Source organism: Amphiura filiformis, chromosome 20 (genome assembly GCF_039555335.1).
Source record: "Amphiura filiformis chromosome 20, Afil_fr2py, whole genome shotgun sequence".
In the NCBI taxonomy this organism is placed as follows: domain Eukaryota; kingdom Metazoa; phylum Echinodermata; class Ophiuroidea; order Amphilepidida; family Amphiuridae; genus Amphiura; species Amphiura filiformis.
Genome location: NC_092647.1, coordinates 10828912 through 10953988, shown reverse-complemented (window position 1 = coordinate 10953988; position 125077 = coordinate 10828912). Strand labels below are relative to the sequence as shown.

The following is a 125077-nucleotide window of genomic DNA, read 5'->3' as shown; positions in this document are numbered from 1 at the left end:
GGCAAATTGTTTCAAGAATGGGGGGGGTCATTATGTATCCTTAGCCCTGGTTGCCACAAGCTATAGCTACGCCAGCGTACTATGCCTTCTAGAAGGAGTGTATGGATATTAAATGGAATAGCACACTTGTCTATCACGTTAAGACCATTTTGATCTGTCTTTATTGATTCAGGCCTATCAAATATTTACTCTGTGTAGTCTGGAGGACTTTGTGTTTCTTCTTTTGACCATGGAAAAAGTTTTCTTTCATATTTTGACCTTCCGATGTGATTTGGTGTGATTTTATTACGGTATGACCCAGGGACAGACTTAGGTTTCAGTTTTTACTGGCCCTCCGGGCCAGTGAAATGGCAAATCTAGTGGCCCTGCAATAAATTTACTGGCCCAGCTTTTTCAATATGTTCACTGCGAAAAAAAACCCCCAAAAAACAACCTTTTTTTTGGTGTTTTGGGGACAAATCTATATGAATTTTTAATCATTTGTCATAAAATGTGTATATCGCAAAATTTTATGATATCAGAAGGACATCCTCGTTTTCAAAATGCAATTCGATTATGTCTGATGTGCTCTCCCACAAAAAATATGTGGAAACTTTGCTATCCGAGCCCTTTAAAGTCAAGCAAACCTTAACATTTTAATTTGTTTTGTACTGAATGTACTCAATGTAGAGAGTGTAGTCACTAACACAAATTCAGTCAGTTCACAAAGGTTCAAATATGTGTTTTTTGCGGTATCGCTATCATCATAAGATAGAGCACGCAAGAGATTAGAAGTAGTATGTAGGCCTACTATCAACGTAAAAAGCAGCCGTATATTTCCAACTTGCTAGCAACACAAGAATAAGAATATAGGCCTACAAAAAAATCATTTAATAAAGATATAAATTACAGATGACAGATGGAGCAGAAACTGTGTAAATATGGCCATCACTGATTAGGGCCTATATATTTTTGTCTCAAATGTGTTATAGGCCTATCAGGCTCAAAAATCTAGTGGCCTACCGGGCCAGCATTGTTGGAAGTTTACTGGCCCGACTCAAAATCCACTGGCCCCGGGCCACCGCTTAAATCTGTCCTTGGTATGACCGTTATTATGTATCCCATAATGTATCTACAATCTTCTTTTTTTTTTTTTTTAAATTATATAGCCGAGGGCCTCAGGCCTACATGTACCACTTTTTTTCTGGTAAAATAAAGTAGGCCTATAAAAATACCAGTCACGACAGTAGCAGATTTAAAGGAAGTTTCCGGCAATCACAACATTATGCCTTAAATGTTAGAAGAATAGTTATCAAGCACGAATCACGTGGTTTTATTTAAAACAAACTCATATTGGCGATAAAAACGAATAAACGAATAAAAACAGCCGGCTTTCAACACGCGATATTCAAAAAAGGCGCGCCGAAATTATCCATAGGCCTAGTGCAATGACGTAATGATTATTTGTGCTCAGAACGTCATTGCACCCCCAGACAAACGATGTATGTCTATGATTGCACCAGACAATTTCAGCGCCCGGGAATTTTGAATATCGCGTGTTGAGAGGCGGCTGTTTTATTCACTTGTATGGCCAATAATGAGTTTGTTTAAAATAAAACCACGTCATTCGTGCTTGATAATTATTTTTCTAACAAATAAGGCAAAATGATGTGATTGATGGACAAGACTTGGTATTGATTTTGCAGAGTAGGCCTACAAAATACTAATATAGAAGTTACAGGATATTGCGTCAAAATTGTGAATTCCAAGTTTTGACAAAACTACCGATTTTGAAAACCTTTTTCCATGAAAGTCACATAACAGGTAGGAGACATTTGTGTCATTGTATTGCACTTATTAAAATTAGATACACTGTTGACTATATATTTTTGATATTTTGTTCAAACACAGTATAAATCATTCTGGGACACCCTGTATAATACGATCGTGTTCTATAACCGAAACTACTCAATAATTTGGGAATGTTATTCTATATTTTGGAATAGACCTACTCTGAAAAAATCCCAACAAGTAGAATTAGGGTCCGGGCGCCCCTATTTTGCTGGTGGGATTTTTTACGGGAGAGTTTGTGCCTACTACGTAATATTCTAGTTAGGCCTATGTTTTAAGGGAGCCCAGACTATACGGTGTATTGCCCAAAATTTGGAAAAGTATATCTGAATCCTTGCGAGTTAGTCTAGACTGTAAAGGACACAGAGATAGGGGCCTACGGATTGCAAACAATCTTACTTATCATGATTATAACACTCATGTAGGACTATACACTATTCAAGTTAAGCAACTATTTTAAACTGTTGCAATTTGGTAGTTCACATTGCGAATGGTAGTGAGCTTTGGCAAAAATTGCATTGATCATTTCATATAGCGAGTGTGTAAAAGAATTCAAATATCACAGGTATAGGTCTTGTGGTTCTTGAGTTATGTTGTAAAGAGGGCTGGAACAACAACACTAGTTCACTTTGTAAAACGTATAACTCATTAACAACACTAAATTAAGCAAGTTTTCAAAGTGTATGATTTGTAGAATGAACTTTTGCAAAACATCAAAGTGTATTTTTCAATAATATCATAATTGATTTAGATATAAATGAAAATCTACTAAATTTACTACGGTATTGCCCAAAATTTGGAGAAGATATCTGTATCCTTGCGAGTTAGTCTAGACTGTAAAGGACACAAAGATAGGGGCCTACGGATTGCAAACAATCTTTTTTTCTCGTGATTATAACATGTATATATAACAAATAAAAAAAGTTAGAGGATCATAATGCAGAATCCGACAATCTTGAGTTTCGTTTTTGTTCTTGGTGCTAACCAATGTGTTTAATACCATGGTTTAAGACTTTGCAGGTCTACCACTTGGCAAGCCTACTACTTGGCAAGTTGGCAGGCCTACTACTGCAATTGTTCCGATGCCTGAGCATTCTGAATGAAATGACACTCATTTAATTTACAGGGTTAATGCTGTTTTGGTAAAATGCTAATATCTCTGAACCTTTAATTTCTTTGAGAAGTGTAGGCCTATATAAATAGTGATAACATGATGATCAACAAAAGGTTATGCAATCGATCTTTTCAGATAGAATCACACGTGATTGAAACTTGATACAAGCAAGATCTATGACATAGCTGTAGACCTTTTTTGGCCAATTTTTGCCACCTCCCTCATCCCCCTTAATTGAAAGTTACCATGCCCCCTTTGTCTGAATAAAAAATCTTTTTGTCCTCTCAGGAGAACCCTCCCTCTTGAACCTCTAAAACAGGTTCTTTAATTTTGGAGCACCCTTAAAAGTTCTCTAAAGAACCGAAAACGGTTTTGTATCACATTTTGGGGACCATTTTCGACGGTTTTGGAACCATTTTTGGGTTTTTTGAGTAGGGTTCTCCTGAGAGGACAACTTTAACCTCTTTAGAACCTTTATTTCTTATAGACTGGTTCTATTTTGGACATATGTGCTTATTTAAGCATCCAGCGGCAAGTTCGCGTAAAAGCTGGCAACCAAATCATTTTGGTTAATTCGGGTATGCTGAATTCAAATATTTTTTCTGCCAAGCTTTATTGGAACCCCGTGACCCTAAAAATGACCCAACCCCTACAGGTTCATATAGAGGGCAAAAACTAAAAATGCTCCAAATTCACTATAAAATATGTCAAATTTATATTCGTACGCGTATGGGTCTAAGGATTACAAAATTGGGCCCGGGTCTATCTGGCCCAATGGTAAATCTGGCCCTGCCGGACTACCGCCCTGGGGGCTATCGCCATTGGTATTTATATGCCTAACATCGGTCTGTATCTGAGCAAGTTGGTATAGCACAGTTACGAATTGCAAACAAATATGAACATCGTAATACTTGATAATAAATGTGATGACAGGATCAGTCACGAGAGTATTCAACTTTGATTGATAACAGTGATAACAGAAGCACAATAACACGATAAAGGTGCATTCAGTCAGTGGCAAAGTCTTCCCGGTTTTGGTGGTGGGGGAGGGGGAAGACGGTTGCATCACCTTAATATCGGCAGTGGCGGATCTAGAGCAGTCATATCGGGGGGGGGGGGGGGCCAATTCAATTGAGAAAAAAACGTATAAAATGTAAAACGCAGGACACATCACTTTTGCAAAACGTAGACCTAATTGAAGGCATTTGGTGGACCATTTTGGCACTATTATTGTGTAAAATTTTAGTTTGAAAAAGCCGAAAATTTGTGAAATGATGACCCAATTGAAGCATTCGCGAACAAGTTTTCACTGATCATGCTAAATGATTACTTTAAACAATAAGTGCCGAGCGTCCAAAGCCTGCCTTTGGAAGTGACGCCATATTTTTTCATTTGATCTACCACAAAGGCCCTTATTTTTCAATTTGCACTTCTACTTTCACTTATCACTGATTTTATTACTTATTGTGAAATCCATTTAGAAGTTAGAACTAGAAATTCAATGTTCGATGCTTGGCTCTCGCCCAAAGACTCTCCTCCGTATGTCATATTCTCACCCATGCCTCCTAATTTAGATCCAAACGGTCCGACTCTCACCCACTTGAACACTTTGCTCTCACCAAATGCCGAAAATCATGCTCTCAATCAATGACCCCATTATTTTCTCTCACAGAATGCCCCTTACTGTGAAAGTGTCAGCCCTACACTTACAGCCATTTTATTTTGAACTGCCTTCCCCTCCCAGTCTAAAGCAGAAGTGGAAGACCAACCTCTCTATGTATACCCAGGGGACAATTTATGAGAGGATACCTTAAGAACCATTTTTGGAACCTTTTACTTTAGAGTGCATGATTTGATCAGGAGTATTAAGGGCATCAACGTGGGCTGGAAAATGCATATGACCAATAAGGAATTGTATGGGGACATTCCACCTGTGACCTCAAAAATCAGCACAAGACGGCTATACGGTTTGCGGGACACTGTAAGAGAGCCAAAGGGAGGATTACATCTGATCTGGTAACATGGAAGCCCACCCAAGGAAAACGAACCAAAGGATGTCCCAAGAAGACCTTTGTGGACCTGCTTCAACAAGACACAGGATATACAGTGGCAGAAATTGAGACCAGCATGCAGGACAGGAGGTTATGGCGAGCCATCATTGATGCCCGACAGCAAGAGTCGACGGAGTAAGAGTAAGTAAGATTAAGGGCATAACCATAACAGAAGTACTATTCCATGTATGCCTTTTCCTTTCTAAAACTTTGACAGTGTCTTTCCCGGGATATGGAAGCTTTTAGGCCTCATTAACTGCTAAATTGTTGGTCTACATATAATTATTTAGAATGGCAAAGACTTGATAAATCCATCTGCGAGATCAAATTTTGGAAAATTTATAGAGAAAATCCAACAAAATTTAACAACAAAAAACAGATCCTAGATATTTTTATCTAGCTTTCAAAATTAATACAATTATTTTTTGTTATACGGCCCGAAAAAATGGGAGTAAAAAGTGTTTTTTTTTAATTTTCTCAAAACTGAGCATTTTGTCTTACCTCACAGATGGATTTGTCAAGTCTCTGCCATTCAAAACACGTATACTTTATATACTCTAAACCAACAATTTTGCAGTTATGAGGCCCAAAAGTTTCCATAATTCCAGGGTTAAGACTAACCTTAACCTTGAAACATTTATGAAGAGTCAAGTTCTAAAATATATCACACAAAATTCCGTCTTGTGTATTAAATGTTGGATTTTTTTTATTTTCTCCATTTGTTAGAAGCACTTGTTGATTACAGAAAACATTAAACTCTCTTACATACACAACTGAGAGAGTATACAATGTAGTAATATCATCTTGAAATTCAATCTACAGGGTGTCTCTGAAAGAACTGTATCGTCCGAAACTGATTTTTTTTGTATTGTAATGCATAAACCAAACATAACTAAATAGCCGATAGGCCTACGGTTGATGAGGAAAATGCCAGCTATCACATACTTTTTGAATTTTGACAATTCACCGCTCCATTTTTGAAATAAAAGAATTTTACAAAACTACCTAATTTGTTCCAGGGAGTCATTTATCTAGGCCTATCAATTCACAATGTTTAGCACTCCATATACAGATCATCGATTGATATTTGAATTTGTGGAAAGGTTTGAAAATAAGGGTGTTTCCTAAAATGCTTATATTTAAAGAACGGTGTGACCGGTTGTTAAAATTCAAAAAGTATGTGATAGCCGATTTTTTCCTTAACCACACCAGTTATTTACTTTTATATCCCTCATTAATATATTCTCGTTCATTCATTGGTTAAACGAGTATCATGTGACCAAAAATAGTTTTGCTATTTTGCAAACTTGTTAAAAAGCCGATTGAGGAGGGAACGGGGTACTATTCAAAGTACTATCTCCCGGGGAAATAGTTTTACTATCTCCCTCTGAGCGCGTCCCGGAGTGCGTATGACCTCATAACCGCGTCGCAGTTCCTAGTGGTCAGTGCAACTCGCCATATACACGGGATATCAGTACCGGTTCCGGGGTATTAATGTGTAGCAATTCGTTTTGTCTTGCGAAGCACACAAGCAGCACAGAAGTGCAGCTAAAATACGGCGGTTTAATGGCATAAATCTGAGTTACAAGAACATGGTTACTCGTTTCACGGCGGTATTGTAGAGGTTACAACAGCTTACAACGTTTTCACGGTAAGCTTTAGTCACTCAACTGTGTGCGTGCTTTGTGCATTCAATCAAAACAAAGCCTTGACTAGGCCTAGGCCTAGCCTACATTTATGCCTAGGCCTATGCCTTGTGTTTAATGAATAAAGAATATATTAATGAAGGATATAAAACAAATATTTACTGCTCTAAATTCGCGATCTGGTGGAATCTATTGGTCCCCGAGGTGAACTGGAGACCGTGAGCCTACTATTTTCCCTCGACCTGGCGGTCTCTGGAAAATAGTAGGCTCACGGTCTCCAGTTCACCGAGGGACCAATAGATTCCACCAGATCCCTCATGAGCAGTAAATATTTGTATAATATTTAATTGTGGTGTTAAAAGGGCATTTCGTGATCCACAGCCTCGTCCCCCCCCCCACTTTTCTCAAAAAAAGTTTTTTATACCACTGGATACCTCTGGCTACATAATGTTTATGTACCAAATATTTCTTGCAGATTAATTTGTTTAACAAAGATATCGTGAAATTTGAATTTCGTTCTGGTATACCAGAACGAAATTACAACAGTATAGCCTATGGAGCAGTGTAATACACATAATCATGCATAACTCACAAAAGCAAAATCAGAATCAACTGAAATTTTGGGAATAAGCTTTTTTAGTGGATATCTACTGAAAAATGATGCTAGGATCATGAAATACTCCTTTAAAATACCTAAAAAATTAAGTTTCCGACAATACAGTTGTGTCAGGAACACCCTGTAGCTTCAAAATCTGATTGCTAAAATTCCTAAGTTGCAGAAAATTATGACTTCCAATTATTTCAAAACCACCAATATTTTGGGTACAAAACTGATGCAATGAATATGATTACTGTTGCATGGCAATCCTTAATTCCAATCAGATATTTCTGAACTGATCAACTGCTGATAAGGTCTATATTCTCCGGCTTAGAATTTCTGTCTGTATGAAGAATTCAGATGCAAAAAGAGATATTCATTTTTCTTGATTTGAGATATAAGCAATTATTACTTGTTAAATATAAAGAACATAAGAAAATTTGTGCTGTTTTTGATCATAGTTTCAAAAATATACAGTGGATTTTTTTAATGTGGGGCGTCAATTACAAGCTACAATCTTGGAAAAAAGTACTTTGAACGCTTAGCACACTCTGTCGAAATTATGCGTGCAGAATTTCTTATGATCATGGAAATGACATATATTGTGTTTGGAAACAAACATGACACCTACAAGCTATCTATTGATGTTGGAACAGATTTGGAAACTGCTCAAGACAATGGCATTTTTCAACATTGCATGGGGAGAGGGGGTAACAGTTTTCTGTTTTTTACACACAAGCGTTCCAAGACTTATTTCCAAGATTGTAACATTATTACAGTGGCGTAGCTAGGTGTTGTGGCACCCGGGCAAGGATGTATAATGGCGCCCGCACCCATTTTTAAAACCGTAGCGAAAATGTGCAAAAATACCACTTTAATGAAATTTGATTACTATAAAGTTAAATTTCGGTCTTAAATTGATCTTTCAAATGACTATCTGCGCTGAAATGTGTGTGAAGCGCGCAAAAAAAAAAAGACTTTTACCGCTTGGAGGGGGTGCCGAATTGATTGTTTTTTATCCACTGTCATTTCGGCGCCCCCCTAAATGTGGCACCCGGGGCACGTTCCCCCGCCCCCCTAGTTACTCACTGCATTATTAGAGTACATGTTGGGGGCCATAATGCAAGAAGTTTACATTGTTTATACCGACCTTTGCATCTGAACACTTCACATGCAATATTGAGTATGCTTAAGATATCTGGTGGGGGCAGGCTATTTATCATCCACATATAAAAAAGCAAGTAAAAGGAAATTTTTTCATGACTGTGCATGATACACAAGTATCTCGCTTAGCAAAAATAGCAAAAACTTGGTAAAAAGGGTACCATCGCACAGTTTTTACTTGAAAACGGTAGCTAAACTCTGCACCATAATGCCGACAAAAATCAGCTGAGATGAAGGTAAAATTCTGGGTGAAATTGTACACAAAATTCCTGCAAACGTGTGATTTTTCATTGGTTCTTTTCGTCAGGCCTCTTGACACTTTTTTGACTACTTACCAGCAGTTTTATGCGTGTCCATTGCAACTCATAAAAGTAATATACTTGCTTAGGGTAAGAAAAATGTGCCGTACTTGCTTTGGGTCCATTTAACATATAAAAATACTTGCTTTGGGTACTTTTTGAAAGTCCTTGTACGTGGGTGATCAGGGATCAAAGGCCACAAAAAGCCTGAACAAGCCCGATAACAGCGTAAAAATGACCAGAATGGCCCTAAAACAGGCTGAGAATAGAAGAAATTGCGTATATCTGGACAACAAAAAAGCCTGAAAACTTACATCCCTGGTGATATACAACTTGAAATACAAGTGTCCCCCCGTTTGAGCTCAAACTTTACAGGTGACTAGTTCAAATCCATCATCAACTAAAATATTGTATTTCAGCACTAGATGATGAAAGATAACCATTGAAAAATTCCCTAGCTGAGAGTCTCTGTCTGTATGCAATGGTTATGTGTTGAAATCCTACCCAGCCATCCTATAACAATGAAAGAGAGAGAGAGAGAGAGAGGGTAAAGTGAAAGATTAGCAATTATTATTTATATCAGGCTTTTGAGCGATACAATAAAACTGTATATTGTACAATATTTCCAAAATACCCGGATGCAATACAATATTTCTTGAATATTGTACGCGTATCGCGTACGCGTTACCATGGTGACTGCACCAACACGCGTCATGATACAACAGCACAACAATGCACTACAGACATCGTAACGCCTCACAGGAGATTTCGTACTGTGTAAACAAGTAAAATCACAAACTTAATTCGTGGCAATTCTGGATGATGATAACCTTTTTTAGGAAATATAGTCCACATCTACAAATAAACCTATATATAATTATTCCGAAATTGTCTTTGGAGAGAGCAGAAAACAAGAGAGCAGAAAACAAGAAAGCCAAAAGGTAAGCTTACATTACAATACACAGTGGTTAAACCCGGTGGCTAGGTAAGCTTAAATTTTCATTTTACTGCATAGAAAAAGCCTGATATAAATAATAATAATAATATTGAATGGTTTATTTTCGTGTGATACAAGAATATATTGCACTCGATAGAAAAATATTCTTGTATCACACTCAAAGCCATTTAATATTATATAAATATTTCCATGCATTATTACAATAGGCTATAATATTCCAGTTGGGGACAGTGATGCAACAGCCTAAGGCTTCTAATCATAATTGCGAGGTCATGATTTCGAGTCCCCTTGGTATCAACTGTGCACTTAAAGAAATCTCTAAACCCCTATTATTCAGTGCTGGAAAGGTAACAAACTCGCTGTGGAGGTGGTGTAGTGAAGCCCACCTCCACAATTTTCTATGGAGGGTTTTTCTGCTTCGCACTTCTATAATTATATTTTTGTGGTTAAGAATTATTTTGCATTGATAAAAGGTGTGACAACAGCCCTATTTGACAGGACTAAAATAATGTATACTTACCCTACATTTGATACAAATTAAATCAACTTCTTTATGATAACAAATCTGCCCTTCCGTTGCACTGCTATGTTTGGTGGACAAATCTAGACATAAAAACAAATATAATAGAAATTATGGGTCACAGCGATATGTCAGATGGGGGAGGATTCCCAGATAACTCAAAGAAAAAAAGGAAATATTTCTTGTTTGTAATTACTGTTTAAATATGAACATATTGAGTAAACACCTTACTTTTGAATTTAAATTAGTGTAATTTTGTGTGCGCTTCGTGTGAAATGAATCCAATGCAATGTGTTTCAACTTTCACTTCAAATAGTGTTGAAACTGAAAACATTTGTGTACTACACATACAGACATCTGGGTAAAATTGAGAACAGGTGCTCATTGGGCAATTTTTTTCTTTGCCCCCGCCCAACCCCCCCCCTCCATGGGTCAACACAGTTGCAGTTTTATGAAACTGGCTATTTCACAGACAGGGTGGGACTTGTATTCCAAGGAGGATATCATGCTCATGCACAGACTTTCAAAAGTATGCCTATACGAGTATTTTCCTGGGGCTTCCATAATACGCTATACACAATTTGGTTCATGAGTACTGCTCTAAAACAGCAGAATTTACTGTTATTTTGCTAAGCAGTGCCATTTGAAATTCACACTCCCTGCATGGGAGATAAAATTGATGTCTTCCATAGGGGTGTATGGATTTCAACTGAAATAGCCCAGCTGATGTAAAACATACCTTTTATTTGTTCTGGATTGCACATGTTGCCTAGTACGACATGCTGTCCTTTCCATCTGGTGTGCAAAGGGATCTATATTATATATAAAGGAAGAGAATATAAATACACACATGCATTGTTATTACCCAGTATCTATGGGGTATTCAGAGATTTAGGGTTAAAGGTCAGAAAGGACATGCTGTCCTTTCCATCTGGTGTGCAATGGTATATTATACATAAAGGAAGAGAATATAAATACACACATGCATTGTTATTACCCAGTGTCTGTGGGGGATTCAGAGATTTGGGGTTAAAGGTCAGAAAGGACATGCTGTCCTTTCCATCTGGTGTGCAAAGGTATCTAATTATACAAAAAGGAAGAGAATATAAATACACACATGCATTGTTATTACCCAGTGTCTATGGGGTATTCAGAGATTTAGGGTTAAAGGTCAGTAAGGACATGGTGTCCTTTCCATCTGGTGTGCAATGGTGTCTAATTATCTCACACGTTGGCGTGATGCGATATTTTGCATCCATGTGTGAAGGACTCAATGGATTTGCCACTTTAAAATTGGTCATAAAGAGCGGACATAAATTGCATTCAAACATGATTTAATGGATGAAGTGTTTAAGAATGATCATAAAAGTACTGTTTTGAGACCCAACCGTAAGATTTTGCACAGAACAACTTCCATGTTATATCAGGTGCTAGAGACACGGCTGGGTCTCAAAACAATACTTTTATTCTCTAATTCTACATGGGCAGAACAGAGATCTGAACCAGTTCTAACTCTGACCTCATGAACCAAGCTTTGTAAATCTTAAATAGGACAGAAGCTTAGCTGATATGACCCCTGGGTAAAGTTTGGGTTGGTAGTAATTATTGCATACAGAAATAAAATAGAGATTCAACAAAACACTTACTAAAAAACTAACAGCTCTGTATTGTCTACATATATCTTCCACGGATTTGGACCAATTTATTTCTGCATATTCTGAGGACAGCTTACCACCTGAAAATAAAAAATATAACATTGATGAAACATCAGCACAAAGATGCATCTGACCCAGGACTCAGCGGTACTAAGACGTATGTCCATTAGCTGATATATGAATGAGTGCATCTAGATAACCCATGGCTCAACGGCACAAAGATGTATGTCCATTAGCTGCTATATGGATGGTTGCATCTAGATAACCCATGGCTCAGAGGCACAAAGACACATGTCCATTAGCTGCTATATGGATGATTGGATCTAGATAACCCATGGCTCAGTGTCACAAAGACATATGTCCATTAGCTGATATATTGATGATTGCATCTAGATAACCCAGGGCTCAGCGGCACAAAGACATATGTCCATTAACTACTGTATGGATAATTGCATCTACATAACCCATGGCTCAGCAGCCCATGGTATATGAATGATTACATCTAGATAACCCAGAGCTCAGTGGCACAAAGGCATATATCCATTAGCTGCTATATGAGTGATTACATCTAGATAACCCAGGACTCAGTGGCACAAAGATGTATGTCCATTAGCTGCTATATGGATGATTGCATCTAGATAACCCATGGCTCAGTGGCACTAAGACATATGTCCATTAGCTGCTATATGGATGATTGCATCTAGATAACCCAGAGCTCAGAGGCACAAAGACATATATGTCCATTAGCTGCCATATGGATGATTCCATCTAGATAACCCCTGGCTCTGTGGCACAAAGACATATGTCCATTAGCTGCTATATGAATGATTGTATCTAGATAACCCCTGGCTCAGTGACACAAAGACATATGTCCATTAGCTGCTATATGAATGATTGCATCTAGGTAACCCATGACTCAGTGCCACAAAGATGTATGTCCATTAGCTGCTATATGGATGATTGCATCTAGATAACCCAGGGCTCAGTGGCACAAAGATGTATGTCCATTAGCTGCTATATGGATGATTGCATCTAGATAACCCAGGGCTCAGTGGCACAAAGATGTATATCCATTAGCTGCTATATGGATGATTGCATCTAGATAACCCAGAGCTCAGTGGCACAAAGACGTATGTCCATTAGCTGCTATATGAATGATTGCATCTAGGTAACCCATGACTCAGTGCCACAAAGATGTATGTCCATTAGCTGCTATATGGATGATTGCATCTAGATAACCCAGGGCTCAGTGGCACAAAGACATATGTGACACGATCAAGGGGAATGAGTCGGATGTCGCTATTATTGATTTTGAGATATTGGCAAATAAAGTGTTAAAATTCTTTTGTTTTATATTGTTTTCAGCGATTGATAAATTGATGCAACTTTGCAAAGAAAAGTCGTATCAACGTGGCGTTTTCTGTTTCTGAAAGCTCTAAATGTCCTCTTTAGAAACATGTGTAAAACTCATGTTGTAGTGAGGGATCAACATTTAACCACATATTGCCTCAGGCAAAACTCACTTCTTGGGTACTAAATACCACACACGGTCATTTTTATGTAACTCATTGACCCATTTGTGTTATATACTGCCTCTAGCTATAATGACATCCTAGTGATCTGGTCAACTCATTGACAAATACCAACAGGGCCTAGATTTCGTCTTGGTTTGCGAGAATCAAAATCCATCAAAGTCACTGCGCTTACTGTATGATAGAATGAGAGAAGTTGATTCACGCAACTGAATCTTACAAGAATCATTACGAGAATTGATTCTGTGATTCTCGTCAAAATCTAGCCTGACCAACCTCAGGAGGATATTCAATTTTTGATCAATTCTCTTCAGGTAGTGAAACCTAATGATAAAGCACACTTACCATATGTTGCCCCATCTTCTGTTTGAGGTCTTTCTTGGCTGGTAAATGTTGGCAAATCCCTGAGAACTTCTAGTAACTGTAAACAGAGAAGAAGGCAAATAAATCATTGTCTGTTTCACATACTGTCATACCCCAAAAGGCTGCCCTTGGTGATTTTTTTCATTATTGTTATACAATTCTGTTGAGATGCACTGTAAAGGTAACTTTATATATCACAATATTACACCTCATGATCATTCATGAAAGAGAGAAGCATGGTCAAATATCAAATAATAATACAAAATGCAGCAATAAAAATAAAAATCACACAAGCAACCTTTTGAAATTAAGACAGTATGCGATGCCGACGACAAAATATAGTCAATTATTAAAATGGGCTATGCCATTTGAAATCCACACAACCCTAAGAAAGAAATGACCTTGATCTCCCACACTATATTTGAAATTCACAGTCTCTGTGTGGAAGATTAAGGTCATGTCTTAAATAGGGGGGTGTATGGAGTGAACTGTAATAACCAATTGAGGCTTACCATATTAGCTCCTATATCTGCTAATGTAGTACACAAGGACTGAGATGTACAATCTGTTGGTACGGACACAGTTTTCTGATGAAGTACTGGGCCAACATCAAATCTATGGGGAATACAAAATGACTGAATAAATTATACAATATAATCTAGGCCATACAATATGCATTGCTTGAGTGTTACAAGTGTGATTGTAGAGTCTGTTGGTATGAACATAGTCTTCTGATGTAGTACTGGGCTAACATCAAATCTATATGGAATTGAAAAAGTAAAAATAAATACAAAATGACTCAATAATTATATACAATGTAATCTAGGCCATGCAATATGTAAGGGTTGCGTGTTACACTGGATTCATATTTCATGCCGCTTGCCACCGAGTGGTGTGATGCTTCATCATGCCCCTTGCACTTTTCTGCAAGCGGAGCAGCACGCCACTGAGCGGCAGTGGCATGACTTCGAAAGCCAATGTTACCACTCAGCTACCCTCTGTGCTCATTGGCCAAAAACATATCTTGTTCTCATATTTCAGAGTGGCACCACTTGATTTGAATTGAAATGAACTCCAAGCGATAAAGTATGGTGGAATGATCGATATATAGGCTTGCATTTCTGGTGCAGTGAAGCAAAATAGTCATCAGAGTGGCAAAGCAGCAAGTGGCTAAAGTTTGTTCGGTTTATATAAGGCGGAAAAAATAAGACTCATAACACTGTGTATTGATATTGAATGGCATGCATGCAGTTGGACGCAATGCTTACGCTAGTTGTGCGTTACATAATGCGAGACTGGCGCACGCTTATGTAAATTTACGTGCACGTGAGTTGGGACTTTTTTGACGCGCGCAGTAACAAAAGCCGAATAATTAACGCCTTATATAAACCAAACAAACTTTAAGATGGGATTTGGCTATTCCAGTTGAAATCCATACACCCCCTATGGAATACATTGCCTTAATCTTCCACACAGGGGGTGAAGATTACAAACTGAGTCACTCATTCAGGTAATTATATTTGAAATTCACACTCCCTGTGTGGAAGATTATGGTCACGTCTTCCACAAGTGGTGTATAGATTTCAACCAGAATAGCCAAAGTTTTGGCTTAATTTTTGTTGTTATTACCTTTTTGGTAGAAGTTTCATGATGGTGACACCAGTCTCTGCATCGTTGTTGAGTATAGTGTGAATAATAGGAGCAGCACCTCTCCATCTGGGTAAGAGACTTGGGTGGACATTGAGGACACCACTGGGAGAAAAAATAAAGTAAAGGGATTTAATGAATGACACCTTAGTCTGTTTTACCGGAGACTTGACAGTGAATCAAAATTGTTCATTTTTGATACATTTTTTTAATACAGCGTGTCCCAAAAGTAACTTAACATTGTGAATTTGCCATATCTCAAATATTTCCTACTTCATACCAAAATGGATAACATATTCACATAGATTGGTCTTTTAGAATTATTCTGATACCAAAACAGCATTATTGACGACCCTGGACCATACTGTGCGACTGTACATATGTGTGTATCAAACCCACAAAAGCAAGCTCATTATGTTTTTTGTTCAATCATATGAATGATGTGCTTCCCTGAACGATAGAGTTGGTTCACTCACTGCACACACTAGATTTAGATATGAACATTCATGGATTACATGGCCCAACGTAAGCGTGACTGCTGTTTTAGATTATAAATAGGATATATTGACAATATATATTGACAAGTATGTCACCGATTTTAAATATCTTGGTTCCATGATGGGCTCTAGCACCAGTGACCTCTCCCGACGGAAGGCGCTTGCTTGGTATGCATTTTGGAAACTGGAGCATCTGTGGAGAAGTCCAACAATCACTGTTGCAACAAAAGTCAAGCTGTTTAACACCACTTGTGTTACAGTATTGCTCTATGGCTGTGAGTCCTGGGTGATATCTACTGATATGGAAAATAAGATCAACGCTTTTGGTACATCATGTTACAGGATAATGCTGAACATCAAGCGCACCGACCATGTTAGTAATGAAAGGGTCTATGCCATCACCAACACTGTGCCTCTTATCAACTCTTGTCAGATCACGACAACTTCGATTCCTGGGACATATCCTGAGGATGCAGGAAGATGAACCATGCAGAAGATATGCTCTCTACACCCCATTACATGGTAAAAGAAGACCTGGAAGGCAAAGAACATCCTACTTGTCTTATGTGCAAAAACTGTTGGGGATTTCGACAACTTTCTACTGCCAGATGCCATTGCCACTTTGGCTTCAGATCGTAGTACATGGAGAAACTTTGTAGTCGCCTGCTTCGCAGCCGAATGAAATGAAATTGACAATATTAAACTTTACTTTAAAACAGTTGAAGTGAAGATGAATTTCCTATAGATCAACGGATTCAGATCTTGTGGTTCTTTGCCGAGACAAAGTCGGACAAACTCACTCAAGCAAAGTTTAAGGAACATTTTAATGTAAATTATGCACCCAGCTGAAATACAATCCAGCAACTAGTGCAGAAATTCCTATCAACTGCATCTGTTCATGATCTATCTCGGGCAGGACGTGGAAGAACAAGAAGATCGGCTACAAATATCAATGTCATACGAAGAACGGTGGCGAAAAGCCCAAGACGATCAGTACGCCGACTTTCAATGGAGAACAACGTACCGCGTACAACTGTTCATCGAATCCTCAGAAAAGATCTTAAGCAGTTTCCATATAAAATCCAGATAAAACACAAAATGAAGATTACGCATTGAAAACAAACAAACAATTAAACAAACATAGCAAAATTAAGCAAAACAGATTTTAAAACAATAACACGTTATATCGTGATGTCACGTCTCAAATGACGAGACTTATTTTGCGTTTCTAAAAGTGGGTTTAACGGTACGGTAGATATCCGTTAATTTCATGCCAAAGGGTCATGACCACATAGGCATGTTTGGTATCATAACATTTCTAAAAGAATTATCTACATACTGTGCAATTTTTGTAACAACACCATTAACCCAACGCATTAACGCAAGTTATGGCAAGTTTACAATGTTAAGTTACTTTTGGGACACCCTGTACTATAAAAACCAAAGATTTAAATATAAAAAGTAAAATCATGTCCCTTTTGTTAAATAAACAGTAATTCTTGCAACATATGAAAATGTTACTCCAAATAATTGAGCTTTCTTACTGTGAGAAACTGTTGATTATCTTGCCAGGAATGAGATGTCCAAATGATGCTACAACACCCAGATCATAACCTTTGACCTCTTCTTTCATAGGCCAATAGTAAACTTTCAAGCCATTCTGCTGTGCATATTGCAGTACAGGAGAAATGATTCGGTCATCTTTCTTTCGCCTTTTCTTTATGTACTGAAAGCGGAACATAAAAGTATGTTAGTGCAAGATATCCGGAAATGGGCTATTCCTGTTGAATCCACACACCCCCTATGGAAGACATGACCTTGATCTTCCACACAGGGTGTGTAGACTTCAAATAGAGTTGCCCTATCAGGTAACCCCATTTGAAATTCACACTCCCTATGAATGTCATATCTTCCATCGTGGGTAGTGTGGATTTAAACTGGAATAGCATGTTTTTCAGTTGATTGAAAGTGACTGTCAGCAAAAAAAAATATTGATCTTGTGATGAAAACTTTTCTCTAAGGCACAATGCCTAATTTGGTCCTATATATAGTGCTATCGGTGGCCCGAACCATACCGATGGCTCTTTCTATCAAACCCTGAACGTTTGAATGAAGCATTCATTTTTTATTCATATATGAAAAACGATATAACCATGCAAAATGTTAATCATTTTGCTTGATACAATTAATTACATTATTATGTTGAGATGAATCCAAGTGTGTGAAAATATTGGATCGAAAACATAATAGTGATAAAATTGATGCTTTACGCCCAATATTTATTGGTCTGCTATGAGTTTTAAAATATTGGACTCGACTACGCCTCGTCCAATATTTCAAAACTCATAGCTCGACCAATAAATATGGGCTCAATCGATCCAATTTTATATCATAATCAGGGTGTGATCAGTACCTTATCTGGTAACGATGTGCTATAGGACCAAATTTGGTGTGGTACCTAAAGGAAAGACAGGCTTTCTGTTTCAAGAGAGGAGAGGAGAGAAGAAAAAGAAGATACTTAGCATTACAGGCTAGCAATATTTACCTTGCTTTGTGGTACAACTACATCTAACTGCTGGATCAAACCGTTAGAGCATCTGCAACAAGATAAGGTCAAAGGTGAAATATCATTACTGCTCTTGTGTACTGATAACTATAACATTTTATACCATGATATGGCAGTGACGTGAACTGACGTCAATGCATTGAGGCAGCTGTTTCCACAGCATTTTCAGCGAAAAGTAGCTATTTGAAGCTGCACTCAATAAAATGTGCACTGATGTCACTGCCACGTGTTGAATGTTTTTTCACTGCAGACTTAAAATGGCTTGTGATGAATCATAACAGGCCTGATGTACTATAGGCAAAGTGTGCTGCACCTAATAAATTATAAGGCCTTCACAAAGTTTAGTATAACATGCTCAATCTGAGGCTATTGATCATGATGGATGTGTTGATATTACGCTTTATTCCATCCAGTATGCGTATTGTTATAGAGGGCCATACTACGGGCTGTATGCATTGTAATGTACAAAAAGTAGCCTGGGTTCGGAACAGTATTGAGTAACCTCAGATCGTGCACTGTCTATAAGGTAAGTCTCAGCTTACTTTAGCCACAAAAAAAAAGGTTTTCGACCCGATGAAATTTTTTTTGAAAATGTTAAAATCCGATCTGCTGTCAGTCTGGGGTATTTCCGATTTTCAGGTTGCATGCTAAAGCCTAAAAAATTGTTTGATTGGCGTAAAACAAAAATTAGGGTAGGTTGGTCGGCAATTTTTATTTAAAAAAAATGTACACACATTTTAAGCTGTAAATCATGTACATAATAAAGGCTTTGGAACTTTTTTTTCTTTTTTTTAAAATTTTAATTTAATTTTTTTTTCCTATTTTTTTTGCCAAAAAATAAGAAAAGTCTAGGGTCTGGCCTATTTTTAGGGTCGATCGGGTTACGCCAATCAAACAATTGTTTTAGGCCTAATTAACTCATTTCAATTTCACACTTCATCTTACCTATTCTTATAAAGACTTTGTAGGCACGTCAAAGAGAAATAATCGGTTCCAAAGAACAGCACCTTCCATGATGGTTGCTTGCTTTCATCTAACACACTACTACTAGTGGTATACCATCTCCTCCCTGCATCAAGGCTCTTTGCTGCATCAAGTCTCCTTCCTCCATCAATATTTGATTTGCACTTTGTGTCTTGTAATTTCCCATTATCCAATGAGCATGAAAAGTGTCTTGTGGTTGTAGTCCTACAATTTTGCTTATGGAGCACGTTGACAGTTCTCCATCCACTAAAATTGATTTGTTTTAAAGTTCTCGATGAAGTGTGTGGACATATTTGGCAGTCTTTACTGAACAGCAAACATCTTGCTTCATTGGAGAATGTTGAATATTGGATGCATGTCGCTAGCCCTCTGGGCCAGATATTAACGTATGGAATTTTTGTTGGGAAGAGAATCTTCATTGTCATGTACCTAGTGTAGAGAATAAAGTTATACCGTAAAACCCCGTCTACAAGCATACTATAGTGTTTTTTATGAAAGCTAAATTAATTCGAAGCCAGCGTAAATATACATGTACCAATACAATAGATTGGTCTTAAAATAATACTTGTTTGTATATGCTTGGATCCGTAATTTATTTGCTCATACTCCATAAATGGCGCCTGGATTAATGTAGCTTTCATCAGAAGCACTTGCTTGTAGACGGGGTTTTACGGTATGTTAGTGATAGTCACCACAGACTATTACAGACGCAATTTCAATGAGAGCTGATCGTTCCACAGCATTAATCATCCGATGAGAGCTGATCGTTCCATGGGGTCACTTTCTCACGGTCTCACGCCAAGGTAGTATAATCTCACGCCAAGGTAGTAAAGCTCACGCTGGAAAATGAGTAAAATCTCACGCATCGTCATGAATAATTTGTTGTTCCTAACCCCCCCCCCCCCCCCCCCACCCCGCTTTTCACATTCTCGAGCGCCGTGGCTCAAATAATCATGGTACAAAATGAACATTGGAGTCTGGAAATCCCGGTACGTCTCTGTCTCACGCCAAGCAATTCCAAAAAGTTGACAGCCCTGCGTGACAGACAGTTCATTCATAAATTTCCACTAGGCAACAACATATCGCCTTAGCAGCCAATCAGAGACAAGTGCGTGCAACGCAGTAAATACGCGATGTATCCTTACAATACGTGCTAGTCAAAGGTTTACTGCATTTTAGTATAGTGCTTTTCATCAGTACCCTGTTTTCCATGGGTGACTGCAGGAACCCATGCCGTAGGGACAGGCACATCTGAGCGAGGGCGCTATTTATTTTACTTGATAATAAAGCCCTATGTAAATCTGTGCCATTTTGTACCACTGAAAACACCATTTTTGGAGAAAATGATGAATAAAACCAAAATGAATCGTTTTCAGATGCTCTAGTTTGCATTGACAACAGATTCAATGCTTTTAGGAAGCAGAATGCAACATTGACTTCACTTTTGAATATTTTTTTCTGTGAGATATGCCTTGGGGAAAATCACCGCTTTGGTCAAAAAGGGGTCAAAAGGGCATTTTGGGAAAAATTCTATTTTGACCCAAAATTCATCTTCTGACAAAAGGGAAACATGGTTTGACAAAAACTTTCATCCTTTTCACATAACAATTCCAGTTTACTTATTTGCTGGGAGAAAGCACTTTTTTGTTATCGCTTGGGAAAAATCATTGTTTTTGCCTAAAATGGGCACAAAATGGCCGAAAAATGGCAAAATTTGACCAAAATTAGCACATTTTTACCACCTTAAAAATTGAATTTTCATACAAAATTTCACAGATGTGTTGGAAATGATAACATACATAATATTCAACAAAAATTAGATAAAATTACAATGAAAACAAAAAATTGACAGGGTGGCACAAAAATTATCAAGTCCCCCCATGCACTCCTAAGACTAGTCTTATCAGAGAAAATGGCCCAATGTTCCTTACGTCTTACGTCTTACGTCTATCCTTGTCGGTAGGAATCTTCATCAGAAGTAACATCACCAACTTTGATAACAGTAGCCGACAGTAATTTCGTCATAACTTCACTTAGCAATACAGTAGAAGATTGGTTTTGGTGTCAAATTGTTTCTGAGAAGTTCTCTCTTCCAATAAACAACAATTCATGTCAATAGAATCAATTTGAAATTGTTAAGCCTGTCCCTATGGCCCATGGATTCGATCCATGTAAAGTTGTTTTCTTTAAACTTCCGTGGTCGTGCCTGTGCGTATCGCGTACACGAGCGTAAACACAAAAGCAATATTAAACAATCACGCTGATTGGCTGATCAATGCACTTGACAACAAGCCGGCTGACCCATTGGTCTTCGGTGCGGCGCGTAGTAGGCGGCCTTGTCACTTCTACGCGATCGCAATTCACCAGCGCGTACCCTATACCCGGACCACGGAAGTTTATATGTTCAGAACATCATACTAATTCACTTTCCCAATGGACTACCAAAACATGCCACCTTCGATGTACAGCTGTAATTTTCTCCCAAATATGTTTCACTTACCATTTCATGTTTGCTCAAGCTTGACCAGCACATGGTGAAGAATTTATAGAATCCATTTTCAACATGTATGTTCCTTCAAAATGACAATTTCATGTCAATATTCCCAGCAGCAGCTTCCTAAATGTCCAACTTTCATGAATTGATCAGAGATGTTATCATAGCATGTTCTGACCTTTATGACAATGTGCTTGGCCAAGCCTCCCAATTGCCATATCAACTCCCAACCACACTCATTGGGAGATGGCTTCTTCCCAAATGCAGGATAGGATGTTTTTTTCCATCTCATTCCTTGCACTGGCTGACCTATTCTTCAATACCATCTAGTGCAGAGAATAAGAACTATGCCTCAATATGATGATAATATGCACACATGTTCCAGATAATGCACAAATCAATTGTAGTCCCGGCCCCCCAGGGGGGCGGGGACCTACCCGGGGATGTAATTTTGGAAACTGTTACAAACATGTTACAGTCCCGGCTTAGTCCCCGCAGGGCAGGGCATTATTTCTGTGTACATCCCGGGGTACATCCCCGGCCAAGTCCCCGCCCCTAGCCCTGGGCACCATATTCGAAGTCCCCGCAAGTGTTTCCCCCGCATACGACCCGGCACAGTTGTGAGTACTCTTCTATTACGTCCCCGGTACACTCCCGGGTAGATCCCGCCTGTTTGAGAGGCATTACATCCCCATACACTCCCCACTACGTCGCACTGCGGGACACATTGAGCTGTTACATCCCGGCCAAGTCCCGGCTCGGACCTCATATTGCCAGGCCCCTGGGGGCCGGGACTACAATTGATTTGTGCATAATGATGCAACATTGCACACATCATTGCACATGCATGGCATGCTATGTCTTGAAATACCCTCCACTCAAGCATGCAAGCATTAACCAATGAGGAGTTAACATGTTGGCAATTTAGAAAGGGTTGCCATTTCATGCCTTTCTGCACACATTGGGGTGCTATGGATTAAATGCTCTGTGGACACACAGTGACTTTTTTATTGCTTGCACTGCCTTGGGCTGTATTGAGGTGTAATAATTGGAAATCATGATTTGGGGTTATGTTTTGGAATATACATTGAACATATACAGCTGAAATTTGACTGTGGATATTTAAACTTTCTAGAACAAAGTGAGTACAAATTGGGGATCATATTTTTCAGACATGGAATAAGGACTTTTAATGCAAGTTGAAAGTGGTAGGTATACAGGAATTTTTATAACTGGTGTAGTTATCATGTTTTGAAATATACACTCTTTGACAGCTCTCTCCGTGCCTGTTTGAATGCCTGGTAATACCATGTACCCATACACTAGGTATGGGTACATGAGACCAGGTACCGTATAGGAAGTTTAAAGAAAACAACTTTAGAAAGTAACTTGAACACACCTTCTTCTTGGGCTCTTGTTGAAGGAAAAAAAGTCCTTATGTAGCCCATCCAATTTCATCACAATACCCTTACTGCATAATCTATTATGGGGCCATGTTAATAAACAACTTTCTGCCAGAGAGCTCCCGTTCCATGGGTGAACTTGTTGTATGTCTTCTCTAGAGCTCTATCTATGCCATTCTTGAATTCATTGGTAGTCTTAGCATCCACTGTATTTGCAGGCAGTCCATTCCATGCGCTCACCACTCTATTGCTGAAAGAATTTCCTCTGATACGGAGTCTAGTGTGTTGTTTCTGCACCTTGAGGCTGTGACCTCTTGTTCCCGGCCTTGCTGTGCCATTTGAAAGATGGAGGCTGGATTGATGTCATTAATACCATGCATTATCTTATACATCTGTATCAAATCTCCCCTTAATCTTCTGTAGGTTAATGTGGGTAAATCAAGCTCTTTCAATCTCTCTTCATACGTCATCTCTTTCAGGTCTGCAACAATTTTTGTGGCTCTTGTAAAACTTGTAAAACTAAAAGCTTACATAACAAATTATAGCTTGCCTTGATTTTAATAGTGTTTAACTTCATGAAAGAAAGGCGAGTCACACACATGTAATCTCAAACTGTAAGGGCACATATGCTGACTCTTTCTGAAACTTACATTGACACGGTTTCATCAAATTAGTCTTATTTCACCACCAGTGAAACATTCACACAAAGTTGTCTCATGGGCGCATCCATGTTTGACTCGATCAATGCAAGAGTTATTTTGGTGACACATTTTGTGGGATTTTTAGTAAAAATGATAGACAGTAGACATAAACTCTATTCAAATATATTTTGCTGCGGTATATATTTTTTATTTAAGGCAGAAAAGTTAATTAAAACAATTTAAACAAGTTTTTGATGGCGCAACAATAAACATTTCCTGACAAAAAGTGTGAAAAAGGCTGGTATGATTACCCCCTCTTGTGGCAATTTTGTGCCAGGTAAATCAATTCGTGCATAAAAAGTGAAAACATCAAAAACGTAAACAACCAGTTGAGTGCTGTACGTAAATGAAAATGATTAGCAGATAAAAGTTGTTTTCAAAACAACACACAATAAAACCAATTGCGCAGTTTTAAAGTTGGATGTGTAAGGCTTGTACTGATCGTCGTGTGAAACGTTAAAATATTTTCTACTGTGAGTTTGCAGTGTAAATTTGTAGGAGCTATCGGCTCCTGGTGCGGAATAAATTGATCGGCAACCCGGCCCGGTACACAGCGGGGGATACGAGTTCAATCAAGGTCTGCAGCTGTTGCATCCAGTGCATACACATACATGTACGAAATTTACATGGAAATATTCAGACTGGAGATAACTTTGAATTCACCACAATAGGAATATGGAATCTTTTAAAATTGCTAACAAATTATGCCTGATGTTGCTGGCACTTTTTGCAGTATCAGGTAAGACTGTTATTTTTATAATATTTTAAAGACTTTTTTATTTTTTGATTATAAAAATTTGTTGGACATTTTCTGACATTATTAATTATTTTACTTGAGAACTCTTGCTTCAAATTTGCACACAGAAGTCACACATTCGATGCTAGAGTCCATTGCTATCGTTTTTCGGGCAAAATTCTGTCACAATTTGGATGATCAAGTTATTTCGATGAGTCAACTGTACCTTCTCTAATTTAAAAGGTTGCCTCAATATTTTCTTGAACAGTCTAAATTTAGTCGAAGTGCAATATAGCAACATTTTTTAATGCGATGGCCCGTTGTGATCAGCTGTGTTTACTTACAAGTATTGAAATAAAATATTATTCATCCCATATTCTGTCGGTCGGACATCCGGGCTATCTCTAGTCTCGGGCCCAAGCTGCATGTGGCTCATGGTTTGTTGTGTACAACAGAAACCGGCTGTGAAGGAGGCTACATAGCGATGTTGCTGGAGTGACATTCAATTTCGGAAAAACGACACTCGACCATGGAATTTAATTTTAAGTTTGTCAGTATATAAACGGTAAATCAAGTAAGTTTCTTTCACTCTGAAGACTTACAAACGGTTGTTTGATTCCACTGACTATTTGCGATCGAAATTTACATTACACCAATGACAAAAATCATCAACAAAAATCGAATCACGGACTTGTTTTCACTCGAACATCATCAACCGGAAGTGACGTGACACGGACCGACAGAATAGTAGGCCCTATACATGTACACACTATGTATTAAACGGCGCGCGTGATTGGTGGAGAGCCGGGCATATTACATTGTTTATGCCCGGTGTCCCGGATGTTCGATTGCCGGGTAGGGAAAATGAAGGAAAATCATATTTTTTAACAACGTTACTTGTATTTTTTTTGTTATTATTTTGATGAAATAAGAATCACAAAATGTTCTGGTATGTATGAACGGGATTCATTCATATATTTTCATGACTAAACGCCAATGGTTGTTTATGCCCGAGGGGGCCCCTCTGGCATAAACAACCATTTAGTCATGAAAATAGATGATATATTTATTTTTATATAATATAAATGCATTCTTCAGGTACTTCCCCACCCCATATCTTGGGAACTCAAATTTGTCAACTCAACTGAAATGGTTTTAAAAAAAGTTTTGTTGGGACAAAAAAAGAGAGATTTGTTTCAAAGCTCACAAGACACTCATGAGTGGTTTGAAAACAAATGTGAAATGTGATTTTTTTCCCAAGTTTGGTATTTTTATGGTGTGTCAAAATTGAAAATTATAATTTCTGTTCTACAATTAAAAGACTGAAACGAAACTCATTCTGTCCAAATCACTCAATCGCATTGGACTCTGCATCCACGTTGTAGCCTCGGTTTGAGGCGTCAGGGCTCTGTGATGGTGGTTTTTTTTTTTGCTTCTTGATTTATTTATTTTTATTCAGGTGTCTTCATATCCTGTCCACCCACCTCTGATCTGTGCATGATAATATCAAATTACTATACTACCTCTCTTCAATCTTCATTGTCGTGGTTCTGAGAAAATAACCAGACTCACAACTGTAGGTTCTCAGTGCATTGTAGGCTCCTTAGGGCAGCAAGAAAGAATTTAGAATTGAGTATTCTTACTATTCTAATCCCCCCTCCTAAAAAAGAGAGATTTGGTCAGTGACATTTGATTTTGATAAAATTTGTGGCATGTTCTGGTCCACGGGGGCCCCCCTGAGGCATTTTTGAAAATTGAGAACGTTGATTTATTGATCAAATATTGGTTTCTCCTCATTTCTGGCTGTAACTCCACAAATGTTGTCTGTGATGAAATAAAATTTCCAGAGTAGTTGTAGTCCTTGCCCCTATAATACACATCTTACTTGTCACCAATGCGCTATAATTTTTGAGAAAAATGCAAAAATAGGTCCAAAATTGGGCAGGGGTGTAGTACCCCATACTGAAAACACCAAAGGTCTAGCACAATTGGTTCTAAAGTTATGAAGTTTTGTGATGCTATTATATGTATTTTATTGTTTTTTTACCCCATATTTTTGCCTGAATTTTGGCTCCATGGACCAGATCGTGTCACAAAATTTACCCATTTGTCACAAAATAAAATACATTGTTGCGCTGGTTCATACTTCATTTATATCTTGACTTTGAGCATAATTTATTTTAATTAATACTAGACAATGACAGACCTATGCATGTTTTATATTACGGTATCATTGCATTGTATGTATCTAGCCGTGAGTCCTTCATGTTGCCATGTCAGCAGCTGTTGTTGAGGTGTTGCTGAGGTCAATCAGCCTTTGTTTTCCCATAAAACAATACAAAAGGAAATTTAATTGAAATGTGGAATAAAAATGAACAATGAATAATGAACAAAAATTCTGCAAAAGGCCTAAAAATTGTTTGATTGGCATTTCAACATGAAAAAAAGTTAGGGTAGGTCGGGCGACATTTTATTTTTAAGCTGTAAATTGCATGCTAAATGCCTTGGAATTCTTTTTTATTTCATTTTTTTAAACTTATTTTTGCAAAAAAAAATAAGAAAAAAGTCTTGGGTTGGGCCTATTTTTCTGATTTAATGAACTTTACTGCATGCTGGCATTTCAATTAGCTTGGGGTATCGAGTTTGATGGGTTAGGATGTACCTATTGTTGAAAGTAAACTTGAAAGTGGGCCCATCCATATCCATTTTTGGACCCTTTGCTATAAATAAAACATGTGATTCGTGCTTGATAATTAATTTAATATAAAAGCCCGGTATAAAAGGCACAATGTTGTGATTGCTGCAGGCTCTTTAATTTATTAACATTCATCAAACTTTATATTCAACCATTAATTATCCCTGGCAATATGATCCAGTAATTGGTGACATTATTTTGGTAGTGTTTCAAAAACAAAAACAAAACCCAAAATTTATTTTTAAATGCTCAAATTTTACGTTTTGTTTTGATATTTTTTCCAGGGGTGCATAAATACTGTAAAGTGTACAAAGATAATGACCTACATATGTAGCTAAGAAATGAATAATTATTTTCTGAACAGAACTACCACCTGCTCTCAAGTTCAGGAAGTTTGACATGTTTTATTTTCAGCAAATTATTGATATTGTAAAATTTGCAAGGTCTTGCCAGAGTCTATGTTATGTTATGTAGGTAGGATTTGAAGAGTTGAGTGTGTAAATTTAATTTAATAAATTGTGTACAAAGTAGGCCTATAGGCCCGGGGGTTCACTCCCATTGTGGCCTGTACACCATCCGCGATAATAAAAACGCGTAAAAAGGGTATTTTTTTATGGGTAGGCATGACAAATTGGGGAAAAGGGTAGCAAAATTGCAATTGCTAATTACGCAGACTTCTAAATTAAATTTAGGGTATGAAATTTGATGCAAGGAATAAAATCCCTGTTTAGGGTGTGAAAACAGGCATGTGTTTACCTGTTTAGGGTATCATTTTAGCCAAGGGTTAAATCTGGTTTAGGGTGCTTTTCAAAAGTTGATTATCGCGGATGGTGTACAGGCCACAATGTGAGTGACCCCCCCCTGCCTATAGACATATCGAATTGCATTCTGAATACGAAGAATGTCATTCTGATATCAAATAATTTTGATTTTTTGAAATTCGCAATTTAATACACATTTTATGGCAAATCATTAAAAAATGATATTTTTGATATTCAACAGTACTTGAAGTAAACTTTATAAATCTGATGATTTATACTTAAAGTGTATGTAGGTGGGATGAAAAGTCGACGATCAATTGAAAATTTTGACCTTTCGTATTGAAGATATGGATTTTTTTCCCAAAACACCAAAAAAAAATTAGGTCTTTTTGGGAAAAAAATCCATATCTTCAATATGAAATGTAAAAATTTTCAATTGACCATCGGCTTTTCCTCCCTGCTACATACACTTTAAGAATATATCATTAGATTTATATAATTTACTTCGAGCCTGACTGTTATATATCAAAATTTGAAAAATATCAAATTTTTATAATTTGTCATAAAATTTGTATTATATTGTGATTTTCAAAAATGAAAATTATTTGATATCAGAAAGACATGCTTCAGTATTCAGAATGCAATTCGATAGGTCCGAGGTGCTCTCATGTCCCACAAAAATACTGTCGAAACACAATAACCGCTCATTTTAGATCCCTTAAGCCCTTAACAGTGACAAAGGACAATTAGAAAGTGAACAATATAATTTGGAACACTGTACATGTACATTTGGTTAGATTTTCCCCAATATCTGGAAATCCATTAGGTATCATTTGTGGTGTAACTTAGTATGGGGCTAAAGGAAGTTTGGATTTCAAATTGGGTTACCTGAATGGGTGACTATCCATTTCAAATATACCCCCAATTGGCTTAGGAACATAGGGGGGGTTGGTGTGGGTGCTCAAATACCCTTCAGCCTCCCCCCCATAATTCCAGGTGAAGTGAAAAATATCATCACAAACCAGGAAAACCCCATGTTTTTCACATATTTTGTTGCCAAATTGTTTGACTCCCAAGGGGGAACACCCCCTATTTCATTTTGTCAGTTCCCCCATATTGAAAATCTTCCTAAGCCACTGCACCCAATGATGTGCTTGATGAAGGTAGCTAGAGTGGGTTTGGGAGGGGAGCTGAAGCTGTCAATCAGGTCATCCACCTTTGAAGTGAAAGTGATATATATTAAAACTTTTACTGAATTTAAAATTGTGTTATCTCACAGTATGTTCTCACTTGGCAGTTTGATGAGGCCAATAAGAAAATTTCTGCAAGACAAATTTTGAACAATTTTGTTTTGTGTTTTATTACATACAGGAGTAAAGTCACAGACTGCATCATATCAACCAGAATGCAATGCCTGGGATACAACTATTACACAGATGCAACAGAGCCTAAGCATGATTGGAGGATCAGTCCAGACGTGTGCTAAGAGTACAGATTGCACAGGGCTCAGCTGTACACTCAAGTTTTGGGTAGGTAGTGTCCCTTCCCTAATTATATAGTGTCCCTTCCCTAGTAGAACTATTAGCAGATCAATCCAGGCATGTGCCTAGAGCACAGACTGTACTGGGCTCAGTGGTACCTTCAGGCCTTATAAACATCTCAAAAAAGTAACTAACCCCTTAAATAATGGCCATTATTCAAAAAGGGCTATTGTATTACAAATCTGTAAAATGCGTTGGAAGCAGAATTTATTTCTGCGCATTTTGACACCTCATTTAATACAATAGCCCAGAAAACAATAAAACACCGGTCAATTTTAAAATGTAGTGAGGTCCCGATTTGAAAGTTGCACTTACATACAAATTTTTACATTGATACAAAAACACTCAGATATCATTACACAGATTTCCTTCCATTGCACTGAATACAAAATCAATACAATTTACTGCAACTTTCAAATCTTGGGTTACATTGATTTTTGGCTCTGAGCGGAGCTTATCAGTGCCTTTGTCATGCAACTAACTAGCATTCATTTTCAGGCCACAATACGCTGTTGGTTTTTATGCTAAGGATCATTTAATGACTGATATGAAGACTTAAGTTTCGCTTTCTAAGTTTGGCTAAGTTATTTTCGAATCGATTGCACTCCAGATTTTATTGAAATTCAGGCGATAAAAGTATTATTTTTTGGTAAAAAAGACCAAAATAGTCACGATAATCGAGTTATATCTTGGTTCCCTGTGTGTGCTAGAGATTATTCTGGTCTGTATAATTTAAGATGCGTAATACAGACGGAAAACAATGGAGGTACATTTCTTAAGATTTAGTTCAGATCAGAAATTATTTGACTACTTAAACTTTTCTTCACTATTTCTTTATAATTTAAATAAAGAGATAGGTAAGGAATGTCAAAAAATAGTCAAGAACATGTCTGAATCTTGAATAAATCCCCGAATAAATCTGAACAAATGACTTTTCTGGGGACTATTTGGCTTATGCAAGTGCAGTACTGAAAGCACTGTGCCGATTTTTTTGTTAAAGGTCACGCTTTTTACCGATAAGCTGCGATGCTCAACAAACTTCGTACTTTTCTATGAGGCTATTTTGAACCAATAAATCGATTAGTTTTTCTTGATTGATGACATCACCATTTCTGAACCAATCAGCAAACAGTTTTGTGTGATTGATCGATTTTGCAGTAGTCTCCACAGCAGCCAGTTTGGTTCCGCCCTTCCACACAAACATTTTTGTGGAGGAGCGTAACCAAACTGGCTGCATAGGAGACTAAGTTCACTGACCCACTGACCTTGCAGACTCAACCACAGAGAGCTACGGTGCATAATCGAGGTGAAAATACGCTAGTTTGTTTACCATTCTGAGCTCATGAGCTTCTGGTAAATGTCATTCAAGCATTTACGAGCATACCATAATATTTTTTTATTAAATATAAAGATGTTTATTTAAGTTATTTGTAAAATTCAGCGATGGACTTAATCTAGAAGTGGTTTGATTTTAGTTGTAAACGCTGGACTCGACCGGCATGACAAGTTGAACATGTGAAGTTCCAAATTCGGAAGCCATGTACTACTATTCCATGTACGTAGGTCTCACACGAACTGCTCCGAGGTTATACTGACTACTAGATTGTCTACTTTTGTACTTTCGTAAGTGATGAAATTGAAGAAAAAATCATGAAGTGAAATCTATCAGAAATAAACACTGATGTGATGTAGGCTAGTCCTGCTTAATCGGAGTACAGCATCCAGACCAGGCAGATCCAGATCCGAACAGAACTTACGATTGTTCGGTTGGACCGGTTCAACACACATGACACAACAGACATGTCAGGACAGAACAGTTTTGGTGTTTACAAAAAATGCAAATGATCTCAAGTCACAAAAATTTGTTATAAAATTTCATTTTTGTCTCGCCTCAGTATTTCTGTCTGTCCGGGGTGTGGATGTCCGTGTGTCCGCCTGGAGCTGTATCTGGGAAACTGTAAGACCTACGCAGTACGTGGACGCTACTTGGTGGGAGGGAGGGTATCTAAGTTTGCTCCGTAATTGTATGTTTTCGGTGAAAAATAATGCAAATTAACATGGCTAATTTGCATAATTTATGCAAAAATCAGCGCAAATTGATAAAATTTCATTTCTGAACTTTGTTCAGGATGGGACTTAGTAATCACTATTTCCGTCTGTGTGTGGGGGTGGGATGTCCGAATGTTTGTCCGGAGCTGTATCTGGGGAACCGTAAGACCTCTGGGGACGCTTACTTGGTGGGAGGAAGGGTATCCAAGTTTGCTCCGTAATTGTATGTTTTCGGTGAAAATATGCAAATTAACATAGCTAATTTGCATAATTTATGCGAATATCAGCGCAAATTGATAGTGGTGCATGGTAACGAAACCTTGTGACAGGAATGATACACACCTGCTGATCACCTGATTAGTTTTTGGCGAAAAAGTATGCGCATTTAGTTGTTAAGTTGCATAATTTATGCGGAACGCTTCTACAAAATGGTTGGAAATCTGAAGAAATCCGCCTTGTGAAGCTGTTTCTGGGGATCCGTAAGAATGCTAAGCCCTATGATGATGAAACGTGGTGGGGTAGCATGACCAGAGGATCTCGACCTGATTCGATTTTCAGCGCAAAATATGGTAATTACCTACCTAATTTGCATAATTTATGCATAATATGCAAAAACCTTTTTCTCGGAGACTAGGATCGCACATTCTTCAAACTTGGTGGGCGGGTGCATCTTGACCCCAGACAGAACAAGTTTGTATTGGTTAGTGGGTGAAGGTCACTCGAGGTCATCCAGGGGTCATCTAAGGTCAAATTACTAAAAACTGTCGTATGAGCATGAAACTTGATGGATACACTTAACATTATGAGTCAAAGTTTCGGAAGGTAATTTCGGGGTCATCCAAGGTCACCAAGGGGTCATCTGAGGTCAAATTACTAAAACTGTCGTATGGGCATGAAACTTGGTGGGTACAGTCAACATTTAGAGTCAAATTATCGGACGGTCATTTCGGGTCATCCAAGGTCACCAAGGGGTCACCTGAGGTCAAATTACTAAAAACTTGTATGGGCATGAAACTTGGTGGGTACACTTAACATTTAGAGTCAAATTTTCAGACGGTTATTTTGGGGTCATCTGAGGTCACCAAGGGGTCATCTGAGGTCAAATTACTAAAAACTTGTATGGGCATGAAACTTTGTGGGTACAGTCAACATTTAGAGTCAAATTTTTGGAAGGTCATTTCGGGTCATCCGAGGTCACCCAGGGGTCATCTGAGGTTAAGTTACTAAAAACTCGCATGGGCATGAAACTTGGTGGGTACAGTCAACATTTCAAGCCAAATTTTGGAATGTCATTTTGGGGTCATCCAAGGTCACTCAGGGGTCATCTGTGGTCAAATTACTAAAACCTCATGTGGATATGAAACTTATTGATGGATGTATTATGCTCTGCAAATAAGATATAGCTACCAACCAGCAAGATGTATGATTGCATGTGATCTGGCACATACAATGTATATGATTTCACCTGTTGCACATTCGACTGCAATTACTTTCACATTCAAAAAAGCACAGAGCCACAGCGCCATTGGTGCTCTTGTTAAGTACACTGTTACGTCAATATTTAGTCAATTGCTGCAAATTAGGTGTTAAAATGTGCTGAAATAAATTCTGCTTCCAACGCATTTTACAGATTTGTAATACACTCACCCGTTTTTGAATAATAGTCATTATTTAAGGGGGGTTAGTTACTTTTTTTGAGATGTTTATTAATTATGCCTGGACCAGGAGCTAAAATGAGCTCCTGGTCCCAAAGATTGCTCCTGGTTCTATAGTTTGTAGTGTAAAATATTGGCCACACCAGGAGCCAAAATTAGGCAACCATGGGGGGTAAGAAAACCTGGGTACCTAAAGCTTTGGGTACCCTCAACTCATGTGTAGGAAGTGTCCCTTGCCTAATTATATAGTGTCCCTTCATAGACTTTCATAGACACTAAATGTTAGAAGGATCATGCAGTCCCCCAGGACTCAGTTGTACATTCACATTCTGAATAGGTAGTGCCCCTTCCCTAATTATATATTGTCCCTTCAAGTACACTACCCAGATTTAGCAGAGCCTGAAAATAATAGGAGGATCAGTACGGATATATTCAAAGTGTACAGACTGCACTGGATTCTGTTTTGTACTCAACTTCTGTGTAGCAAGTGTCCCTTCCCTAATTATATAGTCCAGACATGCGCCAAGAGTATCAACAGCATGCACTAGGATCCACAACATACTCATCTTTCATGGCACAGTTCTTTAAACCCTATACATTTGCACATTCATTGAATGACCTTTAAAAATTTGAGTACAAAAACTCATACTCTGCAACACAAGGTCAAATTTTGCACTTTGATTGTTTAATTGAGGTTATTGAATTAATGCCATTGGGATTTTTAGGCTATTCTGGTCAATAGTGATGGACTCCAAACATCCCCTCCAAATCTGCTTGGTTTATAAGAACAGCAAAGACACTTCGAAATACTTCATCCCACAAGTTTTCAACATAAATTTCTAAAAGTTACATCGTGATTTTTCTGTTCTATATCTGTACAGGACAAAAAGATGACCATTGATATGAAACTGTACCCATGCATCATACCACCTCAGATGAGACTTATGGTTAGAAGTACCTCAATCAACTTTGAACAGAGTGTTACACATGGCGATACATATAACCTACCAGGTATGTAAAATGTGGGCCCAAACATGGACCTTGTGGAACTCGCTAAGCAGTTGCTGTAGCGAGTAGACCTACCAGGGAGCAAGGTGACCAAGCGGAACTGGTCCGACTCATAATCTGAAGGTTGCGGGTTCGAGCCCCGGCGTTCTCATCGTGTTGCCTTGAGTACTTTAAGGCACTTTATCTCGATTCCAACCAGATATATAAATGGGTACCTGCATTCTTAAATGCTCGGAAGGTAACAGACTCGCTTTGAAGGAGGTGTGGCAATCCCCCACAGCAACATTTAATGGTAGAGTCTGGCCTAATCCCTAATGAAAGAGAGATGGGCACTCCGTCCTGTAAAATACAGGTTCAACTCCTTTATCTTTACCACGTATGTAAAATGTGGGCCAAAACATGAATCTTATCAGTTGCAGAGCTGTACCCATGTATCACATTTGATCATGGTTAAAATATTTTCAATTGATCAACTTTGAACACATGGATATGCTTGTAACCCACCAGGTATGTATACATTACAGTGTGGACCCAGGACCCAGGTTTGATCTATGTGGAACACACTGCTTAATATCAGTTGTAGAGCTGAACACATTTGTCGCCTCAGATCATGGTAAAACTTCTTTCAATTAACTTTGAACGGAGTGTTACACATATGCTTGTAGCCTACCAGGTATGTATGTACATTACAGTGTGGCCCCAAGTTTGGTCCTTGTGGAACACACGGCTTAATATCAGTTTTAGAGCTGTACACATTTGTCACCTTGGATCATTGTTAAACTTCTTTCAATTAACTTTAAACAGAGTGTTACACATGGGTATGCTTGTAACCTACCAGGTATGTACAGTGTGGACACTGCTTATTATCAGTTTTATTAGATCATTGTTAAACTTCTTTCAATTAAGTTTCAACAGAGTGTTACACATACATGTAGATATACCTGTATTCTGCTTGATCCTTGTGGAATACACTGTTTAATATCCATGCCAAGAACATTTTCTCTTTCTTTTCTGTTCCATAGGTTTCCAGTACACTCCATTCATGATGATGCCAGCCTTCAAACTAGCAGCTGTATTAGTGTAGACCCAAGCTTGATCCTTGTGGAATACACTTTTTATTACCTATGCCAAGATCCTATACATTTTCTCTTTCTTTTTTTGTTCCAAAGGTTTCCAGTACACTCCATTCATGATGATGCCAGCCTTCAAGCTAGCAGCTGTATTAGTGGTACACTTTGAGAAAGTAGCTAATGGGATGCGAGTTGGGGTGAGTTGAATGCCGTGCAATGTTTGTGGCAGGTTGTTAGCTATGACAGAGAAGACATCTTACACTTCCCATAATGCATTTCTCCCATTTCAATTCCCTGTACTGATTTGCTATCTAGTGCAACATGGGTAGATAGTGACATGAACTATACATCAATGAACAAGAGCATATCCAGATCTTGGAAAATGGAAAATATGTAAATATTTCTTGACTACTGAACCATGTTTAACCTGTCTATTCTCAAAATGAAAACAAACGGAACCTGTACAAAGTAATAGGAGTGTCATTTGATGAAATGATGTGATATATCATGTTGCAAAGGATTCTGGGAAGGGCAATATATCTTCTCTGAAGCGATGATGGGGGTAATGCCTCCTTGTACTACTGTTGATTCCCACTGTTACTTCCCAATCAGAATTATTCCCTGGTTGAGCTTACAAATGAGATGGCCCTAAAATACTAAATAATATCATCTTAAAGACATTTTCACAGATTTTTTTGGAGTGTTCAACTGAAATTTTGACTTCATTTGACATTATGTGGTACAGTCATAATTAACATGAAATAGCAAATGAAAGTTGCAACAACATGTCTATCTTCAAGCACATTAAAATGAAAATTATCAGATGCGATGATTTTTTTACCAGCTTGTTATAATACACAGTTTTTCAACCCTGTGTAGGTATAATTGTTCTGTGACAGGGTTTAAATGTTCTGTCTAAATACTGTTTGTTGTTGGAAGTTCATATACTGATGGTAGATTAAATTTATGCTTAAACCCCAAATAAGAGAAATTGCAATATTGTGATTCCAGCTTTGGGTCTAGAGGAAATTAATGACTAGGTATGTCATTTCCTGAAGCTGTTTTAAGTTATCAAAAGTTATGAAATGTTGTACCTTCAAAAAAGAAAGATTGCTATCTATAACTAAGGGTCAACATCAAACAAAATTTGTGGGAAAACTTTAAAACTCAAAATATGTGAATGTCTGGTATAAGATGTTTTGATATACATGTAGAGGAATTTCAACATTTGTGCATACATGTATGAACATTTTAACACTTACTAGTACCAACTACTGTAGTACAAAAATGATGTAGCAGTTCATTTACCATAATTAATTTTTCCCTAATTGATTCATGTAGAGCAATTTCAACATTTGTAATATGAATGTTAAAAACTTACTAGCACCAACTACTGTAGTGCAAAATGATGTGGCAGTTAATTTACCATAATTAATTTGTCCCTTATTGATTCTTTTTGCAAAAGAACACAATCAACAGGTCATGAGTCGTTAAGTCACGATTACTGTACAGGTGGTACAATTGCAAATTCATTGGGTGCTGTACAAGGCTGAATAGTATATTTACTGACCAAAATGAGTTTTATTTTGTCCATATATTGGGTCAAGGCAGCAGTAAAACTTGTATTGTTATTCAGCCAGCCATATCTTGAAGGTTTTTGGTGATCAAGGACCCTGTTTAGAAATGGCTTTAAACCAACACCATGGGCCAAAGTGGTTGCATTTCAAGTGACACAGTTCATATAACTTCTTTAAAAAGTACCACCACATAATTTGATGTCAAATTTTGAGCTATGGTAGCTAGTGGCACTACCATAGCTCAAAATTTGACCTCAAATTTATGGAGTATGAGTTTCTGTACCAAAAACATTAAAAAGCCATAATTTCTATGAGTGTACAATCACATCCTTCTATAATCTGTGTTACAATCATATTGTTTTAAGTGTGGCCTGATAGATGAGCATACTTTATATTGGCAATCCTAGTGTAATCAGACCTTGAATCAGGCCAAGGTTCATAGCATAAAAAGAGTGAAAAAAGGTTCTTGTCTGATGATTCTGTCAATCTATCTCTAGCACAGCCTGTGATTGGTTAGTATCGTGTAACTAAGGTGGTACTAAGGCAGTGTCTTCCTAGTTACATAATTAATACTAACCAATCATAGGCTATGCAGAAGGTATGATTGACAGAATTGTCAAGTTTCTTTCTTTTGGCTGTTGTTGTTTTCTTGTTTTTAAAACTGAATTCTAGCTTTTGGTGACGGACTACTTTTAATATTAGGTCAAAATAAAGTATGTTTCAGGAGCTGTTTACTTTCATTTTGCGGTATGCATTATTTGTCTCAAAGTGGAGAAATTGGCCAATTTGAGTTTCAAATTTTAATACAAAAATATTAGTAAAAATATGTTAAAAGTATTAATTGGAAGAAGTTTGTGGTTAAAACTTATTAGTGAAAATAGATAGTCATGTTAATTTTGATATTTCTGTGCATCTCAAGCTCAAGTTATTTTGACTGAATTTTAGCAGGGAGAAGGGGGAAATGCATTCCGCAAGTCTTCACAAGGTATACAAGACATTTTGTTTTTGGCCTTGGGGACAAAGAACATGCTAATATTGCATGTAAGCCATAATATAAATTCTTTTTTAATAAATTATAATTCTTTTTTTTCAAACCTAATTTTTGTTATGTTTACACATTTTTCAACTTAACTTGGAATCAGCCAAATTAATTGTGCTTGTAAGAAAACAGAGCAACTTTGTATAAATCGTAATTACAATGATCAATCTCCCACAGTGCTCCATTGTAAACAGTTTGTACTTATTTTTTTGTGTGTGTTTTTTTTTACCTCATTATTTCAGCTTAAACGTAATTGGAATTAGCCAAATGCATTAGTGTGCTCACAGAGCAATTTTTTAATATTACAGTAATCGCAGTAATCAATCTCCCACAGCTCCACACGGTTAAATGATCAATGTAGGTTTTTTTTTCAGTTTAAAATGGATAGAAAACCTTCGATAGTTAATATAAATCATTTTTAAAAGAATATGGGCCTAACAAAATGAAAATTTGACAAGAAATGGTATTAAATGGAAGTGTAAGAATATTTGTTTTGCCTTCAGCAATTTCCTCATTCGAACAATCTCAAGAACCGTTAAATTTGTTATTTCTATGCTTCTTTGTTAGTAGAATAACATGTACTAACATAGCCTGTTAGTAGCACTAGTAGTAGTTAAGCCAAAAGCCATGTATTTAAAAACACAATAGGACATTTTACATGAAATTGTAATTTCTTTTGAATTAGCTGCATGTATTTGAATGGGGCTTGAACTTAAATCGATACTACGCAATAGGTTTTCCTCATTTTTTTTGGCCAAATTTTGAATTCCAAAAATATCTAATGACGAGGACATGACTTATATTTCATTTGTAAGCAATTTATACACAATTTTAATTTATCACTTTTGCTGGGATCAATCAATATGCCTTTTATATTTAAGTTCACACAGTTTCAATACATGTGTATCCAGATATATTTAGCATCCAGATATATATTTTGTGTGTTTTCAGGCGGCAGGAGGCTGCCATATTTCCATGCATCCAGGGAGACACTGGGATTGACATACATGCATTAATTAGTTATCTGCTGTGCACCTACCATGGCAGCACTAAAATTGTCATAACAGGCTTTTAATATACATGGGAACATAGTAATTCCACTTGTAAAGAAGTAGGGCTTGAACAATTATTCAGGCATACATGTAGTGATGTTTTTCATGCCATGGCTCTTAAGTGTTGTATTGTTGGTTTGTTTGTTTAACCAGTCGGTCTAGGTGGACACATGCGGTCTAGGTGGACACATGCGTGCTTGGGCCCTGATGTGACCACGCTCAAATTAGAGATGGGTGACAATTTTTCCCCAAAAAATCCCCCTAAGCGAAAAGTGCAGATTCTTCAGCAAAATTTGTAAAAAAAATGTCCATAATTGGGCAATTTCACCAAAATTTTAAACAGAAATAATCAAAACTTATTGTATTTTTGTATATTCTTTTTCTTTTAAAAGTAAGATCGGGTAATGAGCAAGGTTTGATTAAGGCAGTGAAGAACTACAACCGTGTCTTTCAGAGACTGATGCCACAACGGGCGCCACCAATAAATAAATAATAAAAAACAAAAAACAAAAAACAAATCAGGTAAAATCATTATTTTCCATCCAAGGGTGAAGCCCTAGCCTACCACATATCATGTATACAGTCTGTATTACAGGGCTTCCTGTATGCTGTATGTTGATGTATACATTTTCACTAATTAGCTCACCCTTCTGTCAGCCAATTTCTCCTTGCTGTTGTATTTTTTTCAAATTAACTGTGAATGATCCTAGAACTTCTGAGTAGGTCCAGCGGTTCTTCAAAGTCAAAGAGAACTTGAAAAAACTTTGAAAAAAATTTACTTTTTTTTTGAATTTTTTTACCGATATCCAATCCGATACCGATATCGTTGATATTGTTAATATCGGGCTGATCTGATATCCGATCCGATAATCGGTTGATCCCTAATTTTAACTTTAATCTTTGCTGTCCCCATTTTATCCCTGCAAAATTTCTGGGGGTGGGGTTCCCCAGCTCCCCCTGGCTTTGCCACTGTGCAAGTTTGTTTTGTTCAGGTCTGTACTAACAACCCTTTGACTGCAAATGACCACCATAAGTAAGCTATTCTCTTTTTTATGTTGTTTAGTTGTATCTTGAAGCCAGAGGATTTGGAACAAGACTAGCCTGGCCACTCATGCCTGACACCGTAGTGCCTACACCACCATGCCCAAGTGGTAAGTTATAACAACTTTTATACCCTATAAAAAATACCACCATATAAAATGTACATGTATGTACCTCGCATTAGAGCTAATAAGAAGAAACTACTCTGAACTCACTGAACTAATATAACTAGTGTCTTTTCCATTTGTATTGAAATTTGTACAGAAATGGTAAAGTTTGATGAAGTTTCACCTAATTAACTTATTGTTTCACATTACCTGAGCCATGGGTTCACTCACACATTTACAAAATATTTTAAAATTCTCAAATGAGTTTGTCAATTCCATATATCAAACGTTTTCAATATTGGCATATGTGTATGTACTTCACTATGCAGTTCGTGGTGCTTGGTTACATGTATATTTGTTTCTTAATTTCCACCATATCTTGCCATGCTACATATTAGATATAAAATGTATGCAAAATCAAAGGAAAAAAATTCTACTAACAAACAAACAAACTAACTAACAAAAGAACAACATAAACACATTCTCAAAATTCAAATGTGTTGCAAGTTCTTCCCCATGATACTTTTACTGGCTGAATATTAAGGTTTCATGCATGTAGTAATTTTAGTAATTAGAGAGAAAACAGAAAATAATTGGTCCTTGGTGGTATTCATATGCAAATTCTATCTCAAGGATTCCCTTCAATTAAGGTTTCAATTGGGTCCAAAACTAGGAATCATTTCAACAGAAATAAAATGGATGATAATAATGGCTAGTTTTCTTTGTTGGTTGATATTAACCCCATGGGCACTAAGTACTGTTCAGAAATCCTCAACATCTCAGAAGAGATATATGGATTTTTATCTCATGCCTTTTAAGTCATCCCACGATGTGAGAATAAGAATGTTTCAGAATTATAGAATCAATTTAAACTGTTTGATGACAAATTGTAGATTGTATAAGATAAACATTTTTGACAGGGAAACTTGTATTTTGTAAAAAATTTCCCGAGACATATAAACATATTTTTGGGGTTTGTAATCATGCTGTGAGGAAGTGGGATGATTTCAAAGTATGATATGAAATAAATTTTCAAAAAAAAGTTGAAAATATAGATTATAGCAAAATTCTCTTTGTTTGAATCTGATAGGTTAATTATAATTTGTGTCTTATTTGGGTAAATTGAAAAAGGTTATTTTATGACAGCAGATTTCAGAATCACAAGGACTGTCTTTTGGAATTTGCAGGAGAGCATTAAAATCTCTTCTTGAGCCTTCCAAGCAGAGCTGTTTTAGAGCATTTACAATAGAATGTAAGGAGAGAATGGTCAACTAATTGGAAAGCTAAAAATGACTCTCCTATATCAGATTTAAGGAGAGCAGTAGAGATTGATTGCTCTCGCTCTCCTCAAAAGGCAGTCCCTGAATCAAATCCATTCTATTATTTCCTTTAAACATTTGATAAAATTACATTATAATTTAGAGAAACAGATAGCTAAAAATAACATGTCAAACTTTATGTACAAGTTGGGTGTTTTGGAAACTTTGTTCTATATAGTGTTTGCTATCTTAGTTTATGATTCATGTAAACTTTGATATCATTTTGTATTTCACCTAATGTATTTATTTGATCAATGTCACAGCAGCTGAAGGGAGTATCCCATCATGCATTGCAGTATATCTGCATGCCCCATAGCAAATGTATGCAAAAAATAAACAAGAGCCACTTAGATATTGAGAGCAGAGATGTATAGTTTCACAATACTTTAGGGGTCATATTTTTGCAAACAAAAGTCTAAGCTTCCCTGATTTAAACAAGTTATTTCAAGTTCAAGTCAGGGATTTTGTGTACATTTTCTATGGCACATTCAGTTCTATTATGGTATCGCAAAGCATAATGGGATACTCCCTTCAGCTGCTGTGGATCAATGTATTGTAAAAATTTGTGTGATGTATGTTTTTTGTTGTGTTTCTCCTTTGAGCACTGGAAAATAAAAGCCCTTTTGGGGCATGAAAGATAGGAAAAAAGTCTTTCTTACATAGTCTTTGTCAAAGACTACTCGTGATTGAGGGGACACAGGCTCCATTTGCAAACCACAACGCCCCTCAAATAGCAAGTGAAGGGAGCAGCATTGTGTTACCACAATTGTTTCCAAGAGTGTGTGGTTCCCAGTAGTTTTCCTCCCTATGGGTAATATAGTTACACAGACTGTAGCACAGAATATTCTTACAGAGCCCATGATTAACCCCTAAACCTCCTTTTACCCCCCTTACCCTAGCATATGGATACACCTGTACATGTGTGTACACCAATTATAAATATCCCTTTGGAGTCTCAAGTAATCATTCAATCAAGCAACATTGATAATGACTATGAGTACTTCATTAGAATGTAGAAAGGCCATACATGCACTCTGTGCCCAAAAAAGTCTCCTCCCAATGCCAGAGTTCAAAACCCTCATTTAACAACTTTGGCTACAAATTTGACCTCAAGTCATGGAGTATGAGTTTTTGTACCCAAATAGTCAAAGGTCATTTAATGAGTGTACAAGTGTATTGGGGTTAAAGAACTGCACACCCTGATAGATGAGCATGCATGTTTGAGATCCTTATGATTTTATACAGGAAATAGTTATTAAAAATCTTCACTATAGCAGAAATTATGGGAAATGTAATATTTCCCAAGTTAAAAATAGATTAGCTTTTCTTACGTATTTTGGTCATGATCATTGTAATCTTTTTTAGAAGATCATTTTTAAACATCATACTCATGTTTTATCATGTCAGAGAAGTAATTTGAGTTGAAGGTTAATTTTAGAAGTTTGTTATTGTGATTTTATGAGGCTCAGATGTACTGATATTATTGTAATAGTGGTTACAGGTTGATTGTCATTACTTCCCATTCCAGAAAAATACAGCACTAATTTTTTGGGATTAAAAAAATATTATCAAGTTCTGCCAAATGAAACATAGCTCAATCCTAATCATTCATTTAGTCCTAACTGGAGATAAAAGAAGAAGTTCGCTATTTTACAAATTTCTTGAAAAAAGAGCCAAAAATATGCATTTTCGGCATGTTTTTTGACAATCGAGTCATAAAAATCACAGACTTGGAACAAGTCTAAGCATTCAAAATCTTGAGTATATGCCGATATTTTGCTCAAATTTTCACTTTTTTGTGTTACTTTCTTTAAACATTTATTTATTAGTAGTTGGTTGTAAGAATGAAACAGGTCTTTTCCAAAAATTAGAATGCATGAACTGAAATTAGTCCTAGTACAAGTATTTGGGCTTGATCGTCACAGCACACAAAAAACACCCTAAAAATCCATGTTTTTGGCCCTTATATCCAAAAATTAGCCAAATATTAAAATTTGACTTTTATTGCTAGTTAGATTAAACCAAAGGATTAGGATTTAGCTATATTTCATTTGACAAAACAGGATAATATTTTTCTAATCTCAAAAAATTAGTGCTGTATTTTTCTGGAATATGGAGTAGTCATTAGCACAAAAACTCAAACCTTTTATAAACCCTAATCCTAGCCCTAACCTTCAGATTCCAACTCAATTTGCCCATATCCAGTTCCATCATATGCACGAGGAGCCTCAAATTGGCAATACATTCAGTCATGAAAGGAAGAATTATGTAACTTTACACAATGTTATTCCCATTCATGTATACTGCATACACATTCATGTCATCCTCTATTAATGATTTCAAAATGCATTGAATTTTTTTTATAATTTTTAAAAAAAATTCGAGTATAGTCCCACCCGCCAAATTTGAAAAATGTTCACCTAAAACGGGGTAGGATTATACTGGAGTCAGTATGGTACTAGGCATAACCGTGCAATGGACAAATACTAGGCATGTTTGTTGTTTAATATGATATTGATGTGGTTCTTTGTAGCAACACCACCAGTGAATGCCCAGTGCATTAAGATGGACCAGTTGCTGTCAACGATGCAGACCCCAGCAGGATTTGTGTGTGAGCCTGCAGATGCGTGTCGTGGTTTTAGTTGCGCCGGCAATATTGGGTTACTTGGAATTTTGGTAAGATTGAATAGGCTTGATGCTTCGCACAAAAACACTTAAAACAAAAACGATTTCTTAAAGACACTAAAACTAAATTGCAAAATAAAGTGGTGGATAGATGGAGAATTTTGAACTGCGAACTTTAGAATACCTTATTCTGCACCATTGCGATTTTATTCCCCTAACCTATTATACACATTTGAATGACAAAAGGGAGCATTTCAAAAGTGACAAATTAAGATTTTTCCTCCTTCAAGGTGGTTTCCACTACCTTTTGTTACAGGTTCAATAAAGCCTGACGGATGAACGCTCACTTTGCTATTGACCACTTTATTTTGCAATTTAGATTTAGTGCCTTTAAGAAATTGCTTTTGTTTTAGTGTTTTGATGCTTTTTGTGGGTAGTATATAATGTATCATATTTGAGCATGAATTCTGTAATCTCATTGGTCAAACACCACTTGGATAAAACTCTGTATCACATGAGTTTTTACATATAGATAGTACAACCTCCCTTATCCAGACTTCATTTACCCATTTATGAAGGGTACGTCAACCCCCTGCACCCAGTATTAGCTTCGGGCCTGGCTTGGTCCCTTCATTGGGCAGATAAGAAAGGTTGAACCGAGTATTCGGCTTATTACCTGCACATATAACTTTTAGATGCAATGGGTATTCTTGTTGAAACCCACACTCCCTATGGAAGACATGACCCTATTCTCCAACACAAGCAAATGAAATTCACACACACTCCCTGTGTGGGAGATTAAGGTAATGTCCTCCATAGGGGATGTATGGATTTCAACTGGAATGATCCAATATATGGAATCACGGACGAAGCACATAGGCCTACACTACCTATATCTGCACATGCTAAGCAATGTATGGGGGCGAGAAGAAATTCTTCAATTAAATAACTGAACTTAATTGAAGGATTCCCGACCATATAGGAACTTTTTGGGAGGGAAGAGAATTTTCACCTAAGGCAAGCCCAAGACTCGAACCCTCGTCGATCTTATCTCCCGGCTGGCAGCGCAACGCCTTAACAACTCGGCCATCTCGCCCTCAGCCCACTTTACAACATAACTCAAGAACCACAGGACCTATAAACGTATGTGATATTTGAATCATTCTACATGCTTGCTATGAAATGATCAATGTAATTTTTGCCAAAGCTTGATCACTGTGAACGACCAAATCACAACAGTTGATAGTAGTTACTAAGCTCAAGGGAAGTAAATTGCTAAATGATCAACATGTATGATATCTGCATTGACCTTTCCATAATTTATCAAAGGAAGAAATCATTGAAATGTTATACATAGAAAGTGATTTATTACCATAAGTAAATAATTATTTTTTCTAATCGAAACCATCAGGACTCCTGACCAAGTAGTGTTGCTTTCAGCAATATTAAAGGCACTGTCAGTTATTTTGATAAATGAGAAAATAAAACAAAAAAATATGCATCAGAGTTTTGAATTTTTATAAGTGTGTTAACATATTGGGCTATTCCAGTTGAAATCCATACACCTCTATGGAAGATATGACCTTAATCTCCTAAACAGGTGGTGTAGATTTCAAATGGAGTCACCCATTTAGGTAACCCCCTCTGAAATTCACTCTCCCTGTGTGGAAGATTAAGGTCTTCTATAGTACGTTTTTGAAAAATAATCATTATTCAAAGATGGTTAGTTACTTTTTTTGAGATGTTTACATGAAGTAAACCTATAGCCTACTGGTGTAAAGTCCCTGGCAATGATATAAACTTTTTGATATATGTCAATTTTCCGATGTTTTTCCCTGTGTTTTGCTGCTTATTTTTGACTATATTTCAATTTTATATTAAATTGCAAACTTTGCTCTGGTTTTATCAGATTGTGTCACATTTAACCCTAACGACCCAGGGGCTTTTTGGTTACGGGAAGGGAAAGAAGTTAGGAATAAAGAGAGAAAACAAAGAAAGAAGTTGTTTGCTCTGGTGGGATTCGAACCCGAGACCCTTTGTATGCCAAGCACAGGGTCGACGACACTTTCCCACCAGTATTGGGCATCGCAGGCTAGCGAATCTGTGCCTATATCAGGGCGATTGCATCATCACACCACATGGGATGCATGCACGAGCAGCGCATATATATCAAGTAGTATTTTGTAGTACCTGGGCAAGTAAGGGTTGAGTAAGCCTATATTGAGTTACGATAGTGGTCAACTAACCCTAACTCCCCAGGGGCTTTTTGGCGACGGGAAGGGAAAAAAGAGAGAAAACAAAGAAAGAAGTTGTTTGCTCTGGGTGAGATTCGAACCCGAGACACCTCGCATGCCAAGCACTGGGTCAGTGACACTTTTGCCACGGGTCTTGGGCTTTGCTGGCCAGTGCCTATATATACTTAGGGCGATTGCATCATCACACGTGGGATGCACGCATGAACAGTGCATACATGTATATGAAGTAGTATTTTGTAGTACCTGGGCGTGTTAGAGCTAGCCTTGCGTAAAAATGTCACATTTTCACACTTTTGAGGAAATCGCAAAAACTATATGCAAAACTGTAATATATATTTTGTGATAAATATGAGTTTGTTAGGCCAGACACGTTTGACTTACTTTGGCTGTATTGCATGTTTCCACTCTTATGAGTCAATACTAATGATTGATTGGCTAGTGTGTGCAGGGATATCTTTAACTCAGTCTACAGAGGGCACAGTTCTGTATGTTATTGTTTTACGAAGTTTACACTGCTCCTGAGCATTCTAGGTATCTAACCTCTTGGTGTATAATTCATGTGGCCAGTAGCATATTTAAGGTGGTTGGTATTAATTGAACTCTGGCATGGGGTATGAGGCTGTTAAATACAGTGGCTAGATCAGTGTATTGGGAGTTCTCTGCTTATGTCTATATATAGGTTGGAGGGTTAATTTTATAAAGCTTGGTGCGTTATTTTTTCACAACTTTACAGTAAATGTTGTGCATATATCCGCAGGAAATGAAAGCGTGTGTTTTTATTACTTAGCAGATTTGAAATGGAAGTATCTTAACTGCAAAGATTGAAAGCAGACATGTGTTTCAGTGTCATTGCGGCGCTATTCCAGTTGAAATCTGTACACCCTCTGTGGAAGACATGATCTTACTCTCCTACACAAGGGGTGTAGATTTTAAATGGAGTCACCCATTCAAGTAACCCTATTTGAAATTCACACTCCCTGTGTGGAAGACCGTCATGTCTTCCATATGTGTTTATTTACCAAGAAACAACATAGATATTGGGCCACAAAGATAGGCGATGGACAGTGTACAACACAGTGTCATTTTATGTGCCGTATGAGATAACTCATTGAAAATATCATTGGCCTACTATATGCATAGCAACAGGGGGGGGGAGCTGTATGCAGCCAATGGTGTATCTTGAGTTTCACCATGGTATACTCCTAAATATGTTGGTGGCTTGAAGAGCTGTTGTTGAGTAGTACTTTCATTGTCGACAATCGTAAAATCACAACATCCAATAGACAAGTAGTTGACGTCAATAAAGTCAAAATATTAAGTTTAGGCGCCTAATATATTACACTTTAGTCCGTAAAAATGAATATTTAAAACAGTGTTTAACCCTGACGGCTGTCGCAAATAGTGAACCAAAATGACATTATTTTACTGCACCGGGAATCAAAACTGGCATCGGCCTAGCTTCATGTGAACCCTTTCAGTAAAAAGATCACTACAGAAATATGATCCGGGAATTACAAGTTTATTGATATGCTTCTTGGCAGCAGGTTTAATGCATGTGATTTCATTGTGGAAATGATGCCAACATCGTTTTTAACCCTCTTCACAAGTGCGTCGATTGCAGACGACAAGTTTCAAATTTTCTCAAAAAATAAAAAAAATTCAAAATTGTACATTTTTATGACCATATTTGGAATCAGCATGACACAATCAGCAAAATACATGAAAAAGAGTACAAAGAAGCCTAGTATTCGTTCAGTAATTCTTGAGATAGGTCTTGATATTTTGAGAAAATATCTCAAAACTTGGACTTCTTTTGTTGAAGCCTATGGATAACACGCAAAGTGATTCATCTATCTGATTTGGGATATGTGAACCCTGGGAATACATGCCAGCACCACCTGACAATATCAGTGCACCAGGATTGTATAAATTTATTCCAATTTTAATAACACAATGACTGCCTTTATTTTTTTCTTAATTTTAGGCTCTTTTTGTCCAGCAATAAAATTGATGTGTTTTTAAGGTACATCTATTTATTGATCCCAGCAAAAGTGCAAAAAATTGCAAATTGTGAATAAGTCATTAAATTGTCATTGGGTATTTTATTGGGTATCCAAATCATGGGCTAAAATAGTGTAAAATACAATTTTTTTGCTTAAGCCTTTTTGGAAACTCAAAGACATGTACAGACTCTCTAAAAACAAAACAGGTATATGTATTGTATGATGCAGTTGCAATTTTATTCATCTGTGGCCCCGGAATTTTATTTTTCCCCCACCCCTTGACCAAGAAAGCTGGCTACGCCCTGGAATGAACAAATCACTGAATGGGCCTTTATATAAAGTTTGATATCTAGATTTAAAAGATGATTATTTTTTTTACTTTCCTCTATGAGCCCCTTGCAATGATATTCAGTTACGTATATTCAGTGTAGTAAGCACCTTATTGTAATTCATTTACTATATTTCACCATACAGGAATATTGGAGGCAGGATATGCAGTAAATAAGAGCTTTCCTGCAGCGTGTCGCTGTATTTCAACAAGAAACAAAAAATATATTTTAAAGTAATACTAAACTCCATATTGTTATTTTTTTTGTGTTGGGTTTAATAAATAGCTCAAGACCATTTTGTTAATCCTTCTTTTTTGTGTCAGGTTTTAAACAGTGGTGTACTGGGGGTGGGGAGGGGGAACTGCCCCATGGCAGGATGAAGGAGAACCACCCCTGACCAAATTTGGCATTTTGGGCCCACTCCTTGCAGTTGTAGTGATTTTAGGTTTTGATTTGCTTGTCAGTTTTGGAACCTATTTCAGGTCCCCCACCTTCAAGATGGAGTTGCCCCAGTTTCGTATGCCTTTGAAACAAAATGGGGCAACATTGAATAAACTTGTTTTTGTTGTGTTTTCCCCAGGTCTGGGAAGTTGGGCCCCACCCCTTACCCTTGACTTGTTCCCCTTGGTAAATCTTAGCTGTGCCACTGAGATACATCTAAGCTGTTATCATAGACCCTAGATTTTTTTGTGGGTACTTATTCCGTGTAGGCAAATGTTGTGAAATTGTCAGCTCCACCTTTGCTTGCAGTAAAAGTGAACCTGTAGAAAAATTCATGTATGAAGAAATCATTTGAACAGACATGGCAAATATGGCCTTACTTTTCCCAAGTCATCCGATATGCAGTGGCGTAGCTGGGATTTTTACCAGGGGGGGGCAAGCCTGTATGGGGCGGGGCCAAATCCACCAAACGAAAATGGGGGTATGTGCGAGTGTTGCGACGCCCCCCATCGAAAAGAAAGTGTACTTTCAAAAAAAAGTACACTTTCAAATATATCAAAGAAAAATAAAAAACAAAGGTAAATATGTTTAAATTTGGCAATACAGTGGCCCAAGAGAGAAAATGGTAAACCGGGTTATTACTGAGAAAAATTTGCTCTTTTATTACTAATTTGGTCTTAATAGAAATGAATTTTGGCCATAATTCTTGCTAATTTCCTGGTTAAAAATTACAAATTTCAGACAATTTTAGCCCAAAATGAAGGTAAATTTTACGTAAAGGCCAGTGAGCGCAAAGCGCGCAAAATTTAGCAATGTTACCATATTTCGGTCCAAAACATGGTGTTTTGGGGAACATATATACCTTAGGCTATTTTAGGGGCCTGGACCCGGTACCCATCTGGTCTAATCGTAAATCCGGCCCCAAGTTTGAAACAGCTCAATGGTAAATGACTTAATCGGCCAATTTTGTGTTGTACTGAAAATTTTCGGTTGGGGCATGCTACAAGAAACATGTCGGACACAGCCTTCTTGACCACCTTTTTCGACTTTTCTTTTTAGGTTGACCATTTTATTGTTTTAGTCAATATACTGTTCCTATAGGTGCTTTTGTGCAATTAGCATTTCAAAAGATTTATATTTCTTTGTCTTCAAGAAGTCATTACAAGTATATTGTCGAGTATATTGATAATAAACGTATGGCCCTACATATTGTAGGCCTATGGATTCCCTCTTTCTCTTTCCCTTCTCTTCCCCATCTTTTTCCTTTCTCTCCATCCTTTTTTATTTTTTCCCGCACTAGGGGGGCGGGGGCCCAAATAGGCAATTTTTGCCCGGCAGCTACGCCACTGCCGATATGACATGCATCTGTAGGACTACAACTGGTATCTACTGGTCAGTTTTAGCACTTGTTCAGTGCTGAGGGGAACATGACAGGCCCTCTCTGACATTACAAAGTCCACCAGTATTTCCTGCATGCAAGGGTGTGCATCTCCCTTCTGGGTGTGAGGAACTGGAACAAGTTCTATTCAGTTTATACTCTCATTTCCACATCTATTTTTCCAAAGTGTGGCTTTTGAAATTTTATGAGATCTATGCACACGTAGTAACTTTCATCATGTAAAGAAATTCATGCAAAATATTTATTTTTGAGTGTGGCAAAAGATTGAGATTTTGAAATGTGTGAAAACTCTTCTCATTTGCCATCTCAGAAGAAACTATTCATTACGATATGCTCTTCAAATTCTGAAATCGAGAAATGTAATTTAGCTCATAATGTTTGATGCAATCAAGCAAAATCAGTTGGAACTCGGAAATATACATTTTCAGTTTCTTATAGGATAGTAAAAAGCATTTAAAAAGCTGCATTTTGTAGAAAACCCCATTGAAATTAAACAACCAGTTCCAAAGATATGAGCAATTAAAGAATTTCCAAAACAACAGAAAACAATATCTCAAAATCAATATTTCTGACTGATTTTGCTTGATCGCATCGCATATATGTTGCTTGATCACAAGCAAATTGTCTGTGATATCAGTACTTTTTCACAAAATTGAAATGAAACACAATATTGGTAACAAAAAATTTCAATGAATTCTATTTTTGGTTTGCACTCAGCTAATCACAAATTTTCTGAAACCTGTCAATGTGGGCTATGATCAGTAAAAATAGAAAAGCACTAATGAAGTATTGCTGTCAACCACATATGGCTATCCCAGTTGAAATCCTTACACCCCTATGGTAGACATTACCTTAATCTTCCACATATGGGGGGGGGGGGTGTAGATTTCAAACGAAGTCAACCATTCAGGTAACTCCATTTAAAGTTCATACTCCTTGTGTGGAAGATTCAGGTCATGCCTTCCATAGGGGGTGTGTTGATTTCAAATGGAACAGCCAAATATAGATATCACTTGTAGTATTCAATTGATTAACCAATTGTGCAGTGATAGAAAATACTCTGCAATCAGGCTATTCCAGTTTTAATCCATACACCCTCTGTAGAAGACTTGACCTTAATCTCCCACACAGGGAGTGTTAATTTCAAACAGAGTTACCTGAATGGGTATTCTATTTGAAATCTACACAAACTGTGTGGAAGATTAAGGTCATGTCTTTCGCAGTGGGTGTATGGATTTCAATTGGAATAGCCCATTGTTTGATCGCCGTGGCAACATATTGGTTATCTCTTCTCTCATTGTCAATCAGATGCCGCCTGGATTGATGTAATCACTTAGAGCCAAAATGAACTCATCTCTGATTACACAGTTCAATACATCCACTCATCAAGCATTGCATAAAAATTGACCCCATGTTGTGGAGTATGAGTTTTTGTACACAACATGCTGAAAGGTCACTCTAAACATGTAGTATCCTATTGGGGTTAAAGAACTGTGTACTGACTTATGAGCATGATTGAATTGATGTATCAAAGATAAAAGTTAATATGTTTATTATCAACTTGTGCACTTCTTCATCCTGTTAATTTGAATTTGGTGTGTTTATTGTGAAAAAAGTATATTGTGAAATTACAATGAAATTACAATGGAAACAAAACAGAGAAAAACCTACATGTACCTGTGTGGGACTTGATCCACAGACTTTTGATTGTGTATCGGATATTGTGATATTATTATAGTTCAGTTGTTTTACTGCTAAAGCCTCGGTACTAAGCGCTTCATGCCTATTGCAGATAATCTTTAAAAAAAATTATACTTATACATAGAACTACCCACCTTCAATGTTGATACAAATACAAATTGCATTAATCTACCGATTATGCGAAACACAAAAACCCTCTCACACAGAGATTTTTCTGACCTGTCCCTAAGACCGACCTATCGGCGCCCTTTGAGTTGAGCGCATGCGTCTAGCGATCCCTGTTCAAAATTTTTGTCACCGCCCAAGAAAGGCGTGTTGCTTATGAGCTCCGGCGGTCGTGCTTGTTGGTGAACGATTTTGTGTACTAAAAACAGCCGTGTATTGCAATCGGAAGGATAGCAGTTATAGCGGAGAGTGTTAAGTATCATGGGGAACTTTTAAACTCATTAAACTATCGGGATGTGTCCTTTAGTCGAATTTTTTCGATTCCCGATCGCCCAAAACATGGCGGTCGCTAATCTAGGATCGCCCTTTGTTACCGTGTGATTGCCTAGCTTTTAGGAAGGCATTGCTAGGCGTCCGCTGTATAGTTTAATCACACAATTTATTCTATATATGATATCCGTAACTTGTTATACTCATATAGCGTTTTCCTGTTGTTCTTGGCAGTTGTTAGAATTAGACTAGTGACAACATACCAGAGGCGTACAGTAGGTGAAAGTTGTGTGATGGTGGATTGCTACTATCAGTGAAGCTATATCGAAGTCGAGTGACGGGTTTTATAGTCATATTTTATAGAGATATATTCTATATAATTTCTATTTTGTGCCGTTTCTGTGTGTAGATTGAATAAAATTTAATTGAACTCTAATTACCATAATAAAGATTATACTATCTTGCGAGTACTCTGAAGTGACCTGTATCCTCTATATATTATATAACTGGTCTTGTTTATATATAGTGTTTGATTTCCGTGGAGGACACCATATTATGTCTTCCCGTCGATGTGCTAAGTGCCCATCACCGGTTCCTGGCTGGGACCCTCATTTACTTTGTTATGTTCATCGTGAGTGTTCGCGTTCCGCCAGATGTACCATATGTATAGGGATTTCAGAGGAACAGTTTGACGCTTTGGAGCGAGGTCAGCAGTTGGGAATTAGACCATCCAAGCAGAGACCTTCAAAAGGTGGTAAGTCGGGTAAGTTAGTTGAGAGACGAGCGCGTGATAGCAAAGGAGGCCCGCTACCGCTTAAGTTAGGCGGCAAGGGGGCTACCGATGCTAGGGCTCCTGCCCTTTTCTCTGGTTCAGGTTCCCCCGGGAATCCTGAATTGGGGTCTAAAGGCTCAGACACGAGTAGGGGTGCGACTGTAGTGCCACAGAAAATGTCAGAGTTGGGACCAGCAGTTAGTACAGGTGCGCAAGTGCCGGGGAACACAGCTGGTCTCGATACAATGAACCCAGTTATTAGTACAGGGGGGAACCCCAGGAAAGTGCAGGGTTCATCAACTTACTCATGAGTACAGGGGTCACCCCGGAAAGTGGTTGGTTCAAAGATCTACCCATTAGTACAGGGGTGAATAACCCCGGAAAATAGGAGGATCTGATACTGGTTCTCTCGCTAGTAAACAGTATGTTCTGTTGAACACGGGGGCCAGGATCTAGTGTTGCCACGCAGTAAGGGAGCGATCCCGAAAGTGACAAGGGACCCACTAGGCTTAGTTCGGAGTACAGGGGGGAACCGCTCGACAGAAACGGAGCCAGTGGTAGACCCAATTTCTAGTAACGGGGTCCCCGTGAGCGAGACTAGATCAGTAATGAAAGGATCGGTAGATGCGGAAGGTGCTACCTCGAGCCTATCATTGGCACCCCGTTACATGCAACCGGGATATCCAGGGTAAGCGTGGACATGGGCGAGCCCCCCTGATAAGTTATTATCATCAGGTATTGATCCGACTGCTCAAGTTACTCATGAGCGGTCTCAAGAGGATGTTCATCCTTTTGATAGTCGATCACCTAGGGTCATGCTTGATGGGTCGAATTATTCAATGATGAATAACTCCCCAAGTACACTACATCAAGTGTTCAATCAAGCAGCGCTGACCTCGGATTCTCCCAATACGGTCGATAATCCTCGAGGTTATACTAGTGTTTATCAATCAACTAGTCAGCAGGGACCCAGCGGTCATTCAACTCTCCGCAAAGGTCGAGAGTTGCCAACCCTGCTAACCGCGCCCAATCCCAACTTGTATACTACTGTACCACAGACCGGACAGTGGCAACAAGCATGGGGGTGCCAGGAGTTGGTATACCCGTTAATCAAGGGAATTTCCCCAATGCTGGGCCGTGGATGAATCCGGCAGCAATGTGGGGATGTGTTCCTCCTTGGTTTAACCCGCAGAGGTTCGGACTTGGACAGACTCAAGTTCAGACTACTCGGGGTACTTCGGGTAGGGAACGTGGAGCACCTAGGTCGGTACCAGTGCGACAGCAGCCGAGTAGGCGGTCGACACCGGTACGGGTATCTAGCGAGCCTACGTTCCCCGTGACACCTAATGCATCGCAAGGTGCTGGCGTGTCCTGCCCTTCGGTTGGCGTTATGTCGGGTCTCCTATCAGGTTACACTGAGGATCGACCATGACAAACACTTCTGAAACACAGGAGTATGAATCACAGATCGGTGTTGGGTCGGATTCAGATACCAGTGAGGGTGAGGAAGACTCTGGCGAGGAGGGATCGTCACATGAGATGACGTCATTGCCTCCGGCCCGTACTGAGGGCGCAAGTGAGTCAACGTCTAGTGGGGTAGATTCTATACCACCCGGTTTTCGAAGGAGACCCGGACACGTTCGTCGTCTAGCTCGTAACTTAGACTTGACGTATGGTCCTGAGGTAACGAGGAGACACCAAGCGTCCTTCTAGGAGGCTTGGGGGTAGATAGTGGACTACACACATTATCTGGTGTCACTCTTCCTGCCGAAATACTTGGCTATTGGCAGGCTCTTGATAAGAAAGGAGATCATCGTGGATCCTTGTCTTTTAGAGGGCCGGCCTACGGGAAAACGTTCCGTGTGTCTGAGAAGGACTATAACGGAATGTTCCGGTGCCCAGGTATAGAAGGGGACGTTGCTAAGTTCTTACCTCACCAAGTGAATAAGAACCACCCACAATCGTTCTCCCCATATTGGGAGGAACAATTAAAAGTCGGTGGATAATTCTCTCAGAGTATCTACCAGACTTTCAGCCTTTTCTTCTTTGTTGACCTCGAGTGTAGGTCATCAAGTGAAGGAGCTGTGTGGGAGGATTCCGATCTTTATCGGGATTGTGAGCTAGCGGCAAAGCTTTCCTCTACTATCATGGAGGAATCTATGCTACTGACTGCAGAGCAGTCCTACTTAAGCGGGAGAACGCTTGTGCCTCGTTGAATCTCGTTTTCAACAAAGACTTGTCAGAAAAGTTGAAAGAGACTCCGGTGGCACAAGCCTCACTCTTTGGTGATGGGTTTTGTTCAGTGGTTGATACACTCGCAACTAAACTCACCCAGAGAGAGCTCTGCAGGAAAAGACTTAAATCTTTAACCAAGAAAGGCAAGTCTAGGAAGAGGAGGTCAAGAGGTCATGCCAAAGTCAAGGTGACGGACAAGCCTCTTCCAATGTGGCGTCACAAGCTCAAGCACCTGCCAGCGCGCCTCTTCCGCCCCTCGGGGTAAGAAGAGAGCAGGCACAGGAGCGGGCGGCAATCCTCCAAGAGCAAAAATACGCTCATGGGGAAAGTCGTCTCTACCTGAGGGCACGGCGGCGTGTTCACCTTTACTGGTGAACCCTCCACCAGGGGTTTCCCCACAGGTGGGCGGCAGCTTACAGACATCTTTAGCCTGGGCATGGGAAACCATCAGCCCGGGCTCATGGGTGCTTGGGGTAGTGAGCAGGGGTTATCAGTTAGAGTTTACCACAACCCCTCCGTCGCAGAACCTGCAGAGGGAGACAAGATTACCAGCCTCTCTAGTTCAGAGGCAGGTACTGCTCTCCGAAGTTTCAAATCTACTTCAGAAAAATGCCATAGTCCCAGTCTTCCCTCCCTTTCAAGGGGGGTGTTGGGCGAGCTTCTTTCTGGCTCCCAAAAGACTGGAGACTGGCGTCCCATCCTGAATCTCAAACCATTGAACAAATATATCAAACCACGAAGATTCAGGATGGAGACTCTGGCAACTGTTCTGACATGTCCAATCAAAGATTGTTGGGCAGCGTCAATAGATTTGAAAGATGCGTACCTTCATGTACCCATCCACCCGAGCGACCAGAAATGGCTCAAGTTCAGGGTGAAAGACCAGACATACATGTTTGATGTCTTCCATTCGGTCTTTCCACAGCCCCACGGGTCTTTACTCGTATAGTCAAGACAGTGGCGGCTTATCTCAGACGAAAGGGCGTCAATCTGTGCGTTTACCTCGACGACTGGCTGATATACAGTCGATTCGCGGGTAGAAACTCTGCACCATATAAAATGGTTCAAGAGACCGTGACGAGTTTGGGTTTTGTGATAAATGTGAAGAAATCAAACTTCGTCCCGACACAGATCCCCCAGTTTCTGGGGGCCCGTCTGCACTTATCGGAGAGAATTATGAACATAATACAATGCGTCAAGATTCTCAGTGCAGAAAGTCACGCTCCAGCCACTGCTTGGCTAAGAGTGTTAGGACTCATGGCCAGTCTAGTAGACCTGGTGCCGAATTGTCGTATGCATATGAGACCAATTCAGCTGCACCTACTGGCGTTTTACAGACCCAGTTGCCACTCAGTTTACAGGATGGTTCCAATGTCGGAACTGATCCGCGACAAACTCAAGTGGTGGTCCACGACGGCCAACCTGAACATAGGGGTCAGATTTCCTGCCCCCTCCCTCAGCTTACCATCACGGACGACGCGTCGAAGATGGGCTGGGGGTCATATTCAGGATCAGGCGGCTTCGGGCCTGTGGTCCCCAGCGGAAGCCAAGTCTCACATCAACTTGTTAGAACTCTGGGCGGTAGAAAGAAGCGATCCAGGCGTTGAAGATCAGTTGATGGGTTGCAAGTTCATAGTGCAGTCGGACAATTCGACGGTGGTAGCATACATCAACAAACAAGGAGGTACAAAATCTCCCTGTTGTGCATGCACACTCTTAAGCTTGTTGAAGAAGTGTCACCATCGAGAATGTCACTCAAGGCTATCCACATAGCGGGGTCACAAACATTCTAGCGGACGACCTCTCTCGAGGTCGAGTGCGGGCCCGACAGAATGGGCACTGTCTCCTCAGGTGGTCCAAACCATCTTCCGAGTAATGTTTTATCCGACAGTGGATCTGTTTGCATCAGCAAGCAACCACCAACTACCAGTATATTGCTCCAGGATGCGAGATCCAAGAGCACTGGCGGTAGACGCACTACACTTGAACTGGAGAGGAATGACGGCCTCGCATTTCCTCCAATTTAAGCTGCTACAGAGAGAGTAATACAGAAAATAGCCAGCGAAGATTGCAACATAATACTCATAGCACCCTTTTGGCCAAGGCATCTATGGTTTTGACCCATGGTGAACCTTCTCATAGGTACACCTCGGTTTCTTCCACAGTTACCAGACCTCCTGAGACAGCAGGATCTGGAGACAGTGGTGCCGACCATTCAGCTGGGTCATCTGAGGTTAACTGCATGGCGTTATCAGGCAACGCTGCGAGGAGAGCGGCTTTTCACAAAAGCTGCTAACCTCATCGCCATACAGTAGAAAAGACTCAACACTCGGAATCTATTCTGGGCGTCTGGGTCGATACTACAAGTGGTGCGAAAAGACAAATTGCTCTCCTGCCAGAGCAACTCAGTCTCAGATAGCCGACTTCCTCACGGAAGTGTTCGACTCTGGCTTACAGGTAGCCACAGTTAGCAACTATAAATCGGCTATCGCAGCGATCCATAGGGGATTTGAGGACGGATCAACTCTATATAAGAATGACTACATCCGTCTTCTCCTCAATGGCATGTACAATTCTCGTCCCCTAAGCGTAGAATCGTTCCTGCATGGAATCTAAGCAAAGTTTTGGAGCTTCTCAAAGGAGCACCATATGAACCGATGAAATCTGCCACGTTCGAGAGATCACTCTCAAAAGCGGTCTTTTTAGTAGCGCTAGCAACCGGCCGTCGTGGAAGTCGAATTGCAAGCTTTATCGTTCAAAACTCTTGTTTTTTCACGCAATGGCGTCTCTATGACCTTTAAAGTAGGTTTCATAGCTAAAATGAGCATGAGCGTTTCAACACGGGTCCATCTTACTTCCGAGGATTGGCACTAAGTCATCCGTGCGAGAAGATAGACTATGGTGCCCTGTGCGGGCTATCGAACACTATATTTATAGGACCAGTGATATGGGGGGATCGGCTGACCAACTTTTTATAACCCATGCTAAACCTAACAAGGCAGCTTGAAACAGACACTAGCACGATGGTTGGTTTACGCTCATAGTAGATGCTAAAGCGTTCGAAGGAACATGTGCCCCTGCGGCACATTCTACTAGAAACAGTTTCAGGCTCGTGGGCATTTCAGAAAGGGGTCACTCTGAGCGAGATTTGCGAAACTATATCTTGGAGCACCGCCTCTCGTTTACTGATACATATCTGCGTAATGTCGGAGAGGAGCGACTCCAGGGTCAAGTTCGCTAAAGCAGTCTTGACGAGGACTTGACTAACAGACAATAAGGGTAAGATAACAATTAGCATTAATGTCTTAATCATTGATTGTCTAACCTTATTTGTTTTCAGGAATGACCAGGTCATAAGTGTATTGAATAACTTTACTTGTAGACATTCTTGAAATCCTATTGTCTTTTTAGTCTATGTTTTGCTTTTTAAGCAATTCTTATTTTTGCTTTTCAAGCAATTTTCAGGGTTTTTGCTTTTTAAGCAATCTTCTTGGTATCTTGCTTTTTAAGCAAAATGGGATTTTCCTGACCTCGCGTCTAAATAACAGACCGCACCTCTACCACCTATTAGCGGTGCTAGTCAATGTTAATGCAATTTGTATTTGTATCAACATTGAAGGTGGGTAGTTCTATGTATAAGTATGAGTAAAACAAGAGTGTTTTTTCATACTAATAATAGAAGTCTACCCACCTGAATATGTTGATCCCGCCTCCTAACCCCTTATGTATGTTATTTCTCTGGGCGGTGGGGAGTGAACAGGGATCGTTACGCATGCGCTCAACTCAAAGGCGCCGATAGGTCGGTCTTAGGGACAGGTCAGAAAAATCTCTGTGTGAGAGGGTTTTTGTGTTTAGCATAATCGGTAGATTAATGCAATTTGTATTTGTATCAACATATTCAGGTGGGTAGACTTCTATTATTAGTATGAAAAAACACTCTTGTTTTACTCAATTTGGGGAGTAGTTGATTAAGCATAGCCAGTCAGTTGCTAATTTGAATAATGGAATAGCCCAGTACAGACAGTTTCTTACTATTGTATGTATACCTTTCTTGAGTCAGTAATTTAGATATTGTTTTCTATTGTATCTCTAAATGATATTAGAAGTACGGTATGTATGCATTTTCAAAAAGGAGATGATGCAAGGAATCCAACAAGTAAAAATTAATAGTTTTTGAGAAAATCTCAATTTTTGATTTTACTTTACTGACTCAAGGAAGGTACACAGACTATAGCTGGGATTGTAGGAAGTCTTGGTTGAAGTATGGCTGAACTTTAGGCCATGGAAACTTCTAGGCACCTGGCTCCAATATAACCCTATTATGCTTTTGATTCTAATTTTGGAAAAGGAAATTTCTCTTAGTCTTAGAGGACTTCCTTATTGAGAGGTGGAAATTGCTGCACAAGTACTCAAATATTTTTTTCTGTTCAATTGCTAAAAAAGTGTGTAGCCTACATTTCAAATTGCGCCATTTTCCCTTAACATTTTTAACTAATAACCTGGTTGTACCCCAACTTGGTGACAGGATTGGTTAATGGTAACTATAGCAACAGAGACACGCTCAGACTATTAATATCAGGGGCCTCAATAACTAGGAAAGAGGCTGTCAATCCTTCTATAATAACAGTATATGGCATCAAATATTAATAATAATAATAATAATAATAATAATAATAAGCCGCACTTATTTACTAATACTCCTATTGTTTTACATAATAAGTACACTGGGTTACAATTTAACCCCCTAAGCACTACTAACCTGCCGATCTAACATTGCCTCTGATTGGACAATTACATAATATTTTCACTTTAATCACCAATCAGAATGGAGCTTTGCAAATAATTCTCCCCAATTTTTTTGCTTAGTGAAATCATTCTAACAATGTTGCTGATTGGGCCAATTGATAATGAAAACTTGTTTTTGCCAATCAGCAGGTACAAATGTAGTTCTCATAGAGTGAAGATATCTGGGGTGGTGGTGCATTCAACTTTAGAAGTGATGGGTATGTGCCTAGACAGGCTTCAGGAAGTAGAGGCCTATCGCCTATGTGTTATTTAAAAAAAGGGGGGTCATTGGTTATGAACGAAAAGTGGGGTCATTTTTTATTAAATTTTGAAAAAGGAGTCACTTAGGTAGAAAATTGAGCAACAATTTTTTTTCCAAATTACAAAATAATACAAATTTAGTGAAATAACAGAATTTGAAAGTGTCTGCATTATTTGATGGCATTTTTATGATAAAATTGTAGAAAAAAGGTGGCCATTGGGTAGTTTAACCTTAAAAAATGGGAGTAATTGACTAGGACTTTAATATCAAAGTGTCATGGATTTCAACTGGAATAGTCCGTTCCGATACTGTATGTTGTATTTTAGGAACATAAAATTGATTTAAAAGAAAAGACAGAAAGAAGCAAAGAATGACAGAAACAAACAAACACAAGCTTACAACTGAACAGTTTCTCTTTTGCTTGTTTGTTTGTTTTTTGTTTTAACCAGTCTCTAGAGTAACCAGTCGGTCCGGGAGGATACACACTTAGGTCCTGAAAGGACCAGCTTAAGCAAAATGTTCAGGCAGAGCTGAAAAGATAAACATGATGGCCTGTATGATGAAGAGAAAAGAAAGAAACAGAATTGAAGAAAAAGAGCAAGGAAAAGAAGGGCCACTCCTACCTAACAAATTTGGTGTAAATGTTTACTCTTAACTCTTGGGTCTTGTGAATTCTTATTGACTAGATACAATTTCCAATATTTTATCCATCTGAGTCTAGAAAACTTTTCAATTCAAAATGTCTTTGTCTCTGGTCCATATATAACGCATACTGAATTATTAAAGTTCCTCAAGTGACCTAGGTCTACTTTACTAACCATTTATACTTGATGTTTAACCACAAAAAATTATGATTCTGATTTTATCAGAGGGAAATTTTTCAAAATGACTGCTTACTCAAAGACCCATATACTGCTGCAAGTCATGTGATAAAAGATATTACATCATTGGTGCTAGCCATTGGTTTGCACACCAATAGTTTATATATATCAACACATTGAATGAATGTTTCCAGAGAATGGCAATGCCCATAGCTTGCTCAAAATTTTGACTAAGGTTGTCTTTTTGAAATCTATCTTTGCAAAGTGCAAATTTGGAATCATTTTGATTCTATTAAATAAGCTGTTATGTTTACAGGGGAGGGGGGGGGCACTCCAAATAAAATAGAAAGCAGAATTGCATTTAGGGGAGCAATTTCATGCTATTTTGGTAAAAGATGGTGCACTTTTAGCAGTCCAGATCACCTTTTGGGATATGAGGACCAACAAGAAGTGTTTAGTGTAAATTTGTTTTGGCATTGCTTAGAAAAATGATAGGTCAGTGAAAAATGTTCCTTTTAATGATAGGTTCATGAAAAGGGTACCTTTTTATGGTATGTCAGTGAAAATTGACAAATGGGGATGAAAATTAGGCTTTGCCCCTGCCCTACTAAAATCCTGGCTACGCTACTGTATGACCCCCTTATCACCCCCCACACACCCCCCCACCCCCACCCCAACCCACATAATCCTGGCTACAACACTGTCTACATATTTGGTTTTTCAATTCAACTGTAGCTAGGTTAATAAAACGACTGGAAGTTAAAATAAATTGCAATAGTGTTGACCTGACCCCGGGACCTGACCTTAGACCTTAGGTCAGGTCAAAGGTTATTCCTTGTTCACCAAAAGGTTTGTATTAATATTCATGTTATTATCTCCATCATTACCAAATGAAGTGCTTGATTGGATACAAAACGGCATTAAATTATATAAAAGTTTCTTCACAGAGCCAAGCTTTTACTTGTCAGTGTTTTGTGTCACATAACATGGGTTTGACTCCAGTAAACTGATATTATCTGTGTATATCGGAAATCAGTTAATCGTATTGATAAAAGAAAGTTGTCGTTTATGACATTCATCATACGCTCATATAGCCTGAATTTGAAACATGTTATTTCTTAGAGTACAAAATTCAATGTGGCCATAACCATGATAACTGAAACAGATACAACACTCTGAACTTAGTCCTGTAGAGTGCAACAGATGGTACTCCAGCTAAATAGATGGATATCTTAACCAATGTTAATTGTGACTCATGTGACAAAAACTAATGCTTCCATTAATGTAATGAAGCATATAGCATCACTATGTGAAATCATCCATGATGCCAAGTTGATATGTGCCATAGGCTTCAACATAAAAAGTCCTTAAAGTTTTGAGATATTTTCTCTAAATATAAAGAATATACTAAGACAATTACACGCAGAGCGAGCGAAAAATTGCTCAAATACCACTATAGTAATTTTGGTTATAATGAAGTTAAATGAATTACAGTCTTAAATTGATCTTTTAAAAGGGCATTTCGTGATCCACAGCCTCATCCCCCACTTTTCTCAAAAAAGTTGAGATTTTTATATCACTGGAATACTCTGGCTACATAATGTTTATGTACAAAATATTTCTTGCAGATTAATTAGTTTAGCAAAGATATCACGAAATTTGAATTTCGTTCTGGTGCACCAGAACGAAATTACAACGTATTGTCTATGGAGCAGTGTAATACACATAATCATGCATAACTCATAAGCATAAATCGGAATCAACTGAAATTTTGGGAATATGCTTTTTCGTGCATATGTACTGAAAATGTCATAAAAAGAGGATGCTAGGATCACGAAATACTCCTTTAAATTAAATTAAACAAAATTAAATTTAAAAAAAATAAAATAATGAGTATTTGTGCTGAAATGCATGCAAAGTGTGTAGAAATTTTAACTTCTATTGCTTGGAGGGGATGCAAAATCAATACTGAATTGGTCAATTCAAGCGTCCCCCCCCAGGCGTATAATAGCTTAGTGGAATAAAGTTGCCTCGTGCCCAATGAGATATCAAAGTACGAAGAACAAAATACTCCATCTATCAACTAACTACTTTATTGAAGGAAACAAAAAACCAGAAATGAATAGTAAATCAACCAACTTTAAACTGTGGAGCTTTAAGGGAAATACAAACTTTTTTTTTCACTGAGCATAATACTTGTAATGATATTGTGACTGCCTGTGCCAGGAAATTAAAGATATTTGATTCTATTTTGAGATTTTAACTGGAATATAAGCTGAGCCTGCTTGGTTTGGGGAAATCTTTTAAAATATTGTATAAAATAAGTGTGAGGGAATCAAACATGACTTTTGACCTTGGATATTTCTAATCATGTCAGGAAATTAATGTTTCTGTCTCTATTTGGAAATTTAAGGCTAGCAACTATTTTAAACTGTTGCGATTTGGTAGTTCACAGCATCTTGTGAGTGGTTGTGAGCTTTGGCAAAAGTTGCATTGATCATTTCATAGCGAGTGTGTAGACGAATTCAATACTCTTGTAGGTCCTATATGGTTCTTGAGTTATTTTGTAAAGAGGAAATAAACTCAACCAATAAAGTATCGAAACGATTGCAGATGGTCAGATATATCGGGAACTGAAATATATAAAGCGCAGTTTTCTCCTGCGCAATTTGATACCTCTTTTGTTGCTCTACGGTAGCATTTGGTTGAGTTATGGGCCCTTGAGTGGCTTTTGAAAGTTGCACTTAGCTCCTATTCAAGCCTAATGCGTTCGACGACGAATCCAGGCAGTGATAGACATTGATGGTGGGCACACCAAGTATTGAGATGTCAGCAGAAAGAGTTCATGAGATAAGACAGAGATAAGTAAAGGGTAGCAAGTATTGAAGTTGGAAGTCGAAGGAGTAAAATAAAGTAAAGTTCATGGTTAAGTAAACAGAGCACATCGGTGTCCTTTGTCTTGATTTTGTGCACGTGTGTGTACACGAAGAAAGCATTTGGCTTGAATAGGAGCTAAGTACAACTTTCAAAATCTGACTTGATAACTCAACCAAATGATATCGTAGAGCAACAAAAGAGGTATCAAAATGCGCAGGAGAAAGCTGCGCTTTATATACATTAAAGAAGTTTTTGCTATATATTTCAGTTTCCGAAATATCTAACCATCTATAATCGTTTCGATACTTTATTGGTTGAGTTTAGTACTCATTAAGCTTCTTCAGCCCTACCGCTATTCTTACCATGTTGCTGATTGGCTCAATGTATCAAAATTGTCTTTTTGTAGCCAATCAGCAGGTAGTTTTCACAGGGTTAAAATTAATTCATTTTCTTCATCACTTCTGATATCCAGACAAACTGTGTATCAGATAAACTACTTGTATCTGAAACATACACAGTGCTTATTTAAAACTGATATAAATAACAGCCAAACTGTCATGTATTGCATGTCATTGTTGATATTATTTCATGATATTAGATCCCGATGATGAAAGACCACATCAGGACACAACGCCTTCCCATAATGCATTGCACAGTGTGCTAAATCACATTATGAAAACTGCAGGTCAAAACATATTACATCATTAGTGCTATAATGAAAGACAGATAAAAAGACTAAATCGCATCTGACGTCACTGTCAATCAAATTAGATGCGGATCAATGTGGACTACTCATATAACATCACAACATGAGTACACACCCATGCACTGTGACACACTTGCATGTGACACGCTCACTGACTATGTGATCATTTCCAAGATGCGGATAATGGTGCATGTGTAGACAGTTGCTATATACTTGGTGCAGATCAGAGTAGTATACATTGATGCACATTGATGCAGATCTGGCCTCCCGTGTGTAACACCTGTACACTGTAAAGCTGACAAGATCATGCCTGCTACACTTGATGCAGATCATGGAAGGTGCACTTTAATACAGATATGGCCTCTCGTGATCACCCAATGAGGAAAACCATGTGACAAGTTTGACGTCCTGAAAGAGGAAAACCATGAAAACACGGAAGTTATATCAAAGTTTGATGCATTTATATGTGTGGATTTGATTACAGGTGATATCAGTCAAATTCTATTAATATGTAACTTGAAAAAAAGTTGTCATCAAATCTTGTAACTTTTCAACTATTGGGTGACTTGACAAAACTAAGTAATACAAATATCATTCATCACATGTGAAAATGGTTTGGCTCTGTTTGATAATCCAATCATTGGAATAAATTAAAGGAGGAATTCAGTGATAATATTTATTCTCATAGGAAATACCTGAAGTATAATAAGGCCAAAAAAAAAAAGTTTGTCTCAAAGCTCACAAGAAATTTAAAAACAAATGCGAAATGCGATTTTTTTTTTTTTTTTATTCGGATTTTCACCGATTTTTTCTGGAAAAAACTAAAAAAAATTCTGCATTTCTTTTTTCTTCAAATCGTGCGATTTTACAAACGCGCGCGCAAGCTTTGAGACGAACCTTTTTTTTTTTTGCCTAATAATAATAATAATAATAGAGGGTTCTTAGTAGGCGCACAATCTTCAAAAGAACTCAAAGGCGCACAAACAATAAAGACAAACAAGTTACATATTTGAATCCGGAAAAGCATGAAGAAATAGGGCCTACATGAGTTTTAAGTTGCTTTTTGAATTGAGTTTGCGAATGTGTATTACGGAGGCGCTGTTTGGGCGAATTCCAAACAGCCGAACAGCGAAATGAAAGGAGCGTTCACCAGCCGATTTCAGATTAACACGGGGAGATTTCAATAATCTTTCAGTAGAAGATCGAAGTGATCGAGCTGGTTTGTACGTGCAGAGCGTAGCAGACAGATAAGTTGGTAATGTATCTTCAAAATGCCGAAAAGCAAGAGCAGCTAACTTATACTGAATCCGAAATTCTAAAGGCAGCCAGTGAAGCTCATATATGACCTATATATAGTAATAATAGTATAATACTAATTGCACTTTGAAGTTCAAGGGTAGAATAGTAAGTACTAGATTTGCTTTGATTCAAGTTGTGATGGGAATTAAGGGGTGGGGTATGAGCCATTGGACAGTATTTTTGTTGGACATGAGAGTACATCAGACATATCTGATTGCATTCTGAAAATGAGGGATGTCCCACTGATATCAAATAATTTTGATTTTTGGAAATTCGCAATGTAATACACATTTAATGGCAAATAATTAAAAAAATTGATATTTTTGATATTTAAAATAGTCCTCAAAGTAAATTGTATAAATCGAATGATATAGTCTTAAAGTGTATGTAGCTGGAATGACAAGCCAGCGATCAATTGAACATTTTGACCTTTCGTATGGAAGATATGGATTTTTTTCCCAAAAAGACCTAATTTTTTTGGTGTTTTGGGAAAAATCTACATCTTCAATACGAAAGGTCAAAATTTTCAATTGATAGTCGGCTTTTCATCCCAGCTGCATACACTTTAAGTACATATCATTAGATTTAGAAAGCTTACTGTGAGGACTGTTAAATATCAAAAATTTCAGTTGGCTGGGGGGCACTCGACACAACTGAACATACATAAAGACCCCTGTTTTTGGACCGCGTAGCTCTGAAAGACACATGTATTTGACCAAAACAGTGATTTGAAAGACCCTTCATTTTCAGCAAAAGACCTCTAAATCGATTCCTCACATTTCTATTTTTGTTGTTGTTTTTTCAGGCAATTTTCAAGCCAAGAATGCTCCAAAAAATACCCCCCATCTTTTTATTACCTGTTTGCAGCTCCAAAAAGACCCCTTTACTGGTGTGTTGTCATCTCCCAAAGACCTACCACCTCAAAATGTATGACCCCCCCATGAGCTAATATGCTCATTTCATTTATACTCCCTCTGTTGAAGATAGTTCCAAAATCTTCTTTAAATAAGTTTCATTTCAAAACAAGCTGTCTTCACATTGGTTCCCATGGTTACCATTAATACTTCTGAGTAATATCTTGTGATATCAGTGAACACATGACAAGAAGCGGTAGTGAAGATATCCCATGATGCACTGGGGTTACATGATAGTGTCTTGCATTTTGGTTGAGGTACTCAAATAAGGCTGGACTAGTAGTCAGAAGAGTAGTACTAAAGCCTGGTATATTATTCAGCCAGGGTGTGGGTTTTGCTGGCATAAACTGGACAAAATTAGAAGAAATTCATATGGTCAGCTATCATTAAAAAGTAACACAGGAAGCTCAAACAGTCAGCAGAACTGTGAATAAATCATTCAACATGTTTTTTGTCTCATCAAATTCTTAAAAATTGTTTTGAATTTGATATGACACATTCCAGTTCCTAGTGAGTAATGAAAATTCATGCCTTTTATTTTTGAATTTTTTACAAGTTTACAATAAGTTTTTGCCTTCAGAAAATCTTTGTGGAAAATATTAACTTAGGCAAAAATATTATTTTGTCAATACTGCTGTTTTCTTGTTTTGTTTGCAAATTTGTTCATTTCAAAAGTTCCTAGTAATGACAATTTCAATGACTTATCCTTCACTTTTAGGAAATTCTTACACAATTTTTATATTTTACACTTTTGCTGGGATCACTGAATGGGCCTTTTCCATCAAATTCACACTCCCTGTAGAAAGGCATATGGAAGATTAAGATCCTGTCATCCATAGAGTGTGTATGGACCTAATGAGTAGGCTATTATCCAATATACATCAGCCACACAAATATATGCAAATCATGCTGTCTTTTGAGCCCTCCACCCACCAGGCATCAAGCAAGAAACTCCCATTGTCAAATGCAATCCCCTTAGGACGTACTTAACACAAATGACCATATGGGTATTTTCCCCCGGAAAAATCCCCCTTTTGGGATTCCGCAGCTCCAAAAGCTAAGACCCCCGAAAGACATTTGACCAAAATAGAGGATAATTTTGATAATTTCAGCCCTATAAAAGACCGCAAAATTGCTCATTCCTCATGTTTTTTTCCAGGCGATTTTCAACCAAAAAGCCAAGAAAGACCATTGATTTTGACTGTTTGCAGCTCCAAGAGCCTCCATTTTACTTGTTCGCAGCTCCGAAAGACCCCCCTTTTACCGGTACACCGTCAGCTCTCAAAAACCCACCACCTCAAAATTCCGGGGGAACATACCCACCAAAATTTTTGATGTGCCCCCGTATGCAATCATGCAATCATATTGCAATGCATGATGGTACACATTTATTACATGAGCTAGTGACGCATGAGTGGATAATAGCCCCAGGCTTACATGGGGAGGATATAAGGTGTTTGGTTTTACCTGGTTGGTTACTGAGTGATTTCATCACGTCACAAATAAGTTGCTTAAGTGGTCGAGATTTCTTGTTTCCATGTCTAAAATTAGAAAACACACAGCTATCTAGAAAGTGAGATGGTATTAAATGTATCCGCTACTAGAAAGGTTAGCCTCACTAGGATCTCTAACATGACAGGGGTACAGTGGCGCAGCGGTACGGGCTCTGCCTTGCAATTGGAGGAATATTGCGAGTTCGAGCCATGGCTGTGCCATCATGCACTTCAGGGCAAGCTAGTGCTTTACCTCACTTGGCTCTCTCTACTCAGGGGTGAAATGGGGAGCTGTTATATGAATGTTATTGTCCATTGAGTGCCACTCAAAGTTGTGAGCAAGCCTTGGGTATTGTATGGCAGCTGACATATTGTAACGACAGTGGAATAAATGTAAATCACTTTGATACACATGAAAGACGCTGTATAAATGCCAACAAGGTTGATTTATTTGAAACCCCTTAATCTACATATATATAGGCCTAGGCCTATGGCTATAATATCTTCCACAACTGGAACATGCGTATTTCAAATAGAAGTTACCCAATTTTCTATTCTATTTGAAATTGATACTCCTGTGGAAGACTTTTAGCTAAATCTTATACAGTGGGAGTGTTGATTTCAAATGGCGTACATTGTACGTAGCACAGTATTCACAGATTCAGGACACACTACTATGATTCACCTGAAGTTTGATGTAAGTGCGTATTTTGCTGGTCGCAGTATCGATTCGCACACGTAAAGTCAATCATGCAGAGCATAAAAGGGCGGGTTGTCCGCACGCTTGTGGTCAATTAGTTTGTCCAAAAATGTCAACATTTATGAGTCAATGCTATACTTATGAATCATTTTAGACCTGATTGTCAGATAAGAATTCATTAGGAAATAATGGCACCTACATTCAGGTAGTAGTTTATGGATCATACCTTGCAGCGAAAGTGAAGGTCCATTTCAAGAAATCAAGATGACCATGTGCAAGGATGTTTCATTGATTGCAAAGGCCACCTTTTTGCTGTATGAGAACATAATTTATACCGATTTGATGATATTTTTGGTAAGCAAAGAAATCTGCAAGAAATTTTTTTGCCAACAAACATGTAACCAGCAGTGGGTGGGAGATTGTTAGGGGGAAAAGTGAATTTCAGGGGGGATTCGTCAAATTTTGAACAAAATTACTGCAAAAAGTGGAAATTGTCATAATTTTGGCTTTTTTTTTTGGGGGCAAGAATTATGTCTGGGGCATTTTCCGGGGTCACTCCCATTGTGGCCTGTACACCATCCGCGATAATCAACTTTTGAAAAGCACCCTAAACAAGGATTTAACCCTTGGCTAAAACGATACCCTAAACACAGATTTTCTTCCTTGCATCAAATTTCATACCCTAAATTTCATTTCTGCGTATTAGCAATTGCAATTTTGCTACCCTTTTTTCCAATATTTCATGTTTTTGACACCCTAAACACGTTACGCGCGTATCATGCCTACCCACAAAAACTGCCCTTTTACGCGTTTTTCATTATCGCGGATGGTGTACAGGCCACAAAGGGTGTGACCCCGGGCATTTTCCCCCCATGCCCCCCCCCCCACCACCCCACCCCGTGATGCCACCACTGGTTTCTGATCATACAAAAACCTCAACCTTTTTTAGAATTGGATGGTATACTGAAAATAACGAGGTACAGCATGTTGTTATTTTTATAAACAATTTTTCTTTCACACATCTTGAGTTGAAAATCAAATTTTGCAGCAAAATATAGGAAGTACTGGTTATTGACTTCCCCGCCTGCCATCTTGGCCTGCCATCTGTAAAAAGATCAGCCCTCTTCTCCGCCTTTTTCCTTTCTTTATCACAGTATCTGACAGGTTCTAGGCAAGAAACTTGACACCGGTTTTTGAACTTTTTGAATTTTTACAGGAAAGGGTCATATGACTTCTCAAGACAGATAAGAATTGGAGTATTCCAGTTGAAATCCATACACCCCCTATGGAGACATGACCTTAATCTCCCACTCAGGGAGCGTGAATATCAAATGGGGTTACCTGAATGACTCCATTTGAAATCAACACCCCCTGTGTGAGAGATTAAGGTCATGTCTTCCACAGGGGTATGGATTTCAACTGGAATAGCCTAACGTTCTAGTATTTTTAAAGCTAATTATTTCCTTCATATATTGTTTTTACAGGACACACATATAGCTAGAATGTGTGAATATGTTCTGCTGTGAGTTTAGGGGCTGTGCAGTAATTGGGGGAGGATAAAATTCGGGAGCCAAGAAATTTTTGGCCAATGTGGGAGGGGCTAGCATTTTTGGCAAGCCAAGTGGGGGGCAATTTTTGGCACATATTCAAACAGTTCGCAGACACTTAAATGTGCACATTTTCCTGCTCTCTGTGCTTGCAATATATATCTAGACCATTTAAGGTTTGCAAATTGGAATCCCAATATTTGGATGTGCAAAGGGGAGACAAAGACTTTTTGGCAGGCCGAGAAGAGGGGAGGGGGGGCAAGTGATTTTTTGGCAGGCTGAGAGGGGTGGAAGTGATTTTTGGCAGGCCAAGGGGGGCAAGCATTTTTTGGCATGCTGTTTGGGAATTTAAAATACAGCCCCTTAAAATAAAATTGAATGTAGAGTTTGTCCTATAATAATATACTGTTTGTTGTAAAATTTGACACAAATTTCTTTTGTTCTGTTTTACTCAGGAGATAATCAAGCCCATGAGCCTGATTCTTCAAAGTTGATATGCTTTATACACACTATGGACCAAAATAGCCTCATCCCAATGGCATAGTTCAATAACATCAATTAAACAATCAGAGTGCAAAATTTGACCTGAGGTTGCAGAGTATGAGTTTTTGTACTCAAATTTTCAAAGGTCATTCAATGAATGTGCAAATGTATTGGGGTTAAACAACTGAGGCCAGATAGATGAGCATGTGGATACTAGTGACAGGGTATACTATTTTGTCATAGGAGTACAAGAAAGTTGCATGTGCAGTACCTGCCTTTTGCCATTCAAAATATGTAGCACTGTTAAGGTGTTAAATTTGAAGGTATAGTGGGACTTGAGAGCTCTTGAAGATGCTCCCAGGACTAACTTTGATCATGTTAATGACAATCAAACTCAAGCCTATAATGATATTAACATTTTTGTCAAGTTTTTGGATTCTTCTGCAAATGTAATTTCAAAATGTAACATGAGGCAGCCGTATATTGCACATAGAGTTGACATACCACGTACTTTCTTGCATTCACACATCAATTTGTTTTCTTATCGAGGCATTGACATCAACACATTGAGGTAGCTGTGTCAAGAGCGCATCTATTCGGCATCTTTAAACAGATGTGTGTGCATATCTGCGCTTTGAGCTAACCCCGGAGGGCTCTCGCTTATAAAGGTGGTATGCGGGTATGTGAAGTGGTTAAGGGTCCCTTTGTCAGGCTCTCCAGCAAGTTCCTTAAGACTCACATTTTGATCATGCTCCAGTTCATTGAGCTTCAAACTCTGACAATTGTAGCTCTTTTGCTCAAATTTGGAAAAAAACATTTTAGCTCCAGTCTATAATTTGGCCAAATTTAAGTTCACTATAGAGCCCTCAAATGTTGAAATTTCAGTTCATCATGCCTCTATTTTGCCCCATAATCAGTTCTTAGTTCCCAAAGTTAGGCCTTCTCTGCCGCATACCCTACCAAAATTGAAGTTGAGTGCCCCCCTTTGGTGATGACGCTCACAATTTGAAACTGTTCCCCATGAAATGCGCACTGACGTCCTGAAGTCCCTGCCTCGACCCGACAAGATGAAAAATAGTATAAAATAATCATATTCCCAGGGTTCAAGTATGTTTTAATTTCACATTTATAAAGTTTCATTCTTTTTATATTTTATTCCAGGAATACGATTTGAATGCAACCTTGGTAGTCAACAGCTGTGAAAACCCCATCTCTTACACAGTCACTCTCTTAAGCAACTCGGCCAGCCTCACTTACATACATAGATTCACACACTCAGACACAGTGCCTGTCAGTAAGTATTGTTGCCACCATTGAGGATTTTTAACAATGTATATCAGTTAGAGCTTTAAAGGAAGTCTCCAGTAATCAAAACATTATGCCTATATGTAAGAATAATAATTATCAAGCACAAATCACATGGTTTTATTTAAAACAAAGTCATATTGACCATCATAATAAAAAACATCCATCTCTCAACATGTGATATTCAAAATTCCCGGGCGCCGTAATTGTCTAGTGCAATGATTTCTCAGTATACAATGAAGGCTGACGGCAATTGAGCACAAGTAACCATGACGTCATTACACCAGAAAGTTTTGAATATATCGCGTCTTGAGAAACGGCTGTTTTTATTAGTTTTTTTATAATCTATATGAGCTAGTTTTAAAGGCATAATGAATGTTGTGATTGCCAGAGACTTCCTTTTTGAAAATGTTAGAGAGCAGCTTTGCCATACACTTTGATTCAAAAGCATTTTATTTAAAGATATTTTTTTCTAAATGTTCTAACTAAAATAATCAATGCAGCAATTAATTACATCAGTGACATATAATACTAATAGAGATTGCGATTTCCAAACATGGGTATCAAACGCCCATGCAATCTATTCAAAATCCTGTCACAGGAAAGTGATTGATTGTTAATAGATTGCACAGGCATTCGATATGTACATTTGGAAATCGCAGTCTCTCTATTGTTTTATCATGATATACTGGAGTATATGATGGATAATCACACTCGTGCAAATGCATTTGTCAAGATAATAATCACACTTGCCATGGAGTTATAGCATTTAGGTCTTAAACCTATGACACTCGACCTAAATGCAATAAATCCATGGAATGTGATTATCTTGACTAATGCCCTATTATTGTGCAAGGCCCTTCACCTCTTTTGCCCCTCTCCACCCGAGGTGGTGTATATATGGGTATTGGGAGAAGCTGTATGTGCATGGTTTATCCCCAAAGTGGTGTACGTAGCCAGTGGGGTGTTGAGTCCCTGAAGAAAAATTGAAAGACAAAATCAGAAAGGCAAAGAAAAAAAAGGGAAATAAAGGGGAAGGAAAAAGGAAAGAAGCAACCAAATACTACCTAGTGTATCTTCTGTATTTTACACCAATCATGGGCCAAACTTAATAAAATGCAAAATTTCACAAAGTCTTTATTCGGGCATGAAATGTTTACCTTTACACATACCTTCACTATGGACCACAATGGCCTCATCCCAATGATATAGTTCAATAACCTCAATTAACAACCATAGGGCAAAATTTGACACCAAGTTGCAGAGTATGAGTTTTTGTACCCAAATTTTCAAAGGTCATTCAATAAATGTACAAATAATGTATTGGTTAAAGAACTGTGCCCCTGATAGATGAGCATGTTATGGATCCTAGTGCTTGTTGTGATACAAATAACAGTGATTCAAACTGTCTGGTACAGCATCATGATTGCTATTTATTTTCTGTTTGCAGGAAGTGCAGGGTTACCGCCAGGGACTACAGCTAATCTGACAGTTACCATGAGTCCCTCCCTCAATCTAGACGCGATAGATACATCAGTAAGTAATAATGTATAGAATCAGAGTTTTGGAATTAAATCTAATACTGCAACTTACTTTTTGCAACTATTGCGACGTTGCATCTGGAATCACCAGACTTCATCAGGCAACTGACGGGCTGGTCACGTCCAGACGCAACGTCACAAAACTTGCAAAAAGTACCAGTATCAGATTTAATTCCAAAACTCTGTTTGAAACTACTGGATGACTAAGAACATTCACTCAATGTATAGAATCAATGGCATGGTAGGTATTTATAATATTGAATGCCTTTGAGTGTAATACAAGAATATATTGCACAAGATAGACAAATATATTGCCAAGTGCAGGAATATTTTTTTCTTCAAGAAAACTTCTAGAAATATTTTTCTTTAAAATTGAAGAATATATTTTTCTATCAAGTGAAATATATTCATACCACTAAGGGAAACATCAAAGAACACCGTTATCGGGATATATTTTTGTTAACATTTATTTTTTTAACAGGGCACGTTGGCTCAGTGGTTAAGGCCTTCGCGCCTTGGACTCATAATCTGCGAGCTTGCTCGACACGCATGGGTTTGATTCCCCGTCCCACCACCGTGTTGCGCCCTTGGGCAAGGCGCTTTGCCTCGCTTGCCTCACCCCGCCCAGGTGCAATGGGAAGCTGTTAGGGGTAGTCACAGTCGTTGTACTGATGGACCCTGCGCCACTTGTAGGCTGCAAACGTGTTTCCGACATATTCTAATGACGGCGGAATAAATGTAAAGCACTTTGAGGCTGTTTACGGCATAAAGCGCTATATAAATATCTATATTTATTTATTTATCTAGTCAGTGAGTGCGTATTTACGCTTTATATCTAGGTCAATAAAAGCGTGATGCATAGGCACGATATGCGCAAACAGCGAGATATGCATGTAAAGGAGATTCGCGTATACCAGGTGCTTAAAATGTACTCGATATGCTATACATGGAACAGTCATCCAATTTTTTAATGTTTTTCATTTTTTGCAATAATTAAAATGTTTAAAAACTTAATTATTTCAATATTTAGAATGACTTAGTGGTATGATAAATTTGTTATTAGGTTCAGTATTGGTATTTTACGGGAAGTTATTGTGCACTCAGTGTCAAACTGGGTTCAGCCTTCAGCTTCATCCAGTATGACACTTCATGCACAATAACTTCCCATAACACAGTTGGGTGCAGCGCTAAGATGTGTGTTGAGTAATGTGTGACTGGTGCACGCTTATGTGAATTAACGCGAGTGTAAGTTGGAACTTCATTGATGCAAGCAAAAACCAAATAATTTTCACCAATTATAAACCAAACAAACTACCGTAAACATTCACCTAATGGCGCTATGGGCTGCCTTGACCTAACTGGAATTTTAGGCACAATCTAAAAGTGCCCTCCTGTAAAAATCTCACCAGCAAATAAGGGCATGTACTCTAACTTCTTGTTGGGATTTTCAGATGAGGGAGCGCTCTATTTGTACATGAAATTTACCCCAATGCAAAGGAGCCCATGTGCGTTTGCGGTATAGGGCCTGGGTGAATCCGCATTTTGCTTCCTCAAATTCCATGTTACAGGCAAAATTCTGCATTTTTCTGCACTGAGAAGTGTCAGATTTCCACGATATTCCATGCTCAAATGAAGCCATTGTACATCCAGTATATTGTATGTCATTTATAAGCATCATGTTAATTACTTGTCAATTATTTTCAACTTAAAATTTGATTTTGTTTTTCAAATGTAAATGGCTTAACATGGATTTTCTCTAGGTCCTAGTTATACCCTAGGAACATGACATAATTAGTACACAGACCCTTATATCCAGTGACCTCATATAAGGAACACATGCGTTGTGCTATTCCAGTTGAAATCCACACACACCCTATGAAAGACATGGCCTTAATCTTCCACACAGGGAGTGTGAATTTCAAATAGAATTACCTGAATGGGTGACTCCATTTGAAATCTACACTCCCTGTGTGAGAGATTAAGGTTAATGTCTTCCATAGGGGGTGTACAGTTTTAACTGGAATAGCTCATTGTCATATTAAGTAGAGACTGTGACAGGTGATTGATTTATTCATATATTTGTTTTGTTTCAGGTTAAAATTGACATCTGTATTGCCCCAATGACGTATTTGAATCCTCAGGCAGAGTGTTATTCAGCACCACTGTTAACAAATCAACCAGTGCCTATACCACCATGTAGTAAGTGAAATCATTGTACTTGTCCCAATCACATATTTGAGCCCTCATGCTAAAATATATACAAATTATTTAGAAAAAAAATGGGAATTTTTACCTAAAATTGTTATTTTATTTTGACTGGGCAAGGGCTGCAGATTAAAAAGTCAAAAGTTCAAAAATTTCATAATTGTACATTTTCATGGCCATATTTGGAATCAGTATGAAAAATGCATTAAAATGAGTACAAACAAGCCTAGTATTGGTTCAGTGGTTCTTGGGATAGCTCTTGATATTTTGATAAGATGTCTCAAAACAAGGGACTCTTCATGTTTAAGTCTATGGGCTAAAGTATTAACCTTACAGCATTTCATTTGCAGATGAGCCTTTGCCTACACCTGGTGCACCTCTGCCTCAGTCTGCACGCAGTAAACCACCTATGACAGGGATGGATGCAGAGTGTAATGCCTGGAGTGAGATAGAACAAGGAATGACAAAGACAGTTGTACCAGGCTATGGGTTTGATTGGTGTAACACAAATGTCAATTGTATGGGGATGACGTGCCATGCTATATATGAGGTAGGTTGGTATGATGGGGGTGTATGTGTGGGGGGTGGGGTGTGTGTGATGGGGTGGGGTGGGGTGTGTAAACCACCTATGACAGGGATGGATGCAGAGTGTAATGCCTGGAGTGAGATAGAACAAGGAATGACAAAGACAGTTGTACCAGGCTATGGGTTTGATTGGTGTAACACAAATGCCAATTGTATGGGGATGACGTGCCATGCTATATATGAGGTAGGTTGGTATGATGGGGGTGTATGTGTGGGGTGGGGTGTGTGTGATGGGGTGGGGTGGGGTGTGTAAACCACCTATGACAGGGATGGATGCAGAGTGTAATGCCTGGAGTGAGATAGAACAAGGAATGACAAAGACAGTTGTACCAGGCTATGGGTTTGATTGGTGTAACACAAATGCCAATTGTATGGGGATGACGTGCCATGCTATATATGAGGTAGGCTGGTATGATGGGGGTGTATGTGTGGGGTGGGGTGTGTGTGATGGGGTGGGGTGGGGTGTGTAAACCACCTATGACAGGGATGGATGCAGAGTGTAATGCCTGGAGTGAGATAGAACAAGGAATGACAAAGACAGTTGTACCAGGCTATGGGTTTGATTGGTGTAACACAAATGTCAATTGTATGGGGATGACGTGCCACGCTATATATGAGGTAGGCTGGTATGATGGGGGTGTATGTGTGGGGTGGGGTGTGTGTGATGGGGTGGGGTGGGGTGTGTAAACCACCTATGACAGGGATGGATGCAGAGTGTAATGCCTGGAGTGAGATAGAGCAAGGAATGACAAAGACAGTTGTACCAGGCTATGGGTTTGATTGGTGTAACACAAATGCCAATTGTATGGGGATGACGTGCCATGCTATATATGAGGTAGGTTGGTATGATGGGGGGGGGGGCAGGTGTTATGGGGTGGGTGTGTGAGGTGGTTTACATTTAGGGGTGGGAAGGGGTGTGGTTACAGTGTCTGGATACAGGTTTTAATATAATGTTACACAAACATCAATTGTATGGGTATAACTGGGCATGCAGTGTGGTGGGGTGTGTGGGGGTGTATGTGTGGATATGTGGATATCCCCAATTTTCTTTCTATGCAAATAGGGCTATATAACCCCCTAGAGGGCGCTAAAGGCATTAGTTAGACATATGGGGGTTAGATCCCTTATTGCATAGCACAAAATCAGATGAATACACATTATCTCATTCCATATTATATCACTCATACATAAATTCTGGACAGTTCATTGGTTGATTACCAGTTATCATTTTTACCATCAGCCTCTCTGTGTGATAGTTTGTACCATCATGTGCTTTGCCGTAGTGCGCCAAGCCGTGCGCTGACTCTAAGACTCGCCGCTTTAGTTATGGGGTGGACCCCAAATTGTGAAGTATATCACAGCAAAACATGATGTTTTGTTGATGAAAAAATGTATTTCCTACCTTAAATTGTATTTAGTAATAGAATTTATGTACGAGTGATATAAAACAAATATTAACTGTCTTAAATTTGTGTAATAGTCGAAATATAATCACGAGGTGAAAGATGGATTGTTCCATTCCACTCGCCGTTCCGGCTCATGGAATGGCACAATCCATCTTTCACTCATAGACAGTTAATATCTGTATACTAAGTACATGTAGGGGTATGTGGTTGTGTCTGGATACAGGTGGTATAGATGTCACACTAATATCAATTGTATGGGTATGATGGTGGGTGTGCGGATGTGGGGTTGGGGTGTATATATGTAGGTTGGTATGTTCAATGCCCTAACCCTCAAGTGGTTTGTGGATGGAGGGGCTTAAGGTGGTACTACACCCCCTGATAAATTTTGTGACTAATTTTGCATTTTTCTCAAAAAATAACTACACACTGGTAACAAAAGTTATGTATATTATAGGGTCAAGGAATCCAATTACAAGACAAGTGGTTCATTAAGAAATGAGGTACATTGTAATGGTACCTCTTTTTTTATCATAAATAACATACCGCTTGTCTTGAGTCACTGAAAGTGTAGTAACTGCATTCCTTGCCCCTATAATATACATAACTTTTGTTACCAGTGTGTTATTATTTTTTGAGAAAAATGCAAAAATAGTCACAAATTAAAGCTTTTTGATATTTGCAAGCGATACCATCCTAGACTTTGGCATTCTATTGCAAGCTAGACAACCACTCTGAATTGAAGACATCCTGTAACCATACACTTTTTCATCATCAATTCATAATGCAATTTTACTTTTATTTTTCTCAAAAAGGAATAAAATAGTTTAAGTGTCTGTCAAATAAGTGTTTATATTTTTTGCACACTATAAGTATTTCTATTTTGTTTTGCAGACAAATAACTACCAATTATACATGGAGTTATTCCACTGTGCCAAACCAATAACCCTACTAGTGACTGTGGACTCAGCTGAAGCTAATTTCCATTATGCTCAAAATATCACAGAAGGCACAAGCAGGGTGCTTGTTACTGGTATGAAAAATTGTTATTGAGCTACTCCGCTGACCCTATAGCTCTGAGGGGGGGGGGGTGTAAATTTCAAATGGAGTCCAGTTGTAGGAGATTAAGGTCATGTCTTCCACAAGGGTTTCCGTTGTTTCAACTGGAATAGTCCAATATTTTCCTGGATTTAGCCAAAAAAAGGGTGGGGGTTGTGGGCAGAATGCAAGGCTATCGTAAGTGCAGTAGAATGTAATAGCTGCCTTATGAACACCTATTTTTTCAGAACAACCCCCTCATTTTAAATTGTTGATGTTCTATATTACTTTCTTGATGTCCTAAAAGTTTACCTAATACATGTATATCACCTTTACATGTAGTTTGGGTTCTTCTTGTGTTATTGGTAAAAAAGTAAGTACATTGATTGAAATGTTGCAAATGGCAGGTATTACATTCTACTGTACTTACGACAGTGTGCATTCTGTCCACAGACTATGTACCGTATTGTTTCTAAAATAAACGCCCGCCCTCATGAACGCCGCCTCCGTAATTTTGAAATGAAAAAGTGACTAAAATGCAGAAATTTCTATGCCATATGAGTGAACTTAAAACCAAAATATGCTGCATGCATGTCTAATACGCAAAAAATTACATGGATTAAACTTCCGATCCAGCTCATTGCCAAATTATAGTAGAATGTCCATTTGAAGAACTAAATAAATCACATTCTTGCATGAAAATGCACTTTAAAATGTTATTTTAATCAGCAGTCAAGTTAGCTCAATTGATAAGGCGTTCGACTATGGTGCGAGAGATTGCGGGTTCGAACCCTGGAAAATTGAGTTAGCTTGAAATTCCCCTGGGCAAGGAACTTACTGCTAATTGTCTCATTGCAACCCGTACGAAACTCAGGGAGCTGATCCCTGGTTGCGATGGTTATTTGTGGAACGTCTAGGGTGTGCGCTCTTGAAGCAGCAAAGTCCCTGATTTGTTGTTAAATGGTTTATGGAATGATGTGGGGCCATAGTGGTCAGCGACAACCTGTACAGTGTGCTGAGGCTTGTGGATCAACATCTAGGCATTGTGCCTGTGCATAGTGCACTATAAACCAATGCGCTGTTTCTTTGTTTTTTGTTATTTTAGTATTTTAGTATTTGCTGATAACCATGATAACTTGGTGTTTGTCATGGCACTGTCATCTTCAATTGAACCAAGAAGTATGTGTGTCATTGTTTGCGACTTAAAGGGAGTCTCCGGCAATCATAACATCTTGCCTTATATTTTAGAAAAATAATTATCAAGCACGAATCACATGGTTTTAGCTAAAACAAACTCATGTTGACCATAAAAACGAATAAAAAGAGTCGGCCCTCAACACGCGATACTCAAAATTCCTGCTCCGAAAAAGTTGAATGACGTAATGGTTATTTGTGTTCAGTTGTCGTCAGCTTTCATTGTAATACTGGGATATCATTGCACTCGACAATTTCGGCGCCCGGGAATTTTGAATATCGCGTGTTGAGAGACAGATGTTTTTATTCGTTTTTATGGTCACTATGAGTTTGTTTTAAATAAAACCATATGATTCGTGCTTGAAAATAATTTTTCTTACATAATGTTGTGATTACTTTAAATGTTCCCGTTTTGAAAAATGTCACGCTCTCGAGGTGTTAATTGGACACAATACGGTATGTAGTGCTTTGAACGTTCTTTTTCTGATTACTTTGAAAGCTTGTACTTTTTCTTAAGCATATTGAACCTATATGCTTTAACTACACTTAAAACACATGGGTTTGTATTCTTAAGCATTACATTGAAACTTAAACTTAATTTTTTAATCCTAAAACTTTAGTTTGTTATTTTTGTTACTTTAATCCTTTCAGATTCGCTTACAATTACCGTCCGGATGACACCAGTACCAGGCGGGGTACGGCTGGGAGGAAACGTTTCAGCTGAAGTATTCCCAGGAATACCACTTTCAATACCAGTGATCAAAGAAAGACTTGTACCAACCCCGCCATGCGATGGTATGTATTCCTAGGAATGCCACTTATACCTCAACAATCACTGTTTACCTTTGAACAAATTCATTGAAAAGAGCAAGTTTCTTTGGAAGAACATGTTAACCCTCTTACTATACTGGTCATCTAACAGCATTTCACACAATATTCATTTTGGCCAATCGGCAGGTAGTTCTCATAGGGTTAATTTGCAGTTCAATCACGTCCATATTGCTACAGAATATTCCGTTATAATTGTGAAATGGTCAACAAATGTATTTTTGTATCTAAGTATTACAACACATTGTATCAAAGTATTACAACATCAATATTATCATGTAAGAATGTGCCTAGCTAGTAAACAATATGGCACCTACATGTACTGTGGACCCAAGGTACATGCAATTTGAAATGACTCATAATTTTACATTCCCTTCCCATAATGCATTTTCCCTGTACACGACAGCCACAGCCTTTTGATTTGTTTGGGTTTGACAACACTGAATAACTCAAAAAGGCTCTCTTATTAATCTTATTTCCGCTGGGGTCTATTTGAACACGAGGACAGATCGCGCCAAAACTGACTGCTAGATCCGGTGCTAGATACATGTACAGGTATAGCCCAATAGAGTACTTTCATGATTCATTTACCCAATTCTAAATTAACCATGGGGAGAGCAGCAAAGTCAGAATTTAATCTACAGATGTTGCTATCTTTCTGACTTTTTTCTCCCTCAATTTCCCAGCAAATCACCAGTGCTGGGAATCCAGCCCGGAACCTCATGCAGCAAAATGCACCGTTACCATTGAGCCACACTCTTCCATAAACTGTTGACATAAATATTTTCTTGTTATATTTTCTTGTTATTATTCCAGGTGTGACAGCCAGACCAGGTGCAGGACCAACTGCAATCCTACCACAGTGGCCAACAAATGTGCCTTCATACCCAAATAAGCCAGGTATGTTTGCTCAAGGGTAATTTTATGCCCTGTTTTTGTCAACTATTTTTGAGAGAATTAGTCGAAAATATATGGCTTTATCTACAATTTTTTACTAAGAATGGCTTCATAGTCAAAAAGTCATATACATGTATAATATACATTGCACACCGTCATCATCCCTATATCTTCGTGTTAAAAATTGCCGTGGTAGTACGATAAATCCTCACGTTTTTCAACAACTACGCATGGTGATTTTGAGCTATTTTGTTCGAGATAGGCCGTGCGACTCAGGCTATGCATACAATTTGAGATTTTGAGAGCCGGCCACACTGTTTCTATCCTATGTTTTACGATTTTCGCAGGATCAATATATGGCTGGCAGTAACCGCCACAACGTGGAGCTGCTACGCGTAGCTTACTTTTCGCTTCGCGGAGCTAAATTGACCAATCATGTTAGATCTTTTCATTACGCGGAGCCAGTTGATGCATCATCGTTCCAGAGAGAGAAAACTCTTGCCAAAATTAATGTTTACTATGTGGATTTTAAATGAATCGAATGTAAATAAACCACAAACAGTTGTACAGGATCAATACCATTGTTTGATTAGTGTATAGTCAATGTTACCTTGCATGCATGTGCCATGTGTGTGGCGTGTTTGTTTGTTTGTCTACTGTGTCAGGCCAGGATCACTGACACCCACGGTACTGATACTGTCATACTATCACGGTGATCATATTGTTGAATGTTGTTGACTTTAAAATAATCATGATGCAGTCATGTCTACAGTAGAATTCACCATGACCTTTGAAGGACTTAAACCCCATTAAAAGCTATTAAACCAAGATAACACTCAATGAAAACAGCTCAACTATGTTACATCAGATCTTCTCTGGTTAAATACACACTGCACTTGTGTCTGTTTTACCTGTGCAATGAACAATGAGCTGGTATTATAGTTTCAGTTGGGTGAATGATTATAAAGCTTAACGCAAAAGTAACAATACTGTCTGGGCTTTTGTTTACGAAATGAGACAATAGTCTGCTTATTGTTAACCAGCGTTCTTGAAAATGAGAAGCATAATGGTTTGCAGACTTAACACAGTTTAGAAATAATTTGTTCATATTTTTTGGTGTTATCTGTCGTTTACATATCCTTCCTAAAACACAAAAGTACCAATATTTCCAAACACCTAAATTAGCTAAAATTTAGGAAATGTTACAAAACTATATTTTCTAGAATTTCAGAGAATACTTTAAATATTGACTGGTTATTTTTTACACAGTGACGCTCATATAGGCAATGGCATAATACTTCTAACATACACTAGGTCACGCGTCAATGGTGAGCGCACTGAGTATTGTGTATAGGAAAACGGGCAGTACCGTAACTACAGTATGTATGGCCTACTACTAGGCCTAGTATATAAAGTAAATCCGAACTGGTTTGCTGAAGGTCGAATTCCGCAGGCCACGCCGCACAAGATGTACAAATCAGCTCCCGGCGATACACTGCAGATCGCAGAATTGTGTGCATGGTTTACCACCACTCTGCCTAGCTATATAGTTGTGTACAATACTGCAGTGAGTTTCTTGTGTCGGTTCGTACTTTTCATAAATTACTTTTTGAATCTTAACTATCGTGACCGAGGATATCTTGCAACTACGTGAAGCTCGTCTGGCAAATTCTTAATGACTAAATTCGCTTCACGTAATGAGTAAGTCGTACTTGATTGGTCAGTTTTACCTCCGAGTAATGAAAAACTCTAACATGATTGGTCAATTTGGCTCCACGGAACAAAAAGTCAGCTACGCGTAGCAGCTCCACGTTGTGGCGGTTGCGGCCTACCATATCAGTATCCCATGTGATATTTCTATTGTAAGAAAATTTTATTTGTTGTCACGTAAATCACAGGTTTCGTTTAAATGTACTAACTGGAAATTAAATGTACTAATTAGTGAGGACCGGTATTTTGCTGTGGATATGTTTAACTGCAATTTTGATGTAAAACATTTGAAATCCGCTGTAAAAATTTTGATAATATTCAACTCTTTGAGAAAATTATTTTATAAAGGAATGCTGGCAAAACCAGGTGCAATACAATGTACATTATTGACACACTATCACGCTCTTTATCTTCGTCAATAATAGAATAATCGATTTCAATCGAATTGAATGCATGAGTTTGTAGTTGACTACTGAGCGACCTAAGCGATCGATTGCTAGCCAATCAGATAGAACTCCTTTTCTTGCGTTCAGTGAAATACTACTCGCCTGTCGCTCACTACCACTCGCCCGTCGCTCACCAACGGAGTATTAAATTTATATTTATCGTATAGGACGTCGACGGTGTGCATTGTACATGTATATGGCCTTATTTCATCAAAAATGTTATTCAAAAAATAAGGCTACAACCAAAAAAAAAAAAAAAAAAAAAAAAAAACACCAAACTAACACATGTATTCGTACAATAGAGTCTCAAGCGTAATAATAAACACAAAAGCCAGACTTTGATCAAGCACATAATTTAAAGTTAGTTCCAAACAAAATTTGGCAAAAATTGTAGTTTTTAGCTCATTGTGTTAGCACAATGATCTCTAGGCATGGTCTATTTTTCTGTATGTTTTTTTCTTTCTCTTGCTACATCGTTTGAGCAATGGATCTGGTAATTTGAGGCGGCGATCTTTGCATGATGGTTCATGATTGTTACTTATTTAGCTAAAAAAATTCGGACGGAAAGTACCATTTTTGGAGCATTTTCTTACGAAAAGTTTTACCTAATTTCATGGAATAGTCTCCTATGTAGACTGTTTGTGGTGCTTTTCATATTACAAACACTGTACAAACTCCTTGATCGTGCGTATTTGTAAAAGAGATTGTTGAACTTTACTGTTTCAGTGCGGCTACAATGTCTGCTTTTCAGTGTTGCTTTTAGCACCAATTGGGCTTGTGCTGTCTATAGGCCCTTACTTCTGTGCACGAGCCATGAGCAAATAGTGTCTCAAATTCTCCCAAATCTGAATTAATTGGGCTACCAAATTGTTGGTTGGCAACCCTGTCTATGAACAAACATCTCACTCATTTACACTTTATATGACACATCTTGACCCAATTAGTTATGTAAACATTTAATCAAGGTGAAATGTCCTTTTGACTGGCACTGGCCTAGTATATCAGTATATGGGACCATGACAACCCTTCTCTGACATTACAAAACAGACAAACAGAAAGTCTGAACAGGGAAGTGCTGGGGGTAAACACTAGGCTAGTGGCCTTTCCCTGTTCTGAAGATTGAAGGGAGCACTTGTTTGAAATATGAAGGCAGGAAAATTAGATGTGTGTGCAAAATTTTATTTATTTAAATTTATTTCATTTACCATGAAAGTGTTGTACTGTAGCTATGCATGCCATTTACCATGAAAGTGTTGTAGTTTTTAAGTTTCAAGTTTTTATTTGGAAATTGCTTTTACATCAGTGGCACTCATCTATCCGATGGTGCATCCAAGACATTAAATATACAAACAAAACTGTATTAAACAAAATAAAATCAAAGGATACCCGACAAGCAAAAGGTACAAATAAATTAATGCCTTGAATAAATAAATATCTTGAGAACCGCAAGTATATTTTCAAAATGCTGATTTGTGCTTGATCACAACACTATGGTGATTTTGAGGTTTGAGAATACTGAAATGTGTTTTTTCAAAGTTGGTAGCCCTGTATACATTGTTATACATGGCTATACATGGCTATATATGGCTATACATGGCTATGACATGGTTACATATGGCTATACATAGCTATACATGGCTATACATGGCCATACATAGCTACCCATGGCCATACATAGCTACCCATGGCTATACATAGCTATGCATGGCTATACATAGCTATGCATGGCTATACATAGCTATGCATGGCTATACTCGACAAGCAAAAGGTACAAATAAATAAATGCCTTGAATAAATAAATATCTTGAGAACCGCAAGTATATATTTTCAAAATGCTGATTTGTGCTTGATCACAGCACTATGGTGATTTTGAGGTTTGAGAATACTGAAATGTGTTTTTTCAAAGTTGGTAGCCCTGTATACATAGTTATACATGGCTATACATGGCTATGACATGGTTACATATGGCTATACATAGCTATGCATGGCTATACATGGCCATACATAGCTATCCATGGCTATACATAGCTATGCATGGCTAGCTATGCATGGCTATACATAGCTATGCATGGCTATACTCGACAAGCAAAAGGTACAAATAAATAAATGCCTTGAATAAATAAATATCTTGAGAACTGCAAGTATATTTTCAAAATGCTGATTTATGCTTGATCACAGCACTATGGTGATTTTGAGGTTTGAGAATACTGAAATGTGTTTTTTCAAAGTTGGTAGCCCTGTATACATAGTTATACATGGCTATACATGGCTATGACATGGTTACATATGGCTATACATAGCTATGCATGGCTATACATGGCCATACATAGCTATCCATGGCTATACATAGCTATGCATGGCTATACATAGCTATGCATGGCTATACATAGCTATGCATGGCTATACATAGCTATGCATGGCTATACATAGCTATGCATGGCTATACATAGCTATGCATGGCTATACATATAGCTATGCATGGCTATACATAACTATACATAACTATGCATGGCTATACATAGCTATGCATGCCATTTACCATGAAAGTGTTGTAGTTTTTAAGTTTCAAGTTTTTATTTGGAAATTGCTTTTACATCAGTGGCACTCATCTATCCGATGGTGCATCCAAGACATTAAATATACAAACAAAACTGTATTAAACAAAATCAAATCAAAGGATACTCAACAAGCAAAAGGTACAAATAAATAAATGCCTTGAATAAATAAATATCTTGAGAACCGTAAGTATATTTTCAAAATGCTGATTTGTGCTTGATCACAGCACTATGGTGATTTTGAGAATACTGAAATGTGTTTTTCAAAGTTGGCAGCCCTGTATACATAGCTATAAATGGCTATACATGGCCATGACATGGTTACATATGGCTATACATGGCCATACATAGCTATCCATGGCTATACATAGCTATCCATGGCTATACATAGCTATGCATGGCTATACATATCTATGCATGGCTATACATAGCTATGCATGGCTATACATAACTATGCATGGCTATACTATGCATGACTATACATAGCTATGCATGGCTATACATAACTATGCATGGCTATGCATAGCTATGCATGGCTATACATATCTATGCATGGCTATACATAGCTACGCATGGTATTCCTGACCATAACCCATAACAAATGAGCTACAGCACCAGTGGTGCTCTTGTTACAATTCTTAGACATTTTAAAAGAACTATACTGAACCAATACAGGGCTTAATGTTTGCACTCATTTTAATCTATTTTTCTTCCTGAAAATATGGTCATGCAAATGCACAACTCTGAAATTGTTGAATTTTGGTGGAGAGTGTTAATATTGGTATAAAATGTCTATTGCAGGTGGAGGTAATCCCAAGCAGATAGAGGAAGGCACAACGGATTACGACAATGAAGCTCCCCAAAAGGACCCATTGAAACAGAAAGGAGTTAATGGAAGTAAGTGGTAGCAATATTTCAATTATTCATTTCCATAAGGCAAAACAAATTTTTGATTGTCCATAGAAGGGGTAGGGTCGATTGCTCAGATTTTTTTTTTTTAAAGATACAGTTTTGAAAGATCATAGCCAAAACATGTATAGGCCTAATTAGGTAATAAATTGGCCAAGTAGGTGTGAATTTTGATATTTCACTACTGAAGAACCTGTTTGAAAAACTTTTCAAAATGTAAAAAATGTTGAAAACATAAAATCTTTTTCTTGATTTTTCATAATTAGGTTTTTTTTTGTTTAGAGTAGAAACTTTTTTTCCCAGATTTTCCAGATGAGGGTCAGTCGGACGAGGACAATCAAACGATTTTTTTTGGCCTAATGTAAAAATTAACACCAAGAAATATCAAAATCATTAACCCCCTGGCGATCTAACATTGCCTCTGATTGGTCAATGACATGATATTTTCACTTTAATCACCAATCAGAATGGAGTTTAGCAAATAATTCACCCTAATATTTTTGCATGGTGAAATTATTCTAACAATGTTGCTGATTGGGCCAATTGATAATGAAAACTTCTTTTTGGCCAATCGGCAGGTAGTTCTCATGGGGTTGAGACCTTGAGGCATAAGTGACATGATCTGATCCAAATCAGACCAAATAAAGTCAGCAATAATGAAATTGCTATTCTGTCGGTCCGTGCCACGTCACTTCCGGTTGATGATGCGACTCACGGTCGAGTGAAAACAAGTCCCTGATTCGATTTTTGTTGATGATTTCTGTCATTGGTGTATAATGTAAATTTCGATCGCAAATAGTCAGTGGAATCAAACAATCGTTTAGATCTTCAGAGTGGAAGAAACTTACTTGATTTACGGTTTATATACTCACAAACTTAAAATAAAATTCCATGGTCGAGTGTTGTTTTTTCCGAAATTAAATGTCACTCCAGCAACATCGCTATGTAGCCTCCTTCACAGCCGGTTTCTGTCATTCATAACAAACCGTGAGCCACATGCAGTTTGGGCCCGAGACTAGGGATAGCCCGGATGTTGGACCAACAGAATATGGGCAAAATATGGAGTGAAATAAAAATATAAGAAAATGAACGTAAAAAGTTTGTAATTTTTCAACCAAGTATGCAAGGGATATAGGCTATTCCAGTTGACATTCATGCAACCCCTATAGAAGATATGACTTTAATCTCCCTCACAGAAATGGGGTTACCTGAATGAATGACTCCATTTGAAATCTATAGCCTACTGCCTGTGTGGGAGATTAAGGTCATGTCTTCCATAGAGGGTGTATAGATTTATAGAACTGGAGTAGCCCATGGATAAGTATTAGGCCAAGAAAAAAAATTGTTTGTTTGCCCTAAGATATTTTTGAGCATTTTGAAACCAAAACTTTGGCAAAGGGATACCTCATGATTATGTTTCCATGATTGTTCTCATTTTTATTTGTTTGTGTTTTGTTTTTGAAACAAATGTGGGACTTTAACATCCGCTGTTTACATCATATTTAATTTTTTTTTTTTATTGACCTACCGACCTTCCTGAAACAAATTTTTTTTTTGGTCTTATAGACGCAGTTGACCTCAATGTTTATCAACAAAGGCAAGGGACCGATACATTTTTATGCTTGAGTGAACCCCATGCAACCACTACACTGTTCAATAGTCTTATTGTGATGTGGTGGGAGTTTTAAAAAACACGAGCCCTGAACAAAATATGATGCAAGGCAAAAAACAATGGAAATTGTGATGATGCGTGCGCATACTGCCAGGCATTGACGTCAGAAGTCAACTCATCTATACAGGGCAGCAGGGTTGGAAGAAATTTTACACGCAGTCATAAACCTGGAACAACTAACCACATTGATAAAATGATTACAGCATTTATGACAATATAGGAACATTTTCATTAGATTTGTAGAAACTCATAATATACATGCCATGTTATCAATACCAAATGTTATTTACTGACCTGACAGTTTTGACCATCTTGGGCGATGGCTATCTAATCTTCATAGTGATGGTTGCCGATCTAACTTCTATACACCAACAGAGGGCACACTAGCTCTCAGAAAAGGATTATATACTAAGATAATATGCCCTTCATTTCTGTTCATGGTATTCGATGCTCTCTTCCTTATCTTCTTTGAGAATGTTTTGGAATTGTTACAATTTTTCTAAAAGTTTTACGCATATGTGTGTTGTTTTTTTTCAATTCCAGTGATTGTCGGCGTGAGCTGTGGGATTTGCAGCCTTCTTTACAGTTGTTGTAGTGGGATCAATATATTACTTCTCAAGGCGACATGCACGACCAAGACAACAGGATGAGGTGGTATTAGTAGGGGATAGTGGGACAAGTGTAGCCTGAGTGACATAGGTAAGAAAACTTTGGAGTGGGGTGTGTGTAGCTTGGGGTGTGTTTGTTTTCACCTACAAACTTGGACTTTGAGTCCACACTTGTGTAATGACAAAACCACACACTGTGTAACGTTAACGTCCATGGTCGTAAGACAGCAGCAGAGGGCGCTATACACCATAACTTTGCATATGGAGTAGGGTCCTCTATCGTAGGTGTAATACTACATGTAGGTATAATGTTAGCGGTGAAATATCACAGAAAACCATGTTTGGATTATGATATGACTGTGTGTGTGGGTCCACAGTTTCACTGATAACTACCACGCACAAATACGGGTCCGCAGTTGTCTGTGAAAACGTGTAGGTGTGTGTCTGGGGCGAAGTATGTTGGATCAATATACTTCTTCTGAAGATAAAATGCCCAATCATGAAGGCCAGGTACGGTTATTTCAGCTAGCAATACTGGGACAAGTGTAGCTTGAGTGAAATGGGTAAAAAGACTGGGAGGCCTGTGTGTGACGTGGGGTTGGGGTGTGGATATTACTTCTCAAGGGGACATGCACGGCCAAGACAACAAGATGAGGTGGTATTAGTAGGGGATAGTGGGACATGTGTAGCCTGAGTGACATGGGTAAGAAAACCCTGGGGTGTGCGTTTGGGATGGGGTGTGTGGTAGTGGGATCAATATATTACTTCTCAAAGCGACATGCACGACCAAGACAACAAGATGAGGTGGTAGTAGGGGATAGTGGGACAAGTGTAGCCTGAGTGACATGGGTAAGAAAACCCTGGGGTGTGCGTTTGGGATGGGGTGTGTGGTAGTGGGATCAATATATTACTTCTCAAAGCGACATGCACGACCAAGACAACAAGATGAGGTGGTAGTAGGGGATAGTGGGACATGTGTAGCCTGAGTGACATGGGTAAGAAAACCCTGGGGTGTGCGTTTGGGATGGGGTGTGTGGTAGTGGGATCAATATATTACTTCTCAAAGCGACATGCACGACCAAGACAACAAGATGAGGTGGTAGTAGGGGATAGTGGGACATGTGTAGCCTGAGTGACATGGGTAAGAAAACCCTGGGGTGTGCGTTTGGGATGGGGTGTGTGGTAGTGGGATCAATATATTACTTCTCAAAGCGACATGCACGACCAAGGCAACAAGATGAGGTGGTAGTAGGGGATAGTGGGACATGTGTAGCCTGAGTGACATGGGTAAGAAAACCATGGGGTGTGTGTTTGGGATGGGGTGTGTGGTAGTGGGATCAATATATTACTTCTCAAAGCGACATGCACGACCAAGGCAACAAGATGAGGTGGTAGTAGGGGATAGTGGGACATGTGTAGCCTGAGTGACATGGGTAAGAAAACCATGGGGTGTGTGTTTGGGATGGGGTGGGTGGTAGTGGGATCAATATATTACTTCTCAAAGCGACATGCACGACCAAGACAACAAGATGAGGTGGTAGTAGGGGATAGTGGGACAAGTGTAGCCTGAGTGACATGGGTAAGAAAACCATGGGGTGTGTGTTTGGGATGGGGTGTGTGGTAGTGGGATCAATATATTACTTCTCAAAGCGACATGCACGGCCAAGACAACAAGATGAGGTGGTATTAGTAGGGGATAGTGGGACAAGTGTAGCCTGATTAAATTAGGTAAGTGGGGTGTGTGTGTGTTTGAGATGGGGGTGTGGTAGTGGGATCAATATACTACTTCTCAAGATGAAATGCCCAACCAAGAAGGCCAGATGAGGTTGTATTCGTAGGAGATACCAGGACAAATGTACACTGAGAACATTGGGTAAGAAAAGAATGGTGCGTGTTTGTTTGGAATATGGATGTGCGGTATTATTATCAGTATACTTCTATAAATGTCTATTCTATTTGAAACTCTTACGCCCTCTGTGGAAGACTTTAGTTAAATCTTCCAAAGAGGGAGTGTGGATTTCTAGTTGAACAGCCCATTTCACAAATTTCTACTTTTGTGTCTACTTCTCTTTACCACAGGAAGGAGCAGTTAGTGTTAAAATTCCAAAGAAGCCAAGCCTTTAATCACCAGCACAGTGCCTTGATTTGAGACCTGCAAATTCCTGTCATTCCAATTCTCCTCCTACAAGATGTCAAAGACCACTAAAGGATAACATGGGACTGGAACCTTTCAATCAACTCATCGCATGGGTTTTGTGGGGCAGTTTACACGGCACATTCATTTCGTATGAATCCAGATCAAAGTGATCTAAGAACTGGTCCCGGACACGGACAACAACAAAATGCGTACACACAGTAAAATTGTCGGCGATTATGACAGGATCATGCTACAAACTGACCCAATGATGGACATTTTTATAAATTGGGAATGATAACACAATTGTAGTATGCCAACGACATTGAGCGGCCTGCCGAAACTTATTTCATAATATGACTGTAACATGACAGGGAAAACACACTCTTGTGGACCGGGTCTTTGACAACTTTTACACTGACTACATATTGCACCAATCCAGATTGGTTCTTCATTGTGGATTCAAAGTTGATTAAGCAGGCTCATTTGGATCTAAAAAAACAAAATTGGAAAGCTTAGTTTGATATTTATTATGAAATAATAATGGCAAAGGTTTGAATTATTATATATTTATTTCACAAAAACACTGTTAATTGTGGCAATTTACGCTTTTGATTCTATTTCACCCATTTTTAAAGCTTTAATACCACCGAATGATAATTATAAGACACAGTGAAGTTTATCTTTGTAATTTCTGCAAACGGACAAATACCATATTGCTATAAAATGTCCCTTAATTATAACCTGAGTAGTGACCATGGCTAAATGGGCTATGAAATCCATACACCCCCCTATGGAAGACATGGCCTTAATATTCCACACAGGGAGTGTGAATGGGTGACTCCATTTAAAATTCACACCACCTGTGTGGGGGATAAGGTCATGTCTTCCGTGAGGGGATGTATGGATTTCAACTGAATAGTCCGATGGACTTGAATTGCAAAAAATCTGCAAGGTTGCCCTCTATAGTCTGTATTGTAAATACAAAGTGACAGTACATAGTTATATGGCATTTGTCTGTATGTGAAATTAACACCAATATGTTTGATATTTATATTACTTAAGATAAATACAAGTTACCATTCTATTTATATTTAACAACTCATTATTAAATGCTTTGTAGTCAAAGAATTGGGCTATTCCATTTGATTTCCATACTCCCCCTGTGTAAAATCTAAAAGTCTTTCACAGAGTTAGTATGTTTTTCAAATAGGATTGGCTAGGGTTAACTATTTTGAAACCAACCTGTATCATCCACAATTTGTGAGTATTTCAAATGGAAGTTACCCAATTGTCTATTTTAATTGAAATCCATACTCCCTCTGTGGAATACTAAAAGCTAAATCTTAGGTTTCACAGGGAGTTTAGATTTCAAATGCAATAGCCCATACACTCTTTGACAAAAGAAAAAGAAGTGCAATTAAATTTCAGGGTTCTGTACTTAAAGAATAAATGATAGGAATTTTCATTTTGCCTATCTTCTACCGTGTGATAGACGACAGGCAGGTCCAATATTTTGAGTAGTGGATGCCGGCGCAGATAAAAATATTGGAACTGCTTGTCGTCTATCATAGGTAGAGGATAGGCAAAATGATTCTCATTCTTAGTCAGTTAAATATTATTTTAATAACTGTAAACAATTTCTTCAAAGCAAAAACTAAGTTACCGTCATAAAAACTCCCCTCATTATAAAATGAACGAAACTTGTTTACATCTTCATGTATTCTGTTGCACGTACTGCTAGCGTGTTCGCGTATTCCGCACTAGTCTACGCATCCAGCGCGATTCATACACGCACCTCTACACGCGTGTTACGCATCATCAAGACGCATGATGACGTGGGGTCGTCTACGGCCTGATAGACGGCACCCAAAATCATGAGATTGTCCAATCAGAAATGTGTCTACGAACTAGACCACTCCCACTGACTAAGAATGGCCATTATGTTGTTGGACAAATCTACATGGTCACCATGATAACTATGAAGGTCACAAGGTTAAATTCTGGATGGTTTGCAAAATTTATTTGAAGTGATTGCAATAAGAAGTGTAGGCCTATAATTTTGGACATAGGTACCACTTTTTTAGTGACATGATCCCTGTGGTTCAAAGAAGATATCTTTCCTTCCCAAAATCCTTTGCAAGGTGATGCATTACATCAAATGACACTCCCTTTACTTTGTACAGGTTCTCTTTGTTTTCATGTTGAGATTAGACTGGCTAAACATGAGTCGATAGTCAAGAAATAAACATATTTTGCATCACTGTCAGCCCATGTTGCACTAGATATCAAATCAGTACAGACAATTAAAATCGAGAAATGCATTGTGGGAAGTGTAAGATATCTTCTCTGTCTGTGGTTTGTTTTTGTTAACACTTAACACTTCCTTTGTACACGGTGCATAAATATGCCAATTGAAAAATCCCACAGCGCATTATGCACCAATATGGCATAAGCCCATGGAGGCCTTCTTGGATATTAGTAAACATTTCAAATTACTTCATAAACATATCAAATGATAATTATTCCTTATTTCTCATTTAACAGTTTTTAAATCCACTTTGACTGCACATCAAGATGGTCAATAATCTTTGATACACAGGGAAGGATATGTTCCCATTTATGTGTTGTGTACAGGAAGTATCAAGCTGTGTTAAAAAAAGCCTAGTGACAACTTGCATGTAAAATGAACGCTGCAGTTAGTATATGGTAGATGTCTCATTTAAGACACCATGATATGCTAATTAGGGTCAGGAGTTACAGGGGTTAGGGTTAGAGTTAGGGTTAGTAACCCCTGACTGTACTTGACATATCATGATGGTCTGTCTTAAATGAGACATTTACCTTTAGTATTCTAATGAAAAGAAAACTTTAGAATGTAGGATGCATGTTACATACATTAAAACAGATGTAATTATTGGCCTATATATGGCCTATTTTGATTGGTTACCAGGAAGGCTATATCGTGTATTGAGCCAATTAACACCATCCAGGAATTGTACCTTGGACTTTCAGTTTGAAATGGGTATTCTTGCCATATAGCAGTCATTTTGAAAATATGTATTCCAACCCAAACTTGAGTAACTAATGTGCTATTAGAGTTAAAATCCACACACCCCCTTTGGAAGACATGACCTTTTAAGGAGATTAAAATCTCTCTAGATTTCAAATGAAGTCACCCTTTTGGAATTCACTCTCCCTGTGTGGAAGATTAAGGTCACATATTTATAATGGGGTGTATGGATTTCAACTGGAATAGCACAAATGTGGTGCCTTGTTATGGCAGTTGTGATAATTAAGATGTATATTTGAGCAAAATTGATAATCAAGATGTGAATACTAGTAACAATATATCATCTACTTATAATTAGAACTAGAAGAAACAAATCCAATCAGTGATTTTATATATTGCATAGTGTCAGTTTTTTTTTGGTAGCACTATAGCACTTTCTCAAATAGAAAGGCCAATTCTCAGCGTGACCAAATATTTGAAAGCCATAGGTCAAATCAACCAAAATGCAGCCCAATTATTCTAGGTTTGTATTCCAGTTGAAATCCATATGCCCCCTATAGAAGACTTGACTTTAATCTGCCACATATGGAGTTTGTATTTCAAATGGGGTTACCTGAATGGGTGACCATTTGGAATCTAAACCCCCTGTGTGGGAGATTAAGGTCATATTTATGTCTCCAAGATTGTAGAGCGTGTTGTGTCAAAACAGTTGAATGAACATCTGCAAGCAAATAATCTGCATGCCATAACCCAGTCTGCTTATCGGAAGTTTCATTCAACTGAAACTGCTATGGTTCGTGTTATGAATGACTTGCTACGTGCAGTTGATAAACACAACTAGGCAGCGCTAGTTCTTTTAGATCTTAGCGCTGCGTTTGATACTGATTGATCAGGAACTTCTGATACAGCGTCTTTCCGAGAGATTTGGAATTCATGGTATTGTTCTTGCCTTTTTTAGATCATATTTGACTGGCGCTCTCAGTTTGTAAATATTAATAACACTGATTCTGATAAACACATGTTATTCTGTGGAGTCCGCAGGGCTCCGTTTTGGGACCACAGCTGTTCACCATGTATATTTCTCCCGTCAAGATATTATCAATGCTCACGGTTTAGAGAAAATGCAATATGCTGATGACACTCAAATATACACAATTTTAAGAAATCTGAAACAACAAATGTGCTTTCAAGACTAGAACAGTGCATTGATGATGTGAAGGCATGGATGATTCAGAACAAACTGAAACTCAACGATTCAAAAACTGAACTTATCCATGTTACTTCCCAATTCATTAACTCTGCTCAACTTCCTCCTGTAACAATTGGTACATCACTCATTGAACCCTCACCTGAGGCTCGTGATCTGGGCATCCTTGTGGATGATAAACTCTCTCTGAACAATCATATTACAAACATTTGTCGTACTGCAACTTATGCCATCTGGAAGATCAGCCAAATAAGGAAATATCTTGACAATACCCAAACTGAACGACTTGTCCATGCCTTTATAACATCTCATCTTGACAACTGCAACTCACTTCTTTATGGCTTACCTTGTGCTCAGATTGACAAACTTCAACGAATCCAAAACACTGCTGCGCGTCTCATCACCAGAACAAAGAAATATGATCATATTTCAGGGGTCTTAGAACAACTTCATTGGTTGCCTATCCACAAACGCATCATTTACAAGATTCTACTTCATACATACAAAGCCGTCAATGGTCAGTCACCGGAATATATTGCTGAACTTGTTTCTTTTTACAATCCACCTCGGTCACTTCGTTCTAGTTCACAACACCAACTTGTTTCACCAAGATTTTCAACTTCTTATGCTAAGCGTGCCTTCTCAGTTGCCGCTCCCACACTATGGAATAAGTTACCAATTCATATTCGTCAAGCACATTCTCTGAACTCATTCAAATCGCAACTCAAAACTCACTTATTTATTTCAAATGTCATTTAATATGTATTTATTGTTTGTAGTGTAAGTTTGTAGTTTAAGATAGCATTTATTTTCTTGTTTGTAAAGGGCATAGAGACATGTTTTGTTTATGCACTTAAAAGCGCCTCCATATTATTATTATTATTATTATTTTACATTAGGGGTGTATGGATTTTAACTGGACTAGCCCATTTTATTGGATAATCCTGGGTCAAATTCTCATAACAATATCTCAAGATATTGGGGCTATATGTGTGGCTTCTTTGCCATTGTGTAAATCAATAAGGCTATGACCATAATGCTACCTAGAGATGCAATTAGCTACTCTGACCATAGAGGTAGAATATGGGTGGTCTTAAAAATGCTAAATTTTGCCAAAAAATCATTAAAAAGCCTGATTTTTGCCCAAATTTCTAATATTTTTAATGAAGTTGGTCAAAATTCAGAAAGATAATAAGACAGGTCCTAGATGTTTACATCTAGTTTTTAAAAATTAATTTAAAAAAAATTTTACTCACAAATTTTTGTTTGTTTCCCAAAAAAATGTGGGCATTTTTCCAAAACTGAGCATTTTTGCCCAAATTTGACCTCACAGATGGATTCATCAAGTCTTTGCCATTCAAAATATGTGTACATTTATATACTTTAGACCAACAATTTAACAAGTTTCCATAATTCCAGGGTTAGGACCAACCATAAATCCATGTAAATCTGTGACCCCTAAGTGGCTGTATTCGCCTCTGCCTAGTGGTCTTTATCATGAGATAAAGGTTACAGGTAGGACATGGAAATATAACTGCAATTACTGATTTGTTTAACTCATTTCCATTTCCTACAATGTATTAATTTTTCTCTGCCATTTTTTAGTTAAATGGCTAAAATTGGACACATATGGCTCCTGCTATTAGATTTGAATATGGTCATTTTCACAGTAAAGGGTGTAACTTTTGATTTTTTGGGTCAAAATTTCAAACCACTTAAATATGTTTCTGTTTACTGAAATCATGCATAGAAGCAACTTAAATTCCAGTAAAATAATGTTTCAAGGCTTAAACCTTTTGATTTCTAATAAAAAATTTGACATTTCCATAACATTTTGGTTAAAATCTAAGAAATAATGTATTTTATATAACCTCAGAAAATTATGACATGAAAGCTGGAATACATGTGAAATCCCATTCCAAAGTAAGTCAACAGATATAAGTTAAATTTTATACCATGTTTTGCTATGTTTGTAATTGCAGTTTTGAAATTTTTTTAACATCAAGTGTCATTTACAATGGAAATTTCCAAACCTTAAACATATTTTTTAAGTTTTAATTGGGTTCCTAAAATAATTTGAATGTCTAACTTCATGTACAAATACTACTTGATGAAAGGAACCTCCCAGCCAAGTTTCAAAGAAATTGGAGTTATTTTTTTAGAATTGGCAATTCAAGCGATTTGTGTTTCGGAGGCTTCAGTTAACAACACAGGTGATCATAAAAGTAAAATATTTGGCTAACCACTACAAGTTGACATAAAAAATAGGTAAAAAATATCACAATTACCAATTTTCATGCTTTGCTTCTAAGTATTGAATTTCAGTTGTGACAAAAATTAAATTATTACAGCAAGTCATTTTTTTTTGTTTCGGAGGCTTCATGTTAACAATTGTTAAACATTGCAGAAGTAGTAGTTTTTGAAAACAACAGTGTTGGGATCATCTAAGCTGTTATTTTCTTGTGTATATTGAATCAATGATTCTATGCGGCAGATATTGTAGATTTATCACATGTTAATTTTTTCACCCATTTGATAGTATGGTGTTTTTTGCATGTGAAGCCTCCGAAACAGGCTTTTTTGGATATCAGTATATTTTTCAAACATTAACCATAATGTCAATTTTTTTTTTAATTTTATGACATTCTGCACATATCAAGTAATAATTACAATGCAGATATCAGTATGAAACACACCAATTTAGATATGCATAGATGATAATTAATCTTATTGTTGTTTCGGAGGCTTCATTTGTTTTGGAGGCTTCAATTGTTAACGGAAAGTTTGTATTGGGTCCCATTTTCAAACGGTGATATATATCTCCACGATTTAAAAACATGTGACTTGAGGATCTACTTTGCTACATTTTGATAAATAGATTTGATGAGCTCTTTTATTTATATTTGCACAAGCTTGCTGAACAGTTTGTTTCGAGGCTTCAAAAAGTTAACGGAAAAATGGCTCTTTGAAAAAAAGATTTTATAAAAATTTTAAAAGCTTGCAAATCGACTAATTTTTGTTACCCATTTCAAGTTAAGATAACAACTGTTATGAATCAAGAAGAAGTGAAGAAATAACCAAGAATTATGAACCAAAGCTACACCCACAAAGTTTGTTAACAATTGTTAACGGAAATGAAGCCTCCGAAACGACAAATATCGAAGTCCGGTTCTCAAAAATACAGAGCTGTTCACAATTAAATCTAATGTGGCAGTGTTTACTGAACATATTACTGTACTTTCAGGATAAGAAAAATTATCCATGAACTAACTGAAGAAAACACAGGATTTTACAAAATGTTACTGTTTTTTATAGTTTTCAAAATGGCAATATTAAGTACATTTAAGCCTGCTAAAACTGAACGCAGTAACTCCCAAAGCTGATTATGCTACCCAAGGTAGCTGCTAACTAGATGACTTATGTGGCCAAAAATCATGGAATTTGGTGGCTTTATTAGAACACTACGGATTAAAATGTTAAAAATCCAAAGTTACACCCTTTACCGTGAAAATGACCATATACAACAAAACTTATTTGTTTTTTCTAATGGTAATATTCTGGTGTAAATTATTCTGCTCTTTGAAGTTTTGGTAGATGTAAACAAGAAAAGTTACAGGGAATGTAAGTAGATTCACATTGAGCCAATTTGACATGAATGCTATTCCAGTTGAAATCCATACACCCCCTGTAGAAGATGTGACCTTAATCTCCCCCACAGGAGGTGTAGATTTCAAATGGAGTCATCCATTCAGGTAATCTCTGTTTAAAACTCACACTGCCTGTGTGGAAGATTAAGGTCATGGGTTTATGGATTTCAACTGGAATAGCCCAAATGATGACTCGGCAGCAGAAAGATGTATATCCATTAGCTGATGTGTATATGATTTGCTGGCTTGTGATACGCATGAATTCAATGCACTTGTGCAGTGTGCATGGTCATCTAAACTAAAGATACGGTGTTACCATTAAGTGTTGTGATGTTTGTGTGTACAGTGTACACCTTTCCTACACATCATGCTTACTTTCTGTGAACACTTTCCAAAAGCCTTAAGTTCTGGCATATTGCTAGAAAAGTGCAAAAAAACAAAAAATGCACTTTTGCACATGGCTTGTAGAACCTGATTGTGGGATGAGATGACGTATCCATGCAAAGAGTCAATAAGGCATGCACTGTGCAATGAATGAGCTTGTGCATATACATATCAGAGGCAGTTATAGTTAATATTTAGTGATCGCTAGCTTAGTTTGTATTTTATATTTTTCAAGCCCACCTTTGATGGCAATCTGATTTTCCTTGATATTACAAATGTGTGGCTTATATGTGGACTGCAATAGCCTCATCCCAATGGTACAGTTCAGTAACCTCAATTAAACAATCATAGTGCAAAATTTGACCTCAAGTTGCAGAATATGAGTTTTTGTACCCAAATTTTCAAAGGTCATTCAAATTTTCAAAGGTCATTCAATGAATGTGTAATGTATTGGGGTTAAAGAACTGTGCACTGATAGATGAGCTTGTTGTGGTTCCTATTAATATATGGTGTGGCTTATGTTCCGAAAATTACGGTATTAACTGTGTGTGTTTACTGAAATGGGATATATACTGTAACAGATAGGTAAGATATATTTTACATTTGATACTGAAAGGAAGCAAACGTGTGTGGTTATTTGAAGGGTCTAGAAAATGTATGTATATATTGTAAATGGAATATTGTGTTGTTACAGAGCGACAATTTACATGCCTTATGAAAAAAATGGATACTTTGTGTTAGCACTATATAATGTTACCCATTCCAGTGAAATATACCTTAAGTTGGTTGCTACATGTATGTGTCTTTTTCCATATTGCTGGGAATAAATATCAAGCAGTCATAAGTGGCGGTCACTTCAAATCAACTCCAAGTCAACGAGGTTCAGGAATGCCCTTTCATTGTTAATGGTTGGCTGATATATACCAAGACAAAATATAATGCTATGTAAAAACCCACCACTTGAACAACATTTAGCAAAAGAAAACACAGACTAGAGATGTATAATAATTTCATAGATTTAGGTAGAAGCTATTGATCCTTTGCACAGTCATCTCAAAACGAGGTTCTACACCGCAAAGTGTGTGTGTTTTGTGTGCGTACGCCTGTCAACGCATGCTTTAGTTACCGCATAGGCTTTGCAAAAGCTGCTAGAAAAGCACGAGAAATCAAAATGCACATTTTGCGCATGCCTTTTCAAGAAAAAAGGCTGAATAGGATTAATGATTGGTTTAAAATATGTTTGACTGGCACTACACTAGCTTCCAGTGAAGAATGGCACTCTTATTGCTCTGATTGACGCGTATGCCATGTTAATAAGCGATGTCGAGATGATTGTTTCAGCAATCAGAACCCACTTCTGTGTTAATGCTGTTCTTTTTTCTCTGGAAGCTAGTGTAGCAAAATGAGATACATGTATGTAGCAACTGACATAAGGTATAAATCCCAGGAACAGGTCAAAATGTGCTATTTCAGTTAAAATCCAAACACTGTGCTATGGAAGACATAGCCTATATTCTCCCGCACAGGGGGTGTAGATTTCAATAGAGTCAATGACTCCCTGTGTGGAAGATTAAGGTCATGTCTTCCATAGGGGGTGTGCTGTATGGATTACAAATGGAATAGCCCATTCCAAGCAAGTGTAAAACATTGATGATATAAATTGTGCCCCAAAAGTATTGTTACACTTAACCCCATGAGCACTCCCAGCTTCTAACAACTATTTTGATTTGTTACAAAGAGGGCTATAACATGTATTGAGCCAATCAGAGATATGGTAAGAAAAGTCAGTTAGGCTAAAGGGGGAATTGCTATGAGATTTAAAAGCTCTATTTCGATTGGTTACTCGGATGATTATATCATGTAATTAACTAATCGGGGGTATTATATGAAAGGCAGTATAGTGCCCATGGGGTTAAAAGGGAGGCAAGTTTTTGAAGAAATCTTTATCCAATTGCCAATAAGAAAATAAAAGAGTTCTATGTTACCCTGCAATGAACCAGTTTACAAAAATGCAGCAATTTTTGCACACAGATGTTTTCGCAATTCGGAGTGAAAGAGAAATTTTGAAATTAGTTATTTTCACAATTTGCCAAATCTTGCCCTATACATTATGATATATTTTTGGGAGCTGGTAATTTTGCGGCTGGAACTTCATGAAAATAAAAGCCTTGCGAAAATTACCATCTGAATTTGTAAATCTTGCCCTTTTCCTTAATGAGATTGATTTCTTCTAGAATTTGCAACAATACTTTTTGTTTGCAGTTCAGTAATTTAAAGTTAAGCCAGAATGCGCCTTAAGATGTACAATAAGCAAAGAGGTTTTATAGTATAGGGAGTCAGGACTCTGCTATACTAAGCAAAGAAGTTAGATTATAGGGAGTCCGAACACTGTTATGTTAAGCAAAGAGGTTTGATAATAGGAAGTCAGGACTCTGCTATATTATGCAAAGAGGTTATATTATAGGGAGTCAGGACTCTGCTATACTAAGCAAAGAGGTTTTATGATAGGGAGTCAGCACTCAGCTATAACAAGCAAAGAGGTTTTATAATAGGGAGTCAGGACTCTGCTATATTAAGCAAAGAGGTTTTATTATAGGGAGTCAGGACTCGGCTATTCTTTTTAATTACAGATGCAAAGAAGTATGTTTCATCTATTGTGAAAGGATTGCAATAGCAAGATGAAGAAATCTGTTTATGTGCCTTTAATTTAATGTGGCTTATGTTATACATTATTTTCTCTCATGTCAACAAAAGCACAATGCAAGGACAATTACCCAGCAAACAAGAAAATGCTGATATTTAAACGTTTTGTGTTTGCTGGGTATATTAGTCGAGACATCTTACATGGATTTTCCATCGCTGAGCTTCGGTGCATGAAAAATGTATCCTCCATTCTTCATTTTGTTGTCATCAGAATCAGAGTGTCAAATGTAGGATGCATTTATATACACCTGAGATTATTGTCAACAAAGGTGAGGGGCTGGTCTATCAATATGCTTGAACGAACCGCTACACTGTTCAGTGGCTTTCTTGTACTAAATGAAATGTGGTGGGTGATTTAAAATGCATGTGCCCTGAACAAACTATGATGCGTCTGACGGACACTGCAGGGCAAAGAACAATGGAAATTGCCATAATTACACGCATACTGCCGGTCAATGATATCACATGTCAAGTGGTCTATACCTGGTATACTAGTCTCAGTTAATATGCACTCACCAATGGAAAAATGGGCTATTCCAGTTGAAATCCATACACACGCTATGGAAGACATGACCTTAATCTCCCACATGGTGGGGTGTAGATTTCAAATGAAGTCACTTATTTAAGTACCTTATTACATGCACGTTCAATGCTTGGAAGATTAAGGTCATTTCTTTTTTAGGGTGTGTATGGATTTCAACAGGAATAGCTATGTATGTGAGATGCTATGTTCCTATGCCTTCAGCCATGAATGCCAGTCATGAGTGAAGTACAAGATTTGATTTTTGTTTTGGATGGGTTGAAGTTGGGTGTATTACTATTAGATTGAAAGGAATGCAATAGTACCGTGATTTCGTCAAATAAACGCCCGGCGTTACATTTTCCCAAGGGGGCGTTTATTAGAGGTCATTTTTAGCATGTCAATTCCCATTAAAATCATTAGGTAAGCTTAAAAGTCACGCTAAAATGACGAAGTATAACCTTTTGACACTGACTTTTGGTTCACTTCCGGGTTTCGGATGCAGATTATTGACGCTATTATCAACCATGTGAGCAACTTGGTAAGCTTACTACACAAGATAGGATGGAAATATCGGAATTTTTGAAACATCTTGGTTGAAAAAAGTGGTGGGGGGCGTTTATTTGAGGGGGGTGACTATTTAACGAAATACGGTATTTGTTTTTTATTTATGAGATATATTGTAGTAGTTCTTTGTATTATTTGTATAATTTAGTATTCTGTTGCATGCCTTTACCGTATGTATTATGTGTATTATTTCAATTGGTGCATAGCCTTAATTATGTCTTTCACTTATAATTATAATTATTAGGTTTCAGTATTTTCCATATATTACAGGTTGAACTTTTTTTACTTATAGAACAATAGAAACCGCTCCAGCGGGATGGAACCAGCGGGCAACCAGCTGTTGAGTTTTGAAGCCGTCCCTAATCAGCAATTATATTCAGAATAAATGGGGGCAAACTAATTGGTTCTACCTTCATGTAAGCATTATCACAAAATCTAAGGTTTGGTTTTAGGGTTAGTGAAGATAAGACCAAGTAATACGGATGAATGGACACTTTCAATATTTTTTCGACAGTTATGTGCATTGTTAAATTTATGTTACGCATGAACTGAATTCACTTGAATTAGGACAGGAGAGCAGAGAGCAGCAATTATTTAGCCATCTCCACCACAGGTGTGTTGACTGTAGATGACAAGTTTCAAATTGTCTTTTAAAATTAAAAAAAAAAAAAATCAGAATTCTGAATTCTGAATTGGCCATATTTGACAAATGCATTAAAATTAGTACAAACAAGCCTAGTATTGGGTCAGTGGTTCTGAAGTTAGCACTTGATATTTTGAGAAAATATCTTAAAACTTGGACTTTTTATTTCTTGAATCTTACCCCGCATAGCATTAATGGTAATTCAGCATGACAGGTGAACAAATACTAACCGATCCTCTAATTTAAGAGAATGCATCATTGTGTATCATGGTTGTAAAAATCAAACCCTATTTGGCAAAAAACATAACAATAATTATGATAGTTATTTCTTTGTCAAAAACATCAACTATAGGTGACATTTTATTTATAAATGTATTTTCATATGCATTTCAAGTATATAGTTTCAAGTTTCCATGTATTGGTATTATTTAGTATTCACATGTCAATTTGTGGGGTTTTTTTACCACTGTATTACATTTATTTGAATTCCTAGTGTCACAAGCATCTATTTACTAAATTAAAGTAATGAAATTAAACTATTTCAGTTGAAATCCATACACCCCTATTGAAGACATGATCTTAATCTCCAACACAGGTAGGTATATATTTCAAATGGACTCACCCATTCAGTAACCCCATTTGAAATTCATACTCCCTGTGTGGACGATTAAGGTTGTGTCTTTCATAGAGGCATATGGATTTCAACTGATACAGCCCATTTTGGGGAAAATAACACCATTATATGTATGGTGAGATAATGTTGCTTGTTAAATGACCTTGTATTTTATTCTATGTAGTACATGATTTTTTTCTTGAAAGAAAGTTTTTTTCAAAAAAGCAGATGTGATATATTGTAAATAAAGGCACCTATAAGTGCACTTAGAGCAATGATGTGTTGAGTTTTTTTAATTTCTACTTTTTGCAATTGTAATACCTGATGGTGTACTATTACATACCCACGTGAAATACTAAGCCTGCAGTGCTTTACAGTAAAATTTTAAGAGTTTTTGATTAAAACCTGGGATCCCTAGTTTTCTTTGCCAATTCCCCCAAGAGCTCCATAGTAAAGTGGTTTTCTTTTCTTTTATTTAGCTTAAAATGATCAGAAAGCTTTCCTGGCAGTTACTTATAATTTTTAATATGTTGGTCAATTAAAATTTGACCGAAATCATATATGTGACCCCTCGGCACAACTGAGCCCTGAAGTCGCCAATCATCATTTTTGAGATATTCAACCAAAATATTCTGCTTGAAATTAGCTTTAAAATGATGTATATCATGTCTATAGTACTTGACATTTAAGTAGTGAAAATCAATAAAACAGTCAATAAATCCTTTGTTTCCTATTGTTTATTGTTAAGTTCGATGGAGCATATCTCAATAGTGGCACTGGCGACATCCGGGCTCAGTTGTGCCGAGGGGTCACATATTAAGGCTTATTTAATCTGTCACCCAAAGATCCTTACAAGTTCAATTTGAACAGGAACTTTCATTTATCACTGATTTTGTTATTCATTTTGAAAAAACAAAGAAATTTAGAACCGTTTAGAGCCATTTAGAACTAGAAATTCGATTTTAGAGGTTTCGGTTCTCACCCAAAGACCCCATATTTTTTTACATTTTGCTCTTAGTGCGAAAGTGCCAGCCCAACACCTATATCCATTTCGAAGTGCCCCCGGGATTAAACATACTATAATAGTTTGCGTGTGACGTCACCTGTCAATCAAACTTAGCCAAGGTTTGTTCACAATTTGAGGACTGAAACACAACGTGCCCTATCTTAGTTGTTCATCTTCAACCGTACCGTGGTAACAATTAGGTCTTTTATTCATCAGAAACTTCTTTAAATTGAAAATTTGCGTTTTGCGCGCAAATGTCCCGACCAGTTGACACCGGCCACAAATCTAATTTCCAAACAACGGGTCCTATTGTTACGAGTCGTACTGACTCAAGGCCAAAATTACCTTTTACCCGAACTCACACGAATGCACAACACAAATACACTGTTTGATTAAGCTAACAAAATCTAAGTCTTTAATTGAAAACAAAGTATGATTGGTACATATAACAACAATAATTGCATATACAATAAATCACACAATCATAGTTTTATTTTATCAGTACTTAAAAGGGCATTTCGTGATCCACAGCCTCATCCCCCCACTTTTCTCAAAAAAAGTCGTGATTTTTATATCACTGGAAACCTCTGGCTACATAATGTTTATGTACAAAATGTTTCTTGCAGATTAATTCGTTTAGCAAAGATATCGTGAAATTTGAATTTCGTTCTGCTGCACCAGAACGAAATTACAACGTATTGTCTATGGAGCAGTGTAATGCACATAATCATGCATAACTCGCAAACGCAATATCGGAATCAACCGAAATTTTGGGAATATGCTTTTTTTTAATGATATGTACTGAAAAATGGCATAAAAAGAGAGGATGCTAGGATCACGAAATACTCCTTTAACCAGCGGTTTTCTTGTTGGTGATCCTAGAGTTCTTGCAATGCTCTGGACGACTGATGTAATATATCCTTATTCACTTGTCCTGCGAACATCAGCGAAGTCCATTGTACACTTGCGATTATAAATATCCTCACCCTTAATATTCCACCTTGTAGCCTTAGGTCAGGTAATGTGCGCCCCAATGACCATCTGCAAATTGTCCGTTCCCGAACAAAGACCTATGGTGAACGGTCTTTTGCTGTTGCCGCCCCAATACTGTGGAACGCCCTCCCGGAACAGATCCGCAAATCACCCAATCTTGCTCAATTTAAATCACAGCTAAAAACCCACCTGTACAGAATTGCTTTCCTTGTTTAACTTATGTCATGTTTTTCCCACATTATTTATTTGTAATGTAATGATTACTCTTTGTTTGTTGCTTTTGTCATTTTGCTTGTTAGCGCATTGAGATGTTTTTTACGTTTATGCGCTTTATAAATATGTTATAATAATAATAATAAATATGTTATAATAATGAAATCCTCACACGAAAATGATGCTGCTTTCTCCAATCACTTATTTTCTTGCGTTGCTTTCTCCAAAATTATATCTCCTTGCGCTGCTTTCTCCAAATATTTATCTCCTTGCGCTGCTTTCTCCAAAAATGGTGTTTCTTTCACCAATCGCTTCTTTAATACTGCTCCGCTGTATTTGACAGATGTGTGGTTTTCATAAACCAAGCAAACTCCAGCAATTCGACAGAAGAACTTTAATCCTTTGATGAGGAAGAGCACATTAGCGTACTCGAAATCTCCTTCGTTGCTGTATGAAAATTGAAAAATAGCTCAATTATTAGCTATGTAAACTGGTTAAAATGTACTTCTTTTTTTAAAGCACAAAGACCAACACACACACATGTGGAGTTTTACAATCTCCCATGACATACTGTAATCAGCAAACTCCAGCTCTCATATTTTATACTCCCAATCTATTAATAGACCATTCTGTTACATTTACTTCCTGGGGGACTCCATTTCACAATCCAAGGGATTTTCCCAAGATTAATTATACACATTAACCTTTCACATTACCTCACTTCCTGCTGGGTTTTCGTATGGTGCAACTGAACTGGGGATTTCCAAGTTCCAAACATAGATATGACTTTGTTTACAATAATTTGGGGGGATTCCAAAATGACTTTCCACATCAACGCTTGCAAGTACAAGGGGGTTTCCCATCTCATGAAATACTTTCAGCCTGTAAACAAAGTTAAATAATTAAATTAAATTACTCAGGGCACATCACACTATGCTCACGATGTTTACACTTTTGATATCAAATTTGGGATCAACCTTCGAAGGAAAGTGTATAGGAAACTATTATATAAATTATTTTGCCAAAACTCATCAGACTCTGATTAAATGGGGATGGAACTAGTGGCGACTTTTTAATTTGGCTGTGTTTATATCATAGTTTTGTCAGAATTTCCATTCCATTCTAATTGCACCATTTTTACTTCCGACTGCCAATTTGTCATAACCAACACTTGAATATACCCATGGATTGATGATTCTGCATGCCACAATAGAAATATCAATTATTTCTGCTGGTTGTAGCCTATTCGAAATAAAGTTGGACATTTTGACAGTCGTTAGTGAAAAATGGTGAAATCAAAAACTGACATTCTCACAAAACTTTATTCTGATAGACCCGTACAACACTGTAAAAATAAGTTGGCCATTTTGACAAAAAAATTAGTCAAAACAATGTCTATTAGGAGCCATTAAAATTAGTCTCAAATGTGTTCTGACTAATGAATATTGGTTATACATGACAAATTAATATTAGTAGAGCAAATGATGTCTGAAATGAGTCACGTGACTTTCCCATTTAGTCAGGGCCGTTCCTAGGGATTTTGCCGCCCTAGGCAAAGCCTCTTCCTGCCGCCCCACCAAAGCATACAAAAAAAACGTGTTGACCTATTTGTATAAAGCCCACGACCGTTTTCCTCAGTGGCGTAGATTTCTTTTTGGGGACTAAAATGGCAATATATGAGGTTAATTTGTCAAAAAAAGTGAATATTGTAAATTATATTTAAAAAAATGTACTTTTGTCTCTTGATGTTGTTTATTGGTATGATAATAAGTGAATATTGTAGATTAAATTAAAAAATGTACATTCGTCTCTTGATGTTGTTTATTGGTGTGATCATATGTGAATATAATAAACTGCTCAAATAAAGAAAGTCCGCAGCCATGTAACCCGTCCTACACCAAAACCTGATCTTGTTATGAAAATTTGATTGATACGGTTGTGTGCAGAATCTTGTAAGCTCCAATTTGATACCAAATTTGCTACCAAACACTCAAAAGTGACAAAGACTGATACCAGTTTATGGCATTTGGTGCATTTTCAAAAGTTGCAAATCAAAACGATACACGCGGTCGAAATTGCTTAGCGTGGCAATGTGGTCAAGCTTGCTTGGCCACGATGAACCCATGTCGACTATCCCAAGTGCGCGCTTTATTCAATTGTTAATTTAAAACGCATGGATTGCTACAGTGCTTTACTGATGAATACTAGGGCCCGGGACTAGGGCACGATGCGATCGATATAACCTAGCGGCTGTTTAGGGCTATGTCAATGGTGCGCTGTGCCATTCACCTCTAACAGCTCCGCGTGGTCCGTTTTTAATTTGCAACTTTTGAAAATGCACCAAATTTCATATACTGGTATCAATCTCTCTGAATTTAGAGTTTTTGGTGGCAAATTTGGTATCAAGTTGGAGCTAACAAGATTTTGCACACGACTTTATCAATCAAATTTTCATAACAAGATCAGGTTTTGGTGTAGGACGGGTTACATGACTGCGGACTTTCTTTATTTGAGCAGTTTAGATAAAATTAAGACATGTACAAAAAGATGCAAGATATTTTTGGGAGAGTTGCCAGTTTTAATGTCTTGTTTTGTCCATTTATGGCTCTGGGGTACTAAACAGCATTCGTACACTCGCGGGTGTTAAGTTCAACGACCTTATTAAAATGCCTTCATTGCCAATATTGATCAGCGCTTTTTAAAGTATCTATCTCTGCCAAAACAGCAAATTTAACATGATTTGCACGTTTGTTCGGGATTGCAACACGTGAATAATAATTAGAGACAGTACCTCGGTTACCTACTAATCCTTTAACGTTTGCCCTTTGAACTTTAACCCTTCTGCAATATGGCACCTATTGTCTAGACTTCAGCTACATGTGGGTATTTCTCTGAAAAGGTGTACTATTGGAAGATATAGGCAAATATGAATTTGAAAATGATTATAAAAATGTTTCCTTTACATATCTGTAAGGATGTAAGTGTCTAGTGCATGAAAACAATATTTGGCGCAATCTTTAGGTGCGCCCTTTATATTATAGAGGGCGTAATCTGCATGTTGTGCCAGGTGAGCATCATCTCCGTCACATTTAGGCCAAAAAGGAAACAAGGACAAAAAATTGTTAAAACTCTTAATTATGAGTTTTATGGATAACTTGTAAGTTGCTTGATTCATGTTTGCTTTTTTCATTCAAAAAAAATATGATTTTGTACTTTCGTCATTTAGTTGGGACAATTAATGAGAGGCAGGCTGTACGGAAAAAGTCATGTCTGTTGGTATTTTTTTTATACAAACTTAAGTATATTCATATTTTTGCATGAAATAACTAAATAAATTTCTATTGACATAGTAAACACATACAATATCAATTACATTTCCAAATAGTAAATTCCATGTTGTCTGGGTCAAAGGTCAAATAAAGGTCAACAACAATTGTGATGGAGATGACATTGCTGTGATGGAGATGATGGTGATGTGACGGAGATGATATTTCTACACAAATTCCTATAGCGAATCATCTCCGCCACGGCAAATTGTGACGCCAACTGATGTAGCGGAGATGATGGTTCAGACATTGCTTACGGTTAATAGCAGGGTTAAGCTTACCCACGTGTTACATATCACCACAACAGCTTGTGGGACATATTCAACCATCATTATTTTCCGGAAAAATTCAACAATAACACTTATTTCAAATTGATCAGAAACGTTTGGAGATGATGTTGAATAAAGGTACGCGCCTGTATACTTGAAGATACCCTCAAAATTGGCAGGAAAAGAGTGCCAATGTGCAGCTCTATCTTTCGGGTTGATGTTTTTCGTCGTCTGTAAACGGCAGCGTACGGGGTCAAATTATTGACCCCTGATATTTGGTCTTCACCCCCAGCCGTTTTGATGCCAATGTGACGGCAATGATGCAAAACTAAGGGACAGCAATTTTTTGACACAAATTTTTGAATTATTCCATAAAATTGACTTTAGAAGTGGTTTTAAGCATTTAAACCTTCTTAGACATGATATTTACACCAGTCAGTGGTAATTTTCACTTCCCACACTTGCTCACAAAAATTTTCACACAAATGTACAGTTTATAGCATTAAAATTACCACAAAAAGCAGAAAAGAAAATTTGATATAGAAACGAAAATCTATGGTAAAAATTGCTACAAAATATATGTGTACTCTCCCGACAAAATGTTTTTACGCAGTAACAATTGTTGAATTTTTAGAAAATAATACTATCTTGAAACTTATTTATTTACTTCAATATCATCTATAATACCTTTAATCAGGTTTAATCAACTTTTCAACATCAAAACATTGCTGGAAAATATGAAACAAACTTTTTTATGATCTCATGAAAAACCTGTACAAAATCCACATAAGAAATGTGGCGGCGCTGTGCTTAATTAGCTAATTATGACTTCAGTCCTTGACCACTACCATAATAACAGATGACGCCCGGGGTATTTGAACTCTTTTTAAAACATGTGATGCATAACAAATGATCAAGATTATGAATTGTGATAGTAGAGGAATAAAGGTATCCCCCGATTACAACGGATTATTAATTGTTATGCCATTCATGATGCAGTCATGTCTACAGTAGAATTCATCTCGGCCTTTGCAGGACTTAACCCCATTAAAAGCTATTAAACCAAGATAACACTCATTGAAACAGCTCAACTGATTAAATCGGATCTTCTCTGGTTGTGCACAAGTGTCTGTTTTCATGTGCGATATCGCAATAAAGCTGGTATTATAGCTTCAGTTGGGTAACCGATTATAAAGGAAACGAAAGGAAACAATGGTATGCGTACCTTTGTTCACGAAATGAGACAATTGCCTGCTTTTTGTAAACCAGCATTCTTGAAAATGAGCAACATAATGATTGTTGACTTAACACGGTTTGGAAATAATTTCTTCATATTTTTGGTGTTATCTGTCGTTTTCATATCCTTCCTAAAACACAAAAGTGCGACCCTCTCCAAACACCTAAATTAGCTAAAAATTTAGGACATGTTACAAAACTATATTGTCTAGAATTTTAGAAGAGTACTTTTAATATTGGCCGGTTATTTTTCACACAGCGACGTTAACTAGGCAATGTACTATTACCTATAACATTAACTAAAACACCAAAGTACGAATATTTCCAAACATCTAAATTAGCTAAAAATTTAGGACATGTTAAAAACTATATTTTCTAGAACTGTAGAAGAGTACTTTTAATATTGGCCGGTTATTTTTCACACAGCGACGTTAACTATTCATATCCCCATACTTTTAACGTAGGGCTATTTGTAGAGGTCACGCGTCAATGGGAAAGAGCACTGTGTATTGTGTATAGGAAAACGGACAGTAACTGCAGTAGGTATGTTATTTGCCACGATCCAAAAGAGACTAGATCTGGTTACAGATCTGGACCTAGCCGGGGCCGGAAATGCCAGTCTTAACTTAAAGTTTGACCTTTGACCGGCTATTATGGACATGGTGATGGGTAAATATATTGTACTGTACTTTATTGTATTGTAAGGCCGAAGGCCTATATATACTGAGAAATAAAATCTCTCCATATGGAGAGAACTGAACTGATTATGGACATCTCACACCATTAATGGTGCATCACTGTAGCATATAGGGGCTTTATCCGTCTTCCATAGGCTGAGATACAGCTACTTTTCCGCAATTTTAAACATTTTTTTGCAAATTTGACATTTTGACCTCCTTAATGACCTTTGACCCCAATATAAAAAAAAATCTCATACACACCGCGAAAATGCATTGTTACAGTTTAAATTTAAAAAATCTACTATGCTTAGTTATGGAGATAAAAATTCTTGAAATTATTTAGCTTAAAACCGGAAATGACGTCTAAATGACCTTTGACCAAAAAAATAAAAAATACCGTGCATACATTCGGTAACACTAATGCATATATGAAGTTTATGTCACTCTGGTCTGGTTACGTTTTGAGATTTAAAAAATGAACATATTTGATGATTTTTGGTTTTTGACCGGAAGCGACCCCTTAATGACCTTTGACCCCAAAACTGTAGACACCCCAAAGACCCTGGTTGGTAGCAATGCACGTGTGCTAATGACAACACTCTGCTATGTAATTTGTAAAAACAGTGATTTTTGAATATTTTTAGCTTTCAGACCGGGAATGCCCCCCTTAATGACCTTTGACCCAAAATCGGAGAATAACTTTTGTGTACCTGTAATAGCCGATGCATATGTGTAAGTGACATCATCGTACTATGTAATTTGTGGCAGAAGAAGCATTTTGAAGATATTTGGTTTTATACCGGAAATGACCCCTTAATGACCTTTGACCTCAAATTTGTGAATATCCTATAGACACTGGATATAGCCGATGCATATGTGCAAGTGACGTCATTGTAGGATGTAACATGTAGGAGAAGAAGCATTTTGAAATTTGTTGCCAGAAGAAGAAGAAGAACTAGATCTGGGAACAGATCTGAACCTAGCCGGGCGTTCCGGGCCGGAAATGCTAATCTTTGACCTTTGATCCTATTTACATATAACTTGAGACAGAAAGGTACAATCACAATGGTGCATCACTGTAGCATGTAGGGGCTTTATCCGTCTCCCATAGGCTGAGATACAGCTACTTTTCCATAATTTTAAACATTTTTTGCAAATTTGACGTTTTGACCTCCTTAATGACCTTTGACCCCAATATAAAAAAACCGCATATACACCGAGAAAATGCATTGTTACAGTTTAAATTAAAAAAATCTACTATGCTTAGTTATGGAGATAAAAATTCTTGAAGTTATTTAGCTTAAAACCGGAAATGACGTCTAAATGACCTTTGACCAAAAAATAAAAATACCGTGCATACATCGGGTATTACTAATGCATATATGAAGTTTATGTCACTCTGGTCTGGTTACGTTTTGAGATTTAAAAAAATGAACATATTTGATGATTTTTGGTTTTTGACCGGAAGCGCCCCCTTAATGACCTTTGACCCCAAAACTGTAGACACCCCAAAGACCCTGGTTGGTAGCAATACATGTGTGCTAATGACAACACTCTGCTATGTAATTTGTAAAAACAGTGATTTTTTGAATATTTTTAGCTTTCAGACCGGAAATGACCCCCTTAATGACCTTTGACCCAAATTCTGTGAACAATTATTAGGCACTGGATATAGCCGATGCATATGTGTAAGTGACATCATCGTACTATGTAATTTGTGGCAGAAGAAGCATTTTGAAGATATTTGGTTTTATACCGGAAATGACCCCTTAATGACCTTTGACCCCAAATTTGTGAACATCATATAGACACTGGATATAGCCGATGCATATGTGCGAGTGACGTCATTGTAGGATGTAACATGTAGGAGAAGAAGCATTTTGAAATTTGTTGCCAGAAGAAGAAGAAGAACTAGATCTGGGAACAGATCTGAACCTAGCCGGGCGTTCCGGGCCGGAAATGCTAATCTTTGACCTTTGATCCTATTTACATATAACTTGAGACAGAAAGGTACAATTACAATGGTGCATCACTGTAGCATGTAGGGGCTTTATCCGTCTCCCATAGGCTGAGATACAGCTACTTTTCCATAATTTTAAACATTTTTTTGAAAATTTGACGTTTTGACCTCCTTAATGACCTTTGACCCCAATATAAAAAAAACCGCATATACACCGAGAAAATGCATTGTTACAGTTTAAATTAAAAAAATCTACTATGCTTAGTTATGGAGATAAAATTCTTGAAGTTATTTAGCTTAAAACCGGAAATGACGTCTAAATGACCTTTGACCAAAAAATAAAAATACCGTGCATACATCGGGTATTACTAATGCATATATGAAGTTTATGTCACTCTGGTCTGGTTACGTTTTGAGATTAAAAAAAATGAACATATTTGATGATTTTTGGTTTTTGACCGGAAGCGACCCCTTAATGACCTTTGACCCCAAAACTGTAGACACCCCAAAGACCCTGGTTGGTAACAATACATGTGTGCTAATGACAACACTCTGCTATGTAATTTGTAAAAACAGTGATTTTTGAATATTTTTAGCTTTCAGACCGGAAATGACCCCTTAATGACCTTTGACCCAAATTCTGTGAACAATTATTAGGCACTGGATATAGCCGATGCATATGTGTAAGTGACATCATCGTACTATGTAATTTGTGGCAGAAGAAGCATTTTGAAGATATTTGGTTTTATACCGGAAATGACCCCTTAATGACCTTTGACCCCAAATTTGTGAACATCATATACACACTGGATATAGCCGATGCATATGTGCAAGTGACGTCATTGTAGGATGTAACATGTAGGAGAAGAAGCATTTTGAAATTTGTTGCCAGAAGAAGAAGAAAGAACTAGACTTAGCTGTGGTCTAAGACCACGAACACAGCCGTGTTGTGACCCCTTAATGACCTTTGACCCCAATATATATAAAAACGCACATAGACATTTGCTAATGTCAATATATGGGTGCACGTGGCACCACTTTGCTATGTTATTTGTGACAGAAGGGGTATTTTTCGTCTCAGACCGGAAGTGACCCCTTAATGACCTTTGACCCCAAATAAAAAAATACCACATATGAATTGGGTAACCACAATTCATGTGTGAACATACCGTTACTCTCCTATGTTTTTCTTAGCAAATACAATTTTTTGAAGGTTTTTCGTTTTATACCGGAAGTGACCCCTTAATGACCTTTGACCCAAAATATGTGAGGACCCTATAGACACTGGGTAATAACAATGCATGTGTGCAAGTGTTGTCACTGTCCTACGTAATTTGTGGGAGAAGAAGCATTTTAAAGGTATTTCGTTTTATACCGGAAGTGACACCTTAATGACCTTTGACCCTAAATAAAAAAAATACCACATATACACAGGGTAACTACAATTTATGTGTGAACATACCGTTACTGTCCTATGTTTTTCTTAGCAAATAAAAAATTGTGAAGGTTTTTCGTTTTATACCGGAAGTGACCCCTTAATGACCTTTGACCCCAAATCTGTGAGGACCCCATAGACACTGGATAATAACAATACATTTGTGCAAGTGGTGTCACTGTCCTACGTAATCTGTGAGAGAAGAAGCATTTTGAGTTGAAATCACGTTTTTGACCCCTATGACCCCTGCGTGACCTTTGACCCCACGAGTTTCATATGACATGTAGGGGCATGGTCAATGATGGTTGTGACCAAGTTAGGTCAAAATCGGTGTAAGCATGTAAGTGCTAGAGCAAATGTAGTGGTCGGCAGAAAGAAGAAAGAACTAGACTAAGCTGTGGTCTAACCCACGAACACAGCCGTGTTGTTACCCCTAATGACCTTTGACCCCAAAATATATGAAAACGGCCATAGACATTGGCTAATGTCAATGCATGGGTGCTTGTGGCACCACTTTGCTATGTTACTTGTGGCAGAAGGGGCATTTTGAAGGTTTTTCGTCTCAGACCGGAAGTTACCCCTTAATGACATTTGACCCTAAATAAAAAAAATACCACATATGAATTGGGTACCCACAATTCATGTGTGAACATACCGTTACTGTCCTATGTTTTTCTTAGCAAATAAAAAATTTTGACGGTTTTTCGTTTTATACCGGAAGTGACCCCTTAATGACATTTGACCCCAAATAAAAAAATACCACATATGAATTGGGTACCCACAATTCATGTGTGAACATACCGTTACTGTCCTATGTTTTTCTTAGCAAATAAGAAATTTTGAAGGTTTTTCGTTGGATACCGGAAGTGACCCCTTAATGACCTTTGACCCCAAATCTGTGAGGACCCCATAGACACTGGGTAATAACAATGCATGTGTGCAAGTGGTGTCACTGTCCTACGTAATTTGTGGGAGAAGAAGCATTTTAAAGGTATTTCGTTTTATACCGGAAGTGGCCCCTTAATGACCTTTGACCCTAAATAAAAAAATACCACATATACACAGGGTAACTACAATTTATGTGTGAACATACCGTTACTGTCCTATGTTTTTCTTAGCAAATAAAAAATTTTGATGGTTTTTCGTTTTATACCGGAAGTGACCCCTTAATGACCTTTGACCCCAAATCTGTGAGGACCCCATAGACACTGGATAATAACAATGCATTTGTGCAAGTGGTGTCACTGTCCTACGTAATCTGTGAGAGAAGAAGCATTTTGAGTTGAAATCACGTTTTTGACCCTATGACCCCTGCGTGACCTTTGACCCCACGAGTTTCATATGACATGTAGGGGCATGGTCAATGATGGTTGTGACCAAGTTAGGTCAAAATCGGTGTAAGCATGTAAGTGCTAGAGCAAATGTAGTGGTCGGCAGAAGAAAGAAGAAAGAAGAAAGAAGAAAGAAGAAAGAAGAAAGAACCTGTAAGAAAAAAGACACAGCCGTGACTAACGTCACGGCTGTGTAAGAACTAGACTTAGCTGTGGTCTAAGACCACGAACACAGCCGTGTTGTGACCCCTTAATGACCTTTGACCCCAAAATATATAAAAACGCCCATAGACAGTGGCTAATGTCAATGTATGGGTGCACGTGGCACCACTTTGCTATGTTATTTGTGGCAGAAGGGGCATTTTGAAGGTTTTCGTCTCAGACCGGAAGTAACCCCTCAATGACCTTTGACCCAAAATAAAAAAATACCACATATGAATTGGGTAACCACAATTCATGTGTGAACATATCGTTACTGTCCTATGTTTTTTTAGCAAATAAAAATTTTGAAGGTTTTTCGTTTTATACCGGAAGTGACCCCTTAATGACCTTTGACCCCAAATCTGTGAGGACCCCATAGACACTGGGTAATAACAATGCATGTGTGCAAGTGGTGTCACTGTCCTACGTAATTTGTGGGAGAAGAAGCATTTTAAAGGTATTTTAGTTTTATACCGGAAGTGGCCCCTTAATGACCTTTGACCCTAAATAAAAAAATACCACATATACACAGGGTAACTACAATTTATGTGTGAACATACCGTTACTGTCCTATGTTTTTCTTAGCAAATAAAAAATTTTGAAGATTTTTCGTTTTATACCGGAAGTGACCCTTTAATGACCTTTGACCCCAAATCTGTGAGGACCCCATAGACACGAGATAATAACAATTCATGTGTGCAAGTGGTGTCACCGTCCTATGTAATCTGTGAGAGAAGAAGCATTTTGAGTTGAAATCACGTTTTTGACCCCTATGACCCCTGCGTGACCTTTGACCCCACGAGTTTCATATGACATGTAGGGGCATGGTCAATGATGGTTATGACCAAGTTAGGTCAAATCGGTGTAAGCATGTAAGTGCTAGAGCAAATGAAGTGGTCGGCAGAAAGAAGAAAGAAGAACTAGACTAAGCTGTGGTCTAACCCACGAACACAGCCGTGTTGTTACCCCTAATGACCTTTGACCCCAAAATATATGAAAACGGCCATAGACATTGGCTAATGTCAATGCATGGGTGCATGTGGCACCACTTTGCTATGTTACTTGTGGCAGAAGGGGCATTTTGAAGGTTTTTCGTCTCAGACCGGAAGTGACCCCTTAATGACATTTGACCCTAAATAAAAAAATACCACATATGAATTGGGTACCCACAATTCATGTGGGAACATAGCGTTACTGTCCAATGTTTTTCTTAGCAAATAAAAAAAATTGACGGTTTTTCGTTTTATACCGGAAGTGAGCCCTTAATGACATTTGACCCCAAATAAAAAATACCACATATGAATTGGGTACCCACAATTCATGTGTGAACATACTCGTTACTGTCCTATGTTTTTCTTAGCAAATAAAAAAAATTGAAGGTTTTTCGTTTTATACCGGAAGTGACCCCTTAATGACCTTTGACCCCAAATCTGTGAGGACCCCATAGACACTGGGTAATACCAATGCATGTGTGCAAGTGGTGTCACTGTCCTACGTAATTTGTGGGAGAAGAAGCATTTTAAAGGTATTTCGTTTTATACCGGAAGTGGCCCCATAATGACCTTTGACCCAAAATAAAAAAATACCACATATGCACAGGGTAACTACAATTTATGTGTGAACATACCGGTACTGTCCTATGTTTTTGTTAGCAAATAAAAATTTGTGAAGGTTTTTCGTTTTATACCGGAAGTGACCCCTTAATGACCTTTGACCCCAAATCTGTGAGGACCCCATAGACACTGGGTAATAACAATGCATGTGTGCAAGTGGCGTCACTGTCCTACGTAATCTGTGAGAGAAGAAGCATTTTGAGTTGAAATCACGTTTTTGACCCCTATGACCCCTGCGTGACCTTTGACCCCATGAGTTTCATGTGACATGTAGGGGCATGGACAATGATGGCTGTGACCAAGTCAGGTCAAAATCGGTCCTAGCATGTGAGTGCTAGAGCAAATGTAATGGTCGGCAGAAAGAAAGAAGAAAGAACCTGTAAGAAAAAAGACACAGCCGTGACTAACGTCACGGCTGTGTAACTAGACTAAGCTGTGGTCTAACCCACGAACACAGCCGTGTTGTTACCCCTAATGACCTTTGACCCCAAAATATATGAAAACGGCCATAGACATTGGCTAAAGTCAATGCATGGGTGCATGTGGCACCACTTTGCTATGTTACTTGTGGCAGAAGGGGCATTTTGAAGGTTTTTCGTCTCAGACCGGAAGTGACCCCTTAATGACATTTGACCCCAAATAAAAAAATACCACATATGAATTGGGTACCCACAATTCATGTGTGAACATACCGTTACTGTCCTATGTTTTTCTTAGCAAATAAAAAATTTTGACGGTTTTTCGTTTTATACCGGAAGTAGCCCTTAATGACCTTTGACCCCAAATAAAAAAATACCACATATGAATTGGGTAACCACAATTCATGTGTGAACATACCGTTACTGTCCTATGTTTTTCTTAGCAAATAAAAAATGTTGAAGGTTTTTCGTTTTATACCGGAAGTAACCCCTTAATGACCTTTGACCCCAAATCTGTGAGGACCCCATAGACACTGGGTAATAGCAATGCATGTGTGCAAGTGGTGTCACTGTCCTACGTAATTTGTGGGAGAAGAAGCATTTTAAAGGTATTTCGTTTTATACCGGAAGTGGCCCTTAATGACCTTTGACCCTAAATAAAAAAAATACCACATATGCACAGGGTAATTACAATTTATGTGTGAACATACCGGTACTGTCCTATGTTTTTGTTAGCAAATAAAAATTTGTGAAGGTTTTTCGTTTTATACCGGAAGTGACCCCTTAATGACCTTTGACCCCAAATCTGTGAGGACCCCATAGACACTGGGTAATAACAATGCATGTGTGCAAGTGGCGTCACTGTCCTACGTAATCTGTGAGAGAAGAAGCATTTTGAGTTGAAATCACGTTTTTGACCCCTATGACCCCTGCGTGACCTTTGACCCCATGAGTTTCATGTGACATGTAGGGGCATGGACAATGATGGCTGTGACCAAGTCAGGTCAAAATCGGTCCAAGCATGTGAGTGCTAGAGCAAATGTAATGGTCGGCAGAAAGAAAGAAAGAAGAAAGAACCTGTAAGAAAAAGACACAGCCGTGACTAACGTCACGGCTGTGTAAAAAGAAAGAAAGAACCTGTAAGAAAAAGACACAGCCGTGACTAACGTCACGGCTGTGTAAAAAGATCCGATAGGATCACAGGACCTAGCCGGAGCCCCGGCTAGGTAAGAACTAGATCTGGTTACAGATCTGGACCTAGCCGGAGCCGGAAATGCCAGTCTTAAAGTTTATGGACATCTCACACCATTAATGGTGCATCACTGTAGCATGTAGGGGCTTTATCCGTCTTCCATAGGCTGAGATACAGCTACTTTTCCGTAATTTTAAACATTTTTTTGCAAATTTGACGTTTTGACCTCCTTAATGACCTTTGACCCCAATATAAAAAAACACCTCATATACACCACGAAAATGCATTGTTACAGTTTAAATTTAAAAAATCTACTATGCTTAGTTATGGAGATAAAAATTCTTGAAGTTATTTAGCTTAAAACCGGAAATGACGTCTAAATGACCTTTGACCAAAAAATAAAAATACCGTGCATACATCGGGTAACACTAATGCATATATGAAGTTTACGTCACTCTGGTCTGGTTACGTTTTGAGATGAACATATTTGATGATTTTTGGTTTTTGACCGGAAGCGACCCCTTAATGACCTTTGACCCCGAAACTGTAGACACCCCAAAGACCCTGGTTGGTAGCAATGCATGTGTGCTAATGACAACACTCTGCTATGTAATTTGTAAAAACTGATTTTTTGAATATTTTAGCTTTCAGACCGGAAATGACCCCTTAATGACCTTTGACCCAAATTCTGTGAATAATTTATAGGCACTGGATATAGCCGATGCATATGTGTAAGTGACATCTTACTATGTAATTTGTGGCAGAAGAAGCATTTTGAAGATATTTGGTTTTATACCGGAAATGACCCCTTAATGACCTTTGACCCCAAATTTGTGAATATCCTATAGACACTGGATATAGCCGATGCATATGTGCAAGTGACGTCATTGTAGGATGTAACATGTAGGAGGAGAAGCATTTTGAAATTTGTTGCCAGAAGAAAGAAGAAAGATCCGATAGCATCACAAGACCTAGCCGGTGTCCCGGCTAGGTAAGAAGAAAGACTAGATCTGGTTACAGATCTGGACCTAGCCGGGGCCGGAAATGCCGGTCTTAACTTAAAGTTTGACCTTTGACCGGCTATTATGGACATCTCACACCATTAATGGTGCATCACTGTAGCATGTAGGGGCTTTATCCGTCTTCCATAGGCCGAGATACAGCTACTTTTCCGTAATTTTAAACATTTTTGTGCAAATTTGACGTTTTGCCCTCCTAATGACCTTTGACCCCAATATAAAAAAACCTCATATACATCGAGAAAATGCATTGTTACAGTTTAAATTTAAAAAATCCACTATGCTTAGTTATGGAGATAAAATTTCTTAAAGTTATTTAGCTTCAAACCGGAAATGACGTCTAAATGACCTTTGAACAAAAAAATAAAAATACTGTGCATACATCGGGTAACACTAATGCATATATGAAGTTTATGTCACTCTGGTTTGGTTACGTTTTGAGTTTTAAAAAAATGAACATATTTGATGATTTTTGGTTTTTTTTTGGAAGCGACCCCTTAATGACCTTTGACCCCAAAACTGTAGACACCCCAAAGACCCTGGTTGGTAGCAATGCATGTGTGCTAATGACAACACTTTGCTATGTAATTTGTAAAAACAGTGATTTTTGAATATTTTTAGCTTTCAGACCGGAAATGACCCCTTAATGACCTTTGACCCAAATTCTGTGAATAATTTATAGGCACTGGATATAGGTGATGCATATGTGCAAGTGACGTCATTGTAGGATGTAACATGTAGGAGAAGAAGCATTTTGAAGATATTTGGTTTTATACCGGAAATGACCCTTAATGACCTTTGACCCCAAATTTGTGAATATCCTATAGACACTGGATATAGCCGATGCATATGTGCAAGTGACGTCATTGTAGGATGTAACATGTAGGAGAAGAAGCATTTTGAAATTTGTTGCCAGAAGAAGAAAGAAGAAGAAAGAAGAAAGATCCGATAGCATCACAAGACCTAGCCGGTGTCCCGGCTAGGTAAAGAAAGATCCGATAGCATCACAAGACCTAGCCGGTGTCCCGGCTAGGTAATAACTTCCATTCAGTTAATATCATGCAACCTCACTACAGGGATTTCCTATCTAGCAGCGCATTATAGCAGGGAACCTCTATTATTATCGCGAATTGCCTGTCACACATGATTGCACACAAGGTCGTAAGCAATTGGTGGGACCTCATCTGCCCAGAACCTATTGACCCAGGTCAGCATACCGCCATATCCTTCCCGACATGCTTAGTAGCCAAGTCCGTAGAAGAGTGGATCCACACACTATGTACACAAATATACATTTGGCCACATTTTATTATACGATTAATACGAATTTATTAAACATGGTAACAAATATTCTCTAGAAAATCGGTTATACGGTGGAACTGGTAGGCATAATATAAATTCGGGATATTAAATATCTTCCTGACCAGCCAGATCTGCGCATGGTCAAAGACGAGGATAGACGAATATCAGACCGAGACAAACTGGCTTAGTCTCCACATCAGCCAGTTTGGTTCCGCCCCTCCACAGGGAGCGTAACCTGTGTAGGAGACTCGGTCGGACCTGGTGGGACCTCATCTCTCCCCATCGATTGAAAAATTGTGATCTATAATCCCCGACATTGCTCTTATGAACTAACATCCACCTGATAATAATTTAATTTCGACTTCCAAAATTGCTCAATTTTAACATCAGATCAGGCTCAAAATGATAGAAGCATATCATACGGTAGTGAAGGAAAATCTAACGTAAAATTGCAAGATTATTGAATATTGACGAGGGATCTGTTCGATATAATTTGAGAAAAAAGGAGATTCATGGCTCAATGGACAATCGCCCGAAATCTGGACGGCCGAAAAAAACCCACCAATATAATAATAACAACCGAACCCAAATAGCGTTTGCATCAAACATTGTTGATGATGACCAGCAGTGCAGTCGGGATAACTGCAAGTCGATCATGACAACTTTTTGATAGCAACAGGGTATTGACGTCATAATGAGCCTCATTAAACAGCGGCGCCACTTTTCTCAATGGAATTTTACTGTGTAATTTACCGCAAAATAAGAATATTTTTTCTTTACAATACAATTAAACGGAATTTA

General features: G+C 37.9%; 2 protein-coding genes across 4 annotated transcripts; one reads left to right on the top strand and one right to left on the bottom strand.

Annotated features, from left to right (window-relative positions):
- Positions 1-6888: 6888 nt before the first annotated feature.
- Positions 6889-24077, bottom strand: LOC140142791 (methionyl-tRNA formyltransferase, mitochondrial-like). 3 transcript variants are annotated; one of them, XM_072164792.1, is made up of 11 exons: positions 23972-24077; positions 19386-19853; positions 18420-18471; positions 17419-17600; positions 15360-15482; positions 14243-14345; positions 13713-13788; positions 11827-11915; positions 10920-10992; positions 10181-10263; positions 6889-9215 (listed from the first exon to the last, which is right to left on the bottom strand). In XM_072164792.1, coding segments are annotated over exons 1-11 (1368 nt in total). In that variant the 5' UTR covers positions 23974-24077; the 3' UTR covers positions 6889-9098. The 3 variants fall into 3 exon arrangements, with proteins under 3 accessions (XP_072020893.1, XP_072020894.1, XP_072020892.1); XM_072164793.1 differs by lacking the exon at positions 23972-24077 and adding an exon at positions 21356-21500; XM_072164791.1 differs by lacking the exon at positions 23972-24077 and adding an exon at positions 21363-21499.
- Positions 24078-24308: 231 nt separating this feature from the next.
- LOC140143051 (uncharacterized) lies at positions 24309-88369 on the top strand. The gene is made up of 15 exons (XM_072165095.1): positions 24309-24761; positions 29586-29743; positions 34341-34470; positions 35637-35734; positions 40269-40356; positions 44206-44348; positions 72916-73048; positions 74510-74595; positions 76694-76799; positions 77156-77355; positions 79688-79826; positions 80945-81010; positions 81677-81820; positions 82670-82753; positions 88263-88369. Exons 1-15 carry the CDS (start codon positions 24698-24700, stop codon positions 88367-88369), a joined length of 1746 nt encoding a protein of 581 aa, XP_072021196.1. The 5' UTR covers positions 24309-24697.
- Positions 88370-125077: the final 36708 nt, after the last annotated feature.

Bases quoted from the DNA above. Each gene is read 5' to 3' on its own strand.
- LOC140142791 (XM_072164791.1), bottom strand. From the start codon at position 21,409: ATGTTACTTCTGATGAAGATTCCTACCGACAAGGATAGACGTAAGAC. The intron at 11,916-13,712 runs GTAAGTGTGCTT...TTTTATTTTCAG, and splicing joins AGAAGATGGGGCAACATATG to GTGGTAAGCTGTCCTCAGAA. The intron at 10,264-10,919 runs GTATGTTTTACA...TTTTATGTCTAG, and splicing joins CAATCCAGAACAAATAAAAG to ATTTGTCCACCAAACATAGC.
- LOC140143051 (XM_072165095.1), top strand. From the start codon at position 24,698: ATGGAATCTTTTAAAATTGCTAACAAATTATGCCTGATGTTGCTGGCA. The intron at 29,744-34,340 runs GTAGGTAGTGTC...ATATCTGTACAG, and splicing joins GCTGTACACTCAAGTTTTGG to GACAAAAAGATGACCATTGA. The intron at 77,356-79,687 runs GTAGGTTGGTAT...TTTGTTTTGCAG, and splicing joins CGTGCCATGCTATATATGAG to ACAAATAACTACCAATTATA.